At 34.2% G+C, this 138,944-nt stretch overlaps 6 protein-coding genes and 1 pseudogene across 6 annotated transcripts in view, besides 1 other annotated feature; 4 read left to right on the forward strand and 3 right to left on the reverse strand.

Annotated features, from left to right (window-relative positions):
* The window catches only part of Smp_084830 (putative udp-glucose 6-dehydrogenase), a 37,968-nt gene extending 16,845 nt beyond the window's left edge, over nucleotides 1-21,123 (reverse strand). The window contains exons 1-4 of the mRNA XM_018799462.1: nucleotides 21,080-21,123; nucleotides 18,861-19,036; nucleotides 7,990-8,127; nucleotides 1,272-1,466 (exon numbers count right to left, since the gene is read on the reverse strand). Of these exons, the coding sequence (XP_018651249.1) occupies nucleotides 1,272-1,466; nucleotides 7,990-8,127; nucleotides 18,861-19,016 (489 nt within the window). The 5' untranslated portion in view covers nucleotides 19,017-19,036; nucleotides 21,080-21,123. The remainder of the gene's footprint in view (nucleotides 1-1,271; nucleotides 1,467-7,989; nucleotides 8,128-18,860; nucleotides 19,037-21,079) is intronic.
* An 18,623-nt stretch (nucleotides 21,124-39,746) lies between these two features.
* Nucleotides 39,747-69,258, forward strand: Smp_168160 (putative ubiquitin ligase E3a). Its single transcript, XM_018799463.1, has 14 exons — nucleotides 39,747-39,785; nucleotides 42,027-42,336; nucleotides 42,372-42,672; nucleotides 42,832-43,308; nucleotides 46,984-47,318; nucleotides 51,409-51,774; nucleotides 55,128-55,265; nucleotides 57,319-57,561; nucleotides 59,615-59,759; nucleotides 61,150-61,358; nucleotides 62,877-63,044; nucleotides 65,171-65,326; nucleotides 66,015-66,229; nucleotides 68,437-69,258. Coding segments are annotated over exons 1-14 (3,186 nt in total). The 5' UTR covers nucleotides 39,747-39,783; the 3' UTR covers nucleotides 68,558-69,258.
* Nucleotides 69,259-74,625: 5,367 nt separating this feature from the next.
* On the forward strand, nucleotides 74,626-85,992 carry Smp_084810 (hypothetical protein; the record flags this gene model as incomplete). Its single annotated transcript, XM_018799465.1, has 4 exons — nucleotides 74,626-74,898; nucleotides 77,161-77,408; nucleotides 79,720-79,978; nucleotides 85,648-85,992. The coding sequence occupies 4 exons, from the start codon at nucleotides 74,626-74,628 to the stop codon at nucleotides 85,990-85,992; spliced, it is 1,125 nt and encodes a 374-aa protein (XP_018651251.1).
* Nucleotides 85,993-90,726: 4,734 nt separating this feature from the next.
* On the forward strand, nucleotides 90,727-97,021 carry Smp_168150 (hypothetical protein; the record flags this gene model as incomplete). The annotated part of the gene is made up of 4 exons (XM_018799466.1): nucleotides 90,727-91,008; nucleotides 92,212-92,558; nucleotides 93,390-93,714; nucleotides 96,602-97,021. The coding sequence occupies 4 exons, from the start codon at nucleotides 90,727-90,729 to the stop codon at nucleotides 96,950-96,952; spliced, it is 1,305 nt and encodes a 434-aa protein (XP_018651252.1). The 3' UTR covers nucleotides 96,953-97,021.
* Nucleotides 97,022-102,757: 5,736 nt separating this feature from the next.
* Smp_164560 (hypothetical protein) lies at nucleotides 102,758-121,516 on the reverse strand (the record flags this gene model as incomplete). The annotated part of the gene is made up of 10 exons (XM_018799467.1): nucleotides 102,758-102,846; nucleotides 107,686-107,862; nucleotides 109,974-110,258; nucleotides 111,601-111,824; nucleotides 112,550-112,822; nucleotides 113,556-113,596; nucleotides 115,670-115,849; nucleotides 118,147-118,237; nucleotides 120,323-120,433; nucleotides 121,332-121,516. The coding sequence occupies 10 exons, from the start codon at nucleotides 121,514-121,516 to the stop codon at nucleotides 102,758-102,760; spliced, it is 1,656 nt and encodes a 551-aa protein (XP_018651253.1).
* Nucleotides 121,517-130,462: 8,946 nt separating this feature from the next.
* Smp_164570 lies at nucleotides 130,463-131,149 on the reverse strand (annotated as a pseudogene).
* Nucleotides 130,463-131,149: a sequence feature.
* On the forward strand, nucleotides 130,537-136,076 carry Smp_202130 (uncharacterized protein; the record flags this gene model as incomplete). Its single annotated transcript, XM_018799468.1, has 2 exons — nucleotides 130,537-130,566; nucleotides 135,801-136,076. The coding sequence occupies 2 exons, from the start codon at nucleotides 130,537-130,539 to the stop codon at nucleotides 136,074-136,076; spliced, it is 306 nt and encodes a 101-aa protein (XP_018651254.1).
* Nucleotides 136,077-138,944: the final 2,868 nt, after the last annotated feature.

Here is a 138,944-nt window from a genome sequence, read left to right on the forward strand (position 1 = left end):
CTAGCTAAAACACTTCAACGGTACTCTTACAACGTTATCAGTCCCAAGGTCCCAAGGTCCGAAGGAGAAGTCGTACTGCCGATTGTACAGAGGTGTGACGGCAGTAAGGTGTTTCCTTCAGACAACCAGCATAACAGCGGTGCTGCCTTCCCACAAGGAGGGGTGGGGTTAGAAAAGGTCGACCCTAAAAATGCACACCTCGCCTTATCCCACGGATTTCCGTCTCCGGAGGTAAGGTCCTTTGAAGAACGGAGCTAACACGTCAAAAATCCCCCACAAAAAGGCCGTGCGTGACCGGCCTCAAGCAGTTGTCCCTTGGGCACTGCGGTCACGCTCCCAGGTCGTTAAGACCAACACTAATCCAACTTCTTTTTCAGGTCCCTCAAGAAACACCCTTCCACGGTGTGGGCAGCCGGGAAGTGATATTAGCCCTCATACCCGTAACAGCACACGAGACCAAGTTGGTCACTTTCAAATCCTTCCTACACCTCCTAATAACTCTCTCATCTCCACGATTAACCCTTCCCACGTCCTTTTATCACCTCGCACCGCTAGGGTAAACGATTCAAGTACATGAACGTTATCAGTCCATGATAAAAATTACCACTAAATGTAGTAAATTTTCATAAAATTATTCCTTTAAATACAAATCCGTTCAAAATAGGGACATAAGTGAACAACATTTTATTCAAAAAGTCAAGTTTTATTACAACCCAGTATACCATTCAAACATTGTCACTAGCATCTATATAATAGTCTATTTATCTTCTTTTGAACACATAACTCATTAGAAAGGAACAGAACATGTATCCATTGATTTTATAGCACACCCATATTTCAATGGGGAATACGTGTGCATTATCTAACATTGTTTTTCTCATTTACTGAGTGAATGTTGTATATAAAACCATAATTTTCACTGAAGAATTCATTTCAAGCTACAATTCACACTTTACTTGCTTTTTTATTCCGGAAAGTTAAGAAGCACTACAGTATCCTGTTCACAGAAGAAATATACATAGATAGCTCTAGATGGTTGAAAATTTCCAATGAGAATTACAGTTTTATACACAGTAATGACCCATTGACTGAATAGAAAAATATTCGAAAACGCCAGATATTCTACTTTTATTCAATATTGAGGAGATTATTATCTTCACATATTAGGAATCATTATTCACTTTTTTCTTAAAAAAAAGTCATTTCAGTAAATTGGAAAAAAAAACAAATAAGAAATGAAGAGTAAAATAGAATGAAATGATGTACCTTACCTTATTATTATTAGTTGTTATTGTAAGATTGGATAGGCTACGACGAGACTTAGCTTCAAATTGAAGTATTGTACTTGTAGTCTCTGCTGCTTTCACCGGTACTGTACTTTTTTCAACTATAACTTTCGGTTGTCGTGATACTTTAGCTATACGTCGAGCTGCAGCCTCCAAGTTAGTCAGATCAGTTGCTCTACCCTAAAAGAATGTGAATATTATACATATAAGGATATAAGCATCTTTATTCTTCATTTTTGTAGATTATTTATATGCAATAGTCACTCAGATGAACATAGACAACGTATAACCTGATACACATATGCAAAGGAAGACACGGTTTGAAACAGGACAGTAGTAAAGGGAAACTAACGTGAGAAGCAGAGGAAAAGAAATAAACAAAGGCAATGAAAGGTTAAATGTAGGCAAGGAAGTTCGGGAGTGAATGAGATTGATAAACGGAAATTATGGAACGATACTAGACTCAAGGTCTAAAGTAATGAAAACAATGAATACATCTATGCGATTGTAGCTAATTTGGGCCATATCACTTAGTATCTTAGACAATAGGCCATGATTATTTGGCGGATCCCCGCACAGAACTTACCGACAGAGTTGATAACTTCATGAAGTGATATCATGTTTTCATCTGCTCCTCCTGAGCTTTGTATTAACCTACACCTACGCCAGCCAGATAAAGTTTTAAGTTAAGATGATGACATCAAACTAATTATAAACGAAACATTTACTAATTTAAGTACAAAAACTTGTCTTAACTTATTCACAGTAGGCAATTTATTTCTGAAACAAAGAGATAAATTGATTAGTACACGAAACACTAAGATTAAGAACTTATGCACTTTCTGTGTGTGATTATTGAGAAGTCGAAAGAAACTTTCAGATACTTCCTTCTTGTCACAGTTATCCAACAGAATTCCTAAATGAATACATCTAAAACAACAGATCAATAAGCTAATCATTAAAACTTCATTTGAATACACCGAAACACTAAACTAAGTATTATTTAAAGGACTTAAAAAACTGACCCGCATTTCTAACAAAATTTAAGATTTAACTAAAGAAAGTATTACAATATCTGTAGATATTAGCAATGACTAGTCAAAATAATTTTGTAAGTTAACAACTTATTTATTTATTTGAACACATAAATATTGATACAAAGGGGCACCAGATATATATGCTACACACAAAAAAATGTCATTTCATTTAATTGTGTGAGCGTTATGATACTGCCCAGGTGCCCAGACCGAAACAGGTGGTTTTCATAGGGAGCCACACTCAGAGCCTTTGACCTAATGGTCTAACCCACAAGGCAGTGGAGCATCGTGAGGAGATGCAGTCCCATGGTAGCCGGTGACTAACGATCGATTCATACACCATTTATTCCCTCAGGATACTGGAGCCCATGTGCACCATTGGTTTGGTATCAGGGTTTCCCAACTCCCGTAGGTGGGCGTTCCGTGTCCACCAACCCAGTTAAAGCGCCGGACATTCGCTTTTCGTCTTCTCAATTTTGTAAAAAATAGTAATGCCACGAAAATGAAGTGAGTAGGACTTCTCTGGCAGAGGCTATATAAACGTAGCCATGTAAGAGCATTTCGAGACAGAGAGCGGGCTCTCCTCACTATCAGCCATACCAGGGCATTTGGGGGCTGGTAATATGTATGCAGCGAACATAATGTACATTATTCAGATGTCGATTGACTGGATTGCTAACGTCTAACTGACGATCACTCAATATTTATAGTCAGGATCGATCAAGAAATAAGAAACCGAAACTTGTTAAAATTACTTTGTGCTGAGAATTCTATATTGCACCGAAAATATAATATTGTATAAAGCTAATACACATACTAATTCATTCAACCTGAATGTTTAGATACAAATTCTAATATTTTATTTAATGTAAAACAATAACTTTACATTTTCAAACCATTTAGCTTGAAAAAATTGTTACCTTCACAAACAATTATTTGCTTAAACATCTGTTGCTCTCTTTTTAGTATAACAAAGTACATCTTTTTTATGAACAACAAACTAGGGTCATGCGGAATGATAAAAGTAAATAATAGTATTGACCATTATTATTATTAGTAGTAGTAGTGCGGTCTACTTATATCCTCATAAGTAGTATATGGTGATAGTCAGACATAGAATGTATTTGGGCAGAAAACCGATAAGAAAAGAACTGAAATGAAGCGCAATTGGTAGAAAAATGCATAAACAATGAAATTAGAGAAAATGGATTGATATTTACAGAAGGAACAGTGAAGATTGAGACAATTGATTGTTATTTTGCAAATTAACTGTTTGCTGTATGGTTATTAGATATTTGTAATTTGTGCTTAAATACATTCGATTTTCCCCACTAGTGTCCTGTTCACTATAATATGACTTTGAGTTGTGTGCATCAAAGCACGTATATGGTCATAGGCTTGTTTTCATGTTTAGTAGTAGTAGTAGTACTTCTATCATGAGTTCACTTGATCGTTAGTAATATATTTCCATGTTATTATAATAACACAAAACGATATTAATTAAACCTACTCATAATATAAACAAATATTTTGGCAAAAATACTATTTTAATTATAAATAAACACTTATAATAGAAATCATGATAAGATTTGAAGTTTAGAACCATTATTTTTACTATCAAGTAATGAGGTCACATAGGTTACAGGAACTTTATTTTTTTTAATGATTTATTGTTATATCGCGTGAGTGCGTGACCTGTTTTATATATGAACGTGCTGATTCCCGCCAATGAGAGAAGAGTGAATTATCGATCGGAGCTATGATACACAAAAGTCGTATGATCAGTCTTGATTACTTGTCAGTCACGCTTTCTGCCTAGCCCAGCCAGTTAAGTCCAGAACACCAATAACAGCCTCTGCAATATGAATCACTATACACAAACATACTGGGTTTATATACCAACCAGACAGATCACATCGTACCATAAAATGGAAAATAATGTTTCTACAAGATTTGACCAAATGTGGCTGTGAATAGGGGGAACAGTAATCAATAGACTGGGGATAACTAAAGAATGGTAAATCGTATTATAATAGTCTATGGGTCAAAATAAAGCTCATAATAAAAGGGACACGAATATGAATAGTTTAGTTACTCAACAACTATACAATAGGAAATTTACATATCATATTGGTCTGTAAATAGTCCTCAAAGTTACCATCCATAATTCTCCACGGGATACAACATTTATTTTAGTCAGATTTATGCTTTCGGATGAATAATGACACTAATACAATAGTTAGTATATGATACCAAAAGTTTAATATCAAAATGATTAGTCGGAATATCTATCATTTATTGAACAGCTATTTTTGTATGCATTTTTTTAAAATTTTCTCATCTCGGTTATTATTGATTATTCAATTTCTGAAAAACGATATCAAACGTAAATATTTTTCCAGTGATCACCTTTTTTCTACAAACTATGAACGTAAATAACTTACAAATTACTTTGATGGAGTTTTGTTCTCTGAGCTGGATGGTTTGGTTGTGGAGCTTTCATCGTCCTTCTGAACGATATCATCAGCACAAATTACTAGTTGTATTGTACTGAATGCTGTCACAAATATTGATAACGTGTTCTTGAATACGTTATATCTGGTCGTGTTTCAATCTCTTGAAACGTTAAAGAACGTTATTGGAAATTATGAAAGGGTGACATGCTGCCTTTATACAGTTGGTGATTCTTATTTGTATAAGAGTCAGAAATTGTATATAATATTTAACAAATTATTACAACCAACAAAATGTTTGTTCATAAACACATGAGTACACGTTTCCAAAATCAAGTTAACCAATCACTTGTTTTTAAATTTTTCTAAACATACCCAAAAAAGTTTCATTAACAGGAGTCAGGAATTACAAATAACCATGCAAGAAATGTCAGTCGATTAGTTGTGACTACAAACTCTTATGATAATGGCAAAGTAACACATTGAATATTGATAGAATCAGTAGATCATATCATAACAAACTCAAATGAAACTAATATTTATAAATACATCAATGAATAATCTAAGCAGATGAATGGATTAAGTAGATCAGGCGATAATCCCATTAGAAAATTTAAAATCTACTTTACAAGTATTTACGATCATTAAAGTAAACGGAATACACTCATTAAGACAAAATATTCACTTTCTTGATGTGGAAATGACAAGAAAACAAGATGGTACTCTAAGATCTATCTAAAGGAAACCCATGTGGAATGGCCAACTATCAAGTTTCCACAGTTGGGTTCTCATTAGTCGAAAAAGAAACTTAATAATAACGCTCGCTACAAGAAGAGGAAGAATCTGTAGTCCTCAATTCATAGAAGAAGAATTGGGTCCCTTGGAGGGGAAACTTATCAAAAACGGGTATCCTTCGATATTCATTGATAAGAACATAAAACTGAAAACGCCGAAAACACCAAATAATTACAGTAGAAAAGAAAACATTATACATGAACATCGACTTCAAGTGTGATAGAGCCATATACATCTTAAAGGTGAGAATTTCTTATTCTTTAAAAAGAACATTTTTAGCAGCAATATTGAGAATAGTATTCTCCAACCGATCATTGTTCACCAAAAATATTAAAGATAAATCATCGCATCTGACTAACTCAATGTGCATTTGCCAATTTACTTGCTCATGTGAAGCTAGGTATATAGGTCGTTCGATGCGTACTTTATCGAAAAGAATTCAAGAACATTATTCGAGGTGGCTAAAAAGAGGAAGAAACGGCTCAATAAGAAGTTCAATAATCGAACACCTTGTGAACACAGGTCACTCAATCAAGACAGACTCTGAGTTCAAAGTCATCTACAAGGTAAGTAGAAGTCTTCCAAATACAATTAGATTGCATCTTCACATTGCCGAAGCAATAGCCATAATCTGGGAAAACCAGAATTGTATGTGCAAAAGAGACCGGTACAACCTCTTTTTCTACCATGGTCTTATTGTCTTATAATTTTTTCCTCTTTCGTCATACTCTCCTTCCTTTACAGCCATCTGCTTCACCTTAGATCTTCTACCCCAAATTATTTATTATTGTTTCTACGATCACTCTGATTACATTTAATCTCAAATTCAACATTTTATCTTATCATGCTGAGCCATCCTTTCCCAATGATAGTTTCCCTACCTATCTTTTGATGAATACTTAATCCATTACCAATCAAACGATTATTAAACTTTCCTTGTTTTATAAAAAAGCTTTTTTTAATACCTTTGTTTATTTTACCTCACTGTCACCACGTCTAACAGAACTTTATTATCAGTATTATTATCAGCCTGCAAAATAAGTATATATATTTGTGATTGTACAGCTTTGAAAATGAATTCGCTGAAAAGAGAACTCTTCGCTGAACTAATCTTTCTTATTTAATATAATCATTTTAACCGTAGTCTACGTTGTAGCGTAGGTTGTTAACCTCGGTTAGTTTTATCTCTGACCTAGCATGGAATTAATTGATCTACATGTAATAGTGAAAACAATGCTAAAATCAAGATTCAATTCACGAGTGGATTATACAATTTAAACAAAACAATATTCAATGATACAGTAACTGCCGCGAAACATTCCAAATTGAAAATAAGGAGAAAATTAAGACAAGAAATCAATTTTCAACGAACTTGTCATCTCAAGTGGCACATTTGTACAGATAGATGGTTTTTAAAAACAATACTCGTGTATTTGATTTTAAAGCGATGTTAAAGGTACAACAATTCTTAATTTTGTGTTTTATGTCTCTTTTATGTACCCCTATCCACTTCTAAAAGATATTTTCTGAAAATGTTTACACTGTCCGAGCTTTTCTATACATTAACCTTTGTACAAAACTATTACATTTTCGTTCCGACAAAACACGGAGGAAGTGAGATTCTGAGTTTGTTTCTGATTCTACTGTGAGTGTAATCGATATGTGGTAGTTATTGAACTCTTGTACGATAGCATTTAGTTTGCTACTATCATTACACATGATGGTGTCATCTATGTATCATTTGTATAAACAAGATCTAAAGATTACTGGTTAAACAATATTACTTTCTAAGTTGGCCATGAAACAATCTGTTAGGAAGGGACTCAGTGGTTACTTCATTTTAATGCCTTAGGTTTGCCCATAGGATCCATTTTTAAGTTTGAAATGTAAGCTGAGTGAAAAATATTAGTAGTTTCTTTGGATGTTTTGGGACATTTTTTTCAAGGTTATTATCTTCATTATGATCACACGACGAGCAAATATCCAAATATATCATTCCCTTTGTGAATACATTAATGTTGACTTTTTAATAAGTGATGTCGCGAGAATTAGGTGCTACGTCCACTGATATGATTTCTAAACGTTTTTACGATTTCCACCAATTATTAGATAATTGTGTAGCATCGCAAGCTATTCATGTTCACTGGAGAAACATCTTTTTTACATACTTTTAAAATTCATTGCAATTGTAGGCTATCAGGGCTAGATGGTTGACCAAATGATTTCATCAAAAATATACTACAAAATTAGAAGAAGCAGTCCAAATGAAATATGAATCAGAAAATTGTGCACTGTACATGCTCCGGAATTTTATCAATTCGAGCCTGATCTCTGTATTAAAAAGAAGAAGAGATCTATTGGTTGGATGTTTTTATAAATAAAAAGCAAAATAATCTCATTTTTGTATTATTTACTTACCTTACCGAGGCCCCAATTTTTTGTTGGGGTATTCACTGAGATAAAAATCATTTCAGCATCATCTATGGCTTTGTCAATATCCGAAGAAAAGTGTAAATTTTTTCCACGGTGTAATTTAACAATCTCATCCAATCCGGGCTAAACATAATTTTTTAAAAAAAGGAGAAGTATATCAGATAAAATATGAAACGATAAAAAAGACAATTTATAAAGAAAAGTCAGATTACATTTAGTTGAAAACCATGACTTTAATAGAAATTTTGTTATAGCTTGTGGCCCTGTCAATTATTATGTGACAAAATCGTCAATCAGAACGCCGACTAACACGACCTTGTCTCTGTGCTAAACCAATGATGCGTTAACCAGTCAACTCTTAATCTTTACTCGTCCTCTGTATAGCAACTTCTCGCTTAGCCCTGTCCGGCCTGTTCAGTTCAGAACACAAATATCATACTCTGCTTTGTGAATCGTATATTTCAGACACACGTCATTTATACATAAGCAGACCAGAGCGCATCACACCATAAAATGAGAAATAATAATTATAAAAGACCAAGTTAGAAGTGGCTGTGGTTATTGGGTACTGTAACAAATAAATTTGGAATAAATTAGGAATGGTTATTGTTCGTTCAGATATAACAAGTTTAATACGATTCTACATTTTTTTATAACACTTCCAGATTGAACATTGACTAATAGTTTAAGCAACCTCATATTTCAATAAGATAAATATTTTAGGAAATCATATAAATAATCAGAAGGGGTTTTATGGAGATTTCAGTACTTTTCAAAGTTGAAATGATGAGCCAATTGAAGCTAGACCACCATCAAAAACCTGGAAGCACTGGACGGCCATTTTGTCCTATTATGGGACTCCTCAGCAGTGCGCATCCACGATCCCGCACTCGCGAGATTCGAACCCAGGACCTACCAATCTCTGGTCTAGCTTCAATTGGCTCATCATATAAATAACTTGAAAAATGATCTATTTTTTACGTGAAAATTTATTTCCAGTGTAAAACTGAAACAAAAAAAACTTGTAATTTGAGATATCTTATTTATAATCACATAGAGATAGGTTAACAATACAATTTTACAATTGCTGTCTAACTGATCACAGTAATCGCTAAATGGATACTTCAAAATTATAGCGAATTACCACAAAATCAACTAGCATTAAAAATTACTGGATGTCCATCAGATTTGAGATTAACTACTCCAATGTCTAGTGATAAAAAATAACATCCAAAACCACATCAGTCTATCATGCGAAGAGAAGAACGACAAGCTTCTCTTCCTAGATATACTTCTAAGTGGATGAGAAGATGGCTTAATCAAACGACCCATTTCTAGAACACCAACGTGGATAGGCCAATCCCTTAGTTATTATAGTCATTACCCTGTGCAATACAAAAGGGGTTTGATAAGGTGCCTATTTAATGAGCTTGATCGTATTTGCACAAACGACGCTATTGATGATGACGTTAGGTTGTTAAATAGAACATTAATGGAAAATAGCTATCCTCTTAAATCCATAAATAGATGGAAAGTTCATGGTACAGTGAGACCTACTATAGCCTTGGTAGAAAAAGGCCTGTCTACATCACCTTACCATTTAGAGGTGATTGAAATAGCCTTTTATTGAAACAAAGGCTTAAATCAGTCATTAACAAGACGTATTACGCAGGAAAGAACAAGGTTCATGCTTCATCAAAAACCTAAAAGACATGAAAACGATTGCGTCACATCCCACTGTGTTTGCCAATTTAAATCTGAGTGTGGTCACACATACATAGGGAGGAGTAGTCATGATCTCAAAATTAGGGTGTGTGAACATGTACCTAAATGGTTGCAGAAACAAATAAAATCAAATGACTCAATAAGAGTAGAGGATAAACGTCCATCATCCTCTATTGCCAAACATAATTGAAACAAGTCATAAGATTAAATTCACTTGGTAATGTTTACTTGAATCCTCCCACTGATGTTTAGGACTGTAATTGATCAGACTCTCATTGGCATATGTGCATGCTGTGCGTATTTTCTCGATATAGCCTTAATTCGCAAGCATTATAAGCAAAGATGGATAGTGGCTAGCAGTGGAATCCAGGACGCGAGTTTTGTCCTATTTGGGATGTACTTGCATCTCAGAGTTGTTCACCCTGGGACTCGAACCCAGTACCGTTCGCTTCAAACGCCATCGCGTTATGCACCCAGTCATAAGATTGATCTGAACTCAGCTTTTGTGATGTTCTTAAAAAGTGTGAAATGGCCTATACTAAGGTTTATTGAGGCCTTATCCATACGAAAATTCAAACTCCCTTTGTATATTTAAAAACAATTTGTCCTCACCTTAAACCTACCCTGGTAATATTAACTTATTATCTAGAGTGATGAGGTTTCAAATTGTTTTCATACTACTTCTTTACTATCCTTGTCTCCCCTTATTCTCCATTCCTAGTCTAGTTGACCTTTTATTTTTATATATAAATGTTCTTAACAAGTATATATGTGATCGGATTGTTCGAAATGTATTGCGCTAATGTATCACACAGTTCTTATAATCTTATTACACTACCGAAATATATAACTTCATTTACAATTATCGTATGATATTATTAAAAAGGTTAGTGGAAAAGACTCTCAACCCAAATAATATGATTTCGTAAATGGAGTGTTTTTACATTTGATTAATGAATCCAATGATTAAAAAAAAGTTTAAAGTACAAAATAATAATGATAATAATAATTATTATTATAGGATCAGTACATTTTTCTACTTTGACCAAAAGGACCTTTCAAGTAATCGGATGATAATCAATTGCAGTCTGTTCAGAGATTGTAGTAATCTTATGGTCAAAGTAGGAGTAATCATTCTATGGGGTAAACTATACATGCTCATACTGATTAGATTACTCTATATAGATAAATTTGGAGTTTAACGCTTGAACTGAAAAACAACGTTTTTCAAAAGTAATAGATCTAGCTTTCTCAAAGGATTTGAGACGAAAATAGGCGAACAAATATTAAAAGCTACAAAGGCTTAAATGACTGGTTTGTCAATTTTTAGGTCACATAGTGAAGGACATCGCTAATTTCTGGTATTATTTCGTAAAGATACTGATTTGTGAAAGAACGAAATCTGTAAAATCATAAACCCAATCTTTATAAATAATAACAGATGTTTAGTTTCATGTGATGGTTAGACTACCCTCAAACAGTATCAACTCGATGATGTATTCGTTTAGATTAAAGTCACTTTGAAGAAAATATTGCCAGTAAAAGTTATTTGATATTAGTCTTCATTCGGAAAGGCCGTCAACTGCAGAAACATTAAAAAGTAGAGAGCACTGGGAAGCTGTTTCAGCCACAGCATAACTTGAATACTAAACAATATGTTTCATAACCGACACCAGTATAGGACGAAACAAATATCCATTGTCCCCAAGTTTTTAGTAGATTTCCACTCAGTATCACAAATTATGGTGTAAGTTAATTGTAAAACGAATAATCGACACAAAGTAGAAAATTAATGAAAAATTATATATTAATTCAATGATTACAGTTAAAGTGATCAAAACAAGGGAACTTTTCAATGAAAATAAACAAAAAGGACTCAAATTTATATAGAATATGGTTAGCAATGGAATTCAGAACGAGAGTTTCACTCTGTTCGGGACTCATGAGGTAGATGGACTTGCATCTTAGAGTTGATGTTTACCTCGGGACTCGAATCCAGAGCCGTTCGCCTCAGAAAACATCACGTTAATGAATCCAGATAGTCATTCACTCGACGAGCCCCAGATAGGACGAGACGCGTCATAGATCCTACTACTATCCATATTCCATTTACTCTTAAGAAAAATTGTATCATGATTTCTATATTGAGGTAATCCGCATAAGATGCACATATGCCAACCGAGGCTGGTCAAAATTTAGCCAATATACCAACAACGGCATAATCCAAACTATTGAAGATCAAATTACAAGAATTCAGAGTCAAATATGTTTTGGATAAACAACCTAGTAGTCTAGTATTTATCAATAAATCAGACTTTATTGTAAATACTCAGTAAGCATTTTATGCAAGAATATGACAATGAGAGTAATTCATGGCACACCAATAATTTCACAACTGAGGCAAAAATTTATTGATTTAAAAGCGTTTTTCAAAGATTGTGCTATTGTAAATTGGAAGGGAATAAGCTTGGTTAAGAGGTAGTTTTATGGTATTTTCCGATATCTACTGGTCAATTAAACATCTAATTAAAACAAACATCATTCTTCAAATGAATCATAAACGTACAAAAGTTTTGTTTTCTTCATTTACTTATTGGATTCTCAACTGATGATTAGTCACACTATGGCGACTTATTTTACTAGACTGAAACATTTACATTTTAACTAATTTTTAAATATTTAGATTAGGCTCTTAATTGAAAGTGATTCAAAAACTATTGGGTTTTAAGTACCTTTTAATTATATAGCGAGTGGTTTTTTCAGAATAATATACATGAACTATGAAATTTGAATATGCTTAACAAGGTATCGGACTTATATGAAAAATCTATGGAGATAACCATATTATTATTCCGTTATTAACATAAGATAGTGTACGAAGCTGGATCAGTTTAATTTGCCACACCTTGCATTAGCACGCCAGGCAGTTAACTAGATGAGAACCTGTTATAACGTATCAATTTGCCCTCTTAATATATATATAGATACGTCCAATGATATAGAAAATACGTACGAGCAGTCTTGGGTGCTATTCGGTCCTTCCTATCTGCCTGGCCCAGCCGTTAAGTCCAGAACACAAATAACAGCCTCAGCAATATGAATCATTATTTACAAGCATACTGGGTTATATATACTAACCAAACAGACCACATATATCAAAAATAGAAAAATAACATTTGTACAGTAATTGGCCAATGTGGCTGTAGCTAGGGGGAAAGTAATCAATAATAATAGTTCCAAGGTCAAACTAAAGGTTATGATAAGAGGAACACAGAAACGATTAGGTCACTTATTTAACAACTATCCAATAGGGAATGGGCATATTGTATTTGTCCATAAATAGACCTCAGATTTAGGTTACTCATTTAACAACTATCCAATAGGAATAGGCGTATTACATTTGTCCATAAATGGACCTCAGATTTATGATTCATAATTCGCCAGGGGATATAACACCTCCCCTTTTTGAGAAATCCGGAGTTGATATCCGGATTTTAAATTTCTCAAATTCACCCTCCCCCACGAAAGACTGTTGGATCCTCATATAGCCAAGTTACTATTAATGCGATATGTTTGTCACATTTAACAGGGAATGCATTAGAACTGAAGAGATCATGAGGATCGACGACATTTGATTCGAGGTCACCAACATTTGATTCTTCTGAAATAGTTTCCTTGAATTTCCTCGGAACCTCATTAGTAGATAATGAATCATTAGGATAATCAGTATCTATGAGAGTTGTATTGGATTCTTGATTATCATTTAATACATCTGACATTTTTCTCTCATTTTTATAAGAGAATTCAACAGAAACATATGAATCATCAAAATAATCTAAATCTGGTAGAACAATTACAGAATTTTGATCATTAGATTCATTAGAAACATTTTTCGTATCATAATTAATTTCATTTGGCGCCTCTGTATTCAATATACTGCTCGATTTGTTTTCCGTTTCTTCATGGGCGGGTACTGCAGCAATTTTAATGGCGCTTAATAAGATATTGTCTCTCTGTGAACTGGACGATTCATTGCTCGCACGTTTTGTTTCAGGGTTAATAAGACTTGGACCGTGTACAGGGCATGTCTCTGAAACAGGTAGTACTGGGTTACTGGGCTGATCATGTATAACTGCTGCGCTTAAATTATTGCTTTGTATGGATTCATTGAGGCTTCCGCCGGCATATTCATTAGTTCTGTAATCGTTTTCCAGCTCTGTACGCAATTTTGAAATTAATGCGTCAACTTCCGTTGCACCCCCGAAGCATGGGTGATTCAGCAGCTTCGCGTGTAACTTGTCAATGAAATCCAATTGACTCTTTCTAAAGCGCTGCTCTTGTCGCTGGATTAGCAACTGAAATTGGTCGGAAGTTAAAGCCATTTTTTTAATGCAAATAATAATAATAAATCCAAAAAAAACACCGGCAATTATTATGGATTATTTAATTCCGAAATGACGTCAGCGGCTGCTGTATTTTTTTTCCAGAATCACGTCCAGTTCTTGTATTTTTTTTACCGAAATCCCCGTCGCCAATCTGTTATAACGTATAGATTTCTATGCCGACTAATATATATGTATATATATATATGTGTCCAATGATATAGAAAATACGTACGAGCAGTCTTGGGTGCTATTCGGTCCTTCCTATCTGCCTGGCCCAGCCGTTAAGTCCAGAACACAAATAACAGCCTCAGCAATATGAATCATTATTTACAAGCATACTGGGTTATATATACTAACCAAACAGACCACATATATCAAAAATAGAAAAATAACATTTGTACAGTAATTGGCCAATGTGGCTGTAGCTAGGGGGAAAGTAATCAATAATAATAGTTCCAAGGTCAAACTAAAGGTTATGATAAGAGGAACACAGAAACGATTAGGTCACTTATTTAACAACTATCCAATAGGGAATGGGCATATTGTATTTGTCCATAAATAGACCTCAGATTTAGGTTACTCATTTAACAACTATCCAATAGGAATAGGCGTATTACATTTGTCCATAAATGGACCTCAGATTTATGATTCATAATTCGCCAGGGGATATAACAGAACCATAAGATGGGAAATAATACAAAATGACATAAATCTAAGCACGACAACTACTCTTTGAAAGGAGCAGAAGAAAAGTTAAAAATAATACACAACTCAATATTTAAAAGAGAATTGGTGCAACTGAACTACCGTGATTGAGTCCAGATAGTGTAATCTAAATTCTCTAACTAATGATTACGAGTATCGCGTGGCCTCCAGCCAAAAAAATCGCATATACTGGTGTGGGTCAGACCAATAGTTAGAAACTTTCCAGTTAATAGGATGTCCGAAATCAAAGTATCACTTACTCAGTGGTGAAAAAACTAGAGTTCTTTATGTATTGTGACAAACTCAAATATTTAGCAGGAAAAGTAAGAGACGGGAAATAAGGCGAGATTATATTAGTGTCCAGACCAATTCGTATTTGAAAAAAAATGAATGCGTTTACATTTATTATAAAGTTACTATTGAAAAAATATATTAGCTAATCAATAGTGAAATATTTCATACCACATAAAGAAAACAAGCAAATAATTCCCTAGAAGGATGAAAAACACCAGATAAAACAGCTCATCACTTTATCAACAGATTGATACTAGCATAGGTTAATAATATCACGGCTCAACAGGATTACAGTACAAACAATGCCCACTGAAAAACTCCCCTCTTAATGGTTATCATAGACAACTACTCAAAAAAAATTTTCACAATATCATGGACACCATATATATAAATATAGAAAATGTATATCAAAGTGGTAGAAATTATGGCACAAGAACTAAATCAATCGACTGTATACCAACCCCGACCGTTGCTGTTACCTTGACGTGGTGGTCGGGCTTGCTTATCGTGATGAACCGATTGAGCTATATTGGATAGAACAATCGTTCCTTAAGGTCCTACCATCCAAGGCAGGTCGGTTGAAGAGCGGTAAGACCAAAAGCAGCAAACCCAAGGTCCGAGGGCGATTTCGTACTGCTGACTGCACAGAAGTGTGACGGTAGTAAGATGTTTTCTTCAGACAACCAGTATAATAGCAATGCCGCCTTCCCACAAGGAAGGGTTGAGTTAGAAGTGATAGACCCTAGAAGTGAACACCTCGCGTTATCCCATGAATTTCCGTCTCCGGAGGTGAGGTCTCCACAAGTACGGAGCTAACACGAAGATTACTGACCTTAAGTAGTTGTCCCTTGGTCACTGCGGTCACGCTCTCAGGTCTTTAAGACCACCTCGAACTCAGTTTCCTTTTCAGGTTCCCTTAGAAGAACCCATCGACGGTGTGGGAAACAGGGAAGTGAGAACCGGCCTCAAACTTCTAACAGTACTCAAGACCACTACATTTATTGTAACCGGTGTAGTTTACTTTTACCAAGCACTCATTTTAAGCATGAAGAGAGACATCGTCTAACATGGCGATCACCTGCACTAAACCAACGATGGACTCAAATAGACCATATTGCCATCAGTCATCGTTGGAGAGACTCGATAGAAGATTGCCGCTCGTACTGGAATACATGTTTAGACTCTGATCACGCTTCGATACGAGCACGCATTTGTTTGCACCTCACTGGACGCAGAAAAACTACACTACGAAGACCCATTAGAACTGAACTGAGTGATGAGAAAGCCAAAAGTAAGTTCCAGTAACAACTGAGTTCATATCTAGGCAGTTTTGTAAACGAGTCTGACCCAGATGTTATTTGGAAAGATATACAAACAACTGTGAAAAGAACAGCGACATCTATTAGTGATTTGAACCGAAAGGTTACGAAAAACCAGTGAATTTCTGCTACATCTATTAGACTGATAGATTCTCGTTAACTCATCCCATCTGGCTTCGAACACGATGAAGATCAAAAATAAATCAAATCTAAGTTGACCAAAACTCTAAGGAACGACCGTGGGCAGCAAAAGAAAAAGAGATGAAAAAGGCAATGGGTGTAGGTAACGCAAGACAGCTTTTGAACTAATAAAAGAAACTGGGATTAAGAAATGAAGTTTAAGTGAAACAAACCCTGGAAAAGACGACACTCTTATCTGCTCTCAGCTCAGACGTTTAGAACGAAAGGCGGAACACTTTAAGGAGCAGTTCAACTGGCCTTTGGCTACTTTACAACTATTCATCCTTACAAACAACCTGAATGGAACATTTAAGTAGGTCCACCGACTCAAAAAAGTCACAGCTATTCTGAAACGAGGAAAAGCAGCTGGTCCAGATGGATAAACTCCTTTAAGAATAGTGGTCCAGCTTTAGCGACAAGGTTGACTAATATTTTAGCCAAAATCTGGGAGTTGGACGTAGTCCCATCTGACTGTCCCAATATATAAGGAGTCAAAATCATTCTGTGATAACCATAGAGGGATTAGTCCGACTAACATAGCATCTAAAATACTAGCCTCAATAATTATCAGGCGCCTAACTAAGACTCGTGAACTGCAAACACGAGAAAATCAGGCTGGCTTCAAACCTGGTCGGGCTGCATTGACCACATATTCACTATTCGTCAGATCTTAGAACACAAGCATCCTTATCGGCGTCCGACAATGATAGTTTTCCTTGATTTGAAAGCAGCATTTGACTCTGTAGACCGATAGGTTCTGTGGCAGTGTCTGCCATTGAACGGTATACCTTAGAAGTACATAAACCTTGTGAAGGCTTTTTACTCGAACACTACCAGTCGAGTCAGAACTGTCATGTGATTTTGCAACCTCAAGTGGTGTCCGACAAGGCTGTCCACTATCCCCATTTCTGTTTGATTTCACCATGGATCTACTGCTGGAAATAACGTTCTCGTCGACTGAATTTTCAGGAATGGATCTCCTACCAGGAGGCGGTGCACTTATTGATTTAGAATACGCAGATGACATAGTCCTGTTTTGTGAAGACGCTGATAAAATGCAGTCTTTTGGTAGCATTGAGTAGCAATGCACGGATGTTCGGGATGCGTTTCTCCCCCTCTAAATACAAGTTGTTGCTTCGGGACTGGTTTGCATCAACATTTGAATTAAGGATAGGGAGTGAAGTAGTCGAACGCGTCGACAACTTCACTTATCTTGGAAGTCTGATCAGCCCTAATGGGTTGGTGTCTGACAAAATCTCAGCACGGATTCGAAAAGCTCGTTTGGCTTTTGCCAACTTACGTGACCTATGGCGAGATATCTGTCTATTGATAAAAGAACGAGTATACTGCGCAGCAGTTCTCTCTCTTCTACTTTACGGCTGAGAAAAGTGGTCATTAAGGGTGGAAGATTCTCATAAGTTACTAGCATTTGATTGCAGATGCCTTAGAAATATTGCCAGCATCTGCTGGGATCACCGGGTAAGTAATAATGAGGTTAGACGCATGGTATTGGGGAATGATGGTAAATCAGTTGGTGAGGTTGTGAATCTTCATCGACTGAGATGGTTGGGTCACGTGTTACGTATGCCCGAACACCGATTACCACGACGCGCGATGCTGACTGCTGTTGGAGACGGGTGGAATAAACTTAAGGGCAGCCAAACCAAAACGTGACATCAGTGCTTGAAGTCACTAACTTCTAGTCTTAGCTATGTTGGTAGATGCAGACTACTTGATTGGGGTCCGCGTGACTATCGTAACCAATGGTTGGAGACTCTGGGTGACATGGCTTAGAATCGATCACAATGGCGTAAGTGTATACATTCTTTGCCTTTCCTTAAACTATGAGATTAAAGCTACTTTATACCTTTCTTTCTACGGACTAATTCTTTCTTCCCGTATTGTATCCTTATACACAATCTTTCTTTTACATTACTATATTACTACCATCAGAGTAACTACTTCTATGAATTTAGTGTTCATCTTGTTGTGCTGATGAGGTATGGCAACTTGGACCGATGGATATATGTGCCTTGTCCTACGTTGTAACTGACTGACTGTGTGCCAAAAGTATTAACATTTTGAAGCTTCGATCTGAGAGCTAATTGCTGTATTCAAGCTAGTAATTATAAAGCAAAAAAGAAAAACTTGTTCACTAGCATATGTCTATTTTGCAATCATGCTTACTATATTTATGCACCTAAATGTAACGAGATTCGAGCTGTCAAAGATAAGGACGAAATATTACCTCATATATTGGTAGCGTATCTGAGTTCCACATCTTGATTTGTTCATCACAAGTATCAACAACAGTAACTTGAATCTCCGGACAGTAATGAGCTATAATTGAAAGTGTTGAACCTCCAACATAACCTGCACCAAGACAGCACACTTTTGACAGCATAATGTCTGGAATACAAACAACTGAAATCAATAAAATAGTAATTGATACTTAGTGGTAAAATAATTAGTCCCGTTTTTCTTGTCACAAACAGAATGTGATCCTATTAAACCTATATGCAATGTTCTAAAAGGATAATCTTCCGGGAAGCAAATATTGAACAATCTTTGCTTTGGGTTATATGAATATTTATTTATGACTGTTCAACAATACTTGACATAAGATATATGTAGCTAAATAAGGTTGAAGGATGGAAAAGGCATTATAAGCAAAGATCTGAAAAATATATGTTATAACATCGACTACTTCCTACGTATTATTATTCAGGACCGTTTGTACAATGATCACTATTAGCACTATATTGTTGCCACATTTCGCTATCGATCTCAACTTAATGACGTGTTATCTAACAATATTCTATCCTCTACTTACATACAAACTATCACAACAACCCGCAAAATACAAACAATTTTTCTAATAATTCCCTAAGTTCCCACAAATTGTATTTTGACCTATTATAATACATAGTAGTACTAAGTTTAAATAATTCGATTCTTGATAGCAATGTTTTGAAAGTATCGACAATTACTATTTAAATGAACAATAGTTTTTCCAGGGACTGATTTGAAAATCAATCCGTAAATAAGAGGTGATATAAAGCAATGTGTTTAGAGCTAAGAAGCAGGTAAGTCCATTCACTCCACCAGCTACCTTCCCCATCGTTTACAGTTTAGAAGGATTAACACAAAAGACAAAATCTGTATGATTACGGAAAATTGATCATATAGGATTTTTATATTATTCATTGACTTGTTTATCATAGTATTCTCATCACACTATATCAGTTCTAAAAAGTAACGCATAAAATAGTGTTAGGTAGATTAAGTGACAAGTTTATGGACTATGACCAGAGATTTATTAGGTAAAGTTAACCGCTTCCATGAGATTAAGCATAAAAACTGTTGTTAGATATTGTAAAAAGGGGACAAAAGTCACTAAGTTGGTGCGCATCCAGACATCAACATAAAAGCTAGCGGTTTGATAATACTCTAGCAGTAGAAAAGTGAAACCATTGCTAAATTATGCTAAACATAAATATACAGACAGAAAAGGATGACCATGAAAAATTATTACAAGGAACAGGTGGGTAATAACAATCACGTAACATATTTGTCAAAATAATTCATCTAAGAAATTGATTGTTTTGAGCCCTACGTAATTAATTTTTGGGACTCAAAAGCGATAGATTACTTGCCGTTTTTCATTAAAATAAACGAAATGATGGACACAGGTGTTAGATACGGTTTAGTTGCTATGATCAAAATCGAAGATAATCTATGATATTATGCTGCCCAGTCAATCAGGATCATCGTAATGACGTTTAGATTTTGAGAGTAAGAAAACATTGTTTTCTATTTACCTTATGAATACCATTGTGGGGTCTACGTTTACTCGATACTGATAAAATACCACCATACGGCGACAATAAAAGTGATAAAATATGTCGAACACTCGCTAGTAATATCAAGTCGACCCAAACTACATGTGGCCAAAAATTTGTCCCCGCTCACTTTTTCTACGGCAAACTTTTAACCGAATAATTTAGAAACGATAAGTTCACAACAAAGATATCAAATTTAAAAAAGATGCAGGCATATGCTAGCATGAACAAACAAATTAAAATAATATGCATGGAGTAGAACCAAGTTTATATCACGAACTTTCATCAGCTGGAAGCGGCCTAAGGTTCCACTAGTATTTATAACAACAGCGTCTCATGTATGAGCGCAATGAAGCCATAAGTCAAGAGAAGCAGAAACCCGGGCCACAAACCTCGAAGTAGGCTACGCACAACGGTTAAGAAGATATCCAGCGGGATAAATATGCCCCGAATTATGTAGATTATTATGTAGATGCATTTACATGGTGAGCACCCATAGGGGTTTATAATTACTCACTATTATCGTAGGGTCTCAAGTAGGCATATTTTGAGACATTCAATAAGCAAGTAGTGTGATGAAGTTTGAAATTCAGTTATAAAATGAACTGAGACGACAGTAACTTACAAATTAACCCCTAGGCTTGACGTGTCAGTTACTCTTGAAAACTTCGAACAGCGCGCTCGTCCTTGGGGTCAAAGACAAACTGGATTTGAACTATTTCAAAACAGTGAATGTAAAACAGTTCAGAAGCATCAGTTACAGGAACATTTACACCCAAACAATAAATATAATCACGCTAAAAATTGAATATAGGGCTGAATTCATACAAATAAATATATCTTTAATTTGTTGTCATGCAAGATTGAAGTTTCAGTTTTCAAATGTTTGAGTGTAAGACTCTCGTGTCGTCATGCAAATGCCACGTGAGTCGACGTCTTCCGACTAGAACCTTTGCGTCTCTAAGAATTAACGTTTTTTGAAAACGAAAACTTTCTTCAATCTGCAGGAATTAGGGTTGAAGGTCAATCGGCTTTTATTAATCCTAGCAATTTGTACTGCATTGAGGATCCAATCTCACTTTGAATGTTTTAATTAAAGAAGCTGATACTAAGTGTTCTGGTATAGAATTCCTGTAATTCTCTAAGTAGTGAGAGAAACTGAACTCCAGGCGTAAGCGATAAAGTATCTTGCAACGGTAAATGAATCCCCAAAATAAATAGCTCTGTAAATGTTCGACACTGGATGCAGACCACATTAGTTTTATTGAACTTATCTGGCTGACAGTGCTTTTTCATGCATCCGCACCGGATCACGAGTGAGAACGACGCGCTCAACATCCCCTGCAATCGTTTGCCACATTAGATCAGTCGATCCACGATATATTGATAGCCTATCAAATATATCTTCGAACCTTCTCGCTTCTGTCTTTTGATTTCACTTGGTGGGTACGATTCATAATAGGTGGTGCTGGTCAAAGCGTTGTCGAACTCCGGATATCTCTGGCATCTTCAATCTCAATATTTTGGACCGTGCTCTCTTCCTTAGAATTAGGATTATAAAGTGGTAAACGATCTATTTGTGGTGTTCATCATCAAAATGCGTTTGGCAATTATCGGCGTAAAACTACTGGTTAACGGTTAAAACAATCTGTGTCAAACGAGAACGTTGGTTCTCAAGCTTCATAATTTGAATGTTTACCCAACTGTCCCATCTCAGGCTCCATCACGACGCCCATATGATAGCTTGAAGTATTCGACCTATTGTAATTAGGAATTCACGAAACAGTGCAACTTAAGCCAAATAAAACTAGGTGGGCACAAACGAAAGTATTGTATTTAGAAATCGAAATAGGCGAGTAATCATTTACAAAGGAATCATTAGTTCGTACAAATACCATACTAACACACCTTAGTTTAGTTAAGAATCAAATGTATTATTCAGTTCACAAATCTCTTAATCATTTATTCAAGTGGTTATACGTCGAATAAATTTCAGAGATATATAAAACAAGTATTTGTGAGGTTCAATTGCCTCCACCAGTCTCAAATAGAAACGAAACGTCTCGTTATCGATTAATGACTAATTATATGATAATATCATTGCAAAATTTTAAGTCAAAGACCAATTCGCTGCGGTTATCAATGTTTTATACCATATACATTGATTCTTCATCTGGTTGTATAAATATACATCAGGTGTCTCTAAACCAGAATCATTACCAGACAGCGTCGCCGTATTCACAAACAGGAAGGTCTGTGAACTCTCTCTGTGATGGCAGCCGAGTAGAGTCTTCCCTTTTCTACCCTAGCGAGTACATGTTTAAGTTTACCTTGAACCACACAGGTTTCATCATTCAATTGTCGTTAACTCCTGTTTACGTTTTCTATATTTTTCGCTCTCTACAACCTGCGCCTTAGCAGTTCTTCCGTGAGGGATTCAAAGAAAAGTCTCTGTTCATTACGAACTTCCTCTGTCGTTAGAGTTTAAGTTAAAATTTATTGTCTTTATCACGGCGGAATGGTTGAATAAAAAATAATTATGCACTTTCTCTAATTAAAGCCTCGAAAAGATAACTAAGCAGTCATTGAAGTTGAGTGATACATTATCGCTAATGTGCTCGTAAACTGACTAAACCAATTTACAACAACATTTTAAATGTCAAGAATTTCTGGCTCATTGCTTCTATCCACTACTCTGACACCTACACGCATTCGTTTCTACTGTGAGCCTTTTGATAGAATCACTGCCACTCTTGTAATGACTGATGCACTTCTACCTGAAAGTTACAGTAACCGAAATATAACTATATGTTAACAAACTGTTTCCTGACACTCGTTAGACGATCAAAATCAACTTTCTAGTAACCAATGATCACTCTGGTAAGTTACTAATGAGTCCTGCTGGGTTTTGACATCACATTTATCAGACATGATGTAAGATGAATCGCGATCAGCAATTTGAACGTCATAATAACTTGTTGAGCCAACTTGGTTTGGCCCACGTCTCCTAGAGAACATGGAGCCTTCTGGAAACTTTGCTTGTCGTATGGTGTTTAAGTTCCAGTGCTTGGGTGAACAGTGTCAAATAACTAGCTCGTAAATTACCCGAAATCGAGTTAAAAATATTGGATAGTAGTTGAAAGCGAGGACATATTCGACTGTGTCCAGATAAAGCGTTGTGTGAAGTTCCTAAAACGGCTTGCTAAATCAGGAAATGCTTTCCACGACAGAATGCCACACAAACTAGAATATTTTTGCATGCCGCAAATAACAAGCGCCTAGTAAAATCAACAAGGTTATCACCAGTGTTGAATGGTCACAGGAATATTTATTTCAATTAGTTATTTCTCACCATAGTGGCTAAGCTTCAGGTCTGTCTCATCATCATCATCATCCGTCAAGAAGTGTGGCATAGAAGTGTACCTGTGATATTCTTCGAAATGTGTCGGAAGAAGCCAAGTAATTGTACAACGAATCACCCCTCGCACAAATATATGGTACTTATAAGCTAGATGAAAATGCTTCTAGTTTCCCTCGGAGCACCAAACAATTATTTGTCTTGGTAACCTACCTTATATTCCAAGGAGACCATATGAATAACTCATTTATCAATCCAAGAAAAGACGCCGCCAATAACGCCAGTTTGGTTGACAAGTCTCTGGTAAACTCCGATCTTGAGTCACAGAATACTTCGCCGAGGCATGAAAAGCAAATAAATCTGTAGTTTACAGTGCAGGTGCTACGTAATACCATGTTTTTTTGTTAGTTTTTTTATTTAGGCGAAAATGGGCCTTAAAACCTTCTAACATTTGATTTATAACCCTAAAGGATGTTCATGAGTAACGGCGTGTGATAGTTGTTTAATAAATGTAGGTTGAGGCAATTCTGCGCTAAATTGTTCTTGAACGTTCTATAAGTTTCTAGTATACAACCACACACAATCTTAACCATTTTAAGGGCCATCACTTTTGACGAAGTTGACATAATAATATGTAAGTTATCTGAGAAAGGAAAGTTACTCGAGCAATAATTGATGCTGATAGCCATTTTTGTCCAGTTTCTGAACACATACAGAAACTGTATACAACATCACCGTAAATATAACGATAATAAGTGGTGTATTCTTTACGAGTAAAACAATGAATATTTCTTTTAAACACGGTGACTTGTGATGTGTCCGTCATGGTAACCGAGAATGTTTCCATAAATAACATCTGCAACAAGTGATAAGACTACAAACAAAATTTTCATGCATATTGATATGTAATATTTTTAATTATTTCATTTTGCATATAAACCGTAAGCTAATTGTGGTATTATGAACGTCATTCCAAATTTCATAGTAATAGTTGAGGTTTGTGGGTAACCTTACTTGATTCCTACGACTCTTTGAAACACTAAGAGACTGAGTAAAGTTCCAGTACGTTTTGGGAATGAAGGGAGCTTTTTCGAGTAAGACACTTATAGCTACATTATGTTGGCTGATGTTCCAATTACGTATCGAATTTGATTTACATTTTGAGGTTTAACCGTTTATGTCGTTATTCGTTTGATATTTTCAGAATTGCGCCGGTTAAGGTGAAAAGCTATCGAGAAACTGCGTGATGTGCAAATTGTAGGTCATATCAACTAATCAAATGACTGAAACCTTTCTATTATTCAATTCTAAACCAATGAACAACACAAAGAATCTCTGAATATAAAAAGTTACGTCGATAATATATAATTTGACGATAGTTAAATGAGGTAATAATCTTACGACCAGATAAAAGTTCGAGTGTTGTCCTCATGAACACTGCTGTTTATATCAGTAAAATGAAACCAATCCTAGACGATCAACTGAGATTCAAGATGGACAAATCCAATGAAGATTTAATTGACTAAACAGAAAAACGAATAATGGGGATGCTTGGAGAACATATAAAGACGAAAACGACTACGTCTTCAATTTCAAGTGGTTCAAGACCTCGCAGCTCATGTCTGGGTCATATGTACAGTCTACCAAAGGTACCCAACCACAAGCCTTTCTTGGGCTTATCTTGTTAATGATCAGTTCACCGTATCACACAGCTGCACGCTGCTTGGAAGATAAGCTGGGACCAGTCCGTCAAAGATTAGCGACCTATACGTTAAAGGATTAATACTCATTTGATCATGAACTAAATTACGTAAATGTTACCGGTATATCCATGGTTTCTTTTGACGTAACATCCTTGATCACCAAAATATCACTTCTTGAAACTATTGATATGAATTGTCAGAATCCTAATCTCCTGTCTTTATCAATTCCAGAATTAAAAAAGCTACTGCCTGTGTGCACAAAAAACGTTCAATTCCAGTTCAACAACACCACATACCGTTAAATTGACAGTGCAACAACGGGGAATCATTTGATACAGTTGTGACATATTTGAATAGATATCCTTGAAAACACGGAGCTTAAACAAGAGAGACGTACTGCTCTTGATATTTTGACGATACATTTGTTGTCTGCAACAGCAAGCAACACGCGATTCACATGTTAGAACTATCTAACGATGAACACCCCAACATACGATTTACCACAGAAGACGAATAGAATGACGAGTTCCCTTTTCTTGACTCTGCAGTACAAAGGAGGAGAACTGGACACTCCAACGTTCATTCTATCGAAAAAGTATTTGGAGTGGTCTTTGCCTGAACTTCGGTGGTTTTCGTCTCATCAGTTACAATAAAACGTAAGTCAAAACACTATATTTACAGGGTAGAAAGGATATCAACCGTCGACAAACTGGAAGAAGAATTGATGAACGTGGAAAAGTGACTAAGAGATGACTGCTACCCACGAAATATTATTGGCAGATGTAAACGTAAAGAAAAGTAAGTACGTATGACTAAAGCCAATGAAAAATCAGTATCTGCATGTCTCAACTTTGAAAGTGATAACATAGCAACCACAATCAGCAAGAGAATTAACACTGCATTAACCAGAAATTTATATTGAAGCCGAACTACTAAGATTGTGCAGAAAAATTTCGATAATCCAATCAGGGGTTGAAAAGCACACCATTCATAAAATGGTTCAAATGGTTGTAGACGGAAAAGAAGAAGCTTTCGCTTAACGCGCTTCCGTGTCTAGTAGCAGTGGATCACCAATACCTCCAGTCAGGAACCTGGGTATATTAAGGATAATAGAGGAAAAAAAGAAATTTGTAAATCATAATAAGACATTATCCTTAATCATTAAGAGAAGGTCAAGTGTCTTCCTAAAGGACTCCTGGGAAGTCGCTTGGAATAGCTCAGTCGGTAGCGAATTCCAGCATTTGACAACTCTTAAGGAATAGAAGTTGTGTCTACAGTCCGTTCTGCTATGTTGAGTCTCCAGTTTCTGAGTGTTACCTCTTGAGTTTGTATTGGGACTAATCTTAAGTAGGTGTTTGAGGGCATGTTCAGAAGTGTTAAAGATATTGTAAGCCATTAGACGGTCACCTCTAAGACGCCTATACTCTAATGGGTAAATTTGAGTGATTGGAGGCGCTCTTCACGAGGTTTGAATTTGGATCCCCGAACTGATTTCGTGGCTTGCCGTTGGATAAGCTCCAGAGTGTCCTTATCCTTTTGGAGTGGAGGAGGAAATACTATGTTTCCGTACTCTAAATGGGGATGAATAAAACTGTTGAAGATTGTGTGGAAAGTTCTTCCGTCAAACTGGCCAAAAATGCGTTTCAATGTTACTAGTGCTTTGCTCTCTTGAAAGGCGTTTCTATCACAGTTAGAGTAAGACTTCAAATCATAGGGTGCCAGCACTTCTAAATCTTTTTCGATTTAAGATACTTCTGGAGAGGAGTTTCCTAAGTTGTAACTGTAGTCTGCAACATGTCTCAGATGGACTACTTTACACATTCTAAAGTATTATTGCACAAATGTTTATACTAATACCCGGTTTCACTCTGTATGCAGTTACGTAAATCTACATGTATTTATCTGAGTGCATCAAAGGCTTATTGTTATTATTTTAATTGTTGGTTTACTTCAGAATTCGATATTCATTACACTATTATTATCATGGTTGGACCCTTTCACTAGATGTTCATTTTTTTCTCTCTTTCACCCTTCCTGAAACCTGGATGTTAGAGTGAGAGGAAGTCTAGGGATAATAAGTAGTCGTGTATACCATCACATATCAGAAACTCTATAATTTTTGAGGGTATTGAGAGAATTGCTACTGACCAGTAGCTTGAAGTTTCGCCGAATGGAACTCCTTTGAAAACTGGTGTAGTGTGAGTCAGCTTCCAAATTTCCGGTAGTTTGCCTCGACTTAGCGGGTGTGGGAACGTCACTCCAAGCGATGTTGCCAGGATTGGAGCTGCTTCCACTAGTGTAGCTGGACGAACCATATCCGGGCTGTGAGGAATCTCTTTCCTTAGGTGTTGCTGTGGTGTTGGCTACTGATAACCACTTAAGTAGTATATAATTTTCGTCGGGCATTGAAGATCAATAACCGAAGAACGGAAACGAAACGCAATTGGTATGAAAATGCATGTACAATAATGACCGGAGACTATGGACTGATATTTGCAGAAGGAAGAGTCAAGATTGAGACAATTGATTGATAGTTTTCAAACTAACTGTTCACTGTATAGTTGTCAAATTTTAGTGAGATAGTCCGTTATTTTCATGTCAAATACATTCGATTGTCCCCACTCGTGTTCTTGTTCACTACATTGCAGTTTCCAAAACACCAGGTTCAATTCGGAAAGTCCTGTGCAGTTGCAGATGAAGCTTTCTTCAGTATGGTTGATGTGGGTCGGTTGAAACGTCCGAGAGTATTGTTCAGCCGAAAGTGTAGTGGCGTCATCGTCGTTATTGGACAGGCTATAAGGACCTAGCGGTTGGGAAACTCATGTCGATATCATTCTTTTTGTTCTCACTGTGCGTCCTTGATTGTTTACCGTTTTATCACTGTCATTTTCCACGTTTGCTGGCAACCTAGTCCGCAGGCCTTTCGATAAGATAATGATGTTACTCAGCAAAACTACAGCATTCATGTTCCACATGACACATACTCACATATGATCCGACTTGCTGAGTCTGTTGTAAGCAGATGCCGTAATATCTGTGCACGCTTCATGGAACCGCATGTCAGATGCAACAGCAAAACGAGATCCAGGTCGTTTGCATGATGCTTTCATGACTATATAGACGTAAACTGTTTTATAGATGCAAGCAGAAAGCCTAAGACCGTTAAAAAATGCAGTGCACTAAAACTAAGAAAAAATGGATAAAAACGGGTTATGATTACTTTAAACTAGCCTTCACGTGAAAAAATGAAAACAAACCGAATAGTAAGCTGAGGCGAAACCTCAGTTAACTATTAAGTTGTGCGAAACTCAAAACGCTAATCTACCGAACACATAACTCAGAATAGATTCTTTAGATCAGAAATGGTGCTTTTGCTGCGTAAGAACACAGCAAAAGTTTGAGAAATGTAAATCACGTTAGGACTAAACTTCCCGTCCGAAAAGCGCGCTGGAGTATCGATAACTGTATAACAAATGTAGTTGTACCTGTCAAAGCAGCTACATGGTATAACATAAGGAGGGGCATGTCTTTGTATTTTCGAACATATTCTAATACGTTTTCGGACAAGAAAGAGAACTACTTTTAACAGCGTACTTAGTAAACATCTCATGGATGCAAGACATCAGGTTGGTACCCGTCTTCTGATAAAGGAATCTTGTTTAAATTAACTGAACTTTAACTATCTTATTGTAACTTATTATCACTGTTAGTTCGCTACGCAACAACTTATTTCTAGCCCTTTGGACCTTTGTTACCATCGCTGTCGCAAAATGCTCTTTTGTATAAGGTATATACTTGCGATATTTTATTCACTCTATTAAATTTCTATAGACACCCATGCTATACTAAATTAATTAGTTTTAGAAGCAATTTCAGAATAAATTCTTTTGTGCAAGTAATTTAAACCTATTTTGTAATTAGGATTTATCAACTCCAAGGCTGAAATAGATAGTTTCAAATAAATTGGGTGGAAAGTAAATATTAAATATATATATTTATATCCTCATGTGTAGAACATCGTATTTCTGATGTTTCTTGACTTAATATAAGCCACATCTTCAGAGCGAATAAATAACCGAATTAAATTAACAGAAGTTTAAATGATAAAAAGGAAACAATGCAGATTCATTTTGATAGAATTAAAATCATGATAGACCTGAATATGTGAGTGTCAAGTCACTTGCTTTTTTATTTACTCTTACTTACTCACTCTGAGGAAGAAGCTTATGTCACGCCACGAAACGTCAGAAATACAATTTTCCACACATTGGGATACAAAAATAAAATGTCTGTTATCACAGGCTGTAGGTAGCTAACGCGGACTAAACGAGATAAGATGCATTAATGTTATTCTGCTTTCTCCCTTCGAAACGATAAACGGATCTATGTATATGAAATGATGTTTAATATTGACCGCGTGCACGTTTATTCATCCAATGAACGATTTGTGAGTAAATTTGAGAATTATACTCAATGTTTTCAGTTTTTGTGAAAATCGTAATACGTGCGAAGTACACGCAACACCTGAAGTACTTCATAAGTTCGGTGAATGTTCGCATTATTTTGCACCACTAGTTTGGCTAGTATTCATCTGAATATGTTGCAACAGTGAAATAACTTACAAATACGAAGTAACATTTTAGTGAAACTTATAAACTTATGTAGCTCTTCCACTTATCATGCCTGTGGGTGAACATTTGTTAATTAATCATTTTATGGCACAGATCCTGTCATGTCAGAAACGTTCGGCAGTCGCACTTACAAGTGCTTGTATCTATTTCAAAAGTTTGTAGAATTATGGTCTAGATCGACACCAGTTCTACTACAATAATAGACCTAATCCCAAAAGTGTAGATCTTTTGATGCGACTACCTAATCAATAAGATTTTAAATGGAGGTCTTATCGTTTCCCACAATGACCTTCCCTGTGACGACGATCAGCAATATGACGTCTAGCGTTCCTGAATAACACATTTGAGTTGAAAAGAGGGTAATATATTTGAAGCAAAAGGCAAAAACATTATAAAGCATGATTGCGCCAGCATGACCGAACCATGCCATTTCGAACAACTGTTCTCGCGTCCACCATTGTTGATCTGTTACATGTTGAATGTAAATCTCAGTAATTATGCGCTCGGATTCAGAGATCGTGTGGTTGGAGCCCATACCACTGCATGTTCTTGAACAGTCGTTCATGAATGCTGAATTACTGCCTACATATTCCACATATACATATATCTTTCTCGGTTTCAGTAGAAATTTCTTCCACACAAAAGCAGTAAGTTGGCTAACGAGTGGAACTATTAGGCGTGATGCATCATACTTATAGGATTACTGGCTGGCATCTTGTTTTTAATAGTTCTCCTTGTCGATTTCATGGCATTCCACCTTATAATAAATTGTCTTGTTGGCCTTACCATGTTTTCAACAAAAGCGGTGAGGTTCTACAGAGCAACTAATTTCTAAGATCAGTTTAGGAAGAACGCTTGGTGGATTCTTGAGCAATCAGGTCCCGAAAGCGAATGTTTACCTACATATTCTTCCATTGTTAGCAAATAGTGATTACGCTGTTTCGTCATTCATATTCACTACTTGTGACGGGAAATGATCAGGTTGGACCTCTCCCACATCTGTGGAGAGCAAACGTCGCTTTCGTACTAGAGTGTGCTGCAACAGCAAACTGTTCAATCAATACTGGTAACATTTTTTCACGTGGTTTAGAAATTCTTAGACTTGTTCTTTTGTAGGCTGTATTGTCCTTAGATTATCATCCTATCGCGTTTATCGCTCACACTTTACTCTAGGTTAATAAATTTTAACCGACACTTGCCCAGTTAATAGAGATTTCACTGATCAGTACTTCCCTATATTATAACTGAGCACTTTTTATCTGCAATACGTTATATACTAATAGTCTCTGATCCTATTGTTAACTTGGTTAAAACGTAGAAATAATTATATACTCATATATATCTGTTAGACGGGTTTTTAACTCATACAGCTTCAAAATATGTCTAGTAACTCGGGTAAAAGAGAGATTTCACCAGCTTTCAAGCCTACTAAAAGGTCAAAGTCCGTAACTCATAAGACTGATGACTCAGTACCTGAAAATGATAAGCATTTATCCTTTGAACCCCATTCTACCTACCCACAAGTATCACTAACACTACCTGATTCCCCATGTAACAACCCCTATATCTCTTCGTGCAGTATGCCAACGGTAAGACTAGTTGACATAAAAAGCGAAATGCCCACGTGCATCAAAAAGTCAACACAGTCCACCAAACCGCATGCTTTACTTAGGCCTAGGTCCAATATACCAAAAACCAAGGAGTCTAACAGTGTATCTCACGTATACGAGAATGCTGATCGATATAGTACTGACATTCGTCAGTTACAAAACTCCCTAGCCGAAATTTACAGTAGACTTAACCAACTAGCACCCCTCACACACATATGGGGTATTAATACCGATAAAAATCTCGAACAACTCACTAAAGCTGAGTGTATTTTGGAGTTTGTGGCTGAAGAAGTTACGAAAAGAATGATGTCTTCCCACAATGCAGTAGTTTACAATCTCCCTGATCGCATACACCCAAATAAGTTGAGGGACATCTGCCTTAAAGCATGCGATATGCTGAAGGTCAACTGCCAAGTCATCCGCCTTGGAAAAAAGTCGGATAGATTGACTTGCCCTCTACTATTTAAGTTTGGCTGTTGTAACGATGCTAAACAGTTTATTGATTTGAGCAAAAATATCAGCTCTTTAGTTCCATACAAAAGCATTAAAGTCACTCCTGACCTAACACCGTGTCAACGTCGTATAAGAAGACCTGAAGCAATAGAATCGTATGACAGATGATAGTAAAAAACCAGCTAAAGACAGTATGCAACAAAATGATTGATATAAAGCGCATGGATAACAAGCATGATGTTATACCACAAACGACTGGTCCATCCGTAGATCTAGATGAGTCTGCAGATCTGAAATCTTTGAATAAGATACGGTCCCCATCTGTCACTAAAAGGCGTGACGGCATCTCTGATCCCGGGTGTTCGCTCAGTATAATACCAAAATGTGGGCCGTGTAACGAAACACACCCAACTAAACATATTCATGTAAAAATTGATTCCCCAAGAGATACTTCACAAGAGGATTCGAATGAACCTAAGTTCATCTCACAGAGACAAAGAAATCCTTTATCTCTGACAAAAAAGACTGGGGAGATAAAATCCAAAATACGAAATAGGGGGACACGTAAGATTGAGGCCAACTGTTCTGTGGGTATCCCAACAACAGTGAATAGGTTCTACCCGCTGATATCATGTAACTTTCCATCAACACCTCGCACAATGGGTAGTACGCTTGAGCGTAACAAACCTTTTTACACGCACACTCACAAAAACTATCAGAATACTGATCACTCCACTCACCCTCTCAAGCCTAAAACCGTTAATAAGCATGGTAATTACAGGTTCCTCACCCCACACCCTATGTACATTCCCTAGAATCACAATTGTAATTACTCTCAGAATGAGAACTTTCCAGTATCAACCCACCACATGAAGACAGCCTCCATATATAACAACAGTCGTAACCACTTCCAGTTACGAGCATCAGACCCCTCTCATGCTCGCACTAGCGCAAATAGTTATAACAGAGGCTACGAGCTTAACCATCAAAACTGTCTTGCAAATAACAGTACACTTTACAGTCAACATGTACCAGATTTTTTTGGAATAAGGCCCCTAGTTGCACCCCTGTTGAAGCATATAGCCCTAGTCATTTCAAACCAAGTGCGGAACATAAACTCGCTACCCCCGTACAGTTCGCACCAGAAAGTACTCCCACCCTTTCCTCCTGGATAAACTCCCCAAGCAACTTCACTAGCTCATTTGATACATGCCCCAGTAACTCTAGCTATCAAAATACAGAGCTATTGAAAAACGCTCAATCCATTACTTCAAACATACATCACTCACGCGAGGGTCATGACATCTTAAATCGAGATACTCTCACTCACTTTAACTTAGTAGGCCACTTGTTTAATGTGTCTTATCAACGCTAGGTCGATCTGCAATAAAAAGACTGATTTAGCTGTTTGCTTCCATAAACCAACCATCACTTATAATGATATCTGAAGCTTGGACTAACAGTAATATTTCCGATCTAAGTGTATCTCTTGATAACTACCTCCTATATAGAAGCGATAGATTGAAAGGACGAGGCGGAGGATGTCTTATTTATGCTCACTCTAGCTTAAACTCACTACTATGCGATATGCCTGAACTGAACAAACTGAAGGACTCGGTGTGGATTGTTTTAAAGCCATCAAATTCCATTACCTTACTGTTCGGCTGTATCTACCAGCAACCTAACTTAGCAATAGGTGAAATAGCAGTATTATCAGAGGTATTCACACTAGCATCATCCCTTCCATTCACAGGCAAGCTCATCTGTGGTGATTTCAACATGCCTGAAATTTCTTGGTTTCCAGTCAAAGCACCGAAACGTTATGAATCATTTATTGAATGTCTAGAACTAGGACAGTGGACTCAATATGTTAGTAGCCCTACCAGACATCAAAATATCTTGGACTTAATCTTTACCAGTGGCCTCACCCCCAATACTGTGTATATTGGAAAAAAGTTTCCAGGTAGTGATCATAACACTGTCGTATGTAGCCTTAATATAAAAAACACAAACGGTAGACGTAAAAATGTAACCCTTCGTAGAAACTATCGCAACGTAGATTGGAATAATTTTCACAATTACCTAAGAAGCACTGACTGTAGAACATTCTTTACTGCAAACAATACCGACACACTAACCAATATATTTTATCACAACATCGAAAGTATCATCAACAAAATCGCACCTTTAGAGTACTGGAGATCTAAGTTTTCTAAAGATCTGTATATACCGGTCGGTACACGAAGACGTCTGCAGAGACATTGTACTCGCTTCTACAACTCTAATGATTTCTCCTCTTTAGTAACGATGACAGAAATACTTGTCCAGACAGACGCAATAAGTACACAAAAAGCAATCGAACAGGAAAAACGTGCTGTCGAACTTAATAATAACTCCTCAGCACTCACCACACTCTTTCAAAATAAACTTAAACGTTCTAAGTCGAGAGGAAACATACTTATTAAAGACAAACAAGTATACGAAGATCCTAAACTTGTTACGGAACTATTTAATGAACACTTTTGTTCCTCATTAACTGATGAAAAACCACTTAATGATTCAGAACTTATCACAGCATCTGCCTGTGAGATTACTAACGTAGACTTCAATGTACAGAATATCTCTAAGGCAATTAGTACACTGAAACACTCCTACACTGATGGGCCAGATGGTATTCTGGCTAGCATGCGAAAACGTGGAGGCGATGATATGTGTGTTTTATTACTCAAACTATTTGCGATATCACTCTCTACAGCGCATTACCCTACTGCCTGGAAAACTACACACATCATTCCCAAAATTAAAACAGGACCTGAAGCAAATGTTGAAAATTACCGACCCATAAACATAACTTCAGTGGTGTCTAGAGTGATGGAGAAAGTAGTTAAAGCGGCGTTAGTCCAACATGTAATTACTAATAATCTCATCTCGGTCTCCCAACATGGATTTCTTAGGTCCAGATCATGTGATACATGCCTAGTGGACTACATGAATGATATAACTCTGAAACGAGACAATGGACTCCTTGTATCAGTCATATTTTTAGACTTTAAGAAAGCTTTTGATAAGGTTCCACACAAACGGCTACTAGCCAGACTACGGTCCTTCGGAATCAACAACCCACTCTATTCATGGTTTGTTTCATTCTTAAAGGGACGTAAACAAATGGTAAAGTACAACGATTGTCTCTCATTACCTAGACCAATAACTAGTGGCGTCATCCAGGGAAGTGTATTGGGCCCACTTTTGTTTCTCATGTATATAAACGATATATGTAACATCACAAAATAGTATACAGCTATAAGCCTGAGGTTCTAAGTGAAAGTGTACGCCTGATTCAAGATGATCTCAATAACCTAACTATCTGGAGCGAAAAGTGGCAATTACCATTTAACCTCCACAAATGCGGGATCATGCACTTTGGAAAGCACCCCTATGAACTTTACTTAAATAAAAGTAAAGTCCAGACACTTAATTCAGTACACGATCTAGGAATAAATTACACAGGAAGCCTAAACTTTAAAGCACACACCTCCTCTATTATTTCTAAAGCCAGACGTCTAATTGGCTTTATAACAAAAAATTTCTTCACGACAGATGCCAAGCTTACCCTCTACAAAATATGTGTACGACCTTCCTTAGAATACTGCTCTTTTATCTTCTCTAATATGAATACCACTGACAAAATAAGAGTAGAAGATGTTCAAAGACGTTTTACACGCCAACTGCTAGGAAGTGACACCACTCTTGATTACACAAGTAGATGTAAGCACCTCTCTTTAGAACCTTTATGGCACCGTAGGTTAAGGAACAATCTGATATTTCTCTACAAAGCAATAAATGGACTGTCATTCCTAACCTCCTGTCCAACTATGATCAATGACCCAGCCTATAGACTAAGAAACAATGCATATACACTATTTACCGAAAAACACCAAAAACAAATGCGTTGTAAGTTTTTTACAGTTCGGTATAGTTTATTGTGGAACAGGTTGCCAATACCTATCCGTAACTGTGACACCTTTACCAAATTTAAAAGGCTAATAACCCTGTTACTAAACTCTAAAGAACTTCACCAACTATTCCTTGAACTCCCGCCTACCAATGAGGCACTTTATTATGGACCGCCCAATATCTAGACGGAACAAGAATATAACGAACTCCATTGTCGTTAGTATGAATATAGCCAAACTAAAGAAAACATGCTTTATCCTTCCCCACTATTTATTGATTTTTAACCATGGCCTTCCGCTCCTAACCCTCATTTTCAGTTTTCGCATCTCTCTAATGGATAAATCCAAATTATTCTTCCTAAGTGTCATGTCCTTTTATTTTTCTTATTACAAGTAGACAGATAACTCACTAATCTTATGGATGTTGACCATTTAAGGCCGATCAAAAGAAGCTCATACGTTCTAAATTCTTGTGAGTTGTTCAATGTTTTATTTTTTCTTACCCTGAAAATTTTACAATATTTACTATCATATCCTCTGGTCTGCTACTAGCCCTTACCATCTCTTAACCACATATAATCTGACTTGTCACTTCTAACCTTTACCATTAGTTATATTCATAGTAGTACGATATATTAAATGGATATCTAACCCATAATACAAATGCTATTACCATCTGATTTGCTTGTAACATGGAACTTGTAGAGACAGTGTATTCCAAATATGGTCCTTGATTAAAGCAATATTCATACCGACCACAAACGTAAGAGAGCCTAACATCATAAAAGGAGGGAGGGTGGCGTTACTGACCAGCAAACATGATGGTGGGGAGATAACTCCAATCCACCCGTGTCTGTGGGGCAGAACATATTAAATTACGGCTCCTTATGTCAAGTGGGATGTCACGAACTAACGTTATTGATGCGAAATTATTCATGCAAAATACCACTTTGATTCTTTTTAAAAAAAAGCTGAATTGGTTCCACTTCCTACCGAGTAATCCTATTACAAGCAAACTAGACAATTGGCTAAAAGCGAAGCCCACTCTATACCCTATAAAATCTAAAAACAAAAAAGAGAGTTCAAACAGCTTCGAAAAAAAGGGAGACAGCCATTTGTATCGGAATACTGTTTTCAGCACTTTATTTTATAATTACACAATTCCATACTTTCTTTTGAACTACCTTCATTTATACAGTTCCTTATCCACTAATACCTTGCCCACACTTATTTTTTTAACACATTAGTATGTTCTTACCTAATAAATACTTCAGTAACAGACTAATAGACTAAATGGTTATACCTTAACTATTCCTCCATGAATATTGTGTGCTCTGCTTTTCGTCCTTCCTTTTTCTTACACCTTTTTCAGCCTCCTGCAGATACTCCACCGAAAGCAGATATGGCACGGGTGACTTTGTCCTACACCGTTATTAATGCTTCCGATATTCCGGGAGGATATAAGTTCGAAACTTCTAAAAGCCCCCAACTTCGCATGTATCTATTCTCGACCATCAGTTGTATGTTGCAACGCTACCTCCATAAAGTGCGCCAAGTGTGATATTGATATGTTTCTTACGAAATCCATTTACATTCATATCTTATGAAATATCAACCCAGCTGAGTAATTTTCAACAGTGAAAATTGTAACTTCTTTAACAATTTGATCTTGCCTGTAAACCGGCATGCCTCATGTAACAATCTGTTATTTGAGAATAAATTATTATTATTATTATCATTATTATTATTATTGCTACCTCATCAATTAAAAATGCATGGTTCATATTTGAAGGTATACTCACCTTAGTAATGGCTCAGCTAATACTATGCTTAGTGTCATATAGACAATAACAACCCATCACCATGTACAACTAAGTCAAGAAACTTTTTAGATGTAAGAAGAAGCACTGTGATACCCTTATCTTTACAGCACAGATTCTAATTTGTGAGACTGAGAACACTTGCAGGACATTGGTGAGATACTCAAGACTTCCGTCCAAAAGACAATTAGTTAAAGGATTGTGAAAATAGATCGGTAATGCTGCCCTTCATATATAAGGAGGTGAACTAAGGGAAGTGATGGGATACCATCAATTTCGGTAAAATAAAATCTGTCGATATTGGAAAATGATGTTGCAAAAGCTGAAGATTTATCAAAATATTTAAGTAGAGTATTCTCTACCGACAATAGTGAATGACCAATAATTAGTTTTAATAATGATGGCTTATCGATGGACCCTGACGATTTTCAGAAAGGAGCTGTCTTAAGATTAATTCAACTTCTCGAACCTGATAAGTCCAGTGTTCCTGGTGATACTCATCCTAGGATTATGAAGGCCCTAAAGGAGGTAACTGATGGACATCTGTCAATACTGTATGGTTTGTCTTTGCAGCAGTGTAAACTGCAAGGAGAATAGAAAGACGCAATCATCAGTCCGGTCTATGAAGTGGGGATTAGAAACTGAATTAATGACTATCGACCCCTTAGTCTAACCAGTGTAATCGTTAAACCAATGGAAGAGACTATTCAGATGGCAATTCTAAACTATGTGAGATGAAATAATCTTTTAGCAAATCCTCTCATTACAAAAAAAAGATTGGGCTGCTGCTTATGTTTTACTGTTTCCTTACTTTTCTGAATGTGAACGTTAGCAAGTCATTAATCTTATTATGTCTCTTGATCACGTCGTCTACTGAGCTCGGGATGTGCTTCTTCACAGCCTGGTTTGCGCTGTATGAATCCCGGGCTGAAACTGTTGACACACCCATCTTGGAGCTTCTCATGGTTTATTTCTTCCCGAAGAGCTATTTCTTTTTCTCGTAACCATACCTAAATCTATGTGTCTGTTATCTGTGGTCTATCTTGATGGTTCCATTAAAATCCAAAGCTGAGCTCATGATAACTCTCTCTGCTTCCTAGAAAACTGAAAGCTGTTCATCTGCTGCTGCCTGTTTATCTGAGGGCATCTTTCTAGCTATGTTCAGGAGTTAAGTCGCCTCAAGGATCTTCAACGACTTTGTAGAACAGCATGCTCTGCACAACCGTGTAAGTGGTTTGAGGCACCTTTTATATGCAGCCGGTGTGAGTCCGTAGCGCACGTTGTGATAACATTTGTCGAAGTTGTCACCCTGCATCCTATTCTCGACCGGAAAAAAGCATACAAGTTTACACAAGGATGTTTTTACCCGCACCATTAAAATTGTTAATGATCGCACAGAGAGAAAGACAACAAAAAATCCTTTAAACCTCAAATAAAATACACTAACGGAAAACTGATCCCTAGAATAAGTGTTTTTCTAAGGCTCTAAAGGTAATAGACACTCAGCACAAAGAGCTGAGATGTACATGTTACTGTAAGTGAAAAATCCGACCTAAATGATTACAAAATGCCTCTCTATTTTCTGATACAATCAATAATAAAAGATTCGTTTCGCGCGCGTCTATTTGGGATTATATATAGACTGATAAACAGAAAATTCATACTATAATGATACATGGTTTCAGAAATTTAGTTTAATTGTGTCGCAAGGTGAAGGTACTGAGACAATTGGTAGTTAGCAACCGCATAAGCTTTTTCGCCTATGCTCCAAGAGTGGCCTTTGAATTTGAACGTTACTTTAATGTAATTGTGACACTGTCATTTTCTGTTGATGTAGTTGTTTCTAGTGCAAATTTTGTGGACAATTAACTTCACTAATATTTAATATTTGCAGTCTATCAGGTTCCAATAGAACCATGTCTGATCAACAGAAAGAAGTTTAAAGTTATCTCGTTTGCATATGTTCGTTCCATGTTTGTCGTTAAGGCCTTGGCCGTTTGGTTCTCTTTCAAATTTTTGTCACTCAAATTTGTCGGACTATCAAATATCACGTCGATAGTTCATTCGTTTCTTGTTGAGGTTTCCCGTTAAAATAATTAGTGCGTTGTTTCAGCGAGACCATAATTTGTGTACGAAACAATGAAATCAAGGACTTCAAGTCTTGGATCTCGGCGGGAAAATTGTTTGTAATAATAGATGGACAGCATTTTCAGCATTGTATCTGATGTCAGTTCGTGTTGAAGACTCGTACTTTAATTCCTAATCCTAATTTTATTTTAAGCGTTGTTTGCACTTTTTTTTCCAAAGACAAGCCCAAACAGTCCATTTGATTCCTAAGTGGATACATCTCCATTGTTCCGATCAAGATGTAAGGTTAGGAAGGTCTACCTAACCTCATTTCTTTTCAGTTTTGTCGTGGGTGACATCCTGGGGATAGCTTTGATGGATGTAAGTAGTGGTAGTGTGGGCTCTGTTACATGGAGAGAAAAAGTTTCGACCCTGAGTATGCTGGTGATATTTTCTTATTGTAATGATACTCAAACCATGCAATCCTCACCGATTATTGTCCGTACACATGGCATGTGCTTTACACCCAAGTGTGAAGTGATTATGCAAGACCGGCTGAAGCCTGTGCCTGCACTTACTCTTGGTAGTGAGTATTTAGATGTGGTTGAGTTCGTGTATATGGGTAGCCGTGTAAGTGTTTATGGCGGCGTGATTGATATGGCCAATCTAAATATGGCTAAAGCTGGAGTGGCTTATGTCAAACTGATCGTCTATGGCGCTGTTGAGATATTAGTCTTACTGTTAAAGGTCGAGTTTACAACGTGATAATGGGAGTTTTGTACTAATCACGTGAAACGTAGCTTCTCCGATTCGAATATGCTAAGTGATTCTGCGTTCAATCATTGTTGTCGCGAAGGAATTGCTAACACCTAGTAGCAACACCTTTTTAATAATTCTGAGGTTTGGCAACGTATTTTCATATACTAACGACAATTCAGTTGCTGTCACCATCTTAAAACACTTGCTTCGGTGACCTGAAGATGTACTTCGGACATCGTCCCAGCGAATTGCATCTTGCGTATTATTCGTCGACGGTGGAACTGTCTGGGAAAAGCGGAGAGGTGGTCAGTTTGTGACGTAGTGCTTGGGTATGGAAGAAAGCTATACAGAACTTGCGTGTCCATCCTTCACGACTCTCTGGTCGCGGTCGCAGGGATGGTGCAACACAGTGGCTTAAAACTATATTAGATATGGCTCAAAATAAAAGTCAGTGGCGGTACTGCTGTCATTTTCCTTTATTTTATCCATAGAAATGGAGGAAATTTCTTCGATTAAACTAATTAGTCCTAGCTGTATTTTTCTTTATCGAAATCCCATTATACTTTTACTTTCAATCCATCTTTGTTCATTTGCTTTTTAAATCTTACTCATCTTTAATCTCTTTGCAGTCCCATTTATTGTGTGGTAAATATTTATTTGGGTTTCCGTTTGTGCCAATATTTGTGTTCCGGCAAATGATGGTGATTCATATTAAATAGATAGGTAAAGACCACACTGTACATTGTTCGTCTTGCTAATTTACTTTTTTTAAATATCTCGTACTACCATACAATGTTTTTGGGATGTACCTATATCTAAAGAATATGAAACTATCTCGCTGACTGGAAATCATTCTGTATTGTTCTCTTTCAAAAAAATAAGAATTCACCGTTATGGAACTTAAAAGTACTTAAAATAGAAGCAATTTAATTTGCTTTGAGGATTGGAGTTTGGGAGTTTGTACCAAGTGTTGTTTCGAGTTTTAATGCCTCGTCGCCATTAATAGTGGATTCTATCATGAATAAGTTTCTTTGATATAGACTTTCATATAATTTATTTACCGGCTAAAAGGTAGGTTCTTTCAAGGGTTCTTCAATGTTACGGGTTTTCACTAACCTTCAAACATATTGCTGTTATCATAATTAAGTACTTACCCACTTACTATTGATTTCTATCAATTTTTGATGTTTAAAACTATTATCTAAATATTTCTCTTAGGAGTATCCCTGAATCACAGGCCAAACACCTTATTACGCTATACTTTAACCAGCTTATCCATGGTTGTCGTAATGTAGATTGTCAAAATAGAAACTGTGCATCTTCAGCTAATTTTGCACATTCGGGTATTACACCAAATCAAGCAGCTGCTCTAGCAATAGAATTAACAGTCAACCGTGCTGATCTTTGTTTATCTACTGACGCAATCTTATCATCTTCTGGAATGAGCAACCCATCAACTTCAAGTTCTGTGGAACCTGAAGTTAATAGGAATGACAACGGTGATGAGACGTCGAACGAAATTAATGAAGTAATATATTCTTTGCCTAATTTCGCTTTCTTTAGGCGTCTAGTTACCTTTCTCAAGAGCTTCCAAGCCTTCAAACGACTTCTGTCCCTTCATCACAACAGCTTGCTGCTACTTCGGATGCCATAACATCAGGTCCCGATGAAGATTCGTTTCATTCTCTGATGACACCCGCTGAAGTTACTCGGTTAATTATGTTTCTGTTTGATGCTTCGGAAAATGACGAAATAAATTCTTCCCAGCTAAACGAGCCAGCTTCTGGAGTTAATACAGAGGACTACGCGGCGGACAATGATAACTCTTTAACTTCCGCTTTCCTTAGTCGCAGTCACCTGTTTGGTATGTTTTTGGAATTTTCCAGGTTTTGGCCATGTATTCCTTATTCTATTATATCGCATTCTTGAGATTCATACAATCTGGTAATTAAGCGTCTCTTTTTGGACGGTCATCATTTTTTAGCCAATTTAATTCACAATGTCTTGTATTTGTGTGTTACAGGAACATCTAGGCCATCTAGTTCGAGCTCTGATACTTTGAAAGCCCTCAAAGGACCAACAAACCAAAATAACCACACAACTCCATCATTGAACACATCTATCGAACGTGAATCTCGTAAAACTGGTTTGACATTAACCGAGTTACAGAAGGCTATTGAAATGGGGAAGAAAAATGGAGAGTGGTCCTGTCTTATAAGTTTATTAAATTCAGTTTTCAGTTCGTATGATGCATTATCAAGTAGTTTCTTACATGAATTATGTGTGGCTAGATCTGGAAAGCAATCCAAAAGGGATAAAAAAACTACAGATGTCTCAGGCTCACCACTGTGTAGCACCAGTGCCAAAACGCTAAAAGATTACATTGAAGTTATTTCACCAACTGTAAATAATTCTGATGGCTCGGTTGACAACATAACAGAATCTTCTTGGGTCGAAGGTATGACTAGTAGCTCAACAGATTTTCCTATTTATCAAAATGGTAAGTAACGTGTTTTCATTATCGAATTCCCATTCACCTACATAAAGTAACTTTACAATAAATTGTATACCTTTAATGTTACCATATCTTGCAAATTTATAACTGCAAAAACTTTATTTTGTTTGTTATATTTTATACAAACACCTGTGAGTTGACTCAAGTATATAAATGCAACTTAAACGATTGTTAGATCTTGAAAGTTATATGGTCCAAGTACATCTGTTATGAAAGAGGATTTTCGGATTTATGCTCAAAAATTAGATTGTCGACGTGAGTCTATGATAATTGGAAGTATTCGAATTATTGTAGTAACTAAGGATTCCCGAAACAGTACCATTTAAACCAAATAGAACTTGGTGAGCACAAACGAACGTATTGTATTTAGAAATCGAAATCAACCAGGAAACAAGTACCAAACAATCATTAGTTGATACAAACACCACAAATTCCCCCAAAAAGGGATATCGAGAATAACACAACTGGTTAGCGGAATAGGTCTTTTTGTAATACATTTGTTTACAAAATACTGAACACAAAAACAATCGAAAGTTAATTGTAACATAGTCGACTGGAATTTACGGATTTTGTAGGTAGATCACTGACGATCCGATGAAATAAAAACCCTACTCAGGTTTCACTCTTTCCTTTTGTATTGGAACTATCGTCCAGTAATTTAAAGACTAGTTTTTCAGCTATTGAGTCACAGGTCCCAAACCTACTTTGAGTAAGGTTTGGGGAACTTCATTTCAATTTTTATAGTTGTTGAGTTCGTTTAGCTCAAAGTCTAGTATACAAACTTCTAACTGGTTACATGGTTGTTGAGTGGGATTCATTAATAATAAGAGATTTCGCTCTGCAAGCCATTGATCATACTTAGTTTATAAAGCTGAGACGAAACTGGTTTTTATCACATATTACAGTCATTAATCTTCCTTAAGTTTATTAATCCCCTGATTATCATTATTCTGTTTTAGAATTATTTCTGAACTATAGTTTTACTGCTCAAGATGTTAACAGTTTCTTTAGCAACAGCTTCCGAATGTTAAACCTGTTCGGAGACTAATTTGTTAGACGTGTTTGTGTGTGACGGTAAATTAAGTGTTTATGACCTATATTTAACTTAGATCACTAAAGCAATGAGTAGAAATCTTCCTCAAGTTCTCCAGTCTCGATAATAACTTATTTACCATGGCTCAACTTAATTCCGAAGAAATATTTTCATTCACATTTCAGTTTTGTTTATAGTTGGTAAAAGGTAGATAAATCAGTTTTAAGGCACATTAGACAGTCTTAGTTTATTCTTATTCGTAGAGATTTCTATGTTGTGAATCCTTCTTGCGCGGAAATCCTTATAATTTTTGCTCCAGCATTATGAAACTTAATGGTTACTATTTGCAGCTAGGACAGAGATATGTGCGTGTTACCTATTAGGAGCTGTTCAACCTCATTTGAGGCATATTCTACGAACTTGGTACGACAATCGAGTCTGTAAAAAACTCGAAAACGTTTTGGGATAGACTGTACTACTAGTTTCATGTAAAATACAGGCTGATATCACTTTGCTTTGATTTTATAAAATACACGTGAATTCTTTCATTGGGCTGGTTGGCTTTCTTTTGAGTCATCCAGTCACCGGATTATAATTAATCTTGAAAAAAGTCAAATCATTTCTCCTTCGCCATTCTACAAACTGTGTACTTACTTTTCGGGTTAGAAGTGACTATATTGATTTCAGTGTATTAATTGTCAATAAAAACCCAAAATTCTAGACCTTTTCATGATGTCTACATGGCTTTCGCGTTTTCCTGTGGTTGACCTCAATTGGTGTAGTTGTTCTGACCTCTAAAAGGGTACTTCTGGAGTTTAACTGGACTGTAATTCTGTCATATTTCACATAATGTAGTTCACCAGGTGAATGAATGGTGTTGGTAACTTGATAGTCGTTTTGCACTGTTAATTAACTTTGAAATTTATTCTTAGTTGAGAATGACTCTCATTACGTCTTTTAAATGTTCCACATCTTCCAACTATGTAAGTGAAAAGTACTTGAAATATCAGTGATTTAAATCACTTCTGTATTGCACATTTTGGTAGGTATACTTCTAATATGTTAAGTTACTCATGGGAACGTACTCCTGATAATCGACTGGATTATGAAGACGTCAACATCTGGGAGGGGGAAGCACGGGATAAATTGGACAGCTAGGATGCAACTGGACGATATAGACTTCGCGGATGATCTGGCACTGTTATCGCACACGCAACAACAAATGCAGGAGAAGATGACCAGTGTAACAACAGCCTCAGCAGCATTAGGTCTCAACATACACAAAGGGAAAAGCAAGATTCTCCGATACAACACAACATGCACCAATCGAAACACACTTGACGGAGAAGCTTTGGAGGATGTAAAAACCTTCACATATCTGAGCAGCATCATTGATGAACACGGAGGGTCTGATGCAGATGTGAAGGCACAGATCGACAAAGCAAGAGCAGCATATCTACAATTGAAGAACATCTGGAACTCAAAACAATTGTCAACTAACACCAAAGTCAGAATTTTTAATACAAATGTCAAGACAGTTCTACTGTATAGGGTGTAGACGTGGAGAACTACGAAAGCCATCATCCAGAAGATACAGGTGTTTATTAACAATTGTCTACGCAAGATACTTCGGATCCGTCGGCCAGACACTATCAGCAACAACCTACTGTAGGAGAGAACAAACCAGATTCCATCCAGCGGAGGAAGAAATCAGGAAGAAGCGCTGGAAGTGGATAGGACACACATCGAGGAAATCAGCCAACTGCGTCACAAGGCAAGCCCTCACTTGGAATCCTCAAGGCCAAAGGAAAAGAGGAAGACCAAAATATTTTGGGCTTATAAAAGGATTTACGTGAAGTGTATTTGTAAGTTGCTTATTGGAAGCATTAGTCAAACTAATAATAGTAGATTATCCGTCCGAAATAATTAGATAGTCCTTGGTATACAATGTTATGGAATCGACTTTGGCTTAGTAGACAATTGTGTTAGTGGCTTTTGTATAACACTAGTTGCTAGGACCCTTGTAGTCCAAATCAAATGGTTTTACTTGTCTTCATTGTTTTGGCTATCCACCTTGTCACCAGCTGTTCATGAAATGTTTATACCCATATTCAACATACTGAAATCTAAATGATATGATGTTAACAGGCTTAACGTTTTTATAGATAGGGTTACTAACTTACTCGAGTATGTTCCAATTACGTTTTCTAGAAGTAAGTACTCATCCTTCAATTTAGCTGTGTATTAGGGTATGTCTCTGCATAGGTCGTTAATATACAATCTGTTCGTCATTTTATACCATACATTTGTACAATATTTCTTGATGAGCAGATAACTTAGTCCTTTTAGTGCTGAATGTCCGAAAAACCTCAAACCACTACACCTGGTAATATGTGTTTGTGATTAGAGGTGCATATTATGTTAGCGAATGAAAATAAATTGAAACCTAAATCAATTATATTTTGTGAATTAAATCCAAATAAACATAATACTGAATTCTTATGTTTTATTTACTTAAGTATTTTGTAATATTCAAAATAACAGTTATGAAGATTATGGAAATATTCATTCATCAAAGAATTTCCACTAAATTTTACCATCACATAATTATAAATGTTTATTTTCAGATGTAGAAATGGATGATCAACAAGTGAACTCTATTGAAATTATTGAAAAATCAGAAAACAATGTTTATTGGCCATCTGTTAATCTTAATGATTTACGTAAAGCTTGGTCTATGATTGTATCTATACCTGAACGTCAAAATATCGTAGATACACTAATGAGAGCTGTTCGTCGTTTAGTTGTGATAAGTTTACATCAACTTTTAGTTATTCAACCACCTGATGGATTAGACGATAATCAACCACCTACTGAAATAGCTATTATTCAACAACGATTGGTGAATCTTTTTACTATTCTTTATGAATGTCCATTTGCAACAGATCCTTTACATTTTGAGGTTGGTAAACTATTCTATAAAGTTGTTATAATACAGTTTCTCTTTTTTTGACTTTGTCTATCATAAGGTATATTTTGTTTTTGGACATTATTCTATTTTTGAAGTCTCTTTTTATTGTCATAAAATCAGAAATTTTGCAATGGTAACGGGTACTACTGAATTACTTATGGAATCATTGTTGTGCTTATTTCACATTACAAATTATTCAGCCGGACAGATCAAGTATATATATATATATCATTTTATGCCCAAGGTCATCTTTAAAATTTATCATATTTTAAAATCTGTTATCTAACAGTCTATCACTGATTTGTTGTTTCTGCAAATCATGGTTTTATTACCTTGGACAACCGAAATGGGGGTACTTTTCAGTAGGGCTGTTATTATTAATAGTAATGCAACTCAACGACTGTGTATGGGTTCGTGTGTGCAGCAGACATGATGGAGTCATGTATATTGTTTCATGACGAATGTTTTTATTTAGCTTTTCACATCTTGATAGATGGAATACTGTTAGAACCTTGTAACCGACCAAGTTGTTAAATATTCAGTGTCCCACTGAGTAACCCCAGCAATGGGAACTGTTTAATGACAAATTTACTGTGCCAACTAAATTATCATAATATTCAATGTAAATTCTCCACTTTATTTTCCTTTCATTATTTGAATAAGAATTTGAAAGTGGTCTTTTCAGGCAATCAAGTGCCTTTAATAATTGTCTGTACTTATTAGTTTCAAACACTTTTTAAATACAGGTTTATAGTTTTCAGTTTATCTGTCCATCGTATTTAATTCATCTCCGTAACACTTTTACTCTGCTGCACTTTCATTATTACGGTTTGTTTTGTATGTTTTTATCCACCATTATTTTCATTATCGTTCAAGAGTTAACAATAAAAGTTTCATAATCAAATCATTTACCTGAAAAACACATAACAGCACCAACAGTATCATTTCTGTCGTGTATTTTTATTATTATTTTATTTAAACACATAAATATTGATACATAGGGGCACCAGATACATATGCGCAGCACAAATCTCATTTGATTTGTGTGAGGGCTGTGATACTACCCAGGTGCCCAGATTGAAGCAGGTGGTTTTCTTAAGGGACTACACCCGGAGCCTTTGACCTAAAAGTCTGATCCACAAGGCAGTGGAGCATCGTAAGGAGATGCAGTCCCATAGTAGCCGGTGACCAACGATTGATTCATACGCCATTTGTTCCCTCAGGATACTGGAGCCCATGTGCACCATTCGTTTAAAATCAAGGTTACCCGACTCCCCTAGGTGGATTCTCCGTGTCCACCAACCCGGTTAAAGCTCGAGACATTCGCTTTTCGTCCTCTCAATTTCGTAAACAACAGTAATGCCACGAGAAGGCAGTGAGTAGGACTTCCCTGGCAGAGGTTATATACGCGTGGCCATGTGAGAGCATTTCGAGAGGGAGAGCGGACTCTCCCTACTCTCGTCAGTAATAAGGCATTTGGGGCGTGTTTAGTACTAACGAATAAACACCATACACAGATAACAACAAAAGATCATTTATCATTAATTGCATGTAGGTAGACATCGTCTTCAAGCTCTGAAATGCTACATCACAGTTTTCTTAATATATCATATTCTGTCAATCAGGAATTTCAATAACCGTTCAGTATTGGTTTTCGAAACGAATCAGTCATATAACTTAACTTATTATTATTGTCATTGATATTTCTATTATTATTATTATTATTATTATTATTGAGCTTTCCTGCTTTTTAGTTTATTCAATTCCATTATAAACCTCTGAAGATTTTAGGTTTTCGCACTTTTATTCAAAAGTGTAAATGCGAACTAACCAACCAGTGTTAAAGGTGCAAAGTATTTTTTTTAAATAAAAAGATCATTATGGAGTTGAGATCATGAGTCAATTGAAGCTAGACCACCATGGAAAACCTGGAAGCACTGAACGGCCGTTTCGTATTATTATGGGACTCCTAAGCAGTGCGCATCCACGATCCCGCACTCGCGAGATTCGAACCCAGGACCTACCAGTCTCGCGCCAGAGCACTCAACCGATAGACCACTGAGCCGGCATCCAACGGTGTTAATGTCTAACTTCAAGCAATCCAATAAAATTACTAAAATCTCCACAATACTCCTAAAAAAGATCGTTATTGTTTTCGCTATAAAATGATATATTTTTCTCGTGCACCTTTCGAATAATGTGAATTAAACAAAACTGACAGAAGCATGCTATTAAACAGTATTGTTCATCATAAGTAAAAGAAGATTTTTGAATATTGATCTGTTTGTAGTTGATGTTATAAACCGATTTCAACTGTACAAACACTGAAAGAACGAGAGAACACTGGACAACTATTCATGATAGTATGAGATACCTCGACGAGGCCTATTTAGAGCCTAATCTGCAGCTTCGTAGTGAACGCTTCAAGTTGTTAAGAAGCAACGATGATTTTGCAGAAAGTTTTATCGGATTATGATTAGATGAAGTCCCTCCTGCTCTTTTAGAGCCTCTGAAGACTTCATTACGCCTTCTGGCAGCCGACCCATTAATGACTAAAGTTTAAAAGTAAAAAAAACTATTTTCTGATAAAGTGTTTTGAGGTAAATATTTTAGTCAGTCATCATAAGATAGGACAATCATAATTGTCGTTTCATTTTGCTCATTATTGTTCAACTTCATTAATTACGTTTAGCATGCTGAATATAGTTTAGTGAACTGTATAATAAACCCCACCTTAGCTGTGCGAAATTCGTTGGTTTATTACTTTCTGATTCCCGAGTCTGCTAACAGAAAGTATGAAAGAGCAGGATGTCTGAGGGTTCTAAAATAGTGGTATGTACTCATAAAGTTTCTTGCTTTTGAACAAAAATAATGAACAGTGTGCTGAAAAGTGTCAACGAAGTCTATTGGATGAAATGGAATTAGGAACAGTTAGAGTTTATGAAGTATATAAGCGCGGAAAATTTCTAGAATTCAATTTTTCTTAAGTAAAATGTTTGTATATAAGAGGCAAATGATAAAAGTGATATTTCTGGTTGGAATGACATTTTACTTACTGCGTTTCTGTTAACATTCTAGACTTTTAACAACTAACCAATTAAATCGCTTTTCTTCTCTTGAGATTGAAAGAAAATAAGGTTGCGTGGTTTTTTTGTTGAATGATGTTTATACTATCATAAAGTCTTTCATGTCCTGTTGCATACCATACGTAAATCCTACCCATAAATATTTACTATCGCAGATAACTTTTTTCCAATGCTTTATATGTGAATACGTATATGTCTGTGGATTTCCCTAATAGATATCGATTTTAGTATAAACAAAGTTTTCTCCTATGGTGACATCGTTTTTCGTACATGTATCTTAAAATAATTTCGTCTACCATTGATTTCTTTATTTATCTTGTTGCATTTTATTTCTCTACTTTTTTAGTCAAACATTTTCCTTCCTGTGGTACTCCAGTTCTTGTTATCTTTGATGTAACATGAAATTTAAAGGTTGTATTGGTTTTATTATAGTTGGATACTGACTGTCTTCTATGTGCATAGGTTAATAAAAAATCAATTTGCTGCATGCTGTAAAGAGCATCTTATGACATATTTGAACATACATTCGTCAATTGTTCGCTAAATACAGCATACTTTTTGTTTATTGATTTATGATAACTTTATACATTAATCTATCGCCTTTATTAGATCTTACTAACGCAAAGTCGCAACAGCATCAGACGATTTAAACAGTCAGTTAGACTCCTAAGCATTACACCCTTTTTAGTTAAACTAGACTGATAAAGTTTCGAGTAGGGGAACATATGATCTCAACCTGTAAGAGTTACCAATCAAATTTCGTATGATCTGACTAATTTTAATTAAACTAACGACGAATCCATATTTCAGCGAGTGAAGTAACTGTGCCATGTTGATTTGGTGACAGATTGTTTTTGACAATAATATCAGTCTTTTGAAATTACTTATGTCCAATTGTACGGCTTTTTTTCAATTTTTATGTCACTTGTGTTTTGTTTGGTTTCTTTCCTCGTCTTTGACTTGTTCATTTGTGTTTCTATCATCTTCAATTATAGCTTTTATTGTTAAATATTAATCGTGCCGTAACTTGGCTTCCAAACACAATACAAGTTATGTTATGTCGAGCATGGGCTAATTCTGTACATACACCATTAGCTAATTGTACAGAATCACCAAATCCAGAACAAACTAATTTATGGTGTCTACAAAAAATTCTATTACATCATATTACTTTACGTTGTTTAACTACAGATCATGGTTTACCAAATGAAGATAAACAGATTTGTGAAGCTGCACTTGTATTACGTATTGTTTACTACGCTAGTCTATTGGCTGGTCAAATGGATTCACCTGAATTATTAGAAATGGAAGCTGAAGAAAATAGATTATTTGAACAACAAATGCGTACTCATATTGGACCTGTAAGTTGTTGTTCAACAGTTATCGTTACTGTTGTTAAATATACTATTAGAATATATATATTTCTAAAGTTAAGAAAATATGTCTTATTTTAGAATATGTACATACTCTGATTAATATATTGGCTGACGAGTACAACTGTAAAGTTATTGTTCGAGTAGTATTTTTGTAAATGTTATCAACTCAACTAGAATGTAGCTGTTTGGAAAACATATTTCTTCTATTTTTTCGCTTCATTCAAACGGTAACACCTCGGTGAGTGAAGAAGTGCTAATTCACAGTGCAAGTGTAAATTACAGTATAGTTATAAATGTGATAAGTACCATCCTGCATAATACATAAATTGTATAACGGGGATAGTGTAAAACTTAGCACAATAATCTTTTTTTTTCTGATCCATACTTTAAAACAGTTGGCAAAGTTATTATAAGAATTATGATGCAGTAGTAAGCTATCATTCGTTTGTAGGAAAAAAATATACTGGAAGTGCTAATCCAGAAAATAACTGAAATCCATTCAGAACATAACAAACAGTTGCATTAGAATCACGGTCTAATCTATTTAAAGTTATACATACAATACAAGACATGATTGTTCATCCAGATTCACCACACTCTTGGTCGATTTATCTTCTTAAATATAATGTTTACATCTAGACTTGATATTGCTCACCAGGCATTACCACCACATATAATCAATGCCTTAGAAGTACAGATGATATGGTATGTATAGCCTTCTTACTTGATCCAATTTCGAAACCGTTGTTTGTCGAAACTTACGCTTGTTACCTCTCGTGGAAGAGCATAGGCCGTCCATCAGCATTCTCCATCTAACTCTGTCCTGGGCAACCAGTCAGTCAGTCAGAACGCAGAATTTCGTACGTACGTACATCAGTTCGAGTTGCCGTACCACATTAGCCTAGAGATGCAGTTGTCGACTCAAATCGCATATTGGTACAGGTAGTAAGAGTATAAGCAGTAGTCGAAAAGATTAGGGTTTGAAGATGTTATTGAAGGAGTATAATCCAATGAAATAAATTTGGAAAGAGAAAAAAAAGAGAGATATGAAGAATTCAGAAGATTAGAATTTGGTAGAACACAAAGAGTGGATGCACCTTCGCCATTGCAAACGATTTTCAGCCATGTCATTCAAGGTCTCTAACCATCGGTTGCTATCATCTCACGAATCCAAACTAGGTAGTCTACACCTACCAACATGGCTCAGTCCACTTGTCAGCGACTTCATGGATTTTTGCCACGTTTTGGTCTGGCCGTCCCTAGCTTTCTTCCAGCCTACTCCTACACCATGGAACATTGCACGTCGGGGCAGTCGGTGGTTGGGCATACGTAGTACGTATCCCAGTCATCTCAACTGATGAAGTTTCACTACTTCGTCAATCGATTTGCCATCCTTACCTAGTACCTGTTTCCTAACAACTGCATTACTTACTTGGTGGTCCCAGGATATACGAGCAATGCTTCGAAGACACCTGTAATCGAAAACTAGTAGCGCATGAATTTATTTCTAAAAGTACGTTTACGATATAGTTAAACAAGAATGGAGAGAGTGGACAGCTCTGGCGAACACCTCTTGTGGTAATCAATTCTGATGATAGTTCGCCATAAGCTCTAACTCGACTAGTCGTGTTCAAATGCCGCCTTAAGGTCGAGAAGTACTACGATTGTGGGGCGTCTGAATGTGTGTCTATGTTCTAGGACCTAACTTAGAGTGAATATCTGGTCAACACAACCACGTCCAGGTCGAAAAACAGCCCGGTTTTCTCTAGTCTGCTCTTCACGAGCTTTGGTTAGGCGTCGAAGTATTATTGAAGCTAATATTTTAGACACTACATTAGTCAAATTGATCCCTCTGTGATTGTCACAAGAGGAATTTTGTCCTTATAGGCTGGCACAATCAGTGATTGGGACCAGTCAGGTGGAATTACGTCCAGTTCCCAGATTCTACCTAAGACCTCAGTCTAGCTAACAATTAGATTTTTTAAAAAAATTCGAAAATTCCAAAATAACCTTTTCCTAATACACTTTTTCACCATCCTGGTAAACGTTTTGAGTAATCGGCGATTATTGAGGTAGGAAGTGAACACTTAATCTACAAACAATCGGAGCGTAGTATATGCTAATGATGTATAACTGCAATCTAGCTGTAGTTTACGGAATGCATACAGTCGACAAAATAGAAGATTGTTCTTTTACTGGAGAGCTTTTAATATTTCTCTTAAGTGCACAATTATGTTACAACTCGTTCCTACATATAGTCTATCAATCCATTAAAAAAAAATACTATAACCTTTAACACATTGAAAGGGCGAGAAGTCATTTAGAAGAGAAAGTTAAGATTATTCCAGAAATATAGATTGTAATTTTAGAATAAGAAAATAAAAATTTCTAAGTAATCAAACACTTAATTGTGACATGTGAAATCTAGTCCACAGATCAAAACGAAAATTACCTTGTGGTAACTTTTTAGATGGTTCAATCTGACTGTTATTTGTAAAACAAAATTAAATGAATGGAAAGAAATAAACCTTTATTGCTAAATCTTTAACACAATGTTCGCTTGATTTTTGAATTTATTCCTTCAAACTTGTTTCTTCAATGTCAATTTTATTCGAAGTGACTTGTATTTTCTCAGAACATTGATCGATGCTCAATAGTCATCAAGAAAAAATATTTTTCTCTAGTTATACTTTCTTATTTGGTATGTCTTTCACCTTTTTTTGAATAAACTGGTATGTATTATTGGTTGATCACTATGCCATGCTTGTCCAGTCCTTTAGGTGCTGATCGAATTCTACTAGTCAAGTTGCAGTTTGACCACTGGTCTAAGCGTCTCTCCATCACGTACACTGTATCGAAGTGTTGGACTATTGGAAGTAGTCAACATGAAGCCCTGGGCTTTGTGTTAGTTATTCCTCATCAACAATCTCACACCTTTGACCTCCTAAAGGACTAGACAAGCATGACATCAGTCAGTAATCAATAATATCTCAGCTGTAAATATCTGAGTAATACAGGTCATTCGTGACACAAATAGCTCAGTGGTAGCATCTCAGGTTGTGAAGCTGAGTGATGAGAATTCAAATTCTACATGAAACACCAGTTCTCTCAGTACTACAGGAACCCCCTTGCTGACGAGTGCTAACTAGCATTAAATCTGGGCTCAGGCTTTCCTGTCGACGACTTTCAACCATCTAATACCGAAGTAACGTTTTATTATTCATTGACTAATCGTATATGTTTATTCATCCTAATATCTTGTTTACGTCCTAATTTCTCATACTGTGGTTTCTGTTTGCCTCATAACTCATCGATATTACTTAATGTCTTATTTCTAGACTTACGAAAGACGTTCTCGTGTCAGTTTACCTGAAGATCCATTTGCTAAAGCACTGAATATTTCTCCTAATGATTGTCGTAAACCATTTATTCCAGTTAAAGATTTTGTAAATGAAACACTGAATGATGGCCTACAGGTTTGTTTTAGTAGATATTTTTTTACTAACATTATCGAGTATATACATATATAATTTTGATGTATTATTGATGTAATATTGTTTGTTAATGTCTAATCAGAGCCTATGGGGGACTGTCAACGTCAAATAGTATTTGTCAGGTTCACCCATTGACCCCCTTTTTACTTAATTTCGTCATGGCTCTCCTTTTAGAAACGATTCACTAACTTTTTAGGACGTTTGCCTATCGACTGAGTATTTTCAGATAAAATAGTCCGTTTTTCTGAAGAAGACACTGAAGATCCTGAGTCTTCTGATTGCAAGCATGATTGAAATGCGTTTCTCTGCCTCTAAATCCAAAACGTTGCCTCATAACTAGTCCCCTTCAACACCTGAACTAGTGATGGGAAGTAAAGTAGTTGAGTGTTTTGACAATGTCACTTATCTTGGAAGTTTGTTCGTCCCTAGTGAGGACGTTCGCAACAAAATCTCGGCAAGGATTTGAAAAGCCCAGTCGGGGTTCGCGAAATTACATTATTTGTGGCGTAAGCGAGATGTCCATCCGCCAACCAAAGGGCACGTATACTGGTCAGAACTCCTATTTGTATTCTTTTATGGCTGTGAAACATGGTCTATGAAAGTTAAAGGTATATCTAGCCAAAAAGGTTTTGGTCGTAAGTGTCTTCGAAGCATTTCTTGCTTTTCCTGAAACTACCAGATGAGCTATGTCTGGTCAAAGAATAGGGTACCTGATAATGGTGAGAAATCCGTTTTTGATGTAATTAATCTTCATCGGTTGAGGTGGTCGGAACATGAGTTACGTATACGTAATCATCGCCCACCTCAACTGACGATTTTTTACTGGTGTAGGAGTAGATTGGAAGAAGCCAGTCAGTGAAGGCATTGACTGTTGATCTAAAATATGTTGGTAGGTACTGACTGCTGCGACCAATGGTTGGAGACTTTGGGTGACATAGCTTAGAGTTGGTCACAGTGGTCTCCATACATTCACTCTTTATTTTCCTCTCAATTTTGAACTCCAGTACTCCTTTATACGTACCTATCCACCCTTTTTTCGAACCATATTCCCAATGTTTAGACTCTCTTTTTATCATTGCTACTATATTATCCCTATCTTTTACTATTTTCATCTCGTGCTAATTAGGTGTGGCAACTTGGCCCAACGCACATGTGCACCAAGCTTCATGTAAATATGATATCTCTGCTTGTCAACGTATTCAGTTGGTTCAAAAAGCAAATGCATTGTTTGTTCTTTCCGTATGATCTACCCAATTAAAAAGAGTCACAAGTCAATCCTAAATTAATCGGAACTTTGAAGAAAGGTATTGATCTAGTGAAATCGGAAAATTTTAGAGCAACGAACTGAGATGAAAATAACAAGACAAAAAGCAGAGTGCAAAACGGTAATGTCAATGGTAATGAGAACTAAACATATACAAGATGTAGTTGAAAATGAATAAGTGAGATCGGTGAAGTTAAAGGGTATGGAATAGTTCCAGAACTCAAAAGATTCCGGCAAAGACAAAGAATACACATCTAGTTAACTATGATCAATTTAAAGCTATATCAATCATGTTTTGAAGCCATAGATTGGGTTCAACGTGACATCTATATCCAAAAAAGCTTCACGTTTCAATTTTCTTCAGTTCAACAAATAATGTCTCAACATATTCTTGTTCTTGCCGTTTTATTATGTTGAGATATGCATGTATGTAACATTATGTCTGAATTATAACAGTTGATAAGAAAGGGTTTATGAGTTCATTAACTTATATACAAACTTTAATGCACTAAATCTCAGAATTTTTCACTGATCAATTTCATCATATTCAACCAGTCACTCGACGATCCCTACCAACATGGTCAATAGAATAGTATCCGTAAAGTACATAATTTGTGTAGCCACAATGATTTTAACTATCTGCATTTATATGTGATAAAGTTGTGGTTTAAGAAATTGTCTGACTATAACCTAGCTTCATATCATATATTAATAGTTGCTAATTGTGATTACTAATTAATTTTATCGTCCTGTTTTTTCTCTTTTAATTAGCCAAAAAAAGATTATATTTATTATCGTTCAAAAGGTATATCAAATGAGTTAAGCTTTATGAAATTACCGTTTCTGTTACAAACTAGTTCAAAATCTGTTCTGTTGTATTATGATAATCGTATGCGTATGTTAGATGAACGTCGCGGTGTTCTGATGCATACTTTTCTTATGGATACACCTGAAATGCCTTTCTTTAAACTGCGTGTTCATCGGGATAGAATTGTTGAAGATGCTTTGTTAATTGTAAGTCATAATTCGTTCTTGTTATGTCATTATTAAGTACCATCAATTACATACAAGTCGTGTTGGTATGTTGATATGTTTATACATTTCACCGTTCACTTTAAGTACTTTTTTATATAGTTACTTTTAACAATTGAGAAGCTTATACAAATTTTAATACCTCCTGATTCATTTCTTATTATAAATTAAATGCAGTGAATCAATCCATTATATTGAACAAATAGTAAATTCTTTTCCTGCTTTTTGGTCCAATCTCCTTAAATAGTTTTAGGTAATAAAAAGCGTTAAAGTAATAAAAGCGTTGTATAAACGCATCAATATTAGAAGGTTTCATAATTGTGTTGGAACTGTTAGAGATTATTCAGTTTTCTCTCAGACTGTTTAGTTTGTTAAATTCAATGTTAGTTTGATCATTACTAAACAATAAAATTACTGAATTGTTATTGGAATGATCAAATAATACATTAGAGCAATTTGTACGTTATTTATTGTTCATTTATCTGCATGATTATTCTGTTCAATGATTTATGAGTTTTGAGGAGATTTTGGCATATATCCTTAAGTTTTGTTCCATATATTTCACTTAGATTTTAATATTTCCATTTTATTCATTTAATTCCCTTTATTATCTTGAAGGGTACAAAGATAAAGAATTGAGCAGAATGACATGAATTCACTTTAGTCCGTTAGGTTCTCATCAACTATTTACGATCTAACCCTAGTTTATTGTTTTTTAGCTGACTTATAGTAGTTCTTCGACTAAGGGATATGTTATTTGGTTCTGCTTCATCTAAGTGTATCTACGAATTCAGCTGCTCCTGCGGAGAAAGCTATATTGGGCGCACTACCAGACAACCGAGCGAACGAGTTAATAAGCATCTCCCTTCGTGGTTATGTTAGGGTATAATCAAAATAATATACAGCTCTGTTCTGTCACACTTGATCGATAGCGGCTGTGTAGTAAACAGAAATAAATCATTTAAAATTTTGTCGTAAACCTACATTTCCTTATAGAGTTCGATCGTGTCTGTTACACTTAGCAGAAGCTATGTGGATTAGAGCTAACAATCCAAGTCTTTGTATTCATAAGTAATTTGGAACACCTTTATCTCTTCCTTGACCTAATTAGCCATAATGAACGATTTTAATTATTATTATCCATACACTTTGTTCATTTATTTTCCTTTACTCCTGTTTTTTTCAAATATACGCTTCATTGGCCAATCATCTGAACACTTTTTACTTAATTTTATAATTTTTAATACAAGTTATTTCAGTGTCTATTTTTTCTAAGTCGTTGACCTACTTCCTCTTATAAAAAAAATTGATCCAAGCATGTACTATTCTTATCACATCTAGTACACCTATCATACTACCGATTTGTACATTTTAATTTTCATGTTTATTTATGTAGTCAAAATTTTCTGTTATCACTGACCTCACAAACTGCTTTGATTGGCTTAATAATTTCATATATTCATATAAATATTACTGTATGTTAAAGCAAAGCCTGACCAAGATCTAATTGAAAAAAACAAAATTGTTCGCTCATATATATAAATTTCTTCCTACAAATTTCAGTTTTTGTAGTCTATTGATAATTTAATTAGTTTTCACAAAAAATTTATAACTCACAGTAGAACATATATACGTTCACTTTTTAATGAGTTGTTTTAATTAAACAAAATTTCTAGGTGAGACCATAATTTATGGATGAACCAATCACATTTCAGAAAACAGGTTCTGAACTTTGGCACGAAATTCATTCATTAATTTAGCTAAATAATGTTTCAATATTTGAGCTAATGTCAGTTTTTTATGAAAACCCTAAATCTAGTTCCCACCTTTAACTATCAACTGAAAATTATAATTATAATTCCTCATACTGCTTTATAACTTTCATTTAGTCCTAGTTAGTAGGCGGACATTCTCGAGATCACTTTATTGTCGCTCAAAGGTTGTCCATAAATTATAGTCTCACCTATTTCTACAGTTAATTTAGATTTTTTATGATTAAATCTTGTTTTATTATTATTTCTTTCTTGTACTAAAGTTGGAAATTGCCTTTATGGAAAATCCGGGTGATTTTAAAAAACAACTTCTCATAGAATTTGATGGTGAACAAGGAATTGATGAAGGTGGACTTAGTAAAGAGTTTTTCCAGCTGATCATTGAACGTATTTTTAATCCAGACTATGGTATGTTGAATTATTTCCATTTTTACTAAAAAAAAACGTTTTAAACTTTTGATTTTTATCAGATAAATTTTAATATTTCAACAAGGTAAACTTTTTGATTAATTGAATCAGTATAGAGACCTCGATGGCCTATGAAGAATGTGTTCAAATTATTTGTTACAATTCCTATCAATCCAGCAGGAAACAAATGGATATTCAGTGGAGTGAGATTTTCACAATAGAGTTCAAATAACTCCTATAATTAAATTTCTTTGTATTTACAACACTAGAAACATGAAATGAACGGTTCCACTATTTTTTAAAAAAAAAATTTCGTATGCTTGTTGTTGTTTGTTGTTGAATAGCTGGAATCAATCGATAGAAAACCCTTGACTTTGCTTTATTTTATTTTTTATGACTGCTACTCACCCAAGGATTCAAACCGACATCAGCCATGAGTCCCAGTCAATGTCAGTATAACTTATTTGTTCAGTATATAACTAACTTTTCATTAATTAATTAACGTTGTTTTGAAAGATTCTTAGTGTTGAGCCACTTATTTCAATGAATACGTATGCGATAAAGAACAATAACTGAATACTGTGACATGATTTATTGTGCACTGGACAGGTGGTGGTAGTCTGATAAAATGGTAAACAGCACTTATATTAGGCTGAGTCATAATGGTAGAGTGTTTATATAACTTCAATATAGATGCAAGGTACATCAAATAAAGTGATTGGAATAGTGAAAGAAAAAAAATGACAAGTAATAAAATTCAAAAGAAAGGGTGATCGAGTTAGTGACAGGTTGGGAAAATCAAGAGTCCAGTACAATCAAACATAATTTATCCTCAGTTTAAAAGATCAGCCACTTCACATAAATGCTGTTCATATGTTTGGGTTCAAAGATTTGACCAATGAATGGTAACTTGGTCGGAAAAAAATTGATCAATACTAAAGGATTACACAACTATGACAGAAGTCACTACTCATTAACTAATAAGCTGTAACTATCTCAGTCATATAGCAGGTCAGTCTCTCCCCGAATAGCTCACTGGTAGCGTCTGAGATTGTGAAGTTATGGTTGACGTAGGTTCTTATTCTACAAGAAACATCCATTCTCTTAAAGTTTCAGGTAAGCATTGCAGACGAGCGCTAACTAGCATAGAATCTTATCCTCCAAGGTTTCCTGTCGACTGCTACCTAATAGTTGCTGTAAATTTATCTTACTACATATAATATAATTTAGCCGACGACAATTGAATTGGCCTCAATCTTTATTGTATGAGAAACCTATTTTATCTTGTTATCCTCAAATACTACAACTACTGCTACTACTACTACTACTACTACTGCTAATAATAATAATAATCTCAGTACATTTTTCCCGTCTTATTTTTTCCATTAAGGTATGTTTGTACTAGATGAAGAAACCCAAAATTATTGGTTTAATCCAGTTCCTCTGGACGATATGGAACGTGAATATTGTTTAATTGGGACTTTATTGGGTTTAGCAATTTATAATGATGTTATATTGGATGTTAATTTTCCATCAGTGTTATATCGAAAATTAGTTGGAAAATTGGGTACATTTGAAGATTTATTTGATGCTAGACCTGTAAGAATTTTCCACATTATATATCTAAATAATATAAATTGTCTATTTATAAATTCAGACTGATGATATATTAATGTTGAAAATAATATTCTACAATGAATTCTTTAGGACTTCTTCCTTTTTATTGATTCCCATCATTAAGTTTAATCAATATATCATTCTTAAGATTGATGAATAATTCAACTCACTAGAAGTGTTGTTTCTTTGCATTTGTGTCAGGTTAATTCATAATGTTTTTTACTATACATTGTACCACAGCCATGTTAAAATTAATTAATATTTCGTATACAACAATTTATCTGTCCTACTAAAGCTGAAATTTCACTATCTAAATGAAAAAAAGAAACGTACATATCTATTCGGTCAATTGTTATCACACTATAATAGAGTTTTTCAAAGATTTCTTTCATAAATATGCTATTTATTTATTATTCCTTATGAATAAGGACAATTGTTTTTTAGCTTCATTGATTTTCTTGCCGATTTTTTTCTCTATTTCTTTCAAATTGTGAGACTGAAAAAAAAACAACCTATTTTCACTAAAATTATTCCTTTTTTCTCACTCCCGCCTCCCTAAATTCTTGTCTTACATTTCTTTGAAATGATTAATTTCTACTTTTTGTTGCTATATAAGGATTATCTTTCAAGATAACAGTTTATATGTTCATTTAATGGGTGTTTATTGATTACAATTTCATAATAATTTTAATACTATTACTACTACTACTACTGATAATATTAGGATATTGTTCCGTGTGATTCTTTTCCTCCCTCTCTCTCTCTTACTCTCCTTTTTAGCTATTTCTTCCTCAGTAATTTGTTATGTGTATGTTATTCATTTAACAACACACTCTTCTTTGTCATTTGTATACATTGGATCTTACCTATTTCCCATAATCAGTTACGTATATCGGTTCCATTTGTTTATCGTGCCATTTATACTTTACCAGTTCACAAGCATATTTTTATAATACTACGTTTTTCAGATGATGTATATGGTATACTAGTGCTTGTGTAATGCTTTTACAGAACTTTCCTTCTGAGTTTCTTTTACAAAAAGGATAATAGTATTCAGTGGGTAGAGAATTTAAGGGATTTTAGCTCAAATGCAGTTGGAGTAGTAGTGCAAACACATTTCTCACTTGTCTTTTTCTCAGTTTTGAACATCAAGATTATTTTGTAGTTTTCATTCATACATTCCCAGGAATACTTTTTAACTTCTCACTATCCACACTGTATTTTTTTCTTTTATTAACTTTTCTCTGTTTTGGTTTTGAACTACCACAACATGTTGAACAATAGTAATTTGTCTAACATTTTTAGCAATCTCAACACTTGATAACTGCTCATCAATTCAAATTTAGGTCCTCACGCGCGTGTGATCTCATTCATCTGTTTTTTTAGAATTCGATGTTTTACATTCGTGACTGAGGGTCAATTATACGAATCTGTATATATATATATATATATATATATATATATATATGTATATATATGGTTATTTTCTGCCTTTTTTAGAGTTTAGCCCAAGGATTAAAAAGTCTATTAGAATATGAACATGATGATATTGAAAACGTGTTCGGTTGTTCATTCTCTGTCAATTACCTTGATCCATTCGGTAATGTTGTTACACATGAACTAAAGCCGGATGGAGCTACAATTCCAGTTACAAAAGAAAACCGTAAAGTAATTCTTGCTTTTTTTCGTTTATTTTTTTTGTCTTTGACTTTGCGTATATATTTTTTTCTTTCATTTACTTTAGTTAATTTGATGTTTATGTATTGTTTTAGTAAGTCAATTGCATAGCAAATAAATTGGTCAGTTGAATTTCGGCAATAATTTTTTGTGGTTACACATAGTTTGTTGTCTTTTCAAGCATAACTAACATATGTTTAGGTTATTTTCAAGTTGATATAATTATCCTTATGAGATATAACATTGTGATCAAATTTATTGTAAATTAACTCAAGTAATCTATAATCTACACATTAAGTTATTGAATGAAACAGACTTAAACAAAAAGTTTTTATTTTCAGAGATATTTTTCTAAAATTGTACTATGACATTTAACAGTATGATATTTACATGAATATTATACTGCATCTTTGTGCTGATGTAGTATGGCAACTCGAAATGATGTACGTACGTACGAAGTTCTACGTTGTGACTGACTGACTGACTGACTATTTACATGATAAAAAATGTTTTTTACAGCTTGTTGAGAATAAAATTCATTTTTGAACTAAGATTCTGTTATTGGATAATGATCATTTAACGAGAGAAAGTTTTGGTTAGGTGATGAGATTGAGACTTAAAATAGTAAATAGATTGATCAATATCAACTCAATAGGTTGAATATTGTAACTACAATAGATGAATGGGATGTGAATATATATGGAATTTTATGTATCAGTTCCGTAAGGACATATGAACTATGAATAGACATGATGATGTAATAAAAAGATTTTAACTCTGGATTATTTATTGTAAATAAGAACACCAAAAATCTCTTTGTGTCAATATTATCAATAAATTATAATCTGAATGAAAATAATCAAAATGCTTTTGTTACAATGATTGAAGGTACTAGAGAGATTAAATGTAATAAGGTGATATCAGAAAGGATTATGAATAAAATAATGGAGTAATGAGAATTAATTGGAGAGAGAAAGGGATATTTTCAAGTGTAAAATCATAGAAATATAAAATAAATGAGTGGATAAATGGTAATGATAATAATAGTTTAAGGACACGGTACAGAATACAATAAATTGTACTTCATTTCATGAATGCCAAGAGCTTCTAGGCTGTTTTCAAGGAGTTGACTACGAAGAAATCTTGTCAGACTTGAACGAATTCTATGATCAACCTGTGAATCAATCGAATGATTGGGATCGATTAGATTTTCAGGGACAGAATGCGTTACCACTTTCGTCCCATTTTTGTAGAACCACACAAATATGTTTTCGCAATCGAGTTAAAAGCTAATGCTAGCGACATTTCATGTTCATCGCTTCACAAGAGCGGGTGAACTGATAGATGCACTCGTGAATGATACAATTGAAAATCTGACTAATTCAGCAAATGGTTGCGTAATTTGACAACTCCAGAGTTCAGTTTCTTGTAGTGTCATGTGTAGCATCAACATTATATACGTTTTTCGGTGATTGCCGTTGAATAAAAGCCCCTAGGAGACTATGTTTACCACTAATATCTATTCATCTATTTGGTTGACATGTAGCCAACTTTATTGAGATTCTGTAAATTCTTCAAGAATGGTGATAGGATAACCTAGTTTTCAAATGGTTAGACCATGTATTTAAACATCAGTATCAAAGTAACGATACTAGTCATTAACTTTAGAAAATTGTTCCTGATTTAGATAATACTGAGCTAAAAGAATTATTATCCATGCTATCTTCTAGTTGACTATTTTAAATACGGAAACATTTACAGTATTATTAGAATCACATCTAACCTTTTCGCTTACCACTGATACTATTATTACTTGTACTAATTTTCTATATGTCTTGATAATTTTATTTCGTTATACTGTTATGGTGTAGTGGCAGCTTGAACCAATCTATATATGTGTCATTTTCTAGATTACACATGATTGACTGACAGTGAATTACAAATTTATATTTATGACTTACGGTGTTGCACTGTCGTCTTATATTTAATACACAATTAAAAAGTAATTAATTATCATTATGCTTATTATTATATGTAAATTATAATTTGTTCATAATAAGTTTTGTTTTAAAAAACCTTTCCTTTTTTTTGTTTTATGTGTTAAAATTAAAATTAAGGAATATGTAGATTTGTATTCAAGTTTCTTATTGAATGATTCTGTTAAAAAACAATTCAATGCTTTCCGAAGAGGTTTTCAAATGGTTGTTGATGAAAGTCCATTAACATTTTTATTTCGTCCAGATGAATTAGAGCTACTTGTTCGTGGAAGCCCAGTAAGTATTATCATTTGTATGAAATATTTAACGATATATTTAAAATGTCCATGTTTATATATGTATATATAATATCAAAACTCTGAGATGATAACTAGTTTATAAGAAATCATTGACTGTATAACAAACTTAAGGTTTGTTATTGAAAACTGAACGTATAGCAGGAATTAACAACTATTGAATTCCATTGATAAAGTTGATTGTAATTTAGTCAATTCACAGTAAATGCGTTATCCATCTACACTTTTATTAGGGCTTGGTTGATCGGTGAGTATTTGTTAGTATCATATTTGTCTAGTCGTTTTCAAAGTCCATCGATCAAGTTGTAATATGTGGTCATTAGTCTAAAGGACATGACATTACTGGTTTCGATCTTATAGGAAAAACCTCTGTAAAGATTGTAGATACGCTTTGTTGAAGAGCACCAACTAATATGAAATATAGTATCCAGATGTGTTGTTGTAAACCTTCAACTATCCAGCACCTTTGCTTAGCTTTGGTTTTTAAAATTCTAACTGCTATTATCATTTTGTAATACTTCTTTTTTTTATCAATTATCAATGAAACATAAGATAGCTTACATAATCAAATTTTGGTCCTTTCTTTAAATTCTATTTTTACTTTTACATTTCTCGATTTTTTTTTTCTTCATAAAACAAATTATACAATTCCTATCTCATTTTAATAGGTATATGATTTCAATGAATTAGAAAGAGTCACCACATATGAAGAATATACATCCGATTCGGCTGTTATCAAAAATTTCTGGTCTGTAGTACATTCAATGACTGAAGAACAAAAAAAACAATTATTACAATTTTCCACTGGTTCTGATCGTGTACCAGTTGGTGGTATGTCAAAAATGAAATTTACTATAGCACGTCAAGGTGCTGATACTAATAGGTAAATTAATTTTGATCACTTATTACTTTATAAATAATATATATTCGATTTTCCGTTGGTAAGTTTGAATTTTAGTAGTCAATTTTCAATATTTTGAATTTAAAACAGTTAAGAGGCTACTGAAATGTAAGATGGAAATGGTTGATATAGCAGTTATACTCGACCTGGTCTTATTTGTTAGCTTAATGTGGTAGTTGAACTCGTATGTTGCAGTGACTCAGTCGAGCTACATTTGAAGTAAACGAATACTTGGTTGGGATAACCAATTTATTGTTTAATGCAGAATTACCGAGTTCTTTCATAACATGTAAAAACCACACATTAACTACTTCATTTGCAATTCTTCCATTAATTGTCCTTTACACCCTTTATGATTCTTCCAATTCTCAATTCCTTTATGTTTACCTTTCTGTTTTCTTCAGTTCAGTCTTCTCAGCCTTCTTTTGATAGACATTTCACTTGTGATTGGTGTTACATACCACTTATGTCGACGGACATAAGTAGCATACACCACATATTGACTGGAACACTCATTCATTTTGGTAATAACGTACCACGTAGGTGGACTAAAAAACAACAAATTCATGGTCTGAAAGCGGAATAGTTCTGCCAACTGTACAGGTTTTTGACGACGTTGTGGCATGTTCCTTAAACAATCTGTATCTTCAGTTATTCTGTCTCTTTACAACAGAAAGAGGGAATCAGAAAAAGTAGACTGTAAAATTAATGCGCCTCACATTAACCTACAAATTGCCATTGCTAGCTAGCAATTGGGCCTCATGAGTATAAAGGCAAACTCAAAGAGTCATCATTTGGGCTTAGTTATCTCGGTCCTTGGTCGTCAAGACCAGTACCACCTCAGTTCCCCTTTCAGGATCCTCAAGGGAAATCATGCTTTTATGGTGTAGGCCTCCCTGAAATGATAACTGTTGTTGTACCTTTTACAGCATTTGAGATGACTTTATTCACAATCAAGTTCTTTCTTTACTATCTGATAATTTTTTCCTATTCCTATTATCAACCTTAATCTTCTGTTTCAGACTAATTTTTCACATGGCTAACTCATTTTAGTATCCAGTTTGCTAATCATCGAACTAAATACATCAAAAATTCATGAAATACAAGTTAAATGTTCTCCCTCTATTCTACCAATTAACCGTTTTAGATGTAGGCATTTGTAATAATTACAAAGTGAAATTCCTGTTTGTTAGTTTTAAAAGATTAAGACAACACCTTAAATATGAGTGTTTTTGCATCTTATCACATTCATATCTGTTAAACCAAACTTTATGAGTTTTATGTATCATATAGCGAATAAAAACTAGAATACTATTATAAACATTATTTCATTTCAATAATATACTGTAACTTACTTATCGGGTGCAATCCATTGTATTCATGTATAAGTGATAATGACAATACTTAATTAAATAAATCAAAGTTGGTAGAGTGATATTGGATTTTAGTTGTAACTCGTCTGCTTTTACGTTTTAATGCTTTAACCTATATCAGTGCGTTAATGAAACCTTTTTATCGGAAATTCATAATTATGTGATGAATGTATTTTGCCAGTATTTCTTGTTAAGATAAATCAAATTAAACGATAAATACTTTCTGAATAAACACTGTCATTAATGTTTACACTTTATTGTCACAGATTCTTACTTTAAAAAAATCCTCAAATTCTTTACAAGCTCATCTCTCCTTAGTAATCTGTGTTATATTGTTCAGTCGAAACTGTCGAGGTACGTAATTACGATGTGAAGATGATTATTAATCCTCCAAGTAATTAGTAGCGACTAAGAATCTCACAGAGATAACCCACCTGATTGCTGTACTTTGTAATGGCGGTTAGAATCCCACAAACAACAGTGCATTCAAAACTGTAGATACACACTGTCCATTTCGTCTAGGACTTTCTCTTGATTGCGTCCCACCATTGATAACTAAATTTGTAGATGGGATTTTTCGGTATAGAAAAATTATTTTAGATGAATAGTATAAGTAGCACACAATTATTATTCATAGTGACACCATATTATAATCTGAATAAATTTTCTCCAGATAGATTTCTCTCTTGAGTTCATTCAGTAATGTATTTGTTTGCACCATGTTTTTTAAACATTTTTTAAAAAATTATAGTTATGTATAGGCATTTTGTGTATGTGTACACATTATTTCCATTATTGTGATTTCTTTCATTTCAGATTACCATCTGCTCATACTTGTTTCAACATTCTTTTATTACCGGAATATCAAAGTTTAGAAAAATTACAACAATCATTGTTACTGGCGATAACACATTGTAAAGGATTTGGAATGTCATAAATTCAAGTTGTCTTCTCCTTCTTCTTTCTTTTTGTCCTGTGCATAGCTTCTTTGTTTTATCATTGGTTGACTACTTTCTTCCTTCTTGTTTTTCGGTTTCCCATAGTTTATTTTTTTGGTTACCTACGGGATTTCCCTCGCTCTCTGTTTCTCGATAGGATGAGGGAAATATTAATCAATTACTTGGGTGTTTTTAATTTGTAGCAAATTTTCTTGAAACTCAGTCACTATTTTATCATATTTTTTTGGATCAAATCTGTACCGCCAACCTTGTTTGTTTATCATCAATGTTCAACACGCATAAACACCTACCTACCTATATAATTATAAATAACATGGTTTTTTGCACATAACTACATATATATTGGCAGCAGACATAAATTACAATTTCATAAAATCTGCTCAAATTATTGCATATACAGTGAAATGTATCAGTATTTGTTATACCATGAACAAATGATAACTATATAAAGAAACAGAAGATCAGCACAATGTTTGCACGTTTACGTAATGATTATACTCATCATATTTGTAACACAATGTAAACGTACATGTGATTTACGTATTCAATCGACCAAATGAATTAGTCAGCTGATTAAATCATATAGTAATAATAATAATAATAAATATGATACATCTCTTCGATGAATCTAGTTTAGCTATTTTTGTCCATTCGTCTGTCAATGTATGAACCTGTTTGTTTATATCAATACATGTCTTTCTTTCTGAAATGTCCGGTATACGAAGGGAACACTTGAGGAGACTACTGAATAATTGTGTAATGATACTCACTGTACATCGTTTTCCCACGAAGAAAACACAACTTCAACATTTAGCCATGTTTCGGTTTCTTTTTTAAAAAAAAACAACAAAATCAAAACGTCAGTTTATCAGAAAAAGAAAATTTAGTTTCATTTTCTCTAAATTATGAACTTTAGTTTTTTTCCGTTTTTTAACGAGCTTTGTATTTGACACGTTTTTGAAAAGATTTCTCCTCTTGCAATGAACAAAGTGGAAATCGATCAAACATCTTCATAATCAATTTATTGTGTGTATTTTCGTTTTCCCATGTGTCCATTTTTCCTCTTTCTCTTTGTTTATTATCTTGAATGATTGATGTAACTATTAATATATTATTTGTCGTGGTGTGAATACTACTGCTATGACGATCGTTATCAGTAGTATATATCGCAGACACATGGTTACATATGATAAAAGTAAATTAGAATTGCAAAATAAAATAAACGTTGTTTACTATTTGTCCACGTTGTTTGTCTTTTCCATTTATTGATTTGCCTTTCAATCTCAACGAGTTTTTAGTTGTTTGATTGTACGCTTGTACTGTCACTTTTTAGGTTCTATTGATATTTCTACACATATAAAAACTTCTCTCAAGTATGTTTAGTCATTATAAACTGCGCTACTGTATACGTTGAAATATCTTAATGTCTATTGAATATACGATGTTATACTATCGTTAAGATTAGGATAGTAATTCTTAATTGTAATGGCTTTTTAAGAATCTTACTTTTGTTGCGTTTTCTAGATCGAAGTTTCCTAATGAGTTGTTATTTTAGATCTCCTAAAACTCCACTAAATGAAATTACTGCTAAAAGGGTTGTTATTTGAGTTTTTTGATGATTTCTATGTAGATACTTCCAGCTGACATGGAACTCGATTGTCTTCCATGCTCATTGACGACTAGCTTACTACAACAGGCTTGCAAATGTTTCTTTTTTTTTAAACTATCAATATATGACTGGTAATATTTTGTACTTCTCAATAAATGACATCATTTAGTTTCATAAATTGTTGGCAGTTGAAAATCTAGAAAAATGACCTACTCTAACCATTCAACGTGAAGACATAATCTGTTATTCATTAGTATCGGTGATTTTATTAATGCACATCTTTAGCTTTGGCTAGATTAATTCGTAAATGGATCATAGTTTTTGTTTATATTCAAAGCTTACTTCTGCACACGAAATTCAGTGAAATAACTGGAATAGTCGAGCATTCTATGAATCTAATTTCAGATGCCAGTTTGAATGACAACTCTACTAAATCTTTATCGGGGCAGCGGTTATGTCATTGGACTTTGAATCACCAAGTTTCGGGTTTGAACCCCATTCTACCTACTTTGATTTGTACAGCCAAGTAATTTCATTAGCCCCCACACTTGAAGGGCAGCTTGAAGCCAGACGCACGAATTTTCTCCTTGTAAATGAGTTAAGAGATACTACAGATAACTTAATAAAATGATTTTTTGCTTCGTTGTACAAATATATTATATTTTATGCCGCTTAGAAGTAAACCCAAGTGATAAAATAAGTTGGTTCTCCTTTCTTCTCTAAAACACGAAGAGTATTTCCAAATGTATGTTCTTTCTAAAACATTCAAACGGGTTTTCATATATTCAATAATTAAATAGTTTACAGTCAATATTCGATTGCAAGTGCTTTTGTGTTTTATATACTTGTTAATGAGTACTCTAACAGATGTATAATAACTGTAAAGAGTGGTTTGGTCATAATATACATGTCATAGACTTCATAAACCAGTCTCATATAAACCTAATTAATATAATGCTTATTATTTTAAGAGCCTTAAAATCCAAGTTTAACAATGTTAAATATATCCTGGTTAATAATGAGATATTGAATTAGATTGTGTTCGTGGTTGATATTTAAGATTATTTCTAGATTGTGAAGCTTCTTATTTACCCATTCCAATGTGCTTTAATAAAGACTTATACACATGCTTTCTAGTCGACCTTAAAAATAACTTTATTTTAAAAAAGTTGCTTGATCCTAATCATTTCTATTATCGGTAAATTTGCACTAAAGCGGTTTTTAAGACCATCCTAATTTATAACTCGTTTGAAAGTTTTAATGAATTTTTAGATTTTTTAAAATAATTATTATCATTGTCTATCTGATCTCTGTTATTGTAATTCTGTAGAAGTGGTCGCATAGATGATAGTATGCTGTAGTTAACATCCAACTCCATTCAGAGGGACATAAAATAATATCTAACATTTTGATTTGTGTGATCGTTTTTGATAAAGCGCAAGTTTTCGATAATTTTCATACTACATTATGGAAATCTTTGGAAATAATGTCTGGTTTTGGATACTGTAAAAAACCACTTTCTTTTTAATGTAACATCGATTGGGTTTCTTGAAAAGCTATATCGAAGCTAGTCAACGGAAATGTCAAAGATGTAGAAATAGATTTCTGACTGAACATTTGTTTAATGTACTTCGGAAACTTGTGCTACCGGTATGTCTCAGCAGAAGAGTAATACTGTATCAACTGGGATATCCAAGCTGTAATACGATAATCTGAATGGCTTTGTACTGATAATGCAAGAGTCTGCAATATGTATGATTCCTACCCCTAGAAGACGATTTGTGACTACGGATAATTAATGTTTATGAGAAATTACTCTTTATATCCATTTTCAAGCAAAGTAACAATGATAGAGTGAATAAATAATCTGTGGTGATTGGTTAAACAACAAAAAAAACAATTATATTGTCCTGACGAAAGACCGTAATAAATCGAAATCTGAAGTAGGAAATATCATAAAAGTATAGAATAGGAACGACCAGTCAGACGCGCATGTAACTTTTAGGCTTGTAGGGGAAGTTTAATTATCACGTATAACACAGTAGAGATACCTTTATATACTGCTCAAATCGTTCAAAATGATAACGAGAAATTATTTTTTTGTCACTGTAGAATAAAAATGATTGTCATAACTTTCCAAATGGTCTATTGTTTTTTTGCATATTGTGTTTAACAGACAATTCAACATTATCATTAAATCCTAACTATAAATCTTTAATTACGAAGCAAATCTTAACCTGATGGCTTTCTGTTTCATGGACGAACAAATCAAATAGTATCTCTTGCAATTTTGCGTAAAATTCATTCATCTGTAAGGCTACTGCGAATCTTTTCATGATAGCTGATGTCAGTTCGTGATGGAAAGTAATCCTAAATTTTGGGACTTTTAAAAATTTATTTAGGTACCATCAACATTTCTAGAAGGAAGATAATCTATGTCTATAAGGATGTTGTGGTGTCTAACACTATGCCAAGCCTACATGGGTTATTTTGGCTTCTGGACAGACCAATTTATTCATTCTTCTTGAGTAACATTTTGAACTTGTCAATTATTCGCTTATTAGCCTTGACCGTTTTTTTGTGAGTGTATGTGTGTGCATTTCTTATCTTGTCCCATACATATCTGTTGCTTATTTTAGTCTGACTATAAATGTTGAGTTACACTTGGTCAGATGGAGTTGGCTTATTCACCTCCGCTTGGCTTTCTCGCTTCTTATTCTTAATATTTGTCTGGATTAATGAGTGCTTGAAATAAATCCCTCCAACGCAATCCGTATTTAGCTTGTTGTTACCACCACCACACAAACGGGTTTATCCTAGGTAATATACAAAGTTAAATGGAAGATTTATGTTAACAGCATCTTCGTACATCTATCTGTATCGGTGTCAGATCAGCGGGCTACAAAACGTCGTTGCTATTCTGTAGTTACGGAAAACATGTTAATCAGTCTATTATTCATACCAAATTTGTTTACATTTAGCGATACTATTCTGATTGTCTAAGAGCCAGCTTAATATTTTACGTTTTTTCACACTCATCCCCATACAATGAGTTTACAGGAAGATTTCTACCTCTCTGACCAATAACATAGATTGTTGATTCCTACTTTACGGACTTTCTTACATTGTCAATTCACTACTCAGTCATATTGTGGTGGACGCTGTTCATAAGATTGTTTGTAAGTAGTATGTAGCTGAATGTGGCGTCGAAGTTATCAGTTGTTAGATGAAGAGAAGATTTTCAGTACATTGAGGGCTCAGCGCAGAAAAAAACACTTGATGACCAGATGAGGCTACAGTTTGGATTGCAGAACACTGCAAGATGCAAACGGATGATCATAGGCTATGTATACATAACATATAAGCGCTTGTAGTTTATCACGACATACATTGTTTTCACCCATTGCCTTGTTTTATTGCATAAGTGACGTTATAATTCGTATGATAAGTGTGATAATTAATGTATTATATCGTAAATAGAAGGCATTATTCGATATAATAAGCCTTATATGATAATTTATAAGAAAACTTTTCTTATATTTTGCAAAACATTATGAATAGGTGTTTGATTGGTCAATGAATTATTATTTTTAAATTGACGAGATTATATTATGTCGTCGTTAGAATTTTAACTTTAAATAACCTACCCATTTATTCATTGTGATATAAAAAAAGCATAAATGTTATGATAAGTACAAATGTGTTTTTATTCATACAATTACATTAAACTATATTTGAAAATATGTTTGTACGTATTATTTAAAAATCATGATTATGACGAGTCCCAAATGGGACGAAACGTCTGTTCTAGATTCCACTGTTAGCAACCATTTATCTTTGTTTATAATGTTTGTAATTTAAGGCAATATCGAGGCAATCCGTACAGAATGTACATATGCCAATAAGAGACTGATCAATTGCAGTCCTAAATATCAATAGGGAGATTCAAACAGATAACATAAAAATGAATAAGGACTCAAACACCAAAAAGTTTAGTGTAAAACCATTTGGTTTGTCACTCTGTTTTTTTAAACGAACCAGATAATTCCTTTAGCTTACACATTAAAAACTAGAAGTATAATAATTCACTTGCTATTGTTTGTTTGAATCTTCTCATTGATTTTTAGAACTGCATTTGATCGATCTGTTATTGGCATATGTGCAGACTGTGCGTATTGCCTCGATATAGCCCAGAGTCCCGAAGTGAACATCAACTCTGAGATGCAGGTGCATTCAGCTGACGAGTCCCAAATAGGACGAAACGCGCGTTCTGCATTCCACTGCTAGCCACTGTCCATCTTTGCTTATAGAACTATAATAGTTCTTTCTACTTGAATTTATGTTTTATCGATAAGTTATTGTATTGTGTTTTTTCTGTTTAAAAATTATTGATATTATCTTACATTATTCTTTACATTTAATACAGGTTCCAATATTATGAATTTTAAATCCATAAGTGACTTACCAGAATCAACATATTCACAATATGCTTGTTTTGATGTATTGCGTTTGGCAACAGTACGTGGAGCTGAATTAGCATCTTTTGAATCTAGTATCAATGTTTTGACGAGCACTGCACTTACTGGACTTCAACGACTACCTGTTCGTTTACGAAGACGCGCTGCAAGTCATCGTATTAATAGATTACCTCGTCGTTTTCATAAACATCATCATCTTACAAACCCTAATGAGAATGGTTCCAAATCTGGGGTAAGAAGCTTTTATTAACCTTTACCGTGTTCTGAAACCATCATTTCTTTACCATCGAGTTTATGTTAAGACCATAGGTTACTCTGTTTTTGTTAATATGTGTTGGTTTTCTTCCTCTGTAATTGTGATTCCAAGTACAGTTTTTATGGTTCATATTTTCGCATACCCTTTGCTATTTTCATATTGGTTCTTACCATTTTTAGTTTAATGTATCTTTGTATCTCAAGGTCATGTTTAACCACTGGATATATAGTCGTTCAACTTTAATTTCATCTTCATTAGATATCAAGTTTTCTTCTGCACAACTGATTGTTTTTTAAGGTTCTATCGCGTTCACGATAGATTCGAATAGTATTAGAATAATCACGATTGTTCATAATTAGCAATTACTATTGACCGAGTCGAACCCATATCTCATGTTACGGAAATTTGTCATGAGCCAATCATTGTTTCAATTTAGAACATTCGTTATCTTTATCGGTGGGAGTAATCAAAGGAAAACTTTGAATGTATTGCTGAACAATATTCACACCAGCCAGTATGTTTTCTTTGTTCATTGTAGAGTGGTTAATCCCTTCTATTTCCAAAGTGAACATTTTAACCTTTTGGTGACTAATCAGTGATGATCTGGCTGAATGGCTATCGAGTTTTAGAGCCTAGAATATTGTTTAGATATTGTCCGTGTTAGCATTTAGTGCTAAGACATAATGACATAGTAATACATTCATTCCGTGATCTTTTCTAAATTTTGAAAGTATATATATATATTAAGATATGATTGTTTGTATAATCTAAACTATAATTGAAACTATAGCTTGACAAATTACCTAGTGACTAGCTTAACTATTTGGAGTTAATTAGGCGAACTGTCAATTGTGAAAAACTTGAACAAATCTAAAGGCTTTATATTTTCAAAATTGAATTAACTTTGATTAACGATCGTTTTTTTATCGGCTCGAATAGTCTGCAACTATTCATTTTAATCAACATAGGACGTAATACAACTGTGTTTATCAGTCCAGGTTCTTATAACTGAAGTCGCGTTATTGAGAAAGTGGAAATCAACAAGATTTAACTTAGGGAATAGTTTATTCACGTACGACTTATCCGAATGTATACTTGTTACAACAACCATCTTTCTTCTATAGTGGTTAAATTCATCCTATTTATTCGAAATCATAAAAGAAATAGTTTTGTGTCTGAAATATAGTTGTCATCAATTACGTAAGCAGACTGGTATAATCATTTTAATTATCTGTGAGTTCAGTCAGTTATAAGCAAAATAGAACATGGTGCATACATTCATCAGTTCAAGTTCCCATATCACACTAACACGGTGATATGAAGTTATTTCAGATAAATCCCAGTGTAATGGAAGTAGTAAAAAAATCAACGTTAGTTGGAAAGATTAGGTACAGATGTAATAATTCGAAAGGAAAGAATAAATTTGCAGAGTAAAAAGTATAAATATTTTGTAACAAACATCTGCTTCGTTACGACTGATTGTGAATCATGGTATTCCAAGTTTTCAACAGTTGATTACAACAATCTCACGGACACCAACCAGATAGCTTGAACAATGAACTATATTTTACTCGTTTCATGAAATCCTCGATCTGGATATTGTTTTCCTAATAAACTTCTAGTTTCTGATCGAATACAAGAATCTATAATGACCTATTCGGTGATTCTAGTATTTTATTGTTTCAGGAATTAATTTATTAAAAGAACAATCTGTCGATCAAAAATTTCATGAAATAAATACGTTTTTGTATTTAGTCTGGGTTAAGAATACACTTGATAGACAGAACAAGTCGGTTCGGAATCTGTCGATTCTTCCTCCCTGTATCGTATCATTATATAAAGTTTTTTTGCTTCATATATTACTACCATTGAAGTAACTACTTCTATAAATTTGGTGTTCATTTTGTTGTGCTAATAAGTGAGGTATGGCAACGTGGACCGATATATATATCTGTGCCTGGTCCTACGTTGTAGCTAACTGACTGACCATCAATTATGAAAATAGTTTAGACATTTGTACATTTTGAAAACAAACCAGAAAACGAGTAACAAAATAGCAGACCTTTCTTTCTTGAAATCTCATTGTTAATTCTTAAAGCTTTTATTATTCTGCTCGTTAAATTTGTTGACTTATATATGGTGACAATTAAACTTTTATTATTATTATTATAATTCACTGTGTTAATTGTTGAGTGCCTTTCTGAACCTGCATTTTTTGTTTTCTCTCTTAAAATTAAGACATTTCAAATTAAAAATAAATTGAAATCTCGCCGATATCGTCGGCGTACATTGCGTCTTTTAGCGATGCATGCACGTTTTGTTATAACAAATAAACATGATAACCATTTAAAAAAGGAAAAATCATTCTGGTTACCAACACATATATGGCATGCTAAGAGATTTCATATGATTACAAAGTGGGGTTGGCGTTTACCTTATGCACCAACGAATAAAATATTTAAAGCATGTCATAAAGCATCTCATAAGTGAGTTATTTTATTAATGTTAATTAGTGAATACATCTTTGAATTTTTGACTAAAAAGTTAATATCTTAATGGGAGATTACTTTGATAGAAAGTGTAATGTAATATGGACACCATAGATTAATAAAATATTATTACTTGTATTATGATGATTGTTGTCTGTGGTGGTTTGGGTCCGAGACAATTCCTTAAGCTTCGTATATCAATCACATTAATAACCGTTATTAAATAAATCCCAACGGTGCATGGATTTAGAAGGTAACATGAAGCGCCGACTACAGTTTATTATTGCGTAGCGCAGATCACTAACCTACAAGAAGAAAAGTTAATGCGCGCAAGCAAGCAAATACAGAGTCAAATCAATTAATAAGATTTAGGCATATATATATATATATATATATATATATATATATATATAGGAAAGATAATGATTCATCCAGTGATATTCAAGCAGCTAACATTTTATCTGGGGAGAGGGATGTGTGCGTGGACTGTCACATATTCATATCCATGTTCATGCAGACATGATAATAGTAATAGTAAAGAACAAATTGTTACTGTTCAAATAACACCGTCTTTTAAATAAGTTGATTGAACGGCTTAAGAAAATTAACCGTAAACAAGCTTAATTGTAGCAGAGGCGCTATTTTTCAATAATTTTTACAAGTCAAAGAGGAAATCCCTGAAAAGTATTGTTAACGTGTCAAGATTTTGTATTTCATTTTTTCAATATCATATTACTTTAATTATATGTAGCAAATATTTATTTTGGAATTGTAATTGTGAGTTATTAGAGTGGGAATTTGTGGAGATCGTAGCAATTTTAATAGTTGAATCCATGAGTTAATCTAAGCTAGACCATCATTAAAAAGCTGGAAGCGCTTAACGGCAGTTTTGTCCTAGTATGAGATTGTTCAGTAGCGCTAATTCACTATCTCACTCGCAAGATCATGGTTCGATTGAAGTTAGACATTAACACCGTTGGATGCCGGCTCATTAATCTAGAAATCAAGCGTTCGCGCGCGAAATATAAGGTCTTGGGTTCGAGTGATGCTTGCGAGATCGCAGATGCTCACTTCTGAGGAGTCCCATACTAGGATGCGACGGTGCTTCTAGGTTTCCAATAGTGGTCTTATGGAGATTAACTCATGAATTCAATTACTAAATTTATGAATTATTCGATAATGTAGGACTCATTAAACAATAGGTTTTGATAAGAGGTGAACTTGGTGTGATTTACTGAACATTGACGAATGATTTTTCTTTGTGTGAAAAAAGCTAATAAAATTATGATTTAAATGTGGAGAATAATTTTAGCTTTTTTATTAGTAGGGTGTAAGATAAATTATTTTCCATGTAATTTTTGTATGGTTTATGATGGTGTGGCAACGCATTGACTTCACTAGGAATAGTGAAGGAATGAACTATGAATGTTAATTCTCCATTTAATTTCGTACATCCTGCTTAAGCTAGAACCCTGTTTGAGCAATGGTGGTAATAAGTTGGATGAATTTATTTCAGGCACTTATTTACTCAGACAAAAGTGATATGTGAAGCGGAGATTTCAACCGTACGAACTCCATTTAAGCAAAACATGATTCGACGTTTATGTGTATGAAACATGAAAACAAGCCTATAAACATACGTTACTTATCCTCAGTCATCACCCACTTCGAGATAGATTTGAAAGAAATTTGAAAGAACGCTAGGAGTGACGATATCAAGAAATGGTACCAGTTCACGAATCTGTTTTCTCGTCCTAAACCATATTGGTAGATGTGAGTCATTCGGTTAGGTGTCTGCGTGTTAACCGCAATCAGGGGTTGGAGACATTGGGTGACATGGTTCCAAATCGGTTATGAACCATGGACGATTCTACTCCTTGTTTTCTTCTAGATCTTAAATTTCAATACTTTTTCCATTCGATTTTTTTACCACCGTATTCCCAATCTTTATTCTTTCTCATTATCACCATTTTTACATTATTTCAGTTTATTTAGTATTCATGTTTTAATTACATCTAGTCATGCTGATCTAGTATCAGAACCTGGGCTAAGAGATATTTATCTGGACCTTTATCTCAAGTAAAAGAAAAACAATTTACAAGGTAATTTAGAATCAAAGAGAAAACTAAGACATTCATGCACATGTGCTATTCCAAACAATTCTGAGCTATGTCACCCAAAATCGAACCATTAATTACGATAATCACAATGATCTCAACAATGTGGTAGCTTGCAATTATCTACGTGTTTGTAATTGTTCGTGTAAACTTTCTTTTTTTGTTTTGATTGTTTCTTTTTCAAACTTTAGTGGTTGTTTATTGTTTGACTTCAGTTATCTTAATTGTTTTCAAATATACGGACCTGAGAATATCTTAGTGAAATGTTTAAATGATATATTTCAATTAGATTATCATGTTGATTCTCGGCTTCCTGAATTGTCCAACATAAAAACACCGTTATGGTCATGTGAACAAACTGGAATTTTATATGCAACTAATAAATATGTCAAAGATATTTCTCGTCCAGTACTTGGACCTGTTCGTATTCTGTGGGGTTCATTAAATTCAGTAAGTTGATTGTTATTTTCTTTTTTTTTTAAAGAGATATTTATCGTTTGAATGATTGTCTTTGTCTTTCATTTTTCGCTTGATAATTGCAAAATGTCCTATCCGTATAATTGTCTATTCACACTTAGAGTAATCTGAAGTACATATTTTAGATAATTAGTTACTTTACAGTTTTGCGACTTCAGAAACTGTCTCAACTAACTCCACACACATAATAGTTTATGGATTAGTTTCTAATTGGCTTTTCTTGTTATATTTAGTAGTGATTAACTGATGTAAATTTTGAGTAATCGTTTATGTTCAGTTATGTTCTAATGAATATTCGTTTTGAATTTTTGAGGATGTTGATGAATAATAGTGGCAGGTCGAAATTGATATCGCTCACCTTTAATATTACAAAATATTTATGTACATTTGACATTAACTGGTTAACTTTAACATTGGAGTCTGAAATATCTGTCAAAAATGAAGTTATAATAATATGATCTTAGTTCATTAGTGAGTGATAGATTTGCAGTTCTTATACTTTTATATATACTTTTTTAATCTATAACCAATTTCATTTAAATCATGAACTGATCGAAGTTAGGTAATCGTTGAAAACATGGAAGCACTGAATGACCATTTCGTCCCAGTGTGGGACTCCTTAACTGTGCATATCTACAAACCCGCATCTGTGAATCGAACCCAGGAACTCTAGTGTTGCTTTTAAGCGCTTAATCTCTAGACCATTGAGCCAGGATCCACTGGTGTACTGGTCTAATTCCGATCAGTTCTCGATAGTGCTCTGCTATCTTCCATTATTTTCTCTGAGTACCTTCCTCACACTTGACACAGTTTAACTCTATTGGTTGCGGTTGTCTAACTTTGATTGTTTCGTATGTTCAATGAAGCTCAACAATCCTCATCACCATATACTGACGGTTTAATCATTTTTATTTTTATATCTAGGTTTATGTATATAGCTGCGTCATTTTAATGAAGCAAATCATGTTCCTCTGCGTTCTTATTTTAGCTCTGATTCATTATTGATCCGGCGCTTTCAGTTAATAAGTCGGTCTCTTTAACAGTTACTATATCGTTTTGTGGGAACCTTATCAATCCACTGACATCGGACAAATTTGTAAAATCTTTGATCTTTAAAAGCCAGTTATCTTGGTATACTTTTTTCGCACTTAGTCTTGTCACTAAATCTCTATGATATTTGCTGATCAGCTTTTAATTCTTATTTACCGAAACCAATTTCTATAACCACTGTTCGATCTCACTACTTTGCCAATTTATTCGAAAGTTTAAATATTTGCCATCTCGTAGAATACATGATTATCTCAGTTTAAATATCTCATAGTTGTCGTCCTCGAAAATTTCTCATTCTATACTTTTACTTCGATTCCCTTCTGGCTATCTCAGAATAATTCGATATCGTTCCGTTGTTCCCTGATTAGAACAAATTTTTTAAATGTTATGTCTTTTGGCTTTTTGTCTAAATTGATTATGTAAACATAGTCATCTGTCTTTAACTTAATTGTCTATAAAATTACTGCAAACTAAATAGGGCTTGTCTTTTATTCCATCATTTCTTTCATGAATGGTGTTGTCATGGTTTTTTGATCAATGTTTTTTTCTATGGTTAATCATTAAGAATATATATGCCTACATAAAGTGACCAATAAATCGTTTATACAAAACGTATTTATTAAAATAAAGCCTGAATATTAATGAGACGAACAAATCTATTGTAAATGACCTTATAAAAGCATCTATGTGTATTGGTGTATCATTTTTATATGAATGGTCTTATTTTTCATCTATTCGGTGCATATCTAAAGTAGCTGACCTACAGATAATTACTTACTTCCTTACGCCTGTTACCCCCATTGGAGCATAGGCTACCGACCAGCATTCTCCAACCAACTCTGTCCTGGGTCTTCCTTTCTAGTTTTATCCAAATGTTGTTCATTCTTCTCATATCTGTTTCCAATTCTCGGGTCAATATGTTCTTTGGTATTCCTCTTCTCCTTTGACCTTGAGGATCCCAAATGAGGGCTTGCCTTGTGACGCAGTTGGCTGATTTCCTCGATGTGTGTCCTATCCACTTCCAGCGCTTCTTCCTGATTTCTTCCTCCGCTGGATGGAATCTGGTTTGTTCTCTCCTACAGTAGGTTGTTGCTGATAGTATCTGGACAACGAACCCGAAGTATTTTGCGTAGACAACTGTTAATAAACACCTGTATTTTCTGGATGGTGGCTTTCATAGTTCTCCAAGTTTCCGCCCCATACAGTAGAACTGTCTTGACATTTGTACTGAAAATTCTGACTTTGGTGTTAGTTGACAGTTGTTTTGAGTTCCACATGTTCTTCAATCGTAGATATATTGCTTTTGCATCGCCGATCCGTGCCTTCACATCTGCATCAGACCCTCCGTGTTCATCAATGATGCTGCTCAGATATGTAAAGATTTTCACATCCTCCAAAGCTTCTCCGTCGAGTTTGATGGTGCATGTTGTGTTGTATCGGAGAATCTTGCTTTTCCTTTTTTGTATGTTGAGACCTACTGCTGCTACACTGATCGTCTTAAAAGATAATCAGGTGTGATAAAACACGATACACGTTTTTATACTAATGAAAGCAACTAGTAGACTTAGGTATGTTACTTGTGAGTTGTGAATCACTAATGCACAATTTAATACTAATACCATTCCATTTAAATAGCCACGGGACTTAAGAGGTAGTGTTTACCTTCAAGTTTAATTTCACCGATTTATAATGTTGTCAGTACTAGGTATATTTTTCAATGAAAGATGGACAGATTTTATTTATTTTTTGTAATAATTTTTGACTACTTGGATCTTCCTTTCGGATTTCATATAATAATTTTAATTGGATTTTTGGAACATTTGGATTATTATTATTGTTAGGATTTTGCAGATATCGTAGAATTTCAAAATTTAAATCACGAACTAAACTTAGCTAGACTAACATTTAGAGCCTGGATAATCGTTTCGGCCTAGTATGGAACTCGTCAGCAAGGCAAATCTACGACCCCAATACTCATACTCGAACGAAACGACCGCTCAGTGCTTTCAGGTTTTCAGTGGTGATCTAGCGAGAATCATTTTTAGTGATTTAAACTTTGAAATTGATTGATTAGTCATTAGATTAGCAAAGATAATCATGGTCGATAAACATGCTTCAATAAATAAACATATCATTCGGAACTATTCGTGCTAATAACAACAGATATCGTTAACTTTTAAAGTGTTGTTTTATTCTACCTTGAAAAACGTAAATTTCCATATTTGTTCAAACAGTTAAAAATGGCCTTAGACATCTAAATATTTACATTAAGGATCAATGACGGTATGCTTGCAAAGCTTTTTAGACGTTGGCTAATTCTGATGACGCTATAATTGTTCTTGGCACTAATCAGAAAATAAGAACGAGTTGGTGTACAAGTGGATTTGGTTTAAGGCTGAAGTTATAAAACCCTAATGGTCAGTTAAAGAAAACAAATTAATCAAAAAAAAACTAGTCATTCTATAGTGTTTCTTGAACTTGTAATTATCCATTGGATTTAGAATATTTTCTCCATCTCAGGGTAAAATCAAAATCGTAATAACAATTGCTGGATTTTTGCGCGAAATTCGAAATTAATTGAACTTTATTTTATATCACGTTAAACTAGTAGTAGAAATACGTTTGTGTGGTTCTCAGAGCGTTTAGAATGATAATGGAATATTAGGTTTTCCCTACACAATCTGAAAATTCTGGCGTCAAACATTTCGATTACGCGATGCTTAGTACTAAAAATGCACACTAAAAAAAACCATAACGTTGAATCCTTAATATTAACCCTAAATCGCCTAATTCTAGCCATAAATCTGTAACCTTAAACAGGGACAATCTGGGTACTCCTAGAAATGTTTATGTTAGCCTATAAAGGCTCGAGAATAGTAATACTTCATACACATGTAAATGAATTTGTATAATCTTATTTTTTTCAATCTATAGACTGAAAAATATTTAAAAAATTTCATCAGACACTTTAATGATGTAAACTTGGTTAACACTTTGTAATATTGTTGTTTTGTTTTCCACAAACTATCGATTTGCAGAAACTGTTTTCTGATTTGCTAAGAACTCGCTAAAAGTTCGTCTTGTTTGTTTTTACTTTGTTCTTATATTATACTCTTACCCATGATCTTCCCAAATCATTTCGGTCACCTAGTATTTAGCTGATTTCTGAAGTCTTAGGCTTTCTGAATAATCATCATTCAGTTGATTTTCCCCTCTGTTACTTCAATAAGCTTGTCAGAAATTGTAACTTATCAATATTTTTAGTGTTAGTAACAGGATATTAAGTTGTTTATTCATCTAATGATATCCCGCTTCATGATCTTCATCTGTGATGTGACATAAACTGGTCACATGGTTCGCGATTGAAGATTTAACTAACTCGATAAGTGAGAGTGAGAAGTTTACACTGTTTAAATTGTTTAAATATAATTTAATTACTAGCAATTGACTCCAAAGGTATAAGGTTAAAATGGAACACAATAAAATGTGATCTACATTTTACCTGATTAGTCACATTATATACTTCATATTTATGTGTCAGTCCCATAGTCTAACTAGGGACATCAAGTATGTACTTGTCTGACTGAATAAATGTGATTCAATCAGGGAGGGCCAATTTAATCCATTAGGTAGTTTGTTGTTTGACTTAAAATATTCACGTTTTCACTGTCTAATAGGTGTTGTATTCAGTACTTCCGACCACTTATACATTCGTTGAGTGGGTAACTGCTAAATATTAGAGTGAATTTTTCTCCAAATATTTTATTTTAAGTTTCTGGAATTATTCAAAACTGTTTGCCATGGAAATGTCAGTGTACCGGAAACTAACATCCCAGATGAACAACGCAAATATGATGAAACTTAAGCTTTGATATGAAATTTCAGTAAAGGTATACCTTACTGATGGTCTTGAGTTAACCAATCAAAATTAAGATAGATCCTCATAGGTTTTGTGCAGTGCAGGATGACATATCTTATAATGAACTGAATAAGAATTGGCAATGTGTACTTCTTTAAATGTTTGAAGTCGATAAAAAAATACCTGTTATACAATCAAAAAGTCAATATAAGATGGTGCCAAATTAAAAAAATACCTGGTCCTGATGCAGATTGTGTGTTAGAGTACCTAATATGATTCAGTGCATAATTAAACATTTTTAATGTAGCTAGATAGCATTCTTCCACTCTAACTCCTAATACTTAATCTCAACAATAAGTTTTTTAAGTTTATAAACAAAGGGGTGGTAAATTCACTTGGTATTGTTTACTTAAATCTTCCCATTGATGTTTAGGACTGCAATTGATCAGTCTCTTATTGGCATATTTGCATACTGTGCGTATTGCCTCGACATCGCCTTAATTCACAGACAACTCTGAGATGCAGGCAAATGCAGTTGACATTAATAATCGAAACAATCCACACAGACAGAGTGCATGTATCCCGATAAAAACTGACAAAAATTCAATCGAGAATATTAACAATGGGATAATTCAAATCGTTACCGATTATAATATTGTTTAAATGTTGTAATTAAGTCCTGTTATTTATCCGCGTTATTTGTTTTTCCCTCCTATCGAAAAAACATTTGAAGCTAAACGAAAGCTTTCGTCATATTTGGTTATGGCTTCATCCAGCAATGTCTGCATCAGCTTGGGATTTACTGCAAACCTCTATTAAAGAAGTCAATTCTTTAAATGATACACAATGTGCACTTGAACTAGATGATGTAACGGGTTACTTCTGTCGCCTTCGTTTAATCGGTCGACAATCGCATGGATTGATCAGTGATATTATTCAATTAAAAAATGGGAATACACTTGATGAAAATTGGACATCTTGGAATAATCTTTCTACAAATATACGTGAAGCTGCCTGTGTCCCTTCGGGACTTGTTATTAGTCTACAGGATTGTGAAAATTTCCGTTCTAATAGGTAAGGAAAGAATTTTGAAGGAAAAAAAATCTTTTTCAGTTTGTTTTTTACAAATGAAATCGATATGATAATAATGAACAGATTACCCAGAACAACACATATTAAATACGGTTATTCCCTTTAATATACCTGATCCGTGGTTGTCATGTTTTATTATTTAACAAGAAACATCACAATGTACGTTTTAAATAATTTCGAGAGTAGTTGAATGATTGTCTCGAATTGGCTTAACAAGAAAGTAAATAAACGATCTAACATGATTATTCAGATCACCTAACAACATACATCATAATTCTGAAGTAGAGAAAATTTGAACTCATCGGCTAACAGCTAAACATGCCGAATATGAACAATCGAATAAAACAAGGTGTTCATTATATTAATAATTCTGGTAAGACTATAATTCATGGACGACCTTTGAGCAACGCTAAAATGACCTTGAAATGTCCACCTATCTACCAAGGTTAAATGAGGATTATATATTCATGTGAGGAATTAGTATTAGGATCTCCAGTTGAATGTTATGATTACGAATTCGATTTCATGTTTTCATCACGAACTAACATCAGCTATAATGCCAAAATGTTATTTAGCCAAATGAGTGAATGAATTCCGCACCAAAATCGAAGACCTATCTTAAATGTGATTGGATTCGTCCATAAATTATAGTCTCACGGTAATTCTTATAGGTTTTCTTATCGATTTCAATACACTATCCTCTTAGTCAACTGATATATCTGTGTGAACATTAGTGCGATGAAAAAAAGGAACATTATTTCTTCTTTTTTATAACGAAATAATGAAAATAATAAAAGTATGATTTTGTGCAAATTAATGAATCAGATTTTAGAAGTTTTATAATGATTGTTCTGGATCTGTATGAATGTTTGTCAATATTTGAATGAAGAGTTTGACAGAAATTAGGCTCCAAGTATATGGACGACATTATATGCTAAAATTATATTTGAAATAATCTGAACGGTTGAAATTTAAATCATTCAGTTTCTTACAACAGACTTTTCTAAACCGTCCTACGTTGTGACTGACTGACTGACTTTTCTAAACCTCTTCAATATGATAATCAAAATTATCCGAGAGTAAATAACTTTTAACAGTGAAATCTACACTAAAAGCTTATCCAATCATATTCTTATGTTGATTTTAATGAGGAGGAAAATATAAGTCAGTAAGATCTGAATAATGGGAAAGTTTACAATGTATTTATATGCATATTCATTTCGTTAATAGTTATAACTTAGTGAATAAATGTATGCAGCCAGCGACTAATCTACCACACATAAATTCACTTCATATCAGTCAGTCAGTCATCTGCGACGTACAACCATGGACATATATGCATCGGTCGAAGCTGCTAAACTTTACTCATTAGTACAACAAAATGAACACCAAATTCATTGAAGTAGTTACTTCAACGGTAGTAATATGTAAAACAAAAATTGAATGTAAGGATATGTTAAAGTGAGAGAAAATTGGAAAGATATAAAGCAATTTTAATCTCATGGTTTAAGGAAAGAAAAAGAGTGTATACACCTACGTCAATGTGATCAATTCTGAGCCATGTCACCCAGAACCTCCAACCACTGGTTACAATAGTCGCACGGATTCCAACCAAGTAGTATGCATATACCGACATGGCCCAAAGCTGAAGTTAGTAACTTCAAGAACCGATGCCACGTTTTTGTTTGGCCACCCCTAACTTCCTTCCATCTGTCTTCAACACTAGTCAGCATTGAGTGCCGTCGTAATCGGTGGTTGAGTACGCGTATCGGAACACTCTTCCCACGTGACTAACACACACTAATGTATATATAATAGATACAGAGTGTAGGACAATCGAATATCTGATAATCTATCTGTTTGTCTGTAACAACAACCAAACACCATTAAGTTTCATCCATATAAAAGTTACTTAACTGTACATTTAGTAAGTTTGAAATGAAGTAAATTCCATTAATTCACACTCGAGCAAGAACACTATGTAATTTTGAATCGCTACATAGATAAATCATTATTTTAAATTATGTTTTGTGTACATTTTGCTGAATTTGTGCAACTGAGTGGTTTGGTTCTCATTGTCAAAATTAATATTATTTAATACTATTGAAGCTCCTTACTTTTGTTATCAACAAACTACATTGTTTGCCTGAAGTGTAAAGTAAATGAAATTTATTTTGTGTAAGTTAATAATTATTCATGGATTCATTGGCTCAGAGTAGAGTACCAGGTAAAAGTTTACTTGTCAGATTTGTACATTTTTATGGATTAGGGGTTGGTTGATTCACAGTTATATAATATACCCTTATGGGCCAGGGTAATCTTGCACTGGTTTTCAGGAGAACCAGACACCATCCAGACTTTCACTTTGGTTGATTCATTTATATTCTGTTCCTGTCCTTAAGATTCTTTATTTTGTTATTCTGATTGTCGTATAAATATGTTTGTTTATTATCATGCGGGAAAAAATAACATCAATTCTAAGACTCATCTATCTTTAACCGTAATTGTTTAAATTTTTCACTTAGATTAGAATGAAGACATGTTCAATGTATCAATAAAAAGATCAAATTATAAATTTTTATCAAAATTCGTTAATTATCACTTTCTGTATTTTTGTCCTCTATTCTTCTTCTGATTAATTTATAGTTATCTTGATTTGATATAAGATTAATCTGTTAGAAACAAAGTTGTGTCAAGTTTGATATTTATATTAGCTAGAAAAATAAAAAAAACTATTCAATGGATTAGATTATATGAAATGATTTGACTAAATATATAACGAATTGAAAAACTAATAACAGGTAGGACTCAGTAGCTGAGTGAATAACGCGATGGCGTTTGGAGCGAACGGTAGTGGGTTTGAGTCCCAGAGTGATCATCAACTACGAAATGCAGGTATATCCAGCTGACGAGTCCCAAAAAGGACCAAACGCGCGTCCTGGATTCCACTCCTAGCCAGTATCCATCTTTGCTTATAGGATAGTTATTGTTTTCCAGAAACTATTTTGTAAACATATATTATATAGATTGTGTTTAACTGTAGAATCCAAGACTTGTATTTCGTCATATTTGGAACTTGTCAAATGAATTGTACCATTAAAAATTATATTTTATAAACAATTTGCTATAATCCTTAACAGATTACTTTTTACCAACTATAGTATTAGAAAGTATTATAATTTTTTAAAATAGGATAATGACAGTTAATACTTTATTTAAATAAACGATTAAATGTTAAATGAGTTTATCATGTCAGTTGATTTTGTCAAATCTTTTATTCTTTATTGTCAAAATTCCTTATTGAAATTTCAATAATAATAATAATAATTAAGATCACATGAATCGTTTCTGTTATATCCCGAAGAGAATTATGAATAGTAACTTTGAGGGCTATTTATGGACAAATATGATATGTATATTTCCTATTGTGTAATTGTTAAGTCGCTCAACTATTCATATTCATGTTCCTTCTATTATGAGCTTTATTTTGACCCACAGACTATTACTGTACGATTTAGTATTCCTAAGTTATACTCAGTCTATTAATTACTGTTCTCCCTATTCACAGCCACATTTGGCCAAATCTTTTACAAATGTTATTTTCTATTTTATGGTACGATGTGGTCTGTCTGAGCGATTAATAAACCCAGTTTGTTCGAAAATAATGATTCATATTGCAGAGGCTGTGATTGGTGTTCTGGACTTAACTGGCTGGGTTAGGCAGATAGCAGGACCGACAGGTGCTCCAGACTGCTCGTACGGGTTTCGTGTGTAACAAGAAGACGAAGATCATCAGAACTATGTGGTATATCAACGCAATGCATTTCAAAATGTATTGCGTTAATATATTTCATCATACTATACAAACATTAGATAATTTATTTTGTTATCCAAAGTGTATAACTATTAGAGTGTAGTGTCTGTTCTTGGTATGCATAGTTCATCTTAAACGAGCGCTTAACTATTACCCGTTTCAGTATATTGACGTTCATGTTCCATGAAGAATGTAAGTTTTGTTGCAGCTCGTTTGAGCTTATAGAATAATCGATTGTAAGTCTTGAGTCTCAAAAACATTTGGGATACCGAACTGTTGAGTCTCCAGTGAGACAAAGTACCTACTTTTGATTCTATTGCTTGTGTTACGTCTTTGGTCCTCCTATCTGATAATTTACAAGAGAGAACTTGTTCTTATCTAGTTTAAGGCCTTGACGCTACAGGCTGCTTAGTTTGGCCTTGAAGCCAGTAATGCGTGAGTTCGATTTGTGACTCAACGGCTTTGGAGGAAGAAAAATTCTATTCTACCATCCAATTCGTTGACAAGCGAGAGTGAGAGAGAAAACGAATCGACTGAACCATTACTCGAATTATTCCTGATGCAGATTAACGCAAAGACACATGAAGAATTAAATTACTAACACGACTACAACGCACAAAGAGTCAGGAAAATACAATTATGTCAAAACTAAGCATCAGGATAGAAAAAGAGACTACAAAAGGTCACGTTTTAAATTACAATAATTTTGGGGTATGACAGTAAATCATGCAGCAAACGAAAGCTTATGATTTATATAAACTAAATTTTAGTATTTTATAGACTTAGAATAAAGTGAGGCGATGCTCTCAAATATAGCTTTTGATGTTCATCATGCCTTCTTTATTCGTACTATCTTGTTAGACACAGTCAATATGTGCATTTTAAAGAACTTTTCACTTTCTGACTATGCCAATAATGTACTGCATTATACAGAGTTCTATATTTCTCAATAATATTTTTTGTAGGCCACGTTTGAAAATTCGTAATCGGAATTGGTCTATTATGCCAATCAAATTAAGTGACAATAATCCTAAAAATCAACACCAACCAAGTACGATTGAATCGTTAGATAACAAATCTGGTTTCGTACTACCTTCTGGTAAACAATTATCTTGGTTAGATATTAATAAATTCTATCCAAATCACACTAATTCACCTGATCAACTACTCTCAACAAAAATTAATCTGGTAATTTTTTTTTTTGTAATTTTAATATTTTCAATGTTTTGCTTGAAATAAACTTCAGTTCTCAGTATAGGGATTTGTGGATATTGCAGTATTTTCACAGGTGAAATCACGAGTCAGTCTAAGCTAAACCACTACTGAATACCTGGAAGCTCTGGACGACTGTTTCATGCTAATATGGAACTCTTCAGCATTACGCATACACGATTCTGCTCTCGAGACTTGGACCCAGAACCTTCGGTCTCGCGCGCGGATGCTCAACCTGTAGACCTCTTAGGTTGACTAATGAATTAAACTGTGAAAATACTACAATTTTCACAAATCTTCATACTGATAAGAATCATGTGCTCCCCACTAGCTGTCTTCAGGATGTAACTCCTGGAGTTCAAGTGAGAAACTGTGACCAGTGGAGTCCAATCTGTGTCGAGTGTGAGAAAAATATCTACCTCTGGCATGGGATGGAGGGTTGTGAAGATCATGTATTGATTGAAGTTAGGCGTTAACACCGTTGGATACCGTCTGGCATGCGAAAAAGGAGGTCCTGAGTTCGAGTCCCGTGTGCAGAATCAACCATGGGCACTGCTGAGGAGTCCCATAGTATGACGAAACGGGTCCTCCAGAAGTTCCAGGTTTTCAGTGGTGGTCTAGCCTAGATTGACTCGTGTTTGCAAATGTGATAATAAATATTTTATGAAAATATTTTTTTATTATCACGTTCATAGTAAATCACAATTTATACAGAAGATAAAATAAAACATGTACAGTGAATTTTTTAGGATTTATTGTAAACAATATTAACTGTTATACTAAGATGTTCGAGTAAGTTATTGTTCTGAATTACCCTGACTATAAACAGATATTCTTTCTTATGGGACTTTGCAAGTAATTATTGTATTTGTACAAATTTTATCATCAGAATGTTGTTCGTCTCCTATAAGAAACAACGATTTCTGTTCCAAATGGTAGATAAGATTTGATAGGATGCCAATAATCGTCGCATATTTTCAGTTTAGGTTCAATTTTGACTATATTCTTCTACATGGCATAAAGTTTTCATAAGAAGTTTTTGACGTCAGTTTAAATGTCACTTTTTGATAGTATGAATGATGTGGAAAACTTTGTACACAAACCACTTATGCTTGAAATGTAATACCACCACAAGTAAACATATTCACATAATTTCGTATTTTATTGTTACCCGATTAGGAAACTAAAGAAAACAGTATAGATGTTGTTTTGGTCCAAAATAGTACACCATCATTGATTCGTTCGTCACCTGAAACTGTTGGTTGGGATGTAATATTACGACGAAATTTTCCACAGTCAAAAAATGATTTATTACTTCGTGGTTCTTTAACAGCTCGTGATTTCCTCATAGCTTGTGTTTATCGAGGAGCTGAAGTTGGAGGTCTACGAGATTTATACTATTGGGCTGGACTTGGAACACATGCAGGTGGACGTTTTGATTCATTTCCGGAAACTTTATGGCCTGATACCGTAGCTGGTCAGAAATCTGCAGAAATTGTCACCAAGGAGAAATTAAATAAGTTTATGTAAGTCAATAGTGTATTACTATTTCTTAGTGTGCATAATTTAATTAATAAAAAGGATAATAATATGATATAGATTTTGAAAATAACTGCAGAATGCACATTCATTTACAAAGATAATCAAATTTATTATAAAAAGTAATGGTACGTGATTCATGGATGTTTCAAGTTAAACTCTTGTCACATGAATTTTAATAATGTGAAGTAGGTGGACTATACAAGCACAAATGACAGTATTTTATATCACAACATTTTTAATGAAGCATACTACGTAGTGCTTATCGGCCTTGTAAACACAGTTATCTCAGTAAGCCATGTGAGAAGAGAATAAGTACGTTAAAAAGAAGTAGTATGAACCATTTGGCATGATAAATGATCCATAGGATGAAAAAGTTAGTAATCGGTGTTTTCTTAGTTTTAGGATAGGAACTTCATGTTTTTTTATAAATGGAGTTGCGAAAAGCGATTCGATTCCTATTACTAGGTAATTATAATTATGTAAAACTAGAAAGGAAAAAAGAGCACGGAATAACAACAGCAAATATTACTGTGATCGGTCTGTCGCCATATATATGCTAGCTTTTTTCGTAACCAAATGATGTACAGAAATCCCATTTAAATTAATCGGTTTTTGTAATGACATTCTTAAAATAACGGAGCGGTTTAAACAATCAGAACAAAGTTTGAAATTGATCAGTAATAATATAAGGGATCAACTTACTTCATTCTAATGGATAATAGTTTGTTGATTCCAATCTTTTGTTTATATCGATTTCTTATAAAATGCCTAGAATTTTCAATCTCCATTATAAATTATGTACAATTTCTTTTCAGTCGTCTTCCAAATAATTTACGCCCTGATTTTACTAAATTCGGTATTACTCATCCATTTGTTTATCCATGGTCTGAACTGATTGAACAAAATTCTATAAATGTTGTAAAAACAACTGATCCAATTATATCATCAACAATTTCTAACAATGATAATGCAATTACATCTAGTTCAGATGATGATGATAATAATAAATGGTTTGTTCTTCGTGAACCAGGATTACTTCGTCTAGTTGTACATAGAATGTTAGTTGGAGAAAATCGTGCTAAATTATCATTACAACAATTGTATAATTATAATTCAGCACTTTTAAATGCAATTATTCTAGTAAGTAAATTAATTTATAGTAGTCAATATGATTTGTAATAAATATATTAAAGTTTTTCGTGCGATAATAGTAATAATAATTTATTTATTTATTTGAACACAAATATTGGTACAAAGAGGCACCAGACGCAGATGCGCCACACAAATCTCATTTGATTTGTGTGAGGGCTGTGATACTGCCCGGGTGCCCAAACCGAAGCAGGTGGTTTTCTTAGGGGGCCACACTCAGAGCCATGGACCTAAAGGTTTGATCCACAAGACAGTGGAGCATCGTGAGGAGATGCAGTCCCATGGTAGCCGGTGACCAACAATTGGTTCATACTCCATTTGTTCCTTCAGGATACTGGAGCCCATGTGCATCATTGGTTTGGAATCAGGGTTTTCCAACTCCCCTAGATGGAATTTCCGTGTCCACCAACCCGGTTAAAGCGCCGGACATTCGCTTTTCGTCCTCTCAATTTCGTAAAGAGCAGTAATGCCACGAGAAGGCAGTGAGTAGGACTTCTCTGGCAGAGGCTATATACGCGTGGCCATGTGAGAGCATTTCGTGAGGAAGAGCGAACTCTTCCCACTCTCGGTCGTACCAGGGCATTTGGGGGCGTAATAACAATTACAGAATTCATGCCAGTTTACAGGCATGATCAGCTCGATGTAGATATTAATATTAAATGTATGGAACAGAGATGTGATATAAGACTGTTTTAAGTCTTCTAGTTTAAAAATTGTTTAGGTAATACATTTTCTACATGTATTAGAGCAATGAATGGCGTCAGCCAAGAACTTTTAATTCTTTTTAAGTGGACATCCTGTTGATGTATGAACGGTGTATTTAAGGTCATTTTCAGTGCCATAATGAATTGATTATAATCATCTATAACCAGAAAACACCGAATAACTAAAGCAATGATTACTTAGTTAGTTAGGTCCACCATGATATATGTGCTAGGTTATTTTATGATATACTGTTCATGTTAGATATTATTCAAATTTGTTAAGGTTACCAGAGACGGTGCGGGTGTAAAGAAATCAGCAGATAGGGAAGTTTGCCTACTAGACTCAGTAATAAAAACAGTTAGGCATTTAAGGTTCCTCTAATCTCACTAAAGGAGTACTTAACGCATTTTCAGAGGAGAATTAAGCATCGATGGAGCGAACAAAGGATAGGGTTGATTTAATCTGACGAACAGATTGTGGTGAATTATTCCAGAATCTGGAAAATTTGCTGAAAAAATAATTTGTATGGAGAAATATAGAATGAGATTGTTTCACGAATGACAAAGAGTTACGGATGCTGCAACTATGAGTTTCTGCATATTAAATTGCATCATAGGATGTATAAGATAGTTTATTAAGTATTTTGGAGAAAAACGTTTATTACATTCACACTATCTGATTCTTCAACTTGAATATTGTTTCTTGACGTATCAGCTCCATTGAAGTTGATTATGCTTTTTTTAGTGAAGCCGATTTTTTTTCTGGCTGTTAAATTGTCATTTTGAGGCAAAAATACCCGCCACATGTATACGTTTTTGTGAAGGAATCGTGGGAACTCTGTTGGTGTTGGCGCGCTGGCATCGCACGTAGGACTAGTACGTGGATACCAGTAACGCAGGTTTTCACTGATGCATTCCAGAGCATATTCTGGTCTTTGGGAGTATTAATAACCGCCACTTCCTTTAATCGTATTCGCTACGTCTTATACTTTATATGCGCATATCAGGCGTACATGAGGTTGTGCTCATGCACATAAGGCGTAAGCAGTCTTGCGGTGATTGATGATCGTTCCCTCTCATTTTCATAGGGCAGACTAGTTCTTCTCTTCATGGGATTTGCAACGTATTTGTATCATTTGTACGCAATAATCTGTTGGCTGTTACGTTGTATGAACTTTGTGGAAAATAAGAAGGTATCCACCAAACACAGTGAAAGATTGTCGCTCATTATCATGGACTAATCGAAACTAGATCCCGGCTCAGCGGTCTAGAAGTCAAGTATTCGCGCACTAGACTGAAATTCTCGGGTCCGATTCCTAGATCCGGATTAGTGGACGTGCACAGCTTAGGAACACCATACTATGGTGAAACAGCTGTCGAGTGCATCGTGGTTGTCGTACATAGATCGGTTTTTGGTTTTAATAATATCAAAAGCATTTACATATTATCTTTTTTTTAACGTCGCTTGATAGTATCTCAGATAAATAAGAAGTCCCATCTAAAGCTTTTTTGTTTTTGCATAAAGCTGTCTATTCGTTTGTCATCTTAGTTACTAACTTGAATCTTGAGGAATTTAGGTGAATCTTAGCTGGAATACACTCTATTTGAGGGGGGGGGGTTGCATTTTAGCTTTGTGAATATATGGTGTTCCTCTACTGACACGCTGTTCTGCAAAGGTTTATTTGTCGCAAGTACGAACTTTAGATGTAAGGAGAGATACTGTTTAATCTGACGACTACGGATGTCAACCCAAAAACTAATACAGACTGATCATTTCTCTACTCAATTTTAGTACAGATATGCAAAAACCTAGCACTGTATTTAAAGTATTTCACTCAGGTCCGACGATGACGTACTGTGAACATACATACTTCTACGCAATAATTATTACGTAGCACATAAAAACGTTAAGTTGCCAAACTTATTCCTCATAAATCATACAGTTCGGAAGGAGCTATGTACATAATTGAAACTGCTGTTCACATTTTCAAACAGACCAGTCCATTCGAAACATAACATTTATGAATTTATTTCAGAATCCATTTTAAAAGAATATTTTCTAGAGCTCCCGTTGGACAACTGAGTAACTGTAAGGTTTTGAAACAGTCTTCTGCTTTCTGTTTACTCGTCAATAAGATCTCTTAAATAATTTTTGTTTATTATTTGTATTCAAGGTTTATCTGAAAACTGAACACCGAGGTGTACCACAAGCATATGCACGTATTTATGCATTCTATCCTAATGAATCTACCAAAGAAAATTCGAGAAAGGATAACAGTAATCTTGTGATTAATTCAGAAAATGGTAAGGAATCTTCTCAGCACTCTCATTGTCTTCTAATTGGCTATGTTCAAGATGGTGGTTATGGTCAGCCAATAGGCCGTGGAATTGGATTGGGTTTTATCAGTATAAGTGCTTTATCAAATGCTTTAAATTTGATTAACACTAACAAAAGAATAAAATATTGTATTCAAAATCCTACGTCACATGAATCCTATACTGTCAGACTTTCTGTAGTGATTTAATACAAGATATCCAATAACTAAGTTTATTATCTATATTGTAAAAAAAGCAATAAAATTTATACGAAGTGTAAATGTAGTGTCTGATTTCAGTTTGTAACATAGTATGTAATACCTCTTTAATGTCATAACCCCTTCAACTACCGTTTAAGATTATCTTCTAATCTTTAAACAGTTAGCCAACGTTTCCCAGTGTTAGTATTTAAGTTTAGTAACTAATGCGAACACGTCACAATAATTCTGATAATTATGAAAACATCGAAAAATACATTTATGGGGCTTTCTAAATTGGTCTTGATTATTACAGTTGGTGGTTATTTTGGTGTAACAGAACAATTCATTTGTGTCCTATAGACTCACCAGTATTCCTACTATCACGAAATAAATGTATAAGATAATGGAAACAAATTTAATTGTCTCCAAGAGGATATCTGCTAAATAAATTGAGTAATATAGATTCCCAATGGTGTCATCAATATTTACAACTATCTGTTATCATCCTATAAAGTCAAGGTCGAAATGTTGTCCACATGAAAAATTATGATAATTTAAACGGGTTTATTCAGTATTAGAATAATTGATACAATAAATCTAGCTTTCTCCATTGTTCAGGTACTTAGTATGCATAGTATCATTGATTCAGTATTTAGGCTACTTCAAGTTACAGTTTATTTTTGATCTACATTTCATGTATATGTTGTAGTTTTTTTATTTATCGAAAGTCTCAATTTTTAAACAATTAGATAAATGCCGTAGAATAGTATGAAGCATTAATACAAAATGCTATAAGTATTTATCAAAAAATAGATAATATAAACGAAGAATATTATTTCTCATGATTCCTCATCAGATTCTACAGTTGTACATCCAAATTGATGAGCTATAATGATGAGAATACTTAATATAAGTTACGTATTAACTATATTATTGGGACAAGAGATCAAGGCTTAATTATTGAAAACGGATTTCGTCAATTACAACAAACCGATAACAGTTGAATCCGAAATGCATCCGATGACTAGTTGGAAATTAAAGAGAAATAAAATGACTTGTATCATTACACTCGACTTATCAGATAATTGAATGCAGCTATGACCAGTTTCGACTTAGGCAACGTTAAGTCTGTTTTAACTAAGTAGTCTACTCCTCTTGACATGACTCACTTTGGTGATCAATGATCTTGTGAAGTTATATTTTATCTCTTTTTGTGCAATTTAACTCTTTTTAGTATCTATTCTTATGCAAGCTTGCATTGTGTCGGGGTAGGAAATAGTTAGGGATCTTTAACATATTTCTTAATCAAATACGTTGATGAGGATTCAGAGTCACTAACCAGATGAACATTTCTACTGAAAACCATAAACGTGACGTCAGCATTACTGTGTTCTCACTATAGTTGGAGCATCTATGACCAAATACTCGTAACCTTCGTATGATTCCTGCTTTTATAGATGGTAGTCTCATTTGCGATAGTCAGTCTAGAAAGACTATACGTCCATGTGTTGAGATTTTCCCGTCTATCAACTCACCAAGTCAAATACGACTTCCAATTTACATCGAATAGTCAACACACACAACTACTCTACTTACTATTGTTAAATTAGGCATTGGAAACAAAATTATAAAACAATGAGATAAATTTACGCAGCTTATACAGGACTTGAATAAACAAGAAATCTTATGTTAAATATTCGCCACCTCAAGAACACTAAGTCAAAATAAATAGTTGAAAACATAAAAAGGTCCCCAGGTGGTTTTACAGAAAAACTATAGAGGTAGCCGGTACAGTTGTCTTTATTCAATTGTTTCATAAGTTCATAAAATGATGATAGCTAGATTTAATTCTAAACAATCATATAAAAGTGGTGTTGAATTGCAAACAATTTAAATACAAAAGTAGAAACATATACCTAATCATTGTTCTAAATGAGTATTTCATCGACCTCTGGTTTAGGTAAAACTTTACTATAAAGTCATCTATTAGTTACCTTCAGTTGTTGTTACCCCTTAACCTGTGATTATTGTAACATACGTAAGCAGAAAAGGCTCCTCCTGAGAAAATTCCTAAACATATATATGCAATACGGCCCAGCACTATCTAGTGCTTCAGGTTATCTCTAAGCCGTTCCAAACCCCACCTCTCAACCGATAATTTACAATCAACTTTGCATACTCACCATAAGTGTTTCCAATTAACCCGGGTGTAATTTGTGGCCATTTCCATTATTCCGTCCGTTTCGCTCCCACATTCTTTGCAATATCTTAATTAACACATTTGTCCAGTTTTTCCATGCTTTCAAGCCTATTTTAGTCATGACACCATTAGTACTTGATCATATGAATATTTCAAAGACCTTTTCAACCCGTACACGCATTTTTATTTCTTCCTAAGTCCACTTGAGTGATTATTATTATCAGCATCACAAAATATACTTGATTGTTGCTTTTTGGATTACTAAACAATCTCAATCATGTGTCTATTCCACTATGATAACAATTCACAGATGTTTCCCGTTGTTGATTACATTAACAGTTCTTTTCGTCATTCTATTCCTACAGGAACCGGATATGAATGATTATGATAATACTCATGATTATTAAGCAAACTATGATCATATATGTAAGATTTAGAGCAAACAAAACGTGTATTGTTTGTGCACTGAAGACGTTTATCAAAAGGATTATTTATATGAGAATTATAGTGATGCGGATTTCACAGTAACCGTATAAACGTCAACTATGTAAGTATCCCAAATGTGTGTACGTAAAAAGCTATAATTACTAGTTACAATGTATATAGTCAAGCATATTTAGCTTGGTGAGAGTTGATAGTGTTTTGAAATATGAATACCGCCCCCACTAATTTCCATGTTACATTCTCCTTTTCCGGTATAAATCGAGGTGAATATTAAAAATTTTCTGAATATCAGTAGTTTAACTTCAGAATATGTATTAAAAGAATGCTACACATGGTGATTTTCATGTATAAAAAGTCTTTTTTGCAACAGTAGGGATAAATTAAGATAGGAACTTGATTATACATACCTAATTATTTAAATCTAGAAAACTAGAGTGAATAAACTAGTTTACTTAAAATGACAAACTAAAAAAAAACATTTGAATTTATAAATAATATAAGCAATATCGTGATTACCGAACATCCATTAGGTTGATAAGGAAAGGGAAACCAAGTAGTTCAAATCGATGCTAATTTGTAAAGTTAAGCTTTACAGGGATATTAACCATGTGACTACTGAAGCTGTTTAACATGCTCTCATGTTGTACATTATAATGAAATTATATATATATATATATATATATATATATATATATATATATATACCAACTTGCCGATTTTCACCTGATTTATGCACTTTTTTAATGACATACTATTAAAGTTTAAAACATGATTCTTTCGTCTTTCGTGTAAACCAGTAGTTACTGATCAACAACTACTTTTCGTTTGACAAACATAAAAAATGAATGTTGTCAGTATAGGGCTGTGAGGATTGTCGATTTTGATTAAAATAATAGATTGACCAATGTTAGACCATCAGTGAAAACCAGGAAGCAGTGGACGACCGTTTCATTTTAGTATAGGACTCAGCTAAGCACGTCCACGATGAAGTACACGGAAATCGGACCAAGAACCTTCGATCTCGAGCTCGAACTCTTAACATCTGGACCACCAAGTCGGCATCCCACGGCGTTGATGTGTAACTTAAATCGATCTAAGACATTGTGTAACTGTCTTCCATGTTAGAACGAGATGGCTGTCTAGTGCTTCTAGGTTTCCAGTTATGGTCTAATATTGATCAGTTCATGATTTCCAAATGAGAGTTGGTAAACAGTACACAGTGAATATCCAAATAAGCTGTTAGGCTACAGTAATACCCATTTTGTTTTGTGACCCAATGTGATTAATTTTATGAAAAACGCAATGATTAAATAAAAACCACGGGAGACTCAATTCGAGAAAAATGAAAAACAGAAGTGCCAGTATTGAAGCCTTATATTCATACTAACGGTCTCACATATTTATGCCTAACTATCTTTTGAACAGATCAATACTAATAACAAATAAAGATACACGACTGTATAAATCTATAGAAGATCAACAGCATAAACCATTTATATTGTCATTGGTTATGACATCATTAGCCTGTATATCATAACATAATGACGTCATATTCCAAATGTAGAGAGGTAAAAGATTTACATCACCAACATGTATTTATTTCAAACATACTTGGAAAAACCAAACACAGCAAAACAGGAGAAAAAGGATGGTATTACCAGACAACCTCATCTAAAAAAATAAAACTGAATGTTACAAAAAACTCAGAATTTACAATGAAGTCCGACAGAATATTATTTGTTAACTGACACCTCTGATAAATACAAAGATTTCTGGTAATAGACATCATTCACTTTTAATTTCACATGTAATACATAAAGAAAATAGTATATCATGATAATATTAATTTCTTAACTATCATCATTATCACCATTTATATAGAAGAAAGTCACACATCAACAGGCAAACAAAATGAATAACTACAACATATGAGGATGGGAGAAACATCATTGTCGTCAGTTTGGAGACGATGGGAGCAGATCATTGACGAATTCCAGATCATCATCTAGTCGAAGAAAATAACAAAAATACTTACTAGAAAAAATAGATCAAACATTGATGATTGCGCAAACTAACAAAACTAGCTTTTCTTGTCAAGATTAATTTTACTGTAACGAACTGACTAGTTTAAATATGATTATAGGGAAAATATAAATACATATTTATCTGTCATATTTGTATGGTGAGATGGTGAAGATTTGTAGCTCAAGTGGATGATTTTGATGGGGTTTTGCTCGATAGTTTGGTCGTGGAGCTTTCATCGTTATTCTGAACGACATCATCAGCACAAACTTCAGGCGGACGTGAGGTGTCCGAATTTCTCCACATATGGCTCACAGACTGTCTTGTAGACCTCGATGATGATTGGTTATTGTTGACCTTTAAAAGTCAATCCACTTCTACTTGACGTTTGTACTGATGATGTCGTTCACAAAAACGATGAAAGCTGCATGACCAAACCATCTAGCTCAGAGAACAAAAATCCACAATTATTTGTATAGTTCTCTTCATTAAAAAAATATAAATGATATCAGAAGAATATTTGTGTTTCAGCAATACCTTCATTTATTAGGACATACATCTTCTCTGAAATAAAATCAGCTCTGATTGACTTAACTGAATAACTACGCATCATTTAGGAGATTCACTATAAAAATGCACTACACATGAGTAATAGATATTCTCTTGCATAATCTCCTTTTTGTATTTCATTGATCCATCATAAAATAACTGTCAACCTATTTGTTGATGCGTTCTCTTAATCTATTCTGCCATATTTCACTGGTCATTCTTGCACTCGTGCTGTTACCGCGTTTATTACTTTGAATGTAAGTTTTGATCGAAGCTAATTACTATTTACTATAAAATCATTCATCATTGATGTATAAATATTTCGAAGAGCCAACACTTTTCCTACTCTAATCGAATTCCACTGAGCCATTTAAGTGATTCTAATGTGACGGTTAGCATACAAAATTTGGTAAACGGGACGGGTTCGAACTCACGAAATTTTCGAATGTTTCTAATGTAATTGTACAAACACTGACTTATCTTCTACACTTAGTTGATCTGTTAACTATTTTACCAAAGAAAATGTGGCATTTTCAATTTTGTCGTAGGCAGGAAATAGTTTGGACTAGTTATACATTAAGAGTTAATCACACTAGCCATTAAAAAGGGTACAACTTACCAATTAAATTGAAGCTGCTATTTGTCGGAGTACACAATTGAGATTCTTTTAATTCCATAATAGAAGATACTAATGTATATTTAATGGAAGAAAAAAAGCCAACGAACTAAATCAAACTTATAGACGTATAAAATAGGAATCATAATTCTCCAAAAATAATAATAATAATGCTCTCACATGGCCACGCGTATATAGCCTCTGCCAGGGAAGTCCTACTCACTGCCTTCTCGTGGCATTACTGCTCTTTACGAAATTGAGAGGACGAAAAGCGAATGTCCGGCGCTTTAACCGGGTTGGTGGACACGGAAATTCCATCTAGGGGAGTTGGAAAACCCTGATTCCAAACCAATGATGCACATGGGCTCCAGTATCCTGAAGGAACAAATGGAGTATGAACCAATTGTTGGTCACCGGCTACCATGGGACTGCATCTCCTCACGATGCTCCACTGTCTTGTGGATCAGACCTTTAGGTCAAAGGCTCGGGGTTTGGCCTCCTAAGAAAACCACCTGCTTCAGTTTGGGCACCTGGGCAGTATCACAGCCCTCACACAAATCAAATGAGATTTGTGTGGCGCATATGTATCTGGTCCTTCCTTGTACCAATATTTATGTGTTTAAATAAAATAAGAATAATAATTTTTCTGTTGGACATTTTTCTCAAGTTTCTCGTTTCGATTCTAGTCTCTTAAAAAAATCAGAACATTATAAACATAAAAATGTCTATAAAAACACACAGTACATTTAAACAAAAAAGTAATTATTTGCGTTCAAATAAGCAGAGATAAAACAGTTAAGAAAAAAAAATGTACTGTCTTCGCTTTGAACGTTTCATCCAGTTTAATTGAACAGATGTACACACAACATTTTATTCAATACAAATCGTAAAACCTCTCTTTAATACTTCTGCACCAAACCAACGATGGACTCAAATAGACCATATTGTCATCAGTCATCGTTGGAGAGGCTCAATAGAAGATTGTCGCTCGTATTGGAATACTTGTTTAGACTCTGATCACGCTTTAATACGAGCGCGCATTTGTCTGCGCCTCAATGGACGCAGGAAAAGTACACTAAGAAGACGCATTAGGATTGAACTGGAGGACGAAAAAGCCGAATGCGAATTCCAGAAACAACTGAGTTCACATCTAGGCAGTTCTGTAAACAAGACTGACCCAGATAGTGCTTGGAAAGACATACGAACAGCTGTGGAAACAGCAGTAACATCTATTAGTCATTTAAACCATAGGGCTCCAAAAAACCAATGGATTTCTTTTAAGTCTATTTCACTGATGGATTCGCGTAAACTCATCCCATCAGGCTCTGAACATGACGAAGAGCGTAAACAAATTAGATCTAGGTTAACTAAAAGTCTAAGGAACGATCGTGAGCAGTGGTGGGCAACGAAAGCAAAAGAGATGGAAAAGGCAGCGGCTGTAGGCAGCACCAGGCAACTATTCAGACTAATAAAAGAAACTGGAATTAAGAAGTCAAGTGTAAGTGAGACAATCTCCGAAAAAGACGGAACCCTTATCTGCTCTCAACCCAAACGTTTAGAACGATGGGCGGAACACTTTAAGGAACAGTTTAGCTGGCCTTCAGCTACTGCACAACTACCCACTATTCCCAGAAAACCTGAATGGAACATTGAAGTAGGCCCCCCGACCCTACTTGAAGTTCAAAAGGCTATAGGTAATCTGAAACGAGGAATAGCAGCTGGACCAGATGGATTGGCTCCAGAGGTCTTTAAATATGGTGGTCCAGTTTTAGCGATTAGGTTGACTAATATTCTGGCTAAAATCTGGGAGACGGATGTAATCCCATCCGACTGGTCACAATCACTTATTGTCCCAATATATAAAAAGGGGTCAAAATCATCCTGCGATAACCATAGAGGGATTAGTCTGACTAACATAGTATCTAAAATACTAGCCTCAATAATTATCAGGCGCCTAACTAAGACTCGTGAACTGCAAACACGAGAAAATCAGGCTGGCTTCAGACCTGGTCGTGGCTGTATCGACCACATATTCACCATTCGTCAAGTTTTAGAGCACAGACACGCTTATCGGCGTCCGACAATGATAGTTTTTCTTGACTTGAAAGCAGCATTTGACTCTGTAGACCGAGAGGTTCTGTGGCAGTGTCTGTCATTGAAAGGTGTACCTGAGAAGTACATAAACCTTGTGAAGGCTCTTTACTCGAACACTATCAGTCGAGTGAGAGCTTATGGCGAACTGTCATATGATTTTACAACCTCAAGTGGTGTACGTCAAGGCTGTCCACTATCCCCTTTTTTGTTTAACTTCATTATAGACCTGTTGCTGGGAATAACACTCTCATCGACTGAATTTACAGGAATTGATCTCCTACCAGGGGGACCACTAAGCGACTTAGAATACGCAGATGACATAGTCCTGTTTGGTGAAGACGCTGGCAAAATGCAGAGTCTTCTGTTAGAACTGAGTAATAATGCCAGGATGTTTGGGATGCGTTTCTCCCCATCCAAATGTAAATTGTTACTCCAGGACTGGCCTGCGTCAACACCCGAACTAAGGATAGGGAGTGAAGTAGTCGAACGCGTGGACAACTTCACTTATCTTGGAAGTCTGATCAGCCCTAATGGGTTGGTGTCTGACGAAATCTCAGCACGGATTCAAAAAGCTCGTTTGGCTTTTGCCAACTTACGTCACCTATGGCGAAGACGAGATATCCGTCTATCAATTAAGGGACGAGTATACTGCGCATCAGTTCGCTCTGTTCTACTTTACGGCTGTGAAGCATGGCCATTAAGAGTAGAAGATACTCGTAGGTTACTAGTATTTGACCACAGATGTCTTAGAAATATTGCTCGCATCTACTGGGATCACCGGGTAAGTAATAGTGAGGTTAGACGCAGGGTATTAGGGAACGATGGTAAATCAGTTGATGAGGTCATGAATCTTCATAGACTGAGATGGTCGGGCCATGTGTTACGTATGCCTGAACACCGATTACCACGACGCGCTATGATGACTAGTATTGGGGACGGTTGGAAGAGAGTTAGGGGCGGCCAAACCAAAACATGGCATCAGTGTTTGAAGTCACTAACTTCTAGTCTGAGCCATGTTGGCAGATGCAGACTACCTGGTCGGGGTCCGCGTGACTATCGTAACCAATGGTTGGAGACTCTAGGTGACATGGCTCAGAATCGATCACAATGGCGTAGGTGTATACACTCTTTATCTTCCCTTAAACTATGAGATTAAAATTGCTTCATATCTCTCTTCCTTCCTGTACTATATCCTTATATACAACCTTTCTTTATATACTACCACCACTAAATTAATTACTTCTATGAATCCGGTGTTCATCTTGTTGTGCTAACGAGGTATGGCAACTTGGACCGATGCATATATGTGCCTGGTCCTACGTTGTAGCTGACTGACTGACTGACTCTTTAATACTTAAGACAACTTTCTCAATAGCGACCATATACAAACAGAATTTTCGAGATAGTATAGAAGATTTGTATCCTAAGTGGATAACTCTGATGGTTTTATTCTTTGAGCTCAGTGGTTTAATCGAGCACCTTCCGTTTTCTTTCTGAACAACATAATCAGCACAAATTTCAGATAGAAATGAGCTATCTGGATTTATTCACACAAGACTAACACGTCCTGTTGACCTCGGCCTCGACTGGCTGATGATGACTCTTGCCCAGCAATTGCTCGTAAATTTATTTTAACCTGGTTATTGACTTCATGACTGTCTATGATATTCATAATTAGCCGAAATCAGAAAAACTGTGGACAACTGTAAGGTTAGAAACTGATAATCAAAATAAATATGCAAGTAGTGATAAGACAAAGGTCAACATCAACAAATCACGAACAAGGTCAACAGGACAATATGTCAGCCTTAAGTGAGGAAATCCGGATAGCCTCAAAGTTTATGTCTACTCAATCTAAAAGAAAATTGATCAAACCACTCAACGCAGAAAACAGGACTCTATCACAAATCAATGTATAGGTAATGTGTAGGTTTAAACTGAAAATTATTGTAGGCTAAAAGGTATATAAGATTACATAAAACAAAAGTCTATTGATGTATGGGGAATAATAAAAGTTAGTATAATATGTTGGAGAGAAAATTCCTACATGCACATTTATAATAAAAAACAAACATTTATACATTATCGCTTTAGAAGTTTATTATTATGCCACTAAAATCTATCCAAGAGATAAATAGTGGCCATTTCCCGGGAAACCAAGAGATGCTGAGGAAAAAACAATTTCATAAGGTGAAAACTTTTATATCCATTTTGAGCGTTTATTCTTATTTACTATTGGAAGAGAAGTGTTATTATGGTGTCATATTATACAAATTATATTTGATATTCCCATTTTTGTTCTATTACGTATAGTCTAGTATGATCCTTTCTTACACGAAAAACAAACTTTTTCACTTGTATCCTATGTGTAATAGTAGTAAGTATTCATTGAAGTGCCAATACATGAATGCTCTTCCGTAATTCTAACAAGTGAATTAAATTAGAACTATTTGTAGCAAACTCACTTAACTTGAGTCATTACAAGAAAATAATACAAGTTTTTATTTATCTTCTGGGTTATTTGATTACAAGTCGTTTGTTGCTAACATCAAAAACTTATTCAAATAAATAGATTGGCCGTTATTAATTACCATAAATCTATGTGTAGATAAGAGAATACAAACGGGAAAAATGAAATACACCTTAGTACTATGTCAGTATTTTCTACACAGACTACTTACAAAATATTTTATTCAAAATGTCAAATTGCACATACCTTATCTTTACAAACAGAATATCATTTTATTATACTGAGTGGATAATGTGCATCGCATAGAGAAAAGCATAGCATATATAGGAAAAGTCAACAAAACTTACATGACTGAAAGGTACATGGTATAGATTCTGGTATATTGGATAGATCTTTTAAAGAATACTGCGTTGAAGGTGGTTTATGTGAGACTAATGATGTGACAGGAAACTGGGTTTTTAAAATACCTTCATAATGATCAAGTCCCTTCATTTTCAACATATCGGTTGTACTGGACATAATATCTGATAACGATGGACAGAATTGATAGTTTGAAGAATATGAAAAATAAAATTAAACTAAGCTAATAACCTAAACAGATGAACAATAATTTTAAAGTAACATGGCATTAATTGAAACAGCTGAACCCTATGATATATGTTTATTGGATGACATGAATTTCAGCTATTAAATTTGGAAAATCTAAAAACTAATTAAAACCCAGTTGAATAGAATGTATTCAATGTTTTATTGTACTTAACTATTATTAACGCAGGGTTTTTACGAAGAACAAAAGTGAACGATTACTAGTTCTTTTGTGATCTTTCTTTTTCTTTTTTGTATTTTCTTGGTTATGTTATCAATCAATTCAATCATACGATATCGGAATCGATCATTATGTACATAAAATAATGCTTTTAATTGTATTATATATGTTTATAAATTTGAATGGTAAATCTGTCTATTCGAAATCTATTCGATTACGATTAGAGATTTTTTTCTAGCTGTAAACGATAATGTAGTGTCAGTTGCTATGTCAGGCCCACATAGGTTATTCTAGCCTCTGTACAGATCAATCTATCCAATTTTCTCAAGCCACATTTTTACTCTGTCACTTATTCTCTTATTAATTCTGACTGTCTTTTATATGATCGTATATGTGTGCATTTCTTATCTTACTCATCACATGTCTGTAACTTATTTTTGTCTGACTATAAATATCGATTCATACATTTGGTTGAATTGAGTTAGTTCATCCGCCTTCTCCATCGCGCATCCTTTCGCTTTGTTTGCCTGGATCAACGATTGTATGAAATATACGTATTTGAAATTTATTCTGGTATTTGACTTATTTAATTCCGTTATTCATGAACGCGATTTAGGTTGATGATTATATACGGGGATAGCAGGGATGTATATTTCGATAGCAATCACTAGATAACAGTAATCATACAATCCAAATGGAGTCAGATCTCGGGCCACCAAAATATTTAGGCTAATCAAGTAATCCAGGTCATTAAATACTACGTAATTGCGTTTCATGACTATAAGATGTTTAATGTTCTGTGAACCAGATAAATTTAGTTTTTCGATAACAACAGTAAAAACAAAGCGAGAAAAAAGTGTTCGAAAGACTGATTTCTCAAGATATGATGATAAAGTATAGGTCGCAATCTCACTTGCATAACAATATGCGAATTACAAGATTATAAATGGTGTTTTTGAACTAAATGGAGTTGAAGTGTTCTTTTTTTCTTTTGGAAACGATTATTTGATATATCGGACGAGAACCAGTGCTTTCAGCATGGTATGGTCGCCGGCTTCGGTTTGGGCACCCGGACAGTATCATACAAAGCAAATGAAATTTGTGTGGCGCATATGTATGTGGTACCCTTTTGTACCAATATTTATGTGTTTAAATAAACAAATATAAATAATAAATTTGATATGTTCAATTGTAGCTATCAGGTGTACGTATTTGATAAGTACTCAAAAGACATAATCATAAATGCTATACATACTACTACCAAAATCATACTTGATATGACGAGATAAAATGACTTAAGATCAATATTTTTCGTATCAACTCATTATTGCCAAAGGTGACAGATACGAACTTTGTTCAGTGTGATATTTTGAGGTCAATATTTTCTTATAAAGTTTGTTCTATATGACAAGTATGAACTCTCATTCAGTGTGACAATTTTATTCCCTATATTAATACAGGAACGATAAGTATTGCGTTTTTACAGTTGTATGCATTTCTCTTCTATGTCCTACTAATATGTGTATGTGAAGTTTGGTATATAAATGAATATAATATGGTCTAAGGATGATGTGATTTTGAGACTTATTTGGAGACATATTTCTGGGGAGTCTATCTTCATTGAACCAGTCTTTTCTATTCTTACTTTGTATCGTGGAAATTGTAGTGGTTCCCGATTATTAAGTTAAAGCGCTTATACTGTGGGCTCAACAGAGTTGATAAGTACATAACGCAGACGACACCTCCGATATAACAGTGGGTTATCCGGTAACAACATTACCGAAGCCAAACTTTCCAAATTATAACAGTACTCTATTTTATTGCAACGATATAGAAATTCAACATTAAAACTATACATTTTTGGCTTACCCGTACACATTTCATCGGCAAGAACATTTTTTGGTGAGTTTATACTTAGATTTTGCAAATTATTTTCAATTTCTCGCTGTTTAGAAAAGGTATAACATTCTGATCCTGTTCGAAGTAGTGATAACGAATTAGAAGTTGCATGATCAACTTTTAAATAGTTTCCTTTCTTTAGATTCAGGGAGTTGATTCTAGGATCGTTAACTGAACTACATTTAAGTGATGACGTTGAAGGCTTGTAGGTGGATTCATCGAGAAAGTTGGACTGCACATTACTCCTTGCTGGTGCTGAATAAAAGTAAGCAATAGCTGATGTGAAGAATTATGTAAAAACAACGCAGTGGTTGGATGGGTTATATTGTACGTGGATATTTATACTTCGAGACACAGTACAACAGAAATTAAAGCATATATTTGATCAGTATTACAGTAAAACTAAATACGGTGAAGAGACCGAAATACCTGCTTTCATAATGATGTTACCCAGAGTCACACGACTTTATGGTTCGATTGATTTTCGCTTTACTGTTATCGTAACAAACTAAAATAATTCAACATGCTGGAAAGTTCTGTTCATTATCTGTCAAGGCAAAATCAATGTTTATCATACGATGATACCATATATTTTCAGTATGATAACGTTAAGTTAGTAGGCCGAGTTGGTTGGGATTAGCAGACATAAAACCTTATACTAACAGCCTAATTATAATTCAAATAACGTTAGTAGAAAAACTATTTAACGAATATAGCGGAGTCGTATTACCTTAGGTAAGAAACCTAGCTCATGTAAATAAACGTTTGAAATAACGAGAACTGATGACAACAAATAATTAGATTGCAAGAGTTTTAAGAAAAACAATACTTGGTATCAGCGAAATACGGTTAATAGTAGTAAACCAACAGTTAGTTGGTGATCTCCAGTGTTGTTAGAGGTATGAAAGCGATTATCAGTTTCTAGTTTCCCATATGGAGGAGGGACGCTTCTTCTTCACAAACCTTGAAAGAAGATTGAATCAGGGGTGATCTTGACAGCTTAGAAGTGTAACCGCAGAGCTCAAAGATTAACTTTTTGAGTCTCGTTACGCATGGTTTTTAGTGAGTGGTTTTAGATGTCTTAGCTCCATACTTCAAAGGTTTTATCGATGATGGCGGATATCTGTAGGGAAAGGTGATATCCCTTTCCGTTATGGAAAGAGCGTACTGTTGTAGATTCTGGTCGCTGGAGGGGAACACCTCAGTACAATCAAGAGTACGGCAGTCCTTCGACCTTACGTTATCGTTTTTAGTCTGACTGTAGTCCAGCCAACTGTCTATCGTAGTAGGACCCGAAGAAATAAATGTTCCAGTCGAAAAAAACTTGATTAGGTCATCACGAAATGTAACTCCGCTCACCACGTCAAAGTAGCAGCTGCTACAGTCCAGGAATAAACAACCTTAATTTAAGATTAAGATAAATATACAATTATGTTTATTTGAAAAGACTTTTGAACTATCGAATGTACAAAAGTAAATCATCCGAGTTGTTAATAAGTAAAAACAAAATCAATCTTACAGAAATTTACCAAACACACCAATGCTATGATCAATATATGGATAAACTGTTTAAATTCTAAGAGTAAAAACGACATACACTTTTTAAACAACTGATGGGAAGATTCATGTATAGGTAACGTTCCATCTGTTTTATTTAGGCCACTCTCCGCTGATATATCAAAAGTGTTATGAGATTTGTTATTTACATCGTACTCATCACTTGATCCATAAGAAATGCAAGGTTGAGATATGGTCGAATAGATCGCTGGAAATTCTGGAAGTTTTGAGTTCAGATGTGATTCCCGAAGCCACTCATCTTTTCTGTAACAAAACAAAAAGATAAAGACTAAGAAGGTGATGCAATTATACTCTTACTCGAATATTTCTCATTTCATTAAGGCTCAATTTTGGACAATCAACACATTTAAATACATTTTAGAAAATGTTATGCCTAATACATATCAACCGATTTGTTGACATTCAACCGCGACAATCGACAAAAATATGGCATAGATAAAGTTAAGTAAAAAGTACGTTGCTGAAATTCACTTTCTACTACTACTTTTAGAGGGCCAATAGGGTTCACATTCAGACACTTTTTAAACCGCGAACAGAGTGAAGGGGTTTCTTTATAACTAGTTGTTCATCATGGCTCTACACTAATACATATATAATACTCATCGAGCAGTGGCGTAACATTAATAATGACTTTGCAGTGATTACAAAATTATATCAGATGATTAGCTGAGTAATTGGAAGGTGGATAACAATAATCAAAAAATTATAAGCACAGATGGTTGGTGGCCAGTATTGGAATTCAGGACGTGCTTTTCTTCTCATTTCGGACTGGTCAGCTGCATTTACTTACATTCCAGAGTTGATATTCACTCAGTTACTCGAACCCGGGACCTTTCGCTTCAAATGCCATCGCGTTTCCATTAAACGAAAAATCAAAGATACACAAACGCAATGACATTTTTAGAAAGTAGACTTTGAGTATTAAAAAACGGAAAATATCTTAAAAATAATAATAGCTAAAAACATACAGTTCAAATTGTAATTTATCAATAGTACTATGCATTTCATTCATTAACCGACAAAGTTCCTTCCCAGAATGTGTTGAAAAATTAGAATCGATAGATGTTTGAGAGTAAAACTGACCAACAGCTTGTTTAAACACAGTAAGACAATCTGATGAACTGTTTTGATTCAATGTACTAAATTGTGAAGAAGATAATTCTTTAAATTTATCATTTGTAAAAGAAGGATTGTAAGATTTGAAAGCTCTTTGTAAAAGCATTATTGAATGACGCAGAAATCTACAGAGAACAAATCCAAATAAAATACACAATTACAGACTGAATGCATATTCGTATTTAGCTAAATATAATATGACTCAGTATTTATAAGCTTACATAATCGGCCACGATACATACTGTTTGTTCGGAGATCGGTGAAATTGACTGGCTGCCCACATCTAGGTGATGATGTAAAATTCCAATCTATCCCCTACGTACTTTAAATTCCAACGCTTTAAACACCAAGGTACCATTTCATTTTTAAATCAGAATGCTAAACTTTGGAAAGAAGATCGCCCCTCACCAATGATGTGTATCATACTAAGTTCAACAAACTGTGAATAAAACAACTTCTTTTTAATATGTCATTTCATACATAAAGTTATGGTTGATATTCACTTATTTCAAATGAAATAATCATTGACAAATAACAAAGTACACAGTTATTTCTGTACATAGAATATTTTGAAAGTATTACAATCTAACGACGTTAGGTTTACAATGTTGAAAGATGACTTATCATAACAGTTTTCGAGGTAGTCATTATATGGAAGATGATCCAAAGATAGAACGGTGGAAAGATAAGTACGTCTAAATATGAATACTATTACCAATAATATACGAATGTATCCCTGCAAAAGCGATGCACAAGATAATACAAAGTTGATAACAATATTTATTCACATACAATACTTTAAAATCACTAAGAGAGAGATCACACACAGTAAACAACACAAAAAAACCACAAACTTACAAATGAAAATTTAATTTGCCATCTATTTGTTTCGGTTCTTCCTAAGTTAAAATTGATAATATAAAAAGCCCATACACGTACAAAGAAAAATATAATGCGTGAGGGAATAACATAATAGCTAAGCAATTAAAGTGATCAGTTTCTGATCATTACATTGGTCCATTTATTCAATGACTGTTTGACTGAGTTGCCTTTGCAAGTGTACAACATCAATTTGAGGACCGCGCAGTCAGTTTTTGGAGAGGTTGAGCTTTGAAGTTAATTCGCACTTTTATTTATTAGATCCGAAACCATATTATACAATTTATTGGTTATTTGAATGTTCACACTGACGTTTATGACTGCAACTGATCAGTCTCCTTTGGTATATGTTCTTACTGACTGTGATTAATCAGTCTCACATAACTCAATAGAGACCAATCAATTGGAGACATAAATGTCAATGAGAAGATTCAAACAACCAATACAAGATGAATTACACTTCACCTCATTGCACAAGCTAGTGGCTATCTGTAAACAGTAGCTAGGTGGGTAACGTGATGGAGTTTGAGAACCGGAGTGAACATTAACTCTGGGATGCAGGCACATGCAGCCGATGAGACCAATATAGGACGAAGCGCGCATCCTGGGTTTGATTTCTAACCACCACCCATCGTACTATCCAGTGTTTAATTTCTCTCACTACCACAGATACTAATAGTACTTCAAATCTTTTGCTAAAAACCTTGTCAATTTCACCATGTGTTGTTATGTAGGAACTTGAACTGATATACATTTTTAGAAGCCAGTTTTGGGTAGATGAACATTCTTACCGTCCGTGACAGTAAAAGCTATTCTGAGTTAACAAACCTTACAGAGTTATATACAAAAAGAAATGAAATTTACCAGTTATAAAAACGCGCAGCTCGCTTGAAACTGTAGCCTATAAAATGAAATATTTCCTTATGAATGCGTAATGACAGTGAGAATTAGTTGTTATTATCATAGCATAAATTCTCTAGGAAAAAATATTTTTTCACCGCAACATTTTTTTTTACCTGAGTCTTAAAAACATAGGATTGAAACTATTTATGAAAACAAGAATAAGTGGCAACCAAATAACAAATGATAACATCGATATCTAAACATTTTAAATCATTGAAAGACTACTTATAAAGAGATGTAAAATTGATAAGGATTAGAAAAAACTTAATCGCATGCCTGAAGGTTACATAGATAAAATCAATTTTAAGTGTGAATTAATAAAAGTTCGTCATATGGATTGCAAGTGTAAACTGTTACTTCAACTTCAAATTATGTGGTTATTGAATCGACCATATGAAGAGAATAATTAGAATAAAATTCAGTTCAACGAATTTCACTGTGTCTCAGTAAATTGCATCTTTTAGTCACATATTTAAAAGTTAAAAGTAATCTTGGTTATAATATTCGCCTTTACGGTCGATAGAGTTTGAAAGGAAGTTTACGCGTTAACTAATATAACTCTTTGTCCAGATACAAATTTGTGTACTTGGCTTTAAGTCACATTAAGTGTGAGGACTACTGATGCTACTCAGCTGCCTAAATTGAAGTAGGTGGAATGGGGCGTGTATCTGTGACGCAGTGACTGAAATCTGAACACTAACTATTCAAGTGGCGCTCTACAAAATAAATCTACACATGTCCAAGGTATACTAAGAGCAAACGCTAAACAAACCGTCACATATAACGAATATGTTTTAAACTACACAGTGCTTTTTCATCAATGATGATCCACGATATTGGAATAAAATAAATATATATTCACGAGAAATGTCAAGGTTTCCAACCACAATGACCATTGTATCAATCGTAATGAAAGAAAGAAACCAGAAACTAAAATTTTAAATAACCAAACTCAACTAACAGGTATCTGAAGGTGTAGGCGCCTAAAGCCTTAAAAATATGATCCACAACACACTGCAGCTCACAATATATGGAATCGCATTTTAACGCTAAGCACATTGACCTCGTAGACAGTTGGATGTTGAAGAGTCAGTTAACTAAACGTTTAAATACATCAAGAAATACAAGTAGGAAAAGATAATAAAACTTTCATAAGTAAATTCAGAACAATGACTAATTAAAGTGCGTACCTTGTTATTTTCATCTAAATATGATGATGATATGTTTCCTGACTGTAGAAATCTTATCTTGGAACTATTTAGGGCAAACGCTTTATGATCGTTTAAACTATCCAGTATATTGTTTAACAGCAGTAAAGAAGGCTTATGTTTGTCTAAGTAGGTTTTAAATTGTTGTCTCAAAGTGGATACCTAAAAATAATTTTTCAGAGAATGGGTCAGAATAAATTATTTGATCGGAGATAAAAAGACTTGAACATAAAATAATGCTTCAGTGAATAACAGTACATCAATAAATTAATGTTCAATAACCAATCATAAGGAATAAGACTGAACTACTAAATGATCATCCAACGTAAATGTTTTATAGGTCTATTACAAAGCGATTTGCTAGAAATGTAAATTTTATAAAGGATTATTCAGTTGTATATTTTAGATGATAGGCTGTCAAATCATTTATCAGCAGAATTCCTGAAATTCGTACTTAACATTTATTGAAGTCAGATTACGTGACGAAATATAAAGACTTATATAATTTGGCTGATAAGTCTTCCTTAAATTTATTTTTAGCTGAAAAATATCGCCATCCAGGAAATCGTAACATAAACTTTATTTGCAAGACAAAGTGAATAAACCATCAACCATAGTTGTGTTAAAATTGTTTCGCAGCACAAATAACAAAAATCAAATCAGTGATAACTACGTTAGGGTATGCTGTGTGATGAACCTCTAAAATATTTATGAATGTCTTATGAAGAGATCATTTAAGCTAATAGATCTATTTCACTTTCTTACTTTTAATAGCACATGAAGAAGTAAGTGTATTGTATTAAAACTAACAACAACAAGCATACTACTATAAGTAGTATGCATTTCAAGAGTAATTCTTATGTTGCTAATGTAGACTGTGACAAACATTTACCGACGATTAGTAGGCAACCATATGACTTCAGATGTTTAGTAATGAACAATAATGTTGCGCACCCGATATAAATTAGGAATTTTTATGGTTCTACTTACATAATTGAGAGCACTGTCACTTAAATTCTTATATATATGTACATGAAAATTGGGTAGCGAAGGGAAACCTTACATATTTTAGCATGGTAGGTCTTTGCAAACTATTGGATTCAAGAGCTTATATCACCGACTGGTTTTAATTATAAAGGCAAACCATTGGATTCAGACTCAGGGGTCTTAAGGTTAACCACTCACTGACAAACCTGAAGATCCTGGGCTTGATCAACGGAGGAGCCGTGAACACTTCCAGTTTAGGCGTTTTGTATCAGGATGAAATAGTTATCCAGTGCTCCTTATTTTCCAATGGTTTTCTAACCAGGGTCTTTTCGGGAAATTAACTATAAAGTCTAGACATCTTATTTACTAATTAACTATGAGTAAGAAAAAAGCAACAAGTTTGGCTGCAACTATAATGTGTAGGTTATATCATTTTATGACACTAGGTGTGGTTCTAAAGCTGTGTTCAATCTGACTTCATTGAATTTGAACAAAACATTCTCTAATTTATTCTTAGCAAAGGAAGTCATGTGATTTATTCATACCCATAAAATCCTAGATGACACGAACACTCTTATTCTTGTACATAAGTCACAGGAGCAATAACATTGGGATAACAACGACTCAATATGTTTTAAACACACTGACATAAAATCACATCCTAGATGTGCGACACACATATTATATGTTGAAAAGATAAATACACTTATCCACTGTATGTACAGACAATTCAAACATTTCCTGTCTAGTCATGCAATCAGTTATTCCCCGAGAAAAAAGTACATATAATTACGTCCAAGGCAAACTTCTATGAACAGTTAAACAGATTGACAGTAAATTGAGAACCCAAAAACGACATACTCTGTATGAAGAACAAGCTGTTTGGTGTCTGTTAGATCATGATAAGTAACCAGATAACGAAGCTAATTACTGTTGGTTTGTGTACTGTGGACACACAAAGACTTCTTAATTGGGTTCCACGATATCTTAATAAGGACACGGTAGAGTAAATGCGTTAGATTCTCAGTTTAACTGAAATTATAGATACCCTGTTATTCAAAAGGTATTTGTTCCACCCTACCCTTACATATCCTCGGCTTTTAATTTATATATACACATAACCGTTCTAAGCAGCTGACAAAAAATGACAACTTGGACGGATAAAATTCTGCGATTATTATAAGACTACGCTTGTTTGGATTTATCTAACGTGTGGTAAAATGAAATCACTGCCTGGTTATACTATTAATAAAATCTACGGCTACAAGACATTTCAACCACATCAGTCAGTCAATCAGCTACAACGTAGGATCAGGCACATATATCCAACGGTCCAAGTTGTCAACAACAACATTCAGATCGATTATGAGTGATGTAAAGCATTTTCTGAACAATTCAGAATAAGAACAAAATGTTTTCCAGGAAAAAAAACATTACATGAACAACTATGAAGATGGAAAAAACAAAATTACTTCTTTTGTTAACTGCGATTGATAAGCAATTAGTTCATCCGGGAGTTCAATGGTTTTATCAGAACAAAGAGAAAACAAGTGGGTATTGTTCCTGTGATCAAAGAGTAAGACTTGATTTACGTAAAGAAAGCGATAAAAAAACTAACTTATCACGTCACAAAAATATACTGATAGTCAACTTTATTTCAATGGAATTCGTAGGTTATTGATAATCCCTAACTATAAAACGCTTGATATGTTGAACACAAAAATGGACCGCAGAAAACAATACAACCTTACAAAGAGAAAGGCATAAACGACAACAGGAAAAAAGGCATTCCAGGAAAGTTGAAGAATTACTCATTACTTTTTCAAGTGTTCAAATAAGATTTAGAAAGTTGTAGAACATCACAAACTGGAGTCAATTTCCATTAATAACGATCGCTTAAGCTACTGATTCATATGATTTACGTAACTCACGATACCAAACAGTGACGACCTACTACTCCATGTTATAAACTGACGATACCCCCACTTCTCCCTCTCACTTTCAATGTCAAGGAACATTATTTATTGTGGAAGTAAACGGAAATTTAAACATAAAACTGAGAAGTTACTCAAGACGGTATTTTAAGATGATTTTCGATTAAACAGCTGTCCTCACAGTGATCAGATATACTCAAAAACCTGGACTTGAGCCAACCATTATACAAAGATAAAAATAAATGATCCAAGAGAACCTTTTAAACACACTAGCTCAAACAGACCACGTTTTACGAATAAAGCGTTGGACTTCTTACCTCGAGAGGAAAAGTATGAACACATACTGCTACAGCCACATTACCATCTCAGCGGATTCTGTACAGGCTAGCACGTCATTTAAGATCTTATAACACAAAAACTGGCTCCGTTAATCACATCACTAATAAGATACATAGCTAGCTAGATACAGGTGAATACTGACTACCTACAACAATTCATCCCTGATGGTGATTGGGTGTTATAGGGGTGCATATATATCTGGTGCCCCCTTGTACTAGTATTTGGGTTCAAATAAATAAATTATATATATATATATATATATATATATATATATATTAGTACGGTTTGATTACATGATATTTAAACCATAGGAATCGATTGATAGAATGCTAATCGGGAGATGAACGCTATGATATAATGTAACTAGTTTACGGCTACTCATGAGATCGCATAATTAATTTAGGCCTCTGAATGATTAGAAACCGAAGACTATTTGCCCAATGAATGGTCTTTTATGTAAGAAAATAACATGTTTATATACATAAATATGAACACAATGAACGTGATAAAATTTCATAGACGATTAAAGGAAATTAGCTTGTGGGTCACTCAGTCAACCAATGAAGGTCTGACTGTTAGGCCTGATCTTTGGGTGTCGTATCAGTGGCGGACCCAAGATACATTCAATGCTGCAAAATAACAGTGTGGTCAAGTTTTGCAAAGTACAAAACATAACTGAAAAATAACTACCAGATAGACAGGTATGATACCAACGAAACGTTTTACCTAACAGGACCAACGTTATTCTAGCATATATATATATATATATATATATATATATATATGCATCACAGATTGCAGTTGTAATCTAAGCACACCTAGCACATTCCAAAACAGCTGTTTTCCAACGCTGGAGTACAACTCAGCATAAAATGTAAGTGATTTCCAGAACACATTTATGCAATCAGTTTTGAGCCATATAATATAAGGGATAAAAAGACTATCTGGTAACCTGAAGTGCAGACCGAATCAGTCACCTGCTTGTTGAAAAGTAACCCGCTCAATCGCTAAGCCACCACTGCATTCAGTTGTAATACTAAATACTCACCTGGGAAACGAACCCCATAGTTTGTGGTAAAATGCTACACTTCGAAACAGTATTGCTTACTGCTTAACTATAGATTAGCTGTACAACGCACTTACAATCGAGTATATCGGTGGTTTACTGGAAAAATTTTATAAGGGCCAAAACTGGGTAATACTAAAGTATAGTTGTGAACGCCTGTTGCGAGTAGCGCAAAAGTTATAGAATCCAATCTTCCAAACTTTGGATATGCGGAAAACGGTGTAATAACTGATACAAAACATTGAAGAATACGCAGCATGATAAGAAAAGTATTGACACGTAATTAACTATTCAATGAAGTTAACTTACATATCATTTTGTAAATCGGAATCTGAAACAATGAGCTGCTTGAATTTCAGAATTTCTTCTGATGCATGCTGAACTTCAACATCCAAGGCTTCAGATCCTTTTTGAAGTTCCCTTTAGTCAAACAATTCGTAGAGCATACTATGATTAATAATAATTTTAATGTAAAGCACTCCTACTATTAAAATTACCAAAGGATAAAGTAATAGTACCATTGAATGCGTTATAGTGGTGTTAAGGCAAGTCGGATGTTGAGAGGTAAGCTATAAATGTATTGATCTCACACATTTTGCACTAGTTAGCGTAGTAAGTTAGAAAAAGCTAGTTCACAGGGCGAGGATCGTACATATACATACATGTAGGTGATCCAACCATTTGAAAATCGAGACTTAATACTTGTCACCTCAATTTTACGAGTCATCCTACTGATTTTGCTGGAGTGAAGTGTAGCAACTCAGCCTTATGTCGCTTTTCCAACGTCTCATAAAAGTAATTAAAGGTCGAGCTATAGAAAATGGAATTTGTGTAGAAAGGAAAATATAAATTAAACCGCAGTATACTGAAGCTTAATATGTTATTTAAAACTAGACAGAGGAAATTGTTATCGAATGAATGTGATTTTACACCCGATATAGGAGAAAAAGTTGTATTTGAACTCTGTGGGAATATTAAGTCATCTAGTGCTAGCTCGTGTTATTCTCTAATCGGAACTTGAACGCAAAAAACTGTGCATGTTATAATTGCTACATTGCCAGCTTTGTCCCCCTATTAGCTGACAGTTATAGACATAGCTACGATTGTTAATTTTAACCTGTCAGTTAATAAAATTAGTTATTAGGTAAAGACTCATATATTTTGTCTGAACGATAATTTTTAAGGAGCAGACACTACCTAAACGCCTAAAAATGAAGATGAACCAATTTTTAAACAATGGGTGAAAATAACATTTTTAAATTAATCACCTAAGCACTAGGTTAGTAGTGAGCAGTTAGTCCAAATATTAAAAACTAACCTTTGGAGCAGATCTTCCGAAATCATATGAGAAAGTGAATGTTTCAGATCACGCTGAACACTCCCTATAGAGTTGACTGACATCCATTCACAGTTAGGGTCGTTTTCTACAATTTGTTTGTTGAAGGCTATCATATCGTTTGAAACTACTAGAACATAAGAAGAGAGATTTGCCAGAAGACGCATAACGCCAACGCCGGCGGGGCAACCCCAAGTGGCGAAGAAGCTGGAAGTCACTTTAGGAAACTACCTACATTATATGAAAATAAACGTACCTCAGCTGACAAAATGCGTAACCAGCGGTAAGTCGCATTCTTGAAACCAACATCAGATTTCGACCCTAGAAACCCGCTTTAAAGATTAAATAACCACTTGATTAGTACCTTAATTCCGTATTATATTTCACAGGATTTAGAGTCCGAAATAAGAAGTGGAGTATGTGTATAAACTCTGCTTTGCGAGATACTTTGAAAAAAGACCTTCAGTAGTTGATTTGACGAGCTTTTAACTTACAAAAATGAATCTGCCTGTTGAGGAACATGGTGTGTTTCAAAATCATAGTTCAATATTTTTAAATTCCGTAAAACCACAGATGAGTACCTAACTAGCAAATATTTCGAATCTTGCGGCATATTATGTTAGGATCCTAGGTCGCGTAACTGTAAACAAAATCCAATATCTTCATGGTAGGCTCCTGAAAACCAGTTGATTTCTTTAACTTCAAAATATGTCCTTGGGAATAGCTTCATACTTCTGATAACATCTAACGAAAGCAGTCCCCTATGTTTCATCAATTCAGAACAGTAGTAGTAAACAGTAGTGACCTAGACACGATGATTCGTATCACTACACAATATGTGGACTAGTGTTGCCCAAAGTAAGAAACTATAGAGATTTAGGAGTCATACTAAGTAATGATCTCAAAACAAACAGTCACTGTAAGGCTGCTGCTGCAAAAGGCTCTAGGGTATTATGGTCTATTCGTAGATCTTTCCTGTATCTGGACGGGGAAATGTTTAGATTATTATACCCAACTTTCGTACGGCCACATTTGGAATATGGGATTCAAGCAGAGAGTCCTTGTTTCAAATATGAGGCGGATATGTTGGAACGAGTCCAACGCCGCGGGACAAAAATGGTAAAAGGCCTATATGGCCTATCTTATGAAGACAAACTGAGACACCTCAACTTATTTCCGTTATCTTACCGGCGAATACGGGGTGATCTAACATTGGCATATCGTATCCTGAACGATGACCTTGGTACTAACATGTCCTATCATTTCCTCCCGTCTAGGGTTGGTCATTTGAGAGGACATTCGAAGAAAGTCCAAAAACCGAGATCAAATCGTCTACGTCTGGAGTTTCGTTCCTCGCACCGAGTAGTGAATTATTGGAATTCTCTACCAGAACACGTAATATCAGCACCTTCTGTTGATATATTTAAGACGAGATTGGACCTCCACAGAGTAACAAACTGCAAGGATTAAAATAGGTCACTAGACCTCCTATCCTTATTACTGAAGACTGACCTAGACACCTGAATTATTTAGAACAGTACTCAATGCCTAATGAAAAATTTATTTAAGAAAAAGACATTGTTGCCTAGTGAGGATACCAACTTTTCGGAAATACTTCAGAGGGTGGCGACGAAAAAGTATTTGGGCTATAAAACACTAGTCAGTTCATTTACCAGTTTCAGACTCACGACTCGTACAGTACAGAAATGTTGCGAAGTACGCGATTATGACGTATCAAATTACTCACAGTTTTTTCGTCACGCCAGAACATTTATATGATCTAGGGCTAACGTAAACTCAACAGGACTTCTCTGTAGAGTATAACTCCTGAGAGAATGTACAAATTGCTTGAGAACGTTCTCGTCGTTAATATCTGCCAGAAGCGATAGTAATGAAACCTTTTGATGAATCTTCCTAAAGAGAGATGAAAATTCACGTTGTACTCTTAATAGAAGTGAGAGACTGAACTCTTCGAAGACTCTACCTGTTAACAAACATATTAAGCCGTTAGATTCTGGAAGAAACAAGAATAGAATGAGATTCGTCCTTTACCGAAACCAAGATGCAAATGATGACGATTAGTTTGGTCTCTATTCTGATTAATGTATTTATCTCTGGGCAGTGAAGGTGCTTGAAACATTTGCTACCGAGCAACAGTGCTGTTTTAACAAAAACTCGACAGTCTCATTCGGCATGAAGGATGAAATATTAGACTTCATGTAAGTCATCATTCCCCCGGCATTTTCAGCGGAATAACGTTGACTGCTAACTGTGATCCTTTTGAATTTTGTCCTGGTCAAATAGTCGCTTGTTATAGTTGCTGTTTACTACAAAAGTGAATGTTAAGTCAACTTAATGTGGTCATTTATAACAATGTGAACTCAAGCAAGTAAGATTCACTATTTGTCAACTCAGAAACAAGCCGTAGTCATATTACTTAAGGAAATATGAGCTCTAAAATCCTTCGATATTTGGTTCGTCACCCTAAAGGATGATGATGAACATGGATGACTGGTAGTTTTTTGGAACTGAACGTTGAAGAAATTCTTCGTTAGGCTATTTATGAACACTATCTGTTGCTAGTTTTTAACCATAAACAGTTCCAACAATTATAAATATCATCATTTTTGACTGAACTGACACAATATATAACTTATCTGAGAAAGAAACATTATGTGAGTAACGCTTAACGCAGATAGTCGTTCCTCCCGGTTACATTAACGTATACAGGAGCTGTATATAACATCGCTTTGTCATATCAATTAGTGACGTATTCTTCATAAGTAAAACAATGAATGTTTGATTTGAACATGGTAACTGAGCTATGTTGTTAGTGGATACGGATATATGATGTGTCTGTTATAGAGATTACAGAATATGCAATCACTGACCAAATTATAAACAACGATCTAATGCGTTCGGATGAGTAATATCTAAGTACTGCTTTGCAATGATGCCATTATTCTATGTAAACTACAAATTCTAATAGTAATATGAACATTGTAATTGGATTTTTCTAAAATTTCATGGTACTAATCGAAGCTTTTGAATCGGTTTTTTTAGTGTCTGCAATTCCCTCACCAACCATGATTGACTAGGTGGAATTCTAGGAGGGTCAGCAAATGAAAATTGTTTAAAACAAGCAAGACACCTATAGCTACATCCTGTTTGCTATTATTCCATTTTCTTACTGAATTTGATACTCATGAGGAAGTTTAAACGTTTGTTTCACGATTGATTTTTTTCCAGAATCGTATGGATTAGGCTGGAAACTATCTGTTTGTTTTGTGATGTACAACTTGTCTCTCTTCAACTAATTTAAAAATGGAAAAAATATGGAAAATTTTATGAACAAACGACTTACAGGTTGATGATAAAAATGTATTATATTTACACCTTCCAATGGGTTATTTTTATATAAATGTGACACGTTTGGTCATATCACGTGCGAAAAATGCATAGCGTCTCAGATCCCATGAAAGCTTGGTGGAAATTCATGTTCTTTCGCATGGTAAACCTTGCTAGTATTCATCCAAACATAATATCATCATGAATAAACTTATATATATGACGCAACGTTTTAGCGAAGCTTCTAAACTGAAGCAGTACTTGCAAGCTGTCATAACGAATCGCCTTTTTATGAGGCAAACACTTACTTATCTCTAATCATCACAAACAGATAATCGTTAATATTATCATTGTACCTCCACATAGAAATATGATGAAGATTAAAACGAAAGTTGTGCAAACGTTTATTGATACATCATTACTACCAATAAAGGAAGAACGACATTCGATGTAGAGAATTAAATTTGCAAGTTGCATTTACAGTTTGTGGCCCTTCACCTGACTCCATTTATATCACATGAATGATTGTTATTGAAATACACATGTCGCCGATCCTCATTTATAATCATCGACTTAAATCGTACTACTGAATAACGGAATTAAATAAGTCAAATACGAGAATGAATTCCGAATATGTATATTTTGTACACTCATCGATCTGGACAGATAACCATAGGAACGAAGAGAAAAATGACACGAAAGGGAGAATGCAAGTGGTCCAACTCACTTTAATCAAGTGTTAATCTATGTTTATAGCCAAACGAAAATGAGTTACACGTATGTAATGAATGGGATGAGATGTACACACACATACAATCATATAAAAGCAGTCAAGATTGATAAAGGAATAATTAACAAGGTCACAATGTGGCTTGAAAAGGGTGAACAAATTGGCTTGTCCGGAAGCTAGAATAAACTAAGTGTTGTTAACACAACAGATGACACCATCAATTAAGTTTGAAATACAACTACAAAAAACTCATAGTAAACAGTACCTGTCACTTCGTAAAACTTATACTTCTCAATTTTTCCTTAGTAAGCAGACTACAAAAAAGTAAGCGTTGGAGAAATTGAAGTATTACTAGGGAATTAATGATTGTGTAGCAAAAATTGCCGGATTTTCCCCCTACTAGCATCTCACAAACCTCACTATATTTCTCAGCGATTTGTTGTTTGTGCATTTTTTAGCCTCGTTCAATCTGTACATACTGTTTACTTCGCCTGGGAAATGAAACTGTTGTATTATTATGGAACAACCTGAAGTATACTTATGTACACTTACCTATGGAGAGTTGAGTTTACTTGGTCCTTACACCATCAACAGCGACCTGCTTATCAGGTCGATCACCAATACTTTCTACTGCTCCACCTACTGATATTGATTGCATCACAACCACCCAAAACTTTTTATCTTCTGAGGATAATCTTCTTATCCATGTTTTATAAGCCATCCATGAGCTACAACAAGGATGATTATGAAGCATCTTGAATGATTTTACGACATACTCTTCTCTGTATAAAGTTAAACAGAATATTGATTGGCAGTTGAATAACTTGGACCCCTAACATCATATGCCATTTAAAGTTCTCATGGTTTTTGATTCACTGTTAAACCTTATGGTTTGCGCTTACGACCAAATGTGAACTGAAACACTAAAAACATGTATTTAAACATCATGTCCTTCGGCAATTTATTTTCGAGGTGAATGTAATTAGTATGGGTAGTCTGAGAAGGGATGAAATTATTTTTTCTTACTTCCTAAGGTCATGCTAATTGATAACCAGTTGTTTCAGGTTGTTATGTTCAGAAATCAAATTGCTACAGTATTTTTGTCTCAGTGTTAAACTTTCAGTAATGCAATATCGAGTTTGATCACTCAAAAGACGGTAACAACCAATAATTTCTCTATAGTATTGTAACGAACGTTCAAAACGATGCAGAAGATTCGCAGTAGAGGTACTGTAATAAGGAATGAGAATACAAATAGAGGTAATGGTACATGAACAGTACTTTTTCCAACCGGTACAGATACCTGATGAAGCACAATTGTCACAAAAGTGAAAATATTCTTATTATCCAAGAAACGATATCCTACCCAGAGAAGAACGGTAAGATTATTCACTTAGCTTCAAATATAAGCAACCAACTAGAAAACGATGACACAACCAATTAACAGTTCATGATAGCAAACGTCCCTAAAATCAGACAGGGAACGTGCTTCAAAATCAACCTCAACAAACAGAGATTATCTTCGTGAGCAACTCAACCAGTTAGCGAGAACCGCCGTTGGAGTATATACCTTGATGAGATGCATTTATATTCTCAGCTCAGTTTGTTTCTAACTAACCTCAACTGCCCCATTAAAGGTATTGACCCAACCAACCAATCAATAGTGTCAAACTAAAGGTTGTTTCTAACTTACCATCTTGATAATATTACACTATCAGTTCACAAAGTATCGACAAAAGTATGGCAGTCCAATTTGGCGAGCGCCATAAAAATGGTAATAAGTAAAACAAAGATAAAATGCTTATCGAAAGATTCGATGGCATCTATTAAATAGTAAGGATTTAGGGTTTATAGACGATGTAGTAGTAATATTTGCAATCAATCTCAAGAGTGGAAATCAGTATACAAAATACCAAAAACAATAAGAGATAAAGTGCATGATGCAAAAATACGAAAGACTGGTCACAAGAAAGAACAGACGTGAAGGATTTCCTCCATATCCGCACATGGGCACACAAAGCTGGGTAATACGCAGGTTGCTTTAAGCAAAAGTGATCATGCTGCCCCAGACCCCAGTTTTATATTCAGCTTCACTCCAGCATCTAAGGTTGCTCAACCGTGATAGATAACTAACAGTGCACACCTCAAGAATCCAGTCATAATAATTAATTTCCCTTAATTAATATTCTGCGCGATGTTGGCCATCCGTATAAAGAAAGTACGGTGAGACTTTAATTTATGGATGACCTTTGAGTGACTCCAGACTGGCCTTGAGAGTGTCCACCTAATAACTAGGACCAAATGAAGGGTATAAACCTGTGTGAGTAGTAAGAATTATGATTTACAGTTGATGGTTAAGGTAAGGAATTAAATTTAGGATTTTCATCACGAACTGACATCAGCTATATATCTGTAACCTCATTTAGCCAAATGAATGAGCGAATTTTGCACCAAAATCCGAGATCTGTTATCTTATACCTGATTGGTTAGTCCATAAATTATAGTCTTGCCGAAAGTACTTTCAGCTATGTTTATGTGAGGTATCACCAGTAATACTGAACTTCAGACGGCCATCATCTAAATATTTATTTTCTTGATACCATTCAATTCCTTTAAAGTTATACTTACTAATAATAGATTACTGATATATTGCGCAACCTAATACCATATGGTGGTTTTTTCTCTCGTTTTATTTCTAAATGGTTATATGTTTTTAACAAATTGGTAATTGTCAAAGCGGAAACTGACGAGTTAAGAAATGTTAATCTACATTAGTTTGACTATAGCTTTCCACAGAAACTAAAAGAGGAATTACTGAAGGTCTCTAACGAAACAAATGTAAGTAAAGGAAATCTCTATGTTCACGTTTTTATCCCTGAATACAGTCTAGTGGACATAGCAAAGAAGTTTTTCACATTTAGTAGGGTAGTTCGTTTTGCTTTCAGGATATTGTTTAAGTAAACCGACGTTTTCTAAAAAAAACCATCAATAAGTCAGAAAGCAAAAGACATATACTTCGTTTTAATTTACAACTTCTTAAGACTGTCAATGTAAGTTTGTAATTTTAGATATTTGGGATAACAATTACGAAACCTAAATGCTTAAAAATGTAAACAGTGAAGATACCACCAGTATTGTAGTTTGACAACTATTAACCAGTAACATCTTCTATAATCCAATCATGCCCAACCAGTTAAAGTCAGAAGTGAAAAGGTTGGAAGATATATTTGATGAGTTATCAATATATCGAGGAGCGATTGATCTAATCTGGCTAGTGATCGTAGGAGAAGTTTCCCACGCTGTGCTGTAACGTGATATGGTGCGGATGCATGACCGAACGCCTTCAGTTAAACAAGTCCACTAAAACTAATGTGGTCAGCATCCAATGTCGAACACTTAAAAAGCTATTGAGTTTGGGGAATTATTTACAGCTACAACAGGAAACCAATTCATTCATTTTTGAAGTCTTTTAAAAATTCCTAATGAAATTATTTTGTATCACATCTTAAAATATCAATGAAATTGTGTTGATGACTTTCTTTTGATCGAACATCGTTCTCTTGAAAAATTAATCAATCAAAATGTTCAGCAATATATTTGAACTAACAGGTATAACTTAACAGCTCAATACTGAGGAAAATGATTTCCAGTAAAATGTTCTACCTAAATCTCTGCACAAACGGCGTATCCATAATTTTTAGTCAATGTATAAATTTATATGTTATATCCCAAAAAGAAACAAGTATCTAAACTATACTTATATATTCAAAGTAACACACAAAACAAAGAAATAAAGAAATTTGGAATAAATTGAAGTACCGTGTTTATTCAATGGAGGTAATACGATGAAACCCAATAAATCTACCATCTTCCAGAATAACTTTACTACAATAATCAAGATAATAATTGGTAGAAAACATATTTTCTGCTAACCAGGGATAAATAATGATGCTTGAAACTGATTATCTTAATTATGATTTAATCACTATAATTAGTTTCGCTCTATGATGAACAGAATTCTTGTATTTGTTTGAATGAGCAGTATTGATTGTCTTCAAATAAACACTAAACAATGACAACGAAAGTAATTTCCATGCTTTTAATACTAAATAAACACAGCAACAGAGAGGATTCCATTCATGAGATATACTTAATAGCAGAGGCTGACTAGTTTTAGTCCTAAATATAGATTATTAAAAGAAAAGAGCCTTACAGTCAGTAACAGAATTACTATTTCTATTGCTTTGATAGTCTCATCACTTCAAGCATCAGAATAATGACTGTTTTTTATAATACATAACAATAAAACTTTGTTCAGACTGCCTTTTGTAGTCTTTTCCCACTTTACCAACTTTAATTCATAGGAAGACAAACAAAGCAAAGAAACGTTTCTATCCAATTAGTTTATCATCATGTCTCTACACTCATATTTATGTCTCTTAGAACAACAAAACGATACTAACCGATTAGTAGTATTAAATGATTCATTAATATCACAAGTTTAAATTCATTTGATATTGTTTGTTGAAATCTTCCCATTGACATTCCGGACTGCAGTTACATTACACACACACACTGGTCTTGTTGTAAATTACTTTTCAAAGTATTTTACACTATTCTATTTGCTTTTTTCTACTTGATTAAGATAAGCTTAGTACAGAAAATCAATTCATACCGTAAAATACTAAAGGACTATTTCATAGCATAGCAACTGATAAGGCAAGAAATAAATTAAGCAGTTTATTGATCAGTTTATTGAATATAAAGATAACAATGTAATGATTGTAGGAATAAACTTACAATCATGACTATTATAATATTTTAAAATGATACCCTAGCAACACATAATATTATCCACTTTTAAAAGGTTAAAAGAAGTCTACAGAAAATTAAACATCAAAATATACTATGAATACATTGTTGAGATAGAAAAAAAATTAAACAGATGTCTTTTAAAAGTATCAAACGTAATGATATTATTATTTTGGAACATTGCCATTTGCTAACATCGGTATCTATATCAAAACTATTGATGTCATGATAATTTCAAGATGTTCTTTTTAACCCGATTTATACAATAAAATTGCCCGATCTCCAAGAAAAAAGTATATGAAGGATCGTTCTTCGTGGGAAACATCACTAAGTTATGATAGAAATAAAGAATAAAATATGATATTGTCAACAACAACAAAATACTAAAACTTCATAAATTATTGCTGAATACATACACAAAGCAGTAATTAGTTTATTCTTACCTTCCAAATCGTCTACCTACAGTACAATGCCATGATCGACCATATTTTTTATTAAATTGTGTTTTAATAAAATTAGCTACATCCATATCAGCTTGAAATCGATCCATAGCACATGCTGTAACACGTATAGCTAATTCCATCATTTCATCATTCATATCAGTATCTTTCACTATCACTTTACTGAATTGCATCTTCCAATTCCTTTCTTTCTTTGTTTGTTTTGTTTTCAAATCTAGCTGTTCAATGTTCTATCTACACTCACACGTTTTAGATTTAAATTAACTATTCATTAATTAATTCATTTCATGAATTCGTTCTAATGAATTTTAAAAATAGTTTCTATTTGTTTTCTTGAATATTTACTTTGGAAATCATTTTGAATAGTATCATATAACTGTTTAAATTGGTATGTATAGCCGATACCAAGACAGAATTTACATTGTATCCAAGCATTTTCATGTATTCATTGTCTTCTCTTATATTACTATATACATACATATAAGTTTATACACATAATTATGATTACATACACATATATATGATTCGATTTATAAAGATGAATTAATCAACTTATACTCATGTGAAGTCTTATAAAGGTTCTAATTACTTTATTCAATAGTAAATAAAGTTAAATTCATACTTACAAACATAAACCTAAATTTTCAAACTAGTTTAAGTAAAATCTTAATTCGGGTTAATGTAATCTGTAGTAGACGTAACTTTTAAAGATTGTTTGAAATCACAATCAATGTAAATAGAAAGAGCATGGATCACATATGATAGTTGAATTCATGAGTCAATTGAAGCTAGACCACCATCGAAAACCTGGAAGCAATAGACGGTCGTTTCGTCCTATTATGAGACTCCTCAGAAGTGCGCATCCACGATCTCGCACTCGCGAGATTCAAACCCAGGAACTACCAGTCTCGCGCCAGAGCACTTAACCATTAGACCACTGAGCCAGTCTAGCTTCAATTGACTCATAATTTCAACTATGAAAATACTGAATTCTCCACAAAACCCCTTCTGACCACATATGATATATCTATGGATTGATTGGTAAAAAGAACTAAGATCAAATTTAGAGAAATCAAAATTTTCAATCATTTTCACTAGTGATAATGAAAAACTGAACTGTATAACCGATGTTTGCATGAATAAAACCAATTACTGATCGATCATGAGTGAAATGGTCTACAAAAATTTCTAGTTTTCAGATTTTATTGAACTGAAAAGAAGAAATACATGCAAAGATAAATATTGGATAGCAGTGGAATTGAGGACGTGCGTTTCGTCCTATTTGGGATTCGTCAGTTAGACGTACCTGCATCTTAGAGGACGAAACGCGCGTCCTGGATTCCACTGCTAGCCACTATCCATCTTTGTTTATAATGCTTTTGAATTAAGGCAATATCGAGGCAATAAGCACATTATGCGCATATGCCAATTAGAGACTGACCAGTTGCAGTCCTAAACATCAATGGGAAGATTCAAACAAATAATACTAAGGGAATTTGGAAATAAGAATGTTTTAAACTTATTTAGGTTTGTCACTGGTAAATCTTGTTTTTAGTATCCAGGACAATTATGATCTTAATTGTTATAACTACAAAGACAAATGTATATAAGTGTAAAAATATCTCAGCCAAAATAGAAAATCTTCAATAATTGATCTTTAGTTAATGATTAGAAGATATAGTCGTGGTTATTTCTACTTAGTTACTGTATATTACATTAGAGATTGAATTTGTCAGATGTATAAATTGCAAAACTTAATGAATATATACATCTAGAGAATCATTAACATTAAATAACAGTGTGATAACAATTTGTGGTTGTATTTTGTGAAATCCTTGTAACGTTTACACTATTAACTCAGTATGATACACAGTTTTGGTCGGTATTTTTCAATATTCCGTAAATTAACTTGTTTGCGATTTTCTAAATATCATAGAAGTTTTAGATTAGATAAAGCAGAGTAACGAATGTTAAGTAGAACGATCTTTATAAATTTAATGACAAAAGATCACTCTGTCGAAAGCTTTGAAATCAGAGCCCATAAAAAATATAAAGCATTTACAAACCGTTTAACTTAACTAAATTCTGAAAAGCATAAAACATATTAAGATGAAAGAGTACATTGATATTAGGTAGTTGGAGGTAGTCGACAGAAAATTTAACCCGTTGATAATCATCAGCATGGCAACTCATGTTTCTAAGAAGAGGTGTTAACGTTGACTGATCACTGAGTAGTAATCAATGTAAATACTTGAATATCCTGTCAAAATGTGTCGACTACCACAAAACCTAAATCCAAGATTTCCTCGTTGCTGTTTTCAACCACCTAACATTCGAAAGCTCAGTACAAGTGCTGCCAGTTCAATTAGATTAATAGGCATACTCCCAGACGGTCGATAGACTTTGATCCTCACTATGAATTAAGCAAGTATAACATTTGTTACTACTCGATGAACATTCAATGTAAATAACTAAATTGAAATTTCCACTTCATATTAATATCATAATAGTAGATATTGATCAGGTTTACAATATTATTCGTTAAAATTAAACATTGTGAAGTTTTCCTGTATAAATTGGTTTTTAACATTCTCTAGCTATCAAAAACCATTGAAAATGAATTGACTGAGCAAGTCTCATTGACTTAACAGAAAAAGCATAGATGCACTACAGCGTATTTACTACAGATTTTATCAAAGCCGAGTAAAGTTTAAAGTAAGATAATACAAGTTTCATCATCATTATATAAATATATATATTACAAGGAATAGTAATAGTAGTCTCACTGACTTTGTTCATTAGCTAGTGAGCAATAGGAATGTAGAAAAATACTGGTCTAATGAAAGTTTTGGTAAACATCTAATGTTCAGAAATGTGATTAAAGCTACTAACTAATCATTTATTATGTTAAGAATATGAAAACTATCTTCAGTTAATCATACATACTACCTACCACCATGTTGATTTTTACTGTCTGTTGTATACATGTACATGAACGTAAGTTTACATGAGTCTAAAATTTGAATAAGTTCAAATTTCTCTCTAATTTATCATGTTGACGGGAACCGTATTTTTATACTGAACAATTATCGGTGCGTTAATAGCAACGATAGCCACTGATTTGAGCTTTAAATTCAGTCACGAGCTTCACCAAAAATGAGCATGTATATATATTCTTTATTGATCATTTTTGTAGGCAGAACATTTCGACTTATCTCTAAATTTATCGCATGGTAAGTTACCTTCGGAATACAAGTAGTATGATCATTCTAAGCACTAGACCAAGTATAACTACTTAAATCATCGTTACAGTCAGAGGAATAAAAATTTAAACGATTATGTTTAGTTACATGAAGATGTAAAATACAAACTACTAATAGGATCATAAAGTAAGTTTTGATCAAGGTCTTATCAAAACGATATTATTGTAGAAAATAGAAGTATACAGCTGAATGTATTAAAATTGATTTGAATTAAATGAAGACCCTATCTTACTGCAGTGTTAAGAAGACCACTTCATGAATAAACAAATTAATACTTTAAGTCTGCTTATCCAAATCGTTTCTGAAGAACAATTTGAATTATTGTCTCAGACATTTTTATATGTAACCGATATGTTTAAGTAGCACAAAGACAACTGTTCACTTCCTGAATTAATGATGAACTAAATTTGCTCTGAATAAAGTTACATATAAAGTCATGAGATGAAGTTAAAGCTTGGATTCTAAAAAATCCTTATTTTCAACGCTGAAGTATTTTTGAAATATTCATAAGTGGGTATCTAACTAAATAACATAATGAGTTTTTTGATAATCAAAAGACATGTAATTTAGCGTCCATCTCTTCTTTACGTAATACAGTAGAAGATTGTGATCTTCGATTAAGTACTATATTTAGCATGGTGTTTTTTTTAAATCAGCTCTTTATCTATCGAAATATGGTTTAAAAAAGAGAAAGATTTATGAGAAATTGAGTGAGCAGAGTATTATACAAAGTTCACAATGAAGAATGAAGAAAAAACCTTACTATTTTACTAAGACAAAATTGCTTGTGACTTAGAGACTAAAATATATACTTATTTAAACATAGGTGTTAGTTACCAGAAGTTAAACAACTATCTACGAAAAACTAATGAAAACCTTGTATTAGAATCCTTCGACATTTATAAATGACTGATTCAGTTTAAAAAAACCACATTGAAAACACATACTTGGCTCAAAGATAACCCTTACTTTTGAATAACTAATGAAAATATTCAATTTCATTCAATTAGCAAAATGGTATTTATTATCATGAAAGTTATTTAATGTTACCAAGCAACGAATGTTATCAACCAACCTTTGTTCAGGTTATAATCTTCTGATATTAGTTTTTACATTTAATCTAAATCTATTTTAATATTTATAAAAACTTGAGCTATAAGCCATGAACTTACTGTACCACTGTGTCACAGAGATTATCACCTAAATTTATTAAGAAACTTGCATAATTTTGTTTAAAAATTCTAGAGCTTAAATTTTCTAACCACGAAATTAGTTTGATAAATTTATAATCATCGATCGAAAATATTCAGTTCCGATGACAAACCCTTCAATCCTTAATACTTATGAATTTACTATCAGAGATAAAGTATATTCATCTTTATGTACACTGATTGACTTGAATAGTTCAACATCATATTTAATAACTAGGATAATTCATTATATCACTAGAAATCAATTCTTCGGTCACAACAGCATTTCCTCTGTAAAGATACTTCCATCAATGACGAACTATCTTATAATATGTAATAGATAATATTTTGATGTGGGTTTGTTCTCTGAGCTGGATGGTTTGGTCGTGGAGCTTTCATTGTCCTTCTGAACGACATCATCAGCACAAACGTCGGGTAGAAGTGGAGTTTGTGCTGATGATATCGTTCAGAAGAACAATGAAAGCTCCACGACTAAACTATCCAGCTCAGAGAACAAACCCACATCAAAATCACCCACCTGAACTACAAATCTTCTCCACCATCTCAATAGATAATATTGTTTAAACCGAGCATTCAATTAATTAATTAAATTATTTAATTAAATCATTATTTAATAAAATATTTACCTTCCATATTGTTTACCAACTATACAATGCCATGTTCTACCATATTTTCTATCAAAATGTTGTTTAATATATGTTGCAATATCTTTGTCTACTTCATATTTTTCTCTTGCTACTGCAGCTATTTGTACAGCATCTTCTTGCATAACTGGTTCCATATCAGCATTTTTTACAACAGCTTTACCAAAAGACATATTTATTTATGTGTGTACTATTGTTCTTTGTTTTTTTTTTAGAAAAAAGGAAAGGAAGAAGAATAGGAATGAAATTGAATATTGAGAGAAAAAAAGCAAATGTTCACTGTATAATCAACAGACAAAAGAAAAAGTAACCTTAATCATACACTATAAATATATATATTTTGATGAGAAAACCAAAAAAAAGGAATCAAGTACATTCATTGTTTATATGTTTAGTATCATATTTGAAAAGTCAACTATATGAGTACATGAACATACATAAATAAGTATATAGACACAAGTATATACATATTTACCTATATCTACATGTACTTGATGTATTATTTACAATCTATAATAGGATTGTATTATAGATTTAATAAAGAACAATATTGTTTGCAATGATTATATACATACTCATTGTTAACCAATGAAATCCAAAACACTGATTAGTCAGTATGAATATTACTGTTTATCAGAATCTTCTTATTCACCTCTATATAGTGTATGTTAATGTGAAGGTATTGTTAGAATGTTACTTGCTATGATATTTGAAACATGTTATAGATCATATTGATTATTTAAAATGAAACTATGTTAAAGTGCATGGTTACAAATATATATACGTTTGTTAAAAGATAACTTTTAATTGATTTATTTCAAAGTGATATTATTTTAGAAAAGATATTTAATATCATATGCTCACTAGTAACTAACTTCAAGAGATATTTCCTGGAGTTCTAGTGATAAGCAGTGACCAGTGGAGATCAACTACGTCCGTTGTGAGATAAGAACTCACCGAAGACAATTGGTGAACGGTTGCTCAACTTCATGGATTGGTTAAAGTTACATAATAACACCATCGTATGCCGGTTCAGTGGTCTATCGGTTAAGTGCTCTGGTAGGTCCTGGGTTCGAATCTCGCGAGGCGAGATCGTGGATGCGTACTGTTGAGGAGTCCCACAATAGGACGAAACGGCCATCCAGTGCTTCCAGGTTTTCCATGGTGGTCTAGCTTCAATTGACTCATGCTTTTAAACTATGAAAAGAAGATATTTCAGTAGATTCTAGTGTATACAATATAAAATGAATATTAAGTTTTAGAATTTTTTGCATTCACCCTTTCGTTATTATTTAAGAAATGTACAAATCATTTCGTAATAGAAATCTGTATTACTCACCAGTATAGAGTTGAAATAGTTTAGTCGAGATAATGATAAGTTTAAATGAGAGTAGAGTTTGTTAGAATTTCTGGGGGAAAAAATCTCAATTAAACTTAGTTAAACAACAGGAATGTGAGTTTACTTAAATTCTCAGGATTCCCTCTGATTTGATATAATATTACAAAAATTATACTATAATATCAAATTATAAGCAAAGATGGATAGTGGCTAACAGTGAAATCCAGGACGCGCGTTCCGTTCTATTTGGGACTCGTCAGTTGGATATACTTGCATCTCAAAGTTGATGTTCACTCTGGGACTCGAACCTATTACCATTCGCTTTAAATGCCATCGTGTTATCCACTTAGCTACTGAGTCCTGATAGCCACTTGCTTGTGCAATGGGGTGAAGTTGAAATTCACCTGGTGTTGTTTACTTGTATCTTCCCATTGTTATTTTGGACTGCAATTGATCAGTTTCTTTTTTGCATATTGGCAAATATTGCACCAATATAGAACGAAATGCGCGCCCTGGATTCCACTGCTAACCACTATCCATCTTTGCTTATAAAGCTTGTGACTTCAGGCAATATCGAGGCAGTCTGCATAGTATGCACATATGCCAATAAGAAACTGATCGATTGCAGTCCTAAATAACCATGGGAAGATACAAGTAAACAACACCAAGTGAAGTAAAGATTATTGCCAAATATAATGATATGTAATAGTTGTCAGAATGTGATGTACAGAAATACCAGAAATGTGATTGATTGTTCAATGATAGGAAAAGATATTCATATAAATTATTACAGGTTACTTAATAATGAAAATTGATAACATATACATTTTATTAAGATAATGTATAGTTGTTCTTGGAAATAGTACTAACCTTTCGCAGAAAATGAAATATTCACACAAAGTTAAGATCACGAATTACACTTCATAGATCTAACTAGTGAATTCTTTCAACTATGAACTTTGGTAAGTTAATAACTACAGTCTATTACAGATTTACTGGGAAATGTTTTGGACTTATATAAGTAATTGTTGATGATGTATATAACTTGCTTTAAATCAACCATACAACTTTGAGAAGTGTGATGAAAAACATAAATCCCTCACAGTCGTCTATTTATTATTACTCAGATCGTTTTTATATTTTCTTATTAGTAACCTAGTGAAAATTACTTTGATACATCGATTAATATAAATACAATATTTTACTATGTATTCATTCTTTAGAAAGTCTGTTAATTCTCATTACAGAATTCAAAATCATTGACTTTGGTTTTGTTATGACGTTGATGTAGGCAACCCGTCTATGATATTCGTTGTTCTGTATTAATCAAGCAAACTCATTATTCAAAATAGATTTCATATCTCCTGTAAGTATGAATGCTATACATGCAGCCTGTTTGTAGAAGAATGTTCAATTTTCATAATGAAATATCGGTTTCTTTTTACAAAAAAGTAAAGTTTCAGTATCAATTTATGTAATGTTCCGAAAATCTTCAAAAAATGAATCCATTACTTTTCTTGCAAACATAAATATCACGATGAAACACATTTATTATAAATCCCACCTAATATTGCTAAAGCACTTAGGTAGAACAGAAAGGAAGGTTCATGTTCACATCTTGGAGCACATTCCTAAAAAGATTGAGATCAAATGATGAATATATTTTCTACAACACTGTTGTTCGTCACTTACTTGACAGTGGACACAATGTCGGTGTTTTAAAATCGTTCAATATGATCATTTCTCAAACAACTTCGAATTTATAGAGTTGAGATCATGAGTCAATT

This window comes from Schistosoma mansoni, chromosome 3, assembly GCF_000237925.1.
Source record: "Schistosoma mansoni strain Puerto Rico chromosome 3, complete genome".
Taxonomy (NCBI): Eukaryota; Metazoa; Platyhelminthes; class Trematoda; order Strigeidida; family Schistosomatidae; genus Schistosoma; species Schistosoma mansoni.

What these genes read in the sequence shown, in the direction of transcription:
- Smp_168160 (XM_018799463.1), top strand. An exon ending in TTTTCCTATTTATCAAAATG is followed by an intron (nt 43,309 to 46,983) that starts GTAAGTAACGTG and finishes GTTTATTTTCAG; the next exon opens with ATGTAGAAATGGATGATCAA. An exon ending in ATTTATTTGATGCTAGACCT is followed by an intron (nt 61,359 to 62,876) that starts GTAAGAATTTTC and finishes TGCCTTTTTTAG; the next exon opens with AGTTTAGCCCAAGGATTAAA.